The 144,179-nt window shown below is 34.6% G+C and overlaps 2 pseudogenes across 1 annotated transcript; both read right to left on the minus strand.

Moving 5' to 3' along the window:
- Nucleotides 1-57,057: 57,057 nt before the first annotated feature.
- LOC111140788 lies at nt 57,058-57,787 on the minus strand (annotated as a pseudogene). The gene has a single exon (XR_002640168.1). The product of XR_002640168.1 is annotated as an elongation factor 1-alpha 1 pseudogene (transcript).
- A 4,900-nt stretch (nt 57,788-62,687) lies between these two features.
- Nucleotides 62,688-114,900, minus strand: LOC111140789 (annotated as a pseudogene).
- Nucleotides 114,901-144,179: the final 29,279 nt, after the last annotated feature.

The raw sequence follows: 144,179 nt of genomic DNA on the forward strand, positions 1-144,179 counted from the left end.
TAATTAAAAATATATAAAAATATAAAGTTAATGAATTCTCAAAGTCATGGCCATGAAAAAAATCCATACTAAAATGCATTTCATCTTATTAAATATTATTCTTACACATAGGTTCAAAATTTGTAAAAACTAATATGAGTAAGTAATAATAACCAGTTTTTAGTAACTACATCTGAAGGGTTTTATTCAGGAGAAACACATCTATCAGATCTATCAGTGATGTTCAAATTAGAAAAATATTTCCTCTAAGGAACCTCCTGGAAAGATTTCCATATAATTTCATTAATTGTATTCTTGAAAATGTTTACATTAAAAAGTGACAATTTTTAATATGGCTTTTTAAAATATTGTTCAAGTTAAAAAAATATTTTTCAAAATAGTAAACTCTCATATTCCAATATTAATTCAGGAAGCTTGGCCAATCTAGCAAGGTCCAAATCCTAGTTAACTGTTGGTTAGAGTTAATCCAAGGGTAGATTCATAACAAAATCCAGACTCACAAAGAATAGAGTGGTAGTTGCTGGACAGGAAGGAGATTAGAGGTGGGCAAAATGGATGAAGGGGATCAAGAAATACATACTTCCAGTGATAAAATAAATAAATCCTGAGGTTATAATGTAAAGCATGGGGAATACAGTCAATAATAGTATATTCGCTTTGTATGGTGAATACATTATTGTATGGATCATGTATGTGTATAATACATAATGTATTTCACTTATTGAGCTGTTCTCAATGTGCACAAGTGTTGAATCACTACAGGGTACACATGAAACTAATAGAATATTGGATGTCAATTATACATCAATAAAACCTAATTGGTATATAAATACTGCTTATTGTAAATATGCTGATAATGCAGGAGTAGATAAATTAGAATACTCTGAATACCACACCTTTGTCCAAGGGTAACCTGTCTTCCCTGTTTGGATGGTGTCGTTGTTGATGTTTTCTGTGGTGTAGACACTAAGTGTATATATAAAATATGTAGTTCATTTGTTACACTAATATATTTAAATAATATGGGATGTTCTATCTTTATTTTAAACTTACTCTTGTGTCTTGAAGATATTATCATGTCGGTAAATATGGAATGATTACTATCATTTTGACCATATTTAACTGTTCCTATATTCATAACTAATGTTGATTCCACATTCGGTCATTTAAAACTAAAACTTCAGTGAACATACTGTTTATAATTCTTTTTCTGTGTGTGCATACTCCTGTAACAGTTTTTTAGTAATGAAATTATTATACTGAGGGATAAGTGCATTTTAAATTTCTAAAACTATATTCCCCAAGAAAAGTTTGTGCCTATTTTACATAAACATTATATCAACATTATCTGTTTATAATCAGATAAACAGATAACATTATCTGTTGATAATTCACTCCTATATTCTGCTTTATCCTAATCCCTTTGGGGAAAATTATTTTTATTTACTGTGCATTTCTTTTGACCTTATCGTTTGCCCATTTTAATTGAGTAGTGTGATTTTTGTATTAATTTTCTAAAATACTCTAATTTTGAATATTATGCCCATTATATGTTGTCTTGTCTCTCTTTTTTTTTTAAAGATTTTTATTTATTTGACAGACAAAGATCACAAGTAGGCAGAGAGGCAGGCGGAGAAGGGGGGAGGAGCAGGCTCCCCGCTGAGCAGAGAACCCGATACAGGGCTCGATCCCAGGACCCTGAGATCATGACCTGAGCCGAAGGCAAAGGCTTTAACCACTGAGCCACCCAGGCGCCCCTGTCTTGTCTCTTTTTAAAACTAATTGGTATCATATATGTTTATTAATAACTTGTGGATTTTTTATTTTTCTTTGGAAAGACTTCCTCAACCTGACTCAAAATGTATAGTGCTAATTAATGGTTACTTTTATATATAGATGCTATTTTTTATTGTATTATCCATGTGAAATTATTTTTTCTGATTCTTATTAACATATTACATTGATAATTTTTGTTTGTTCTGTTTTCTCAATGGTTAGCCATTGTTAAAATTATTTCATTGACTATTACATCTTTCTCCATCTATGCATTCGTAGGATGCAAGTGTCTAGACTTTATTCTGCTACAATTACTATGTGTATTAACATAAATTTATCTTATACCTTATTTTTCATCTAACTTTGAAATTTTCAACACTTACCTTTATTTTTGTCATACTTTTAATTTTATTTATTTATTTTTGTTTGTTTTTGTTATTTTTTACTTGGGCTCTATGCCCAAGGGGGGCCTTGAACTCATGATCCTGAGGTCCAGTTGCATGACCACTAACTGAGCCAGCCAGGTACCTCTTTTGTCATGTTATTTTTTCCTTTTTGTTATATATATTTTTCAAGATTTTATTTATTTGTCAGAGAGATTGAGGGAGAGAGAGCCCAAGTAGGGGAATGGCAGGCAGAGAGAGAAGCAGGCTCCCAGCTGAGCAAGAAGCTTGATGTGGGATTGGATCCCGGGACCCTGGGATCATGACCAGAGCTGAAGGCAGACACTTAACTAACTGAGCCACTAGGTGTCCCTTTTTTTGTCATATTAAAAAAATATATATATTAACATATAATGTATTATTAGCCCCAGGGGTACATGTCTGTGAATCGTCAGGCTTACACACTTCACAGCACTTACCATAGCACATAACCCCAATGTCCATACCCCACCACCCTCTCCGTACCCCCCTCTCCCCAGCAACCCTCAGTTTGTTTTGTGAGATTAAGAGTCTCATGATTGTCTCCCTCCTGATCCCATCTTGTTTCATTTTTTCCTTCCCTACTTCCCAAACCCCACACATTGCCTCTCAAATTACTCATATCAGGGAGATCATATGATAATAGTCTTTCTCTGATTGACTTATTTCGCTCAGGATAATACTCTCTAGTTCCATCCACGTTGTTGCAAATGGCAAGATTTCATTTCTTTTGATGGCTGCATAGTATTCCATTGTGTGTGTGTGTGTGTGTGTGTGTGTGTGTGTGTGTGTGTAGTATTCCACCTCTTCTTTATCCATTCATCTGTTGATGGACATCTAGGTTCTTTCCATAGTTTGGCTATTGTGGACGTTGCTGCTATAAACATTCAGGTGCATGTGCCCCTTCAGATCACTACATTTGTATCTTTAGGGTAAATACCCAGTAGTGCGATTGCTGGGTCATAGGGTAGCTCTATTTTCAACTTTTTGAGGAACCTCCATGCTGTTTTTCAGAGTGGTTGCACCAGCTTGCATTCCCACCAACAGTGTAGGAGGGTTCCCCTTTCTCCGCATCCTTGCCAGCATCTGTCGTTTCCTGACTTGTTAATTTTAGCCATTCTGACTGGTGTGAGGTGGTATCTCATTGTGGTTTTGATTTGTTTTTCCCTGATGCCGAGTGATGTGGAGCACTTTTTCATGTGTCTGTTGGCCATCTGGATGTCTTCTTTGCAGAAATGTCATGTTCACGTCCTCCGCCCATTTCTTGATTGGATTATTTGTTCTTTGGGTATTGAGTTTGATAAGTTCTTTATAGATTTTGGATACTAGCCCTTTATCTGATATGTCATTTGCAAATATCTTCTCCCATTCTGTCAGTCTCTTTTGGTTTTGTTGACTGTTTCATTTGCTGAGCAAAAGCTTTTGACCTTGATGAAGTCCCAGTAGTTCATTTTTGCCCTTGCTTCCCTTGCCTTTGGCAAAGTGTCTAAGAAGAAGTTGCTGCAGCTGAAGTCAAAGAGGTTGCTGCCTATATTCTCCGCAAGGATTTTGATGGATTCCTGTCTCACATTGAGGTCCATCACCCGTTTTGAGTCTATTGTTTTGTGTGGTGTAAGGAAATGGCCCAATTTCATTTTTCTGCATGTGGCTGTCCAATTTTCCCAACACCATTTGTTGAAGAGACTGTCTTTTTTCTATTGGACATTCTTTCTTGCTTTGTCAAAGATTAGTTGACCATAGTGTTGAGGGCCTATTTTTGGGCTCTCTGTTCTGTTCCATTGATCTATGTGTCTGTTTTTGTGCCAGTACCATACCATATTGATGATGACAGATTTGTAATAGAGCTTGAAGTCTGGAATTGTGATGCCACCAACTTTGGCTTTCAACATTTCTCTGGCTATTCGAGGTCTTTTCTGGTTCTATATAAATTTTAGGATTATTTGTTCCATTTCTTTGAAAAAAATTGGTGGCATTTTGATAGGGATTGCATTAAACTTGTAGATTGCTTTAGGTAGCATAGACATTTTCATAATATTTGTTCTTCCAACCCATGAGCATGGAATGTTTTTCCATTTCTTTGTGTCTTCCTCAATCTCTTTCATGAATACTTTATAGTTTTCTGAGTACAGGTTCTTTGCCTCTTTGATTAGGTTTATTCCTAGGTATCTTATGGTTTTGGGTGCAATTGTAAATGGGATTGACTCCTTAATTTCTCTTTCTTCTGTCTTGTTGTTGGTGTAGAGAAATGCAACTGATTTCTGTGCATTGATTTTATATGCTGACACTTTACAGAATTCCTGTACAAGTTGTAGAAGAATTGGAGTGAGTCTTTTGGGTTTTCCACATATAGTATCATATCATCTGCAAAGAGTGATAGTTTGACTTCTTCTTTGCTGATTTGGATGCCTTTAATTTCCTTTTGTTGTCTGATTGCTGAGGCTAGGACTTCTAGTACTATGTTGAATAGCAGTGGTGATAATGGTTTTTGTCATTTTTTTTTTTTTTTTTTTTTTAAGAGAGAGAAGGAGAGAGAGCAAGCACAGGCAGACAGAATGGCAGGCAGAGGCAGAGGGAGAAGCAGGCTCCCTGATGAGCAAGGAGCCCGATGTGGGACTCGATCCCAGGACGCTGGGATCATGACCTGAGCCGAAGGCAGCTGCTTAACCAACTGAGCCACCCAGGCGTCCCGGTTTTTGTCATATTTTTAACGAAAGTTATATCTTTTGCCTCCAAATGAAATCTATTATCAACTTAATGAATTTCAAAAACTCCTTTAAATATTTCAATTATATTTAATAATATTTTCTAAAACTTTTTATTTGTGTTTTGTCTATTGTTATTTGTGTAATATTGATTTGTTCAAAACAGAACATTATGTGTATCTTTGTATATTTAATGTATGTCAGGAATTTTTATAGTCGACTTTGATATTTAATGCACCCATGCTGTTAAATTATTCCTATTTTATACTTGTTGATAACATGCAATATGTTATTTTAATAATATTTAAGGTTTCAGTGGAATAGATCTTGCTGGTATATAAGCAAAGTAAGAATTTTTAAATTTTGATCTTGAGTATGCTATCATGCTGAACTTTAATTATAATTTGGTGTAGTTCTTCTTCTCTTTATTTTTTTAATTATTTGGTATTTGATGAGTGGAGTGCCCCCCCCCAATAAAAACACTGGTGACACAGATATTGGAAGCATGACTCTGCAAGTAATGTCATTAAATATAACTCTTTATTATACTTTTTTTTTTGTTTTTTTGCTTTTCTTATTCTTTCAACTAGGAATTTAAATATCTAAACTATTAACTATAAAGTGTCTATTGGAAGTAGTAGTTACATTTCATTAAAATTAATATTTATATCAAGCCCTGTTTACTGGCTTCTTTTGTAGAGAATTGCTGTTATATTTTGCAAATGCTTTTGCATTATCTATTAAGGTTGCTTGATTTTACTTTTTAATCTGTTAATCTGTGGAATTGTATTGATACCTTTACTAATTAACCTCAGATTCCTAGGATTAACCCTACTCAGCTATATTGAATTAACTTTTTGTTCTTCTGCTGGAAAATATTATGTTTAGACTCTTTTTATAGGTTTTTATAAGGGAAATTGGCTTGCAATATGTGTGTGTGTGTTGGTAATTTCACCTTGTTTGGGTATCATGCAAATGATCTCCTCATATCACGACAGGGATGGGAGGATCAAGCACACCTACAGACATTAAATATTTTGCCATGTCAAAAAAAAAGGTGGGGGCACCTGGGTGGCTCAGTCTTTAAGTGTCTGCCTTCAGCTCAGGTCATGGTCCCAGCATCCTGGGATTGAGCCCCACATCGGGCGGCTTGCTCTGCGGGACGCCTGCTTCTCCCTCTCTCACTCCCCCTGCTTGTGTTCCCTCTCTTGCTGTGCCTGTCTCTCTGACAAATAAATAAGTAAAATCCTTAAAAAATTTTATTTTTTATTTCCCATGTTCTGAAATATATGATACGGAGTTATTTTTTCTTCTAAAAATTTGTTAAAAACTATTTCACATAATTTTTTAAAGGGTAATGATTTTATTACTATTTATCACAATTATTATAATGTCGTAAACAAAAAAGAGTCTTTTGGTTTTGAAATGATTGATTTTCTATAATTTTTCTGCCTCATGATAGAAGCCATTCTGACTCCTTAAGACAGAAAGAAGATAAAAAGCAGAATATAATTAGATATGTTTAATTATATATTATTTTAATTGTAAACTATACAGTTAGGGATGCTAATATTTACCTGAAGACTACATAATATTTAAAAGTAAACAAAAGTAGGGACGCCTGGGTGGCTCAGTCAGTTAAGCATTCGGGTCAGGGTCCTCGAATTGAGTCCCACATTGGGCTCTTTGTTCAGTGGGGAGCCTGTTCCTCCCTCCTCCTGCTTTTCCTGCTCTCCCTGCTTGGGCTTGCTCTCTGTCTCTTTCTCTCTCTCTGTGACAAATAAATAAATAAAGTATTTTTTTAAAAAATACTAATTGTCTATGACATATGTTATTAATAATGTTGTGGCATAACTTGATGATGCTTGAGAAACATTAAATTTATAATAGATTTTTTTTGTTTTATAAGCAAAAACAATGACTCCATTGATTTTAGAACATTTGTCTGTAGTTTAATATGTTGGTTGGTAGTGGGAAATACGTTTAGGCAATTCTTCAGTAGAAAGTTTTTTTTTTTTTCAATACTTGGACAATAAGACATTTTGAAATTAGAAAAAAATATAAATTCAGTATTAGTAATTTGGTCGCTCACAGAAATGTAGAAAGCTTTGGATATAGTAGATTCCAGACTTCTAGAGAAACACACAAAATTGAATTTGCACTGTAATATGTTGTGAGCATTCGTATTACAAAACTGTGCTGGAGCTGTGCAAATGTTGGCATTCAAACCTCATTTCAGAGATTTCTGAGGGTTGCCAGCCAGGTACCCCTTCATATTCTTTTATTTTTTCCTCCAAGATTTTTATTTAAATTCAAATTACTTAGCATGTAATGTAATATTCGTTTCAGGAGTAAAGTGTAGTCATTTATCACTTACATACAACACCCAGTGCTCATCACAAGTACCCTCCGTAATGCCCATCACACTTCGAGCCCGTCTGCCTACCCACCTCCCCTCCAGCAACCCTCAGTTTCTTCTCTTAATTATAGTCTCTTATGGTTTGCATCCCTATCTTATTTTTTTTAAAAGATTTTATTTATTTATTTGACAGAGATCACAACTAGGCAGAGAGGCATGCAGAGAAGGCTGGGGGGAGCAGGTTCCCCGCTGAACAGAGAGCCCGATGCAGGGCTCGATCCCAGGACCCTGGGATCTTGACCCGAGCCAAAGGCAGAGGCTTTAACCCACTGAGCCACCCAGGCGCCCCTCCCTATCTTATTTTATTTTATTTTATTTTATTTTATTTTATTTTATTTTTCCTTCCCTTCTCCTATGTTTATGTGTTTTGTTTGTTAAGTTCTATATGTAAGTAAAATCATATGTTATTTGTCTTTTTCTAACTGACTTATTTCACTTAGCACACTCTAGTTCCATCCATGTCATTGCAAATGGCAAGATTTCATTTTTTGTAGTGGATAAATAATACTCGTGTGTGTGTGTGTGTGTGTGTGTGTGTGTGTGTGTGTGTGTGTGTATTTTCTTTATCCATACATCAGCTGATAGACATTTGGGTCCTTTTCATAGTTTGGCTATTGTTGATAGAGCTGCTATAAACATTGGGGTGTATTGCCCCTTTGAGTCACTATTTTTGTATCCAGCAATTGCTGGATTGTAGGGTTGTTCTGTTTTTAACTTTTTGAGGAGCCTCCATACTGTTTTCCAGAGTGGCTGCACCAGTTTACATTCCCACCAAATAGTAAAAGAGTGTTCCCCTTTTTCTGCATCTTTGCCAACATCTGTCATTTCCTGATGCATTAATTTTAGCCATTCTGACCGATGTGAGGTGGTTTCTCATTGTGGTTTTAAATCATATTTCCCTCATGATGCGTAATGTTGAATGTTTTTTTCATGTATCTGTTAGCCATCTGTATGTCTTCTTTGGAGAAATGTCTGTTCATCTCTTCTGCCCATTTCTTAAATTGATTATTTGTTCTCTGGGTGTTGAGTTTGATAAGTTCTTTATAGGTTTTAGATACTAGAACTTTATCAGATATGTCATTTCAAATATCTTCTCCCATTCCATCATTTGCCTTTTAGTTTTGTTGATTGTTTTCTTCACTGTGCAGAAACTCTTGACAAAATCCCAAGTTAATTTTTACTTTGTCTCCGTTGCCTCCGGATAAGTGTCTAGTAAGTAGTTGCTATGGCTGGGGTCAAGGAGGTTGTTGCCTGTGTTATTCTCTAGGATTTTGATGGATTCCTGCCTCACATTTAGGTCTTTCATCCATTATGAATTCATTTTTGTATATAGTGTAAGAAAGTGTTTAGTTTCATCCTTCTGCATGTCGCTGTCCAATTTCCCAACACCATTTGCTGAAGAGACTGTGTTTTTCCATTGGATATTCTCTCCTGCTTTGTCAGAGATTCGTTGACCATATAGTTATGGGTACATTTCTGGGTTCTCTATTCTGTTCCATTGATCTATGGTCAACTTTTGTGCCAGTACCATACTGTCTTGATAATTATAGCTTTGCAATACAGCTTAAAGTTCATAATTATGATGCCTTCAGCTTTGGTTTTCTTTTTCAATGTTCTTTTGACCATTTGAAGTCTTTTCTGGTTCCATATAGATTTTTCTTTGCTCTAGCTCTGTAAAAAATGCTGTTGTTATTCTGATAAGGATTGCATTGGATGTGTAGATTGCTTTGGATAGTATAGACATTTCAATGATATTTGTTTTTCCAATCCATGAGCATGGATGTTTTTCCATTTCTTTGTGTCTCCTTCAATTTCTTTCATGAGTGTTTTCAGAGTACAGATCTTTTTTTTTTTTTAAGATTTTATTTATTTATTTGACAGACAGAGATCCCAAGGAGGCAGAGAGGCAGGCAGAGAGAGAGAGAGGGAAGCAGGCTACCTGCTGAGCAGAGAACCTGATGCGGGGCTCAATCCCAGGACCCTGGGATCATGACCTGCGCCTAAGGCAGAGGCTTTAACCCACTGAGCCACCCAGGTGCCCCCAGAGTACAGATCTTTTAATCCTGATTATGTTTGTTCCTAGGTATCTAATGGTTTTTGGTGCAATTGTAAATGGGATTGATTCCTTCCTGCTGCCTCATTTTTGGTATACAGAAATGCAACAGATTTCTGTATATTGATTTTATATCTTGCCACTTTGCTGAATTCAAGTATCAGTTCAAGCAATTTTTTAGTGGAATCTTTTAGGTGTTCCACATAAACTATCAAGTCGCCTGTGAAGAGTGAAAGTTTGACCTCTTCCTTGCAGATTTGGATGCTATTCATTCATTCATTCATTCACTCATTTATTTCCTGATTGCTGAGGCTAGGACTTTCAGTACTATATTGAACACAGGGGTGAGAGTGGACATCCTTGTCCTGTTCCTGGCCTTAGGTGACATGCTCTCATTTTTTTCCCATGGAGGATGATATTTGCTGTTGGTATTTCATATATGGTCTTTATGAAGTTGAGATATGTCCCTTCTATCATTACTTTCTTAGGGTTTTTTAACAAGAAAGGATGTTGTATTTTGTCAAATGCCTCTTTTGCCTCTATTGAGAGGACCAGATGATTCTGATCCTTTCTTTTATAAATGTGGTGTATCATGTTGATTGATTTTTGGATAATGAACAACCCCTGCAGTCCAGTAATAAATCTCATGTGGTTGTGGTGAATAATTCTTTTGATGTACTGTTGGATCCTATTAGCTAGTAACTTGTTGAGAGTTTTTGCATCCATGTTCATCAGGGATATTTGTCTGTAATTCTCCTGTTTAGTGGGGTCTTTGTCTGGTTGTGGGATCATGGTAATGATAGACTCATAGAAGGTGTTAGTCAGTTTTCCTTGGGTTTCTATTTTGTGAAATGGTTTCAGAAGAATAGGTATTAATTCTTTGAATGTTTGGTAGAATTCCCCTGAGAAGCCATTCAGCCCTGGACTCCTGATTATTGATAGACTTTTGATTACTGATTCAGTTTCTTTACTGGCTAAAGGTCTGTTCAAATTTTCTATTTTTTCTTGTTTCACTTTTGGTAGTTTATATGTTTCTAGGAACTTATCCATTTCTTCCAGATTGTCTAATTTGTTGGCATATAGTTTTTCATAATATTCTCTTCTAATTGTTCATATTTTGTGGTATTCTTTGTCATTTTTCCTCTCTTACTTGTGATTTTATTTATTTGGGTCCTTTTCCTTTTCTTTTTGATATGTCTGGTTAGGTATTTATCAATTTTAATATTTTTTTAAAAGAACCAGCACCTACTCTCATCAGTCTGTTTTATGCTTTTTTTGCTTCTATATCATTTATTACTGCTCTAATCTTTATTATTTCCCTTCTTCTGCTGGATTTAGACTTTACTTGCTATTCTTGTTTCAGCTCCTTTAGGTGTAAGATTAAGGTTGTTTATTTGAGATCCTTCTTGTTTCTTGAGGAAGACCTGTAATGCTATACACTTGCCTCTTATCACTGACCACTTTTGCTGCATCTCAAAGATTTTGGCCTGTTGTGTTTTCATTTATTTTATTATGATATAGTGTCCTTCTTCATTTCTTATTACAGTTTTAGTTTAAAATCTAGTTTGTCTGATATAAGAATGGCTATTCCAGCTTTCTTTTGATGTCCATTAGTATGGTTCTCCACCCCCTCCCTTTCAATCCGGAAGTGTCTTTAGGTCTAAAATGAGTCTCTTGTAAGCAGCGTATTAATGGGTGCTGTTTTGTTTTTTTGTTTGTTTGTTTATCCATTCTGATACCCTGTATCCTTTGACTGGAGCATTTAGTCCATTTACATTCAGACTAATTAGTGATAGATATGAATTAAGTGCAATTGTATTGCCTGTAAATTCACTGTTCCTATAGATTGTCTCTGTTCTTTTCTAGTCTTTGTTGCTTTCTGTCTCTCTTTCCTGATCAAAGAGCTCCCTTTAATATTTCTACCAAAGCTGGTTTAATGTTCATGAACTCCTTTAGATTTTGCTTTTTTTGGAAACTCTTTATCTCTCCTTCTATTCTGAATAACAACCTTCCGTGATACAATATTTTTAACTGCATATTTTTCCACTTTAACATGTTGACTATATCATGCTACTCTTCTCTGGCCTGCTAAGTTTCTGTGGACTGATCTGCTAATTTTATGTGTCTACCCTTGTGGGTCAAGGATCTTTTGTTTCTAGCTGCTTTGAGGATTCTTTCTTTATCTTTGTATATTGCAAGTTTCATTATGATATGTCTTAGTGTTGACCTGTTTTTGTTGATTTTGAGGGGATTTCTCTGTGCCTCTTGGACTTGAATTCCCTTTTCCTTCCCTGGATTAGGGAAGTTCTCAGCTATAATTTGTTCAAATAAACTTTCTGCCCCCTTTTCCAACCTTTCTTCCTCTGGGACTCCTATAATACCAGAATTTTTGCACTTTGTGGAATCCCTGATTTCCTCAAGCCTATATTCATGATCTAATGGTTTTCTTCCCCCTTCTTTTCAGCTTCATTATCTTTCATAATTTTATCTTCTATATCACCTATTCATTTCTCTGCTTTTTCCTCCCTAGTTGTGATTATGTCCAGTTGCTTTTGCATCTTAGTTATAACATTTTTTATTTCAGCCTGACTAGTTTTTAGGTCTTTTATAATTGCAGCAAAGGTTTCTCTGTTATCTTCTATGCTTTTTCCAAGCCTAGCTAGTATTCTTATGACTCTCATTCTAAATTTTTATTCAACTACATTGCCTTTATCTGTTTTGATCAAGCCCCTGTGATTTTTTTTCTTGATTTTTCTTTTTGGGAGAATTTCTCCATCTTGTCATTTTGACTAAGTTTCTCTCTTTTGCTTATTATGAGAGCATGTTATGTTTCCTGTTCCTGTGAGTAATGCTGTATTAAAAAAGAGGTATACACTGTCCAGGGTCTGACACTCAGGAAGTGTTTCTGTTGTATGCTGTGTGCACTTTGCTGTTGTGTTTCAGCTGCTTTTTCCCATATGTAAATCATCTACAGAGTTCTTCCTTGCTTGCAGTGCTGAGTGTTCAGGTCTTTACCTAGGTGTGCTTTGATTTGTTTGTTAAGATAAACATGATAAAAGAAAAAAATGCAAAGGTAAAGGAAGAAAAAAGCAAACAAAAGCAAAAGCAAACAAAAAACTATAAGCTTGATTCCAAAGAAAAAGAAGTGCAGAAAGAAAAAAGAAGTGTGATCCAAAAAATGAGAAAGGGAATAAACAAACAAATGAACAAAAAACTGTAAATCTGATTCCAATGAAAAAAGGGGGAAAAAAAAGTATATGCAGGGGCTCTCTGTTGGTCCCCTGGGGGAGAGGTCCACTGCACTGGCTCAGTTACCCATGCCCTAGTAAAGATGCCCCTGCAGGGTGCAGCGGGGTGGGGTTTGATGTAAGCAGCTCTAGTCTCCACTAAAGGTGTGGTGTTTCTCTCTGAAGTCTGACTGTGCTGGTGGTGGGTAGGGGGTGGTAGAAGATGGCATCAACCTGCCCTCTTTTCCCTGGGGGAAAGGAAATATCCACCGCCCCTGTTCAGGAGGCCCTTACAGAAAAGCAAACAATTTCCCTTCCTGTGGCCAAGCCTTTGTCAGATCCCTGCCCTCAACCTGTCCATGCTGGCCATGGGCATGTCTGATGCCACAGTTCTCCTGTGTTTTATCTCTGGTACACATCTGGGAATGAAAACTCCAACTCTGAAAGGACACAGCAAGGCACAAACCTGTTCTCCCCTGGAGGAGAGCCTATATAGCTGCACTGGGGGCCACTTTGATCCAGAAAAGCATTTGCATTGCTGTGAAGGTGATTGAAGTCTATAGTGCAGTATAGTGAATAGTTGCCATCATGTTATCTCCCCTTTGTGTGTGCCTCTGTCCCTTGTTGTTGAGTGGCCACTTCATAGTGTCCACTGGGTCCCTTTCCTTGGGGAGGCAATATACCCTCTTCCAAATGTACTCTAGGAAGAGAGACATTCTCTTCCAGTGTGACCCAGGGTATCCCCACACCACATTGTCCACTGTCTACTCCTGGGCCTCCAAACTCCCTCTCCTCAGGAACATCACTGCCCACCCAGCTTTATTCCAGTGAATGGTGCAGACTTCTAAAACCCCACTTTCATCTCCACAGTTTGAAAAAAAAAATCTTTCCATAATCATTTCCTCTTGAATCCCCCAGTCAGTGGTCCTGAGAGAGTGTTTATCTTGCTCGAACCCAACATGCTGCTCTCTCTCTCTCCTGCACTCTGCCGTCTCTCTGGGAGAAGGACTCCCACCCTCTCCATGGCACTGTGGCTTTTCTTTCCTCCAACTCATGATTCTGAGCCTTGTAACCACCACATTTTCTCCCTCTAATTGCACAGATTGTTCTCTTAATTTCCTAGTTGTTCAAAATGTCTGATGCTGATCTAGCTGAGTTTAAGGGATAAGGCAGGCCCAGGATTCCCTCACTACTCCACCATCTTAATTCCTCCCTCACTCCTTCATATACTTAATAGAATTATGCATTTACCTCATATAAATATGTTATCAAATAATAAGAGAAAGAGCAAATACAACTGTTTCACCCAACAGGAAATTGTGTTCTGAATAGTCTAAACATAATTCTAACTAACTTCTAACCTTTATATAGGGGTAAATATTATTAAATAGTATTCTATTTTACAATTGTCAATTTAGGGTTATTTGTATAATAATGAAAGCAAAATTCAGTGACGTAGACGGTTAAGACACCCAAACTTCCAAACATAAACACAGGACAATACTGAAGGACTTGAATTTTCTTAAAATTTAATAGCATTGTTGATAGTTTGAAATTAGTAATAATTGGTTATTAACCTTGAAGACTAGGTGAATAGAGGCCTGACTACTAAAGCACATTGCCACTGAGCTGCAAAGTGTTACTGATGACCTTTGTGCTTTTTAGTGAAATTTAAAGTATAGATTTCTATTTCTAAACTCTGATATGGTTTGGGATTTAGTTACCTTGGAGACTGCCTCTCTACCCTTGCTGGAAAAAGGATCATTTGAAGGTTCCTGTTGTTTCCAGCTCAGAACAATTGAGAAAATAATAGTTTCTTTTGAAATATACTCATAGTTCAAAATCTGCACTGTAAAATGCATCAGGAATATAAATTTCACATCATCAATAGCTGTATACTACTGTTAATATAATAGCCTATATTTATTGAATGCACATTTTGTGACCAGTACTATCATAAGGCTTTATAGATAATATCACTTAAAACTCATAAGAAAAACAGACTTATATGTCAAACTATGGACCTCCCTTTTAAATAGCATTGAGTTTGTTGAATATATATTTTCAGGGTAGAGCTTCCTGTCCAGAGCATGTGTTTTTATCACTCTCTTTCCTGGCTCTGCTGTTTGTGTGTCTCAGAAAGAGTTTACCTTAGTTGTTATAAAAGAGTGTGACTAAGTGCATGTGTGACATGGACACTATTTCTACAATCACCCGAACTCTTGGGGGAATTTTCAAATAGCTCTGTTTAGTCTCATCTTGGTCAAGAATGAAGTCTTGCATGCCATTACCATTTAAACACACACACTAAAGATTTCCAAATATTTTACTCACAGTTCAGAGTCTTAGGACCATCCACAACTGTTAAATAAGTACATTAATAGGCCATCGTGAAGTGGGAGATATAAATGACACTCCAGGAATACTGAATGTTCAAGAAAGTTGATATTTTACCCACTAGATGTTAATAGTGTTAATGAGAAAAAAGTTCTGTAGCATTAATATGTCCAATATATTAAAAATGAGTTTTATATCATATTTAACTCCCACATTTCTTCACATTGTTTTGAAATTATCCAGGGTGAGACATTTAAGCAAAAGGTATTCCATTAAATGAGTATGAGATGAAGTATTGTAGATTGTGAATATGTATAATTAGGATACTCAACAGGAGATGATCAATAATACATTTTCTTTCCTTTTCTTTCCTTTCCTTGTTCCCTTCCTTCCTTTCTCTCTTCCTAGCTTGCTTTCTTTGTACCTTCTTTTCTTAACTTTTTTCCTCCCTTCCTCCCCCATCCCATTCCTTTTTCCTTAACTTTTCCTTCTTCTCTCCCTCTCTTTCCCTTTTTCCCCTTTAACCCCTCCTTTTCTCCTCCTTCTTCTCCTCCTCCTCTTCTCCTCCTCTTCCTCTCATTCTTTTCTCCCTCCCTCCATCATTTTCTCCCCTCCTTTCATCCTTTCTTCTTTTTCCCCATGCCTCTCTCTTTTTCTCTCTATCATCTCTCCATCTGTAATCACTATCCATCTACTCAAGCACCAGCTGAAATTGTGATTTGAAATATAGTCTTTAAAAATGAGCTAAACCAGCACCAGAAAAAAAAAAAAAAAGTTCCCTAAGTTTATTGTGTAACTCTCCTACTTTGCCCCTAGACATAGACTTTTAAGTTTTATGAAAAATACATAAACTCACATTTCCATCATTTATTGATGAATGAGCACAGTGCCATTCTATCTTCAAAAGAAAAATGGATGGGACACCTGGATGGCTCAGTTGGTTAAGCATCTTCAACTTTGTTATTTCCCAAAATTGCTTTGACTCTTCAGGGCCTTTTCTGTTTCCATATAGATTTAAGGATTATTTTTTCATATTTCTGCAAAAAATGCTATTGGAGTTTCGATAGGGACTCCACTGAATCTGTAGAAGGCTTTAGGTAGTATGAAGATTTTAACAGTATTAGATCTTCTGATTTATGTACAGGAGAGTCAGCATCCTAAAGGAATCAGATATTTGTAACATAAATGGGAAACTGAAAATAACATTGTAACATAATGGGAAACTGAAAATAACATTGTAAAATACAGACTTGTTTGAGTAAAATTGACATAAAGTGATGAGATCCCATTTATCTGTCACAAGAGTCAGGGAAGACTAGCATTCTATAGAAAACCTTTAACTATTGGTTATTGTGTATTGAGAATTGTAACAACTTCTAATGATGACTGAGTCATCAGGTATCTTAGGAAAAGTTTATGACAATGGATTACATTGAATATTTTCTATGGCATTACATAACATCTTAAAATGTGGGGGAAACTTTTGTCTACAGATAATTCATTTGAAATTGGAAAGAGAAAAAAATATGTCTCTGCTAAGAGAGGCCATCTTCACTTAGGGACTATAATCAGAATGAGTGAAAGTTTATTAACCATGGGGATTTAGAAAAGCTAAGGTTTGTAAAAACAATAACAAAAATTTTGCAAGGGAGAAAATAAGATTGGAACAAAAAATATTACTGACCCCAAACCTTTCCAAGCACCATCTGTGAAGCATTATGTGACTGATAAAAGAGACAACCTGGTTATTGTGAAATACGGCTGTCTAAAGCAAGGACATACCTGCCAGAGACAATTGGTTAAATTATCTATTAGCTGAGGCCAAGAGGGAAAGAAGGTATTAAATTAAGGTGTTATGGCACAAATAGAGCAGAGAGTTTATTGTGATGAACCAGAAACTTCCAGATCCACAGCCCCAAACAATTCCTGATTGTGTATATCTGGTTATGAAGTTGAATGAAAACAAGTAGATTAAAAAACTTTTTTTTTTTAATAAGATTTTATTTATTTGACAGAGAAGCAGCAAGAGAGGGAACACAAGGAGGGGGAGTGGGAGAGGGAGAAGCAGGCTTGCTGCCAAACAGGGAGCTGATGCAGGGCTCAACCCCAGGAGCTTGGGATCATGACCTCAGCCAAAGGCAGACGCTTAACGACTGAGCCACCCAGGTAAAGAGCTGTATTAACAAAACAACCTTGGGTGCCTGGGGGACTCAGTGGGTTAAAGCGTCTGCCTTTGGTGCAGGTCATGATCCCAGGGTCCTGGGATCCAGCCCCACATCAGGCTCTCTGCTCAGTAGGGAGCCTGCTTCCTCCTCTCTCTCTGCCTGTCTCTCTGCCTACTTGGGATCTCTGTCTGTCAAATAAATAAATAAAATCTTAAAAAAAAAAAAAATGACCTCAAGGTAGGGCAAGTATATGTCTGCTAAACTTCCTACAGCAAACACAGGGCCCAGGAATTTTTACCTAAAGAAAGTACATTGTTAAAGTAGTGCAGCACCCAGGAAAGATGTTTTCTATAACATCTGCTTTATGGTATCACAGAGATGAAGAACAAAAGGTCCCTGATTTACAGGTTGTGAAAATCACTTCTCTGACAGAGCAGGAATTTTCCCCCTCTGGTAATCATCACTTTGTTCTCTATAGTTAAGAGTCTGTTTTTGTTTGTTTTGTTTTGTTTCCGTTTGTTTCTTTTTTCCCTTTTCTTCATTTGTTTTGTTTCTTAAATTTCACATATGAGTGAAATCAAATGTTACTAGTCTTTCTTTGACTGACTTATTTTGCTTTGCATTAAACTTTCTAGCTCCATCCATGTTGTTGCAAATGGCAAGATTTCCTTTTTTTTTTTTAAGGCTGAATAATATACCATCCTATATATGTACAACATCTTCTTAGCCAGTCATCAAACATGGGCACTTGAGCTGCTTTCATAATTTGACTATGGTAAATAAAATTACAAAAAACATATGGGTGCCTATAATCCTTTTGAATTTGTGTTTTCATATTTTTGGGTAAATACCCAATAGTGCAGTTACTAACTTATATGGCAATTCATTTTAATCTTTTGAAGAACCTCCATACTGTTTTTCACAGTGACTATACCAGTTTGCATTCCCACCAACAGTGCATGAGGTTTCTTTTTTCTCCATATCTTCACCAACCCTTGTTTCTTGTGTTTTTGATTCTAGCTATTCTAACAGGTGTGAGGTGATATTGCACTGTAGTTTTGATTTGCATTTCTTTAATGATGAATGATGTTCAGAATATTTTCATGTGTTTGTTGGCCATCTGTATATCTTTTTCACAGAAATGTCCATGTCTTCTGCTCAGTTTTCAATCGGATTATTTGTTTTTGAGGTATTGAGTCATAACAAGTTCTTTATATATTTTGGATACCTAGCCCTTTATCAGATATGATATTTGTAAATATCTTCACCCATTCAAAAGGTTATTTTTTAGTTTTGTTGATTGTTTGCTTTGCTCTTTATTTTGATGTATTCCCAATAGTTTATTTTTGCTTTTATTTCCCTTGCCTCAGGAGACATATCTAGAAAATGTTATGGCCAATGTCAGAGAAATTACTGCCTATGCTCTCTTTTAGGATTTTCATTGTTTCTGAACTTACATTTGGGTCCTTAACACATTTTAAGTTTATTTTTGTCTGTTTAGGAAAGTGGTCCAGTTTCATTCCTTTGCACATAGCTGTCCAGTTTTCCTAACGCAATTTGTTGAAGAGACTGTCCTTTCCTATTGCCTATTCTTACTTCATTTACTGAATATTAATAGATCATATGATTGTGGGTTTGTTTCTGGGCTTTCTATCCTGTTCCATATATCTATGAATCTGTTTTTGTGCCAATACCATATTATTTTGATTACAACAGCTTTGTAGTATAACTTGAAATCTGGAATTGCATTACTTCCAGCTTCGTATTTCTTTTTCAAGATAGTTTTGGCTATTCAGGGCCGTCTGTGGTCCCATATAAATTTTAGGATTGTTTGTTCTAGTTCTTTGAAGAATGTCATTGACATTTTGATAGGAACGGTGTTAAATCTGTAGATTGCTTTAGATGGTATGCATATTTTAACAATATTTGTTCTTCCAATTCATGAGCATGGAATCTCTTTCCTTTTTTGTGTGTGTCATCTTCAATTTTGCTCAGTAGTGTTTTATAGTTTTCCGAATACAGATCTTTCACCTCCTTTCTCTATCCCTCTTTCTCTCTCCTTCTCCTGTTCTCCCTCCCTCTTTAATGAGTCTGGCTAAAGATTTACTAATTTTTCTTGATCTTTTCAAAGAACCAGCTCCTGGTTTCATTGATCAGTTCTGTTGTGTTTTAATTTCTATTTTATTTCTTTTTAAAAAGATTTATTTATTTATTTATTTGAGAGAGAGCAGGAGTAGGAGGGCAGAGGGAGAGGCAGAGAGAATCTCAAGCAGACTCGCCCTGAGCATGGAGCCTGACATGGGGTTCCATCCCACAAACACGAGATCATGACCTCAGCTGAAACCAAGAATCATATGCTCAACTGAATGTGCCACCCAGGTGCTCCTCTATTTTATTTCTGCTCCAATCTTTCTTATTTTTTCTTCTGCTGGTTTTGGGTTTTGTTTTTTTTCCTTTTTTCTTGCTGTTTTAGGTGTAATGTTAGGTTGTTTATTTAAGATTATTTCTTTGCTTTTTGAAGTAGACCTGTATTGCTGTAAAATTCCATTTTAGAACAGCTATTGTTACATCTCAAAGATTTTGGGCATTATATTTTCATTTGTGTGTGTGTGTGTGTGTGTGTGTTTATTTCTTTTTTGATTTCCTGGTTGACCTATTCATTGTTTAGTAGCATGCTATTTAACCTTCATGTATTTATGCTATGTCCAGATTTTTTCTTGTGGTTGACTTCCAGTTTCGTAATGTGGTCATAGAAGATGAATGGTATGACTTTGCTCTTTTAAAATTTGTTGAAACTTATTTTGTGGCCTAATATGTGATATGTTCTTGAAACTCTTCAATTTGGACTTGAAAAGAATGTTTATTCTGCTGTTTTAGTATGGAATATTCTGAATATATCTGTTAAATCCATCTGGTTCAGCGTGTCATTTAAGTCATTGTTTCATTGTTGATTTTCTGTTTGGATGATTGTCCATCGATGTAAGTGGGCTGTTAAATTCCCCTACTATTATTTCATTGCTAATGATCACTTCCTTTATGTTTGTTATTAACTGCTTTAAGTATTTTGGTGCTCCCATATTGGCTGCATACATATTTACAATCACTATACTTTCTTATTGGATTGTTCCCCTTTAGTTATATAGTGTCCTTTGTCTCTAGTTACCATCTTTGTTTTAATGTCTATTTTGTGTGATATAAGTATTGCTACCCTTGCTTTCTCTTAACATCCATTGCATGATAAATATTCTCCATCCCTTCCCTTTTAATCTGCATCCTTCTTTAGGTCTGAAATGAATCTCTTGTAGGCAGCCTATAGATAGGTCTTGCTTTTTAATTCATTCCATCACCCTATGTCTTTTGATTAGAGCACTTAGTCCATTTACATTAAAGGTAATTATTGAGGGGTGCCTGGGTGGCTCAGTGGGTTAAAGCCTCTGCCTTCAGCTCAGGTCATGATCCCAGTGTCCTGGGATTGAGCCCTGCATCAGGTTCTCTGCTCAGCAAGGAGCCTGCTTCCTCCTTTCTCTGCCTGCCTCTCTGCCTACTTGTGATCTCTGTCTGTCAAATAAATAAATAAAATCTTTAAAAAATAAAAAAAAATAAAAAGAGGTAATTATTGATATGTATGTATTTATTGTTATTTTGTTACCTGGTTTATGGTTGTTTTGTAGTTTTTCTTTGTTTCTTCTCTTACTCTCTTCTCTCATGATTAGTTGGCTTCGCATACTTGGATTCCTCTCTTAAATTATTTTTGGCTCTCTATTACTGGTTTTTGATTTATGGTTATCATTCAGTTTGTATATCACATCTTCTGCATATAGAAGTGTACATTAAGTTGATGGTTGCTTAAGTTTGAATCCATATTTTACCTTTCTTGCTTCCACATTTTAGGTATACTTTGTATCCTTTATTTTGTGAGTTCCTTGACTGATTTTTACAGATATACCTATTTTTACTGCTTTTGTACTTCCTACTTTCCTTACTCTTGCTTATGGTCTTTCCTTTCCACTCAGAATCCCCTACAAAAGGCAGTTTTTATTATAATTATCATTATTTATACCACTTTATATTTCTGCACATGTAAGGAAAATAATTCATTCTTTAGCATGATATCACCAAACCATTAGGAGCTACATCTAAACATGATAAAGAGGACTGAACACTAACCACAGATCTTGTACTTCAGGTTAAACACAGTAATTAACTTTGGATTGTTTCTATTGAGCAACAATTGAGACATATTTTATGTGGGTTTGAATATTTTTAAAAATATATTTGTAGAGGGACTTCTGGGTGGCTTAGTCATTAAGTCAGCCTTCAGCTCAGGTCATGATCCCAGGATCCTGGGATCAAGCCACACATCGGGTTCCCTGTTCAGCGGGAAGCCTGCTTCTCCCTCTTCCACTCCCCCTGCTTGTGTTCCCTCTCTCACTGTGTATGTCTCTCTCTCTGTAAAACAAATGAATAAAATCTTAAAAAATAAATATGTATTTATAGAATAAGTTCTTGGGCAGCCAAAGAACTTTTAATATTGGATTTTGATTGTTGTTCATCCATCCATATTCCATATGCCTCCTTTCCATTTTCCTACTAAAAACAGAACCATTTCCCCCAAATATTCACCTGTTTCTATGAAGCTTTTATAACTTAGTAGAGACTTAATAGGCTGTGTTTAGCCTAAATTAGTCACAATATTTATGTTCCCATTTGTCAGTGATTGGTTGGAATAAAGACATGGGATTTATTCAGAATCAAAAGAATTGAGAAGTCCACTGAGGGCTTTTGAAAAAGTACTTCCTTGCTCTTCAGCGAAGAACCTAGAAATAGGAGGAAGCTTGTAACACTCACGGCTGCTCTCAACCACTTTGTGACCCTAAGGGCAACCAATCTTAGCAGGAAGCCAACCCTGAGGACAAGTGTCAAAAGGCAGATAATATTAATGACTCTGATGACCTCATTAAGTCATGTATTCAGTAAGTTTAGAAATCTGCTGTAACTTCCAGTCCTACGAGATAATAAATGATCTCATTATTTTAGCAAGTTTATACAAGACTTCTAGTAATTAAGCCAAACACCTCCAAATACTGTAATCATGTTCCCCAATTACTCCCCTAAAGAAACCTAGAGGGTGCGTGTGAAGAGATTCTATATAGAACGATTTTCTAGGAGTGTTCACAGTTGTCCCACATGTCAAGCATCTGTGTGGTCTATTCTTCCAGAAAACTAAGTGTTTTTTACTTTATTCTGTCCTCTTTGCTGATGACCCCCTATAAACAGGAAGGTATGTACATGTCTGAACCTCACTTCCAAACTATTCAAATTTTAGCCATGTGACTTTAGGTTTCCTTAGAGAGTAAACCTTTAGATGGGAAATACATTTCATTGATTGGACCACTTATGAGAGGATATTCTACTTTATTTTGTTTTGTCAGTAGGGAGGGCTCTGTGTTCAGAGAAAAATAACCAAAAGAGTATAACATTTTCACATGGTTGATAATAGTAATGCTGCAAAATATTTCTTCTAAAACATTGTGTAATAAATAACTGCAATTCAATCCTATGTGTTAACTTTATATTTCCCTAATTTTTATACTTAGATTTTTAAATTGTCTTTTGCTATAGTAAGCAATGCTTATGTTAATATTTTTATACAAAGTCAGTATCATTTACTAACAATATTATTCAAATGTCTATTTTGAGCAAGATGCTTATGTATTTCAGGTTTAGTATTGAGTGTTCATTAAGGAATTTGTCTCCTGTTATCATGAAACATACACAGTATTGAAGAGAGAAACATAAAATCTCACAATGACATATTTTTGTAATAAAAACAGTATTTAATAAGAGAATAAAAGCTAGGGAACAAATGTAATTTGCATTAAGACAAAAAAAGTCAGTTCTAATGAACTAATGCTTATACTGAAGTTTGACTGTGTTGTAGAGAAGAGTGGGCCTTTCAGGGAGAGGATACATCTTACATGAATGTCTAAATGTGGGAAAGAACTTTCTGTCCTACAGAAACTGAAAGAAAGGTACTGTGCTTAGAGGCAAGAAAATACACAAGATAAGGTGAAAAAGAAAGGAGGAACTAGAATGTACAAAATCATGGATTATATCATAATGTAATGGTGCCAGTTAAGATTTGGTTAGGAATATAATAACCACTTAACATATTGAAAAAAGTGTTTGATATAGAGAATTAGTGTTTTACACAATATTATTCTTGGTTACCAAAACACAGTGTGACTCAACATCACTTGTTTAATAAATTCATAAATAATAGATTGGCTGGAATATTGACTAATTTGATAAGAGGTTAATATCCAAAATATGTAAGGGACTTATAAAACTCAATAACAAAACAAAACCAATAATAACAATTCAATTTAAAAATGGACAAAGGGCCTGAATAGACAGTTCTCAGAAGAAGACATAAAGATGTCCAAAAGGTATATAAAACAGTACTCAACATCACTAATTTTTAGGAAATTCAAATAAAAACAACAATGAGATATTACCTCATACCTGTTAGAAGGTAACAAGTGTGAAAGATAACAAATGTGGACAGGGCTATGGAGAAAAAAGAACCTCTGAATACTATTGGTTGGAATGTAAATTTAAATAGCTATTATGGAAAAGAGTGTGGAGGTTCCTCAAAAATTAAAAATAGAAGTGTCTTATGAAACAGCAGTCTCACTTTTGAATATATATCCAAAAGAAATGAAATCAGTATCTTAAAGAGATACCTTTACTTTTATGTTCATTGCAGTATTATTCATAATAGCTAAGATACAGAAAGAATCTAAATGTCTGTCAACTGATGAATGACTAAATAATATGTGGCTTTGTAAAATGGAATATTATTCAGCTTTAAAAAAGAAAGGAATCCTGATGTTTGTGACAACATAGGTAAAACTGGAGAACATTATGTTAAGAGAAAAAAGCCAGACATAGAAAGACATAGGAAGTATGATCTCACTTATGTATGGAATCTAAAATAGTCCAACTCATAGAAGTAGAGAGTGGAATGGTGGTTTTGAGAGGTAGATCTGGAGAAGGAAGCAGGAAGATGTTCAAAGAGTACATAATTTCAGTTATGCAAGATGAGATGATTTGGGGGGATCTAATATATAGCAGAGAAACTATACTGTACTGTGTGCTTGAAATTTGCTGACAGACTAAATCTTAAATGTTCTTACCATGAACACTCAAGCACAAAAGCAAATGGTACCTGTGTGAGGTGGTAGATCCATTAATTAGCTTGATTGTGGTGATTATTCCACAAAGTTTACATACATCAAAATATCAATTTGTATGCCTTTAAGTATATGTAATTTTTACTTGTCAGTTATGCCTCAATAAATAAGAACAAAAATTTTAAAAAAAGGTAAAGATATTTGTATAGTTAATTTCCCTATAAGCCTTAAATAATAAGTAATTTTAATGATCTCTAACCCAGTCCAGCCATGGAGTAAAATATAAAACTTCTTGATTTATTTTGCAAAATAAAAATATAGCAAAGTGAAAAGGTTATGGTTAAAGCCCAGTCCTATATCATATATAACTGATATGTCTGCATATACTATACCATGCTATAATTGCATTGAAAGCATAGTGTATTATGGCAAAGTAGGATTTATTGCAAAATTGCAAACTTAGCTTAATAACATAAATACATCTCATTATATCCATAAAATAATAGATTAATACTTTAATATGTAGGCAAATATTTTGGTATCATTGAAAAATAATTTGTGATAAAGTGTCTAAGCAAAGTGGTAATTGTAATCAAAATCATTTATCAGATTTTAATAGGAAGCACCATTTTAGATAATGGAGCCTTAAAGTCTTCACCAAGGAAAAATCAGGATTAAGACAGAGAGGAATGACATCCACATTATTATGCATTATCATTATATTTTGTTATAATTAATAAGGTAACATGAAATAGTCTTTATAAATGTAAAAAATGAAGAGATAAAATATATATCCCTTTGATGACATGATTTTTATACCTAAAAAGCTAAAAGGCTCAGATAAATTCTTAGAAAATATAATGAAGGATCTAGAGAAATTGAACAGATAAAAAAATAATTTATTACTTGGTCTCTCCTATTAGAAATAGTAATAGAATTTTTAAAAATCCATTAACACAGTAGAAAAGCTATAAGATTCTTTGGAATAAACCTAAAGGAAAAGTACCTGACTTTTATGAATAAACTGATACAGTTTTATTGAAGAATATAAAACAAGACAAGATTGAAAGGAAGGAGCAAACTGTAGTATTTGATGGAAACATACCTGTTTATAAACATGTTAGTATTTTCCATAGTTGTATTAAAAATTCAATGTGATTCCAACTTGAAATCAATTTTTAGAATTATGCTATAACCTTAAGCCAATGGAAGAGTTTTCTTTCTTTGTTTTGTTTGTTTACAAACTGGGAACTGTTTATTTTCTGTGATGAGAAGCTTATGTACAAAAAGGTATGAGGAGAGGAAAGGAATTACCGACTGCCAGCACAGGTAGTGGGGGACTGGAGAGTGAGCCTGATAAAGAGTCAGGAGAAGTTATTCAAAAATTGGCTCAACTTTTACAATGTGCTTCATGGAAATTAGCCTCTGGGACACATGGGTAAAGCTGCAGACAAGGTGGGCTGTAAAAGTCAAGGACTTTACCTAAACACTCCCTGTCTTTAGTCTTTTCACTGGGGTCTGACCAGATTTGCTAGGGACCTATCTTCTGTGATCTATATTCAAGCATTGCTTATTCTGTGATCTTATATGGGTCGTGCAGTTCCTTGTGAGACCAGGATGTTGGTGGTAGGTCAGAGTGTCTACTGGCCACACAATTATTCTAAAAGAATGATTAGTTGGGAATTTTCTAGATTTTAACACGTAATACAGCTTAAAACAACTCACAAACCTCAAAAATCTATAGACAGAGAAAGTATGCAGTCATAATGAGGATAAATTAGAAACACATTTAGAAAAATAGAAACAGACTTTCTTGCCAGTGGAACTGTATTAAAGGAAATACTAAAGGTTATTCTTTGAATGGATGAGAAACACCACCCACTGACACTCACATGTAAAGGAAGGAATGAGAGAAATAGAAATTATAATTATTTAAGTAAACATGCAAAAAAAAATTTTTCATGCTCTTAATTTAGATGAAAACAACTGCTTGTATTAAGCCAAAATAATGACAGTATACTGTATAACTGTCCCCAGACAATAAAGAAATAATAAACAGTAGGAGTAGAAATAATGAAATAAAAATACAATATAAATATAATTAACAAATGCTTTTTTGTGTGAAAAAAGTTAACAAAATTGGTAGATTTTTAACATGAGTGTTTAAGAAAAGGGAAGGGGGGGGCACCTGGGTGGCTCAGTCTTTAACCCTCTGACTCTTAATTTTGGCTCAGGTCATGATCTCAGAGTCTTGAGATCAAGCCCAGTATTGGGCTTTACACCATGGAGCCTGCTCAGGCTTCTCTCTCCCTATTCTACTGCCCCTCCACACTGTTCTCTCTCTCTCTCCAAAAAAAAAAAAAAAAAAAAAAAAAGGAACGAGAATGGGAGTCTGAGTATGAGATGAGAACACCGTAACTAGGGAGTAAAAGGATTTATTACTACAATTCTTCAGGTTGTTAGAGGGAAAAGTAGTGTAGTTTGAGAAAGGTCAAGCAGTGAGATTTCTGATAAGGTATTTTCAGTGACATACCTGATCCTTAGATTTGACAATGCAAGGTTTGTTGGGGTCCCAAACTTTTAGGAAAACAAGAGGAGCAATGCCAGATTGTAGTTAATTAGTTAAATGAACTGTCGTGCTTGGATGATAGTTTGAAAAAAAAATTATATGCAGATAGCTTATTCACGAAGTTTGGCTCTGGAGTGGAAGAGTTCAATCTACCAGGAAAGGGATATATATAGTCAATATGGATTGTTTATCTCTTCCTTTTTAAAATTATTTTTTAATTGAAAAGTAGAGTGTGTACACACATCTACAAAGAAATTGGCCCATAGGACAATAGAACATTATTTCCCAGCTCTTTAAATAATACATGGAGATAAATGAAATGACATTAGTTGTTTTTATCATCTGAAAACCTTGATGTGAAGAACTAAAATCTCGGTTAAATGTAAAATATAATGTTATTTTGTTTGTTTATGTTCACCTCCCTTTCAATAATAAGAGCTCTCTTAAGGATTTATAATTGTGTCTTATTGAATATAGCATTCACAATGAAACTGACAGCGAGTTAGTCAAGGATCTGTCAAATTAAGTAAAACTGCAATTTCCATGCTATAAACAAAATGAAAGGGGGAAAAAAACAGCATTAGTTAAGAGTTAAAAAGATTAGAAAATCTTGTAGGCTACTGACCTTTGTTTCAGATGAATGCACTTATGTACATACAGATACATTTAAGAGTAGAAAATGTATCTCGAATTCAATGGATAAAATGGCCAAAAGTCTATAATTATGTTGTTCATTGTGTTAGGCAATTATTGTCAGTTTTAATGCTTTGCCACTGTATCATGCCTTAGGCAAATACTCTCCGTGTTCATGAATATTGGAGAGAGCAAGTCATAAATCTGTAAACTGAACATAAGCATCTTTCAAGCTGTCTGGCCTCTTGCAGTGTTTGCAAAGCTTAACATATATTTTAATCTGTGCACTGCTGTTTTTATTTGCTGCCTTCCATCTTTCTGTCCATCTTCTTGCCTCCTGTCCTTTCCATCGATCCATCATTTTTTCCAATTAAGGGCAAGCTAGATGACAGACATGACAGGCCCTCACTGTCCAATGCCACACACTCTAAGTAGAAGTAATTACTGTGCATGAGACGGAAGCAGTGCACCGTGCTGCCCCCCTGGGTCCCCATGACAGTAGCTTACTTGTTTGAGTAATAGGCATGTCGAAGGAGTGAAGGGTGGGGAATTCTGAACACGATCTCAGAAGTGATCCTGTAAGATTAATTCCTTTTGATTTGACCAACTGAACATAAAATTTAGGTTTCACTGAATTTATAATTGAGGAAATCATTTAATAATGGATGCTGGTATACTCAACAGTTTAGCCCTGGAGGGGAAGATTTTTGGAAAAATGCTACAGGCCTTATGTGCAGAAATACCCTTGATTTTCTCTTGCTACAGGACTTGTCATTAGAAATAAGGAAACAGTAACTTGCAGTTGAGCCATAACAAATATCTCTATTTTTTCAGCCATGAGTACGGAGTGAATTGTGTAGAAAACATTAGACAGAGACACATATACATCATTTGCATATATCACCATGTGTGATATATGTATTTTTAGTAAGCTTAGAAGATATTTTGCAGTTTGTAACCGTATTATAAAAGCTGTATCAGCGTTTGAACCAATGTATTAATCCGTGGTTCTTTTAAATGAAAATACTGAGTTAGGTATCCAGTTAGAAATGTAAGATTTGTGAGATTCAGAAGAAAAATACATCCAAATTGTATTTAATAAAATAATACTTGAATAGACTATAAGCAACCATTTTATTTGTTATGGTATGATATAATTTGAGATGTAATTTTTGTAAAAAAGCAGGAGATGTCACTTTCTTCCTACAATGATACAAAAACTGTCCCAATGCCAAAATGGTTGTCTTTAATACAATTTACCCAATTAAGGGGATTGAATTTGCCTTGGGGAAACAACTGGTTCTGTGCTTGGAGTAAAAAAAAGTATAAGATGAATCTGGCACATACTGGGGTGGGGGGTGGGGGTGGAGAATTGTCTGCTCAAAACTAACTGTCATGTCAAGAGGATCCAAGAGTCAACTTTAACAGAATTTTATAGGTCAATATAAGATAGTTTGAAAAAAATTTCTTAAATGACTATACAGTTGATTAAATCTCTTCAAATGTAGAAAATGAGTTCATAAAGACTTTCATGAAGAGAAATAAGTAACACTAGAATGAGAGGAATAATTAGCATTTGCTAAAGCATCAACTCTTTACTCTGAAAGTAGATAACGGTAAAGAAATACACATTTTATCATCTTTCTGGTAGAAGCTGCATTTTAGGATTATCAAAAAGCTATGAGAGTCCCTGTCCTTAAATATGAAATCTACCTCAGAAATGAAGAAGAAATGATCAAATTTAAATAATTTTTTTGCATTTGTATTGAAATAACTGACTTAACAACCATGATGGTTGATACCATTGTGTGAAGTATTAAAATAGAGGAGCTATGTCTGTATAGGAAAGCATTACTCAGTCCTAGTATCAGAAACAGGTTACCATGATGGTAACAGCCTTAGCTTCAAATTCTCTTATTTGTGTTTTCCACTTCCAAGCTCTATGAGGGACCAGAGCAATGTGCGATGTTTGAAGTCGTTAGGTGTTTTTGCATTTTAATTGTTTTGTGCGTGATTTCTTTACTATTTCTAACTGAATACTTATGCTTGTAACTATTTTTTTTTGTAATTTTTATTTTTTGTTCGTTTGTTTGTTTGTTTGTGTAAACGAGGAGACTTCAGAGGGCATCTGGGTAGCTCAGTCAGTTAAGTGTTGGCCTTCTACTCCAATCATGATCTCAGGGTTTGGGTCCTGGAATAGAGTCCCTGCTGAGAGGGGAGTCTGCTTCTCCATCTCTCTCTGCCCCTCTCTCCACCATGTGCACACACTCTCTCTTAAGTAAGTAAATAAAATCTTAAAAAAGAGGAAATTTCAAGTTGTAAAAGCCTCAGGCCTCACACCATCTGGACTTATTCCTGCTTAGAATCACTAGAATTAATACAAACATGGTTCGCCATGTCATGCAATGAAACCATCCAAAACTCCAAAATTCTTGCCAATGTTTTTGAAGCTCAATAGGTTGAAACCCTTTATATCTAACTGATGTTCAGAAACATTCAGAAAATATGGAGAACAAAAGAGAAAGTTAAACTATCCCATAAGGAAGCGATTCATAAATTTAAAAATGTGGAATATGCTATAAAATAGTTGAGTGCATTTAAAAAAATATCAATGGGATAGAAAAACAAAAAAGTAGATTGGAGAATTTTGCTTTTTTTTTTTTTTTTTTTTTATTCTGCTGTAACAACAACAACAAAAAAAACCCACAATTTTTTTTTTTAAGATTTTATTTATTTACTTGACAGACAGATAGGCAGAGAGGCAGGCAGAGAGAGAGGAAGGGAAGCAGGCTCCCGGCCGAGCAGAGAGCCCGATGCGGGGCTTGAATCCAGGACACTGGGATCATGACCTGAGCTGAAGGCAGAGGCTTTAACCCACTGAGCCACCCAGGCAACCCCCCCCATAAAATTTTTTTAAGGGAATTGGGTAAATTGGTTATAGATTAAGTATTACATAATATCAATAAATCATTAAATGTATAACATGATAACATGATTGTGTTTATGTAAGAAATGTTTTTATTATTATTTTTGAGATTCATCCTAATTTTAAAATTGTCTGGTTTGAAGAACAACTATTTGGGGATAGATTTAAAACGTGTAGAAAAATGTGTTTGTTAAAGCTGGATGACAAATTCCTAAGAGTTACTGATCTTTCTTCTTTTGTGACTATTTGGAAATTTTTGTAATTTAAAAATATTTAAAACTTTTCCCACAAACATTCTATCTACTTTACACCATTACTGAGTGGTATTTACTTCTGGTGTACAAGGATGGTTCTGCATATTAAAAAATGCAGGCAACAAGAGAAAAAAATAGACAAATCAGACTGCATCAACATTAAAAACTTTGGTGCATCCAAGGACGCTGTTAGAGTGAAAATGCAATCCACAGAATGGAAGAAAAATATTTGCAAATTATATAACTAATAAGGGATGGATATCCATGATACATAAAGATCTTCTACACCTCAAAAATAAAAATACAGGAAACCCAATTGAAGTATAAAGTACTCGAGTGGACATTTCTCCAGGGAGGATATACAGGTAGCTCATGAACACATGAGATGTTACACATCACTAATCTTGGGGGAAATGTGGATCAAGACCATGAAGGGGCATGCCACTTCAAACCCTGGCATGGCTGTTAGGACAAATACAAACAACAAATAAAAAACCAACCAAAACCAAACAAAGTGAGACAAAACAAAACAACACAGCAGGTGTAGACAAAGATATAGAGAGGTTGGAATGTGTTTTGCTGATGGGAACATGAAATTATGCAGTGGCTCTGGAGGAAAGTATGTCTATTCCTTAGAAATTGTACATGGAATTGCTGTGTGATCCAGCAATTCAAGTCCTATGTATGTACCCAAAAGAGGTGGGAGTGATGACTTGAAAAGATGCTTGGACAGCCATGTTCACAGAAGCATTTTTTATAGTAGCCAGGGGATAGAGTCAACACAGACATGCATCCAAGGATAAGAAGATAAACAAAATGCAGCCTACACGTACTGCAGACTATTGTTCAGACTTGAAACATCATGGACAAACCTTGCAGATGTTACACTGAATGGAATAGGCCAGTCACAGAAGGAGAAGGATTGTATGATTCCATTTGTGTGGGACGGCTTAGGGTGATTAGTTTCATAGAGACAGACCGATGGTAGAACAGTAGTTACTAGATAGGGGCTGCAGGGAGGGGGAAATCAGTTTGTATTTAATGGGTACAGAATCTCAGTTGAGGAGAATGGAGAGGTTCTAGAGATGGGGAGGGTGATGGCTACACTGCAGTGTGGGTGTGCTTGATGCCACAAAGCTGTACACTTGGAAATGATGAGAAAGGTGGATTTTACATTGTGTATATTTTGTCACAATAGAAAAAATGTAAAAAGTCTAATAAGATAAATTCTAAAAAAATTAAAATACACCAAATGTATATTAAAATTTTATGTTTCCAAGAAAAACACATTGGCATACATGGCTTCATATTTATCTTTTCGCAGGAATTTTTGGTGGTAAATATGTAAATATGGATTGCTGCTTTTCACACTCATTAATCAATAACATGGACTTCTTTGGACCTCTTTGAATTTTCTCCTGCCCAATACTTCATCAGAAATAAACACTACTAAAAGAAAAAAAAAAATTAAAGAAACAGAAATAGAATTTATATCTGTCATGTATGCACTTACATCGATAGTCAGCAAACTTTTTCTTTAAAATGCAAAAGTAAGTATTTTAGACTTCGGAGGCCATACGGACCTTGTTGCAACTATATAACTCTTCTGTTGAAGTATGACAGCAACCATAAACAACACATCAATGAATAGGCATAGCTGATCCCAATAAAACTTTATTTATAGGAACAGTCACTGGCCAGCCCTGGATAATTTGCTGACTATAATCTTTACCATCTGGTATATTTGATTTTCAAGAGTTTCAGTTTTCCTTTTGGCACTTAATTGAAGATAGTGGCTTGACTGTGTTTAACATAAGTGGGCGTGTGAAGTACCCTGCACCAGACTCCTGAGTGACTGGAGCAGTCATGACTGGTGTTGGAAATCATTCCAGGTCAATTCCTCTTCCCTTATCTTATCTTTAAACTGAGCATTGTCAGGGCACCTGACTGGCTCAGTCAGAAGGACCATTGACTCTTGGTCTTGGGGTCGTGAGCTCAAACCCGATGTTGGGTATAGAGATTCCTTAAATAAATAAAACTTTAAATTAAACATTGTCATGTGACTTGTTTTGGCTGGTAAAATGTGATCAGAAGCAGTATATGGATTTACACCTGGAGATTTTTGAAATCCAGGTGCAATCTTCCATTTAGTCTTCTCCCTACTGCAATGACTGTGGAACTATATGTCATGATTGAGTCCCTATCACCTGAGATATCTGAGTAACAGTTAAAAACAGGAAGTCCCTGCAATACCACAATAGACATGTGTAATTGGCTGCCAAAATCTGAAGCATGATTAAAGGACTTATCTATTAAAAGGTTGTATCTGGGGACGCCTGGGTGGCTCAGTTGGTTAAGCAGCTGCCTTCCGCTCAGGTCATGATCCCAGCGTCCTGGGATTGAGTCCCACGTCGGACTCCTTGCTCAGCAGGGAGCCTGCTTCTCCCTCTGCCTCTGCCTGCCACTCTGTCTGCCTGTGCTCACTCTCTCTGACAAATAAATTAAAAACAAACAAAAAAAAAAAACAAAAAACAACAACAACAAAAAATAAAAGGTTGTATCTGCATAAGTTTAGGGATGAAACATTTTGGAAACGTATGAAGTTTTTAGGAAGTGGGCGGTAAGCATTATGGCATAGGCTTTCTTTGCTCACACAACCCAAACTTGATTTTTATTTGGAGCACCATAAATTTATACCAATGTAATTCCTGTAACCCCTATTTTAGTCTCAAACCATCTACTCTGAAAATTATGGATTGCAATGTATATTTTATAATGCTGATTTTGATACAGAGGCATGTAAAAATAAAGTGATTTTCTTGTATGCAAGAAAATGAAAGATTAAACGAAACAGAGGATCATAGGGGAAGAGAGGAAAAATGAAACAAGATGAAACCAGAGAGGGAGGCAAACCCTAAGGGACTCAATCATAGGAAACAAACTGAGGGTTGGGGGAGGGGAGAGGGGTACAGGGATGAGGTCGCTGGGTGACAGACAGTGCATATGTGTTGTAATGACTACTGGGTATTAGAGAAGTCTGAAGAATCACAGTCCTGTACCTCTGAAACCAATAATACATATATGTTAAATAAATGAATTTAAATAAAAATGTTATTAAAAAAAGAAAGAAAAAGAAAATGAAAGATGAGTCAAAGTCACTTTCCTTCTCTTTGCCTATTTAGAAAGCTCATCTTAATTTTAAAACAGTACTTTTTACTATAGCACTATTTAATTTTAACTTTATTCTGATAGAAAAGACCTCAAATTAATGTATAAATCTATAAACATAACATGAATTCTAAAAAAAAGTCAGGATAAAAAAATAAACTGTGTGGTACACATTGCTTATTCATGTAGTTCATTTCATTATACTGCATACTTGACTTTACAATATTTAACTTAAAGCCCTTTACCATTAACATTCTTTTAAAATAAAATCCAAGCCTACTATTGAATATCCACAGCATGTCAGTTGGGTCTCTGAGTTTTGTGAACCCGATCATTCTGGGAAACACAGCATTCATCATTTTAGTCCATGTGTGAAAAGTGCCGAGAGTACCTTATTACGCATTCCCTGCCACCGGTGTAGACAAATGATGATGACAAGCTGTGAACCCAAAAACTGTATTTAACGGTCTATTAGAATAGGTTGAACATTGACAGTGAAAACATTTATTGGTAAAATTTCTAACTCACGCTGTGTGGGGAATGGATGACAGAGGGAACGGACTCCTGACAATCAGCACACACCGGGGAAAATAGAAGCGACGAATGTCTCTGCAAACCTCCGTCGCCTCCGATGTGCTTTACATCTGCCATTGGTTTTAATGAACGAGAGGTCCGACAAACCTCTGCAGGGTTTCTCAGCTTCTCCCTGCTCTGCACTTCTGCAGCTCCCCCATCTGCTGGAACCCATCAGCTAGGATAAGTGTACGTTTTGAGTCTTAGCAGGATCTGCAGCTTGGGCACAGGCAAGACTGAAGCGGGGAACTTCCACAGTTTACGACATTTTTCAAATCCCATTTTAGGGAAAATCTGTCCTTGAGAGCAGCGGATGCAGGGTCTTTAGAAAAGCCTGAAACATCTGCTTGAGACACTGGTGTTTCACGGACTTCAAAGGCAACAGATGTGATGATGCGGGGGTGGGGGGAGAGAGGTAGCCATTGAGCCCTCCTGGAGTGAGAAGCCGGGCTATGGGTAATGCTGCGCTTTAGGTCAAGCGGATACGTTATCTGAGTTCTTTTTTCTCAGTGAAGTATCTGCTTATTAATTTTTAATTAATAAAAATTAATTTTTATTAATGCTCATTAGAGTTTATTTTGGCTTTCATTTTATAGCCTCCTTTCGTTTCCAGAGTTACTTAGGTCAACACCTTTTCCTCCCTGGACCCTTGTGAGATTGTTTCCTACATTTGTAGTATGGCTAGATTGGTCACATTCAGTATTCCATCGTGGGATTCTCCTGACATTCCAAATGATTTTTTTTTAAATTTGCATATGTTAAGGTTCACCCTTTATGCTATAAATTTCTATGGTTTTTATAAATGAGTAGTATCAGATGTTCACTAGAATAATATTATACAGAAGAGTTTCACTGCCCTAAAAAAATTCCCTGTACTTCTATTTAATGTTTATTTGTCCCCACATGCCTGGAAAACACTCCCCCTTTTTTTTTTAATCATTTTTAAAGTTTTGCCTTTTCCAGAATGTCCTACAATTTTTCATTATTCTTTTCAGACCAGCTTCTCTAACTTAGCAATATACATTTACAATTCATCCATATATTTTTGTGGCTTGCTATCTCATTCATTTTTATCACTGAATAACATCCCACCTTTTGGATATACCACAGTTAGCTATTCACACCTGTTGAAGGAGATCTTGGTTACTTCTGGTTTTTGACAATTGCGAGTAAGGCTGGTATGTTTATTTGCATATAGTTTTTCTTCTTTTTAACCCGCTGAGCCACCCAGGCGCCCCTAGTTTTTCTTCTTTTTAGAATTGTTTCTTTATCTTTGACTTTCTGTAGTTTCTATGACCTGGCTACATGTCGTCTTTTGGCATTTATTCTGCTTCATGTTCCCTGAGCTTCCTGGATCTGTGATTTGGGTTCTGACATTAATTTTGGGGGGGGGGGGAGAATTCTCAGTAATTACTGTTTTGAATATTTCTTCTGTTCCTTTCTCTCTTCTCCTGGTATTCTCATACATATGCTACTTTTGTGCTTGTCCCGCAGCCTTGAGATATTCCCCCTCCCTTTTTTTTTTTTTAACTTTACTTTGCTTTCCCATCTTGAAGGTTGTTTTTGAGATAGCTCAAGCTCAGAGATTTTTTCTCAGCTGTGCCTCATCTACTCATTATTCCATCAACGCAATAAGGCAATCTTCATTTTTGCTAGTGCTTTTGATCTCTAGCATTTCTTTTTGATTCTTTCTTAGGATTTCTCTCTCTCTGCTTCCATTGTCCATCTGTTTCTGCATGCTAACTATTCTACAATTATGGCCCTTAGCATATTAATGTTCTTTAAAATCCTGGTATGATTATTCCCCCTCCCTTGTTGTGTCTGGTTTTGATGCTTCCTCTGTCCCTTCAAATTGGGTGTTTTTTTTTTTTTTTTTTCAGCATTTTAGTGTGCCTTAGAATTTATTTTTTTCTTGATAGCTAGACATGAATATGGAACTTCTGTAAATTGGTTTGTAGTAATGTGTTGGTAAAATGTTGGGTGAATGGAAGTATTCTCTGGTTCTATGGTTAGATCACAGTTTTTTAGTGAGCCTGAACTGTGAACTTTACAAGTATTTCTCGTTCCGCCCCCCTTGGTGGATGAGGATGGCTAAATGAGCCAGAGCGATACTTCTCCCAGGTGAATTAGGGGCTGATAATAACCAACAAATTAATCTATGATTAATTTGTTTCTGCTGAGGGCAGGCTTCATTAAGGACAGAATGCTCTGGCGTTTTTCAAAATGGTTCTGTCTCCCCTCCTGCTGCTGGAAGCATGAGTGGATTTCCCCCTCTTATTTACTGTGAGAATTTTGTTGAGCTCCTAGAGGAAATATTCACAACACTGTGGGAACCCCTGTGACAAGGTCCCCCTGGAGTTTTTAACTGTTGGTGTCCACACTGAGTCTCCAGCACTTCATCTGCTGTAGTTCATGTTTTAATGATCTAGCACTGGTTCCCTTGGCATGTCCTGCTTCTGAGTCTCTGCTCAGGTAAGTCCTGACTCCTTGTATTCACTTATCTGACTCTCCAATTTTGGTGGGGGGTTTGGTTTATGCTATGTCCTCTACTCTTTTATGGATTCAAGAAACATAGTTGGTCTTTGTTTTTGTGTTTGTGTTTTTTTTTTAAACTTAATTTTGTTTTTCCAGTGTTGCAAGACTCATTGTTTATGCACCACACCCAGTGCTCCATGCAATACTTGCCCTCCTTAATGCCCACCACCAGGCTCGCCCATCCCCCTCAACCCCTCTCCTCTCCCACACCCTCAGTTTGTTTCTCAGAGCCCACAGTCTCTCATGCTTCGTCTCCCCCTCCGATTTCCCCCAATTCACGTTTCCTTTCCTTCTCCTAATGTCCTCTTTATTATTCCGTAAGCTCCACAAGTAAGTGGGGTTTTTTTGTTTTGTTTTGTTTTAAAGTCTGTTCAGGTTTTTTTTCGTGTTAGGATGGAACAGTAATTTCCAAACTCCTTACATGTAGAACCAAAACCCTAAAGCCTACAAGGTTCTTGTGAATATAAGTTTTTAGAAAGTTGGGTAAATACCTAAGAACATGATTGCTAGATTGTATGATTAAGAGTGTATATATAGCTTTGTGAGAAATTGCCAAACTATCTTCCAAAGTGACTGAAATATTTTGCATTCCTGTAATCAGTGAATGAGAGGTCCTCATTCTCTGCATACATGCCAGCAATTGGAATTCAATTTCTGGGTTTTAGCCATTCTAATTGTGCACAGCAGTGTTCTTGTTTTTATTTTTGACTTCCAAATGATAAATGCTTTTCAGCATATTTTCATATACTTGTTTGCCATCTGTAAGTCCCATTTGTAAGGTATTCAGACATTTTACCCATTAAAAGTTTTTTAATTGCTGAATTTTTAAATTCCTCCTTATATTTAGCATGCAAAATATGTTGGGTATGTGTTCTTTAAAAAGTTTATCCCAGTCTGTGGCTTGTATTTCTATTCTCCTTAAAGTTTCATGTACATTTTTAGTTTTAATAAAGCCCAACTTAAGTTTTTCTCTCATCAAAAGTGCTTTTGATGTTGTATCTCAAAACTTATCACCAAATTCAAGGTCACCTAGATTTTCCCTTTCTTTACTTTTGTAGTCATACATTTCAGCGTTTTCTTTTTGCCAACTTTCTTTCTAATGATTGCAATTTACTAAAGCTCCATAATCTGAATCTTAGTTTCCTAATTTAGTCTTCAGTTACTGATTTATCTGTCTGAACAAGATAAAATCTAAATTTAAAGGACTTTCTAACAACAAATTCCATGTATTTTAAAGACAAGTTGTCTTACAAAGGTTTTCTTCAAGACTATACTTTCAGGTATCATTTCTATAGTTTGTTACAGAGGTTTTCTTCAAACACGTAAATATTTGACCCTCAGTAACAGAGAAATTCATACACCATGTGGGAGCTCTTTCATTCTTTTTATTCTGCTGTTTTGTTTTCACATTAGTTTTGTTGCAAGAATTTATAGTCCATTATAGTATATGTATAAAATATTTGTACATTTTAAGAACTCCACTTATTTTTTCTCAGTTTTATTGAGAAATAATTGCCATACCTCAGTGTATACATTTAAGGTGTACAGCATAATGGTTTGATATACATATATTGAGAAGCGATCACAATAGGATCAGCTAACATCATTCTTCTCATATAGATACAATAAAAATAAAAGAAGAAAAGAAAGAAAAAGATTTCTTCTTGTGATAAGAACTTAGTACTTACTCTTAATTTCTTACATATTATACAGTTTGTTTACCTTTATTATATATTATGCATTTGTCAACTGAGATAAAATTTTACAACTTCCTGAACACAAAGATATAACTTGGAATCCAGGTATATTTTACATGACCTCTCATTTACAAAGGGGTGTAGGATATGAACACACTCATACTTTTTGGTTCTGATATATATTGCTTTCAACATAGGTCACACACAATGTCACATTAGTTTCAGGAGTACAACACTGATTCAACAACTATATACATTATGCTATGCTCACAAGTGTAGCTACCATCTACCACCATGCATCCCTGTTTAATACCACTGACTGTATTCCCTATGCTGTACTTTTTATTCTCCTGACTTATATGGGAAACCCGTATCTCCCAGTTCCCTTCACCCATTTTGTCCATTCCTCCACTTCCTCCTCTCTGACAACCATCACTTTCTTGTCTGTAGTTATAGGTTTGATTCTACCTTTTGTTTATCTATTCATTTGTATATGTGTGTTTTTTAAGAGTCTGCATATAACTGAAACCCTATAATATTTGGGTTTTTCTGTATGACTTGTTTCACTTAGCATAATACCCTCCAGGTCCATCCATGTTGTCTCAGATGGCAGGATCTCATTCTTTTTTATGGCTAATATTCTGTTGGGTGTGTGTATCTTCTTTATTCACCTATTGATGGACACTTAGGTTGCTTCCATATCTTGGTTATTATAGATAATACAGTAATAAACATAGAGGTGCATATATTTTTTTGAATTACTGTTTTCATTTTCTTTGAGTACCCCACAGTGGAATTATTGGATCCTATGATATTTTTATTTTTAATACTTTGAAGAACCTCCATACTGTTTCCACAGTGGTTGTACCAATTTACATTCCCACTAACTCTGTATGAGAGTTCCTTTTCCCACCACATCCCTGACAATACTTGTTTCTCATGTTTTTTATTTTAGCCATTCTGACAGATGGGAGGTGATATTTCGCTATGGTTTTGATTTGTATTTCCCTGATGATTGCTGATGTTGAGCACCTTTTCATGTGTCTGTTGGCCATCTGTATGTCTTCTTTGGAAAAATGTCTATTTATCTGCCCATTTTAATCAGATCAGTTGTGGGTTTTTGGTATTGTTTTTGGTGTTGAGTTTAATAAGTTCTTATGTTTTGGTTATTAAACCCCTATTGAATGGTTTTGATATTTTTAATACATAAATTACCAAAAAATTGATGTAATAGATATTTTTTATAAAAATTGAAGAATCAAAGAAACGGGTTTGTTCAGTATGTTAGAAATCCCAAACTAAAAGGAAATAGTGAACATGACCACAAAAAGAGTTAATATGAAGGAAAACATAGATATTTGTTAATAGTCCTAGAATCATCTCCTCTTACACCTTTAATTTTAATATCATCTTATCTATATATATCAGCATTTTTCAGTAATTATAGAGAAATGCCATAAGTGATTTAGGATTCAAATTTACAAATCTGGATAAGAGTTTTTCTTTATATAACAGGATAGTTCCATGTGAAATAGTCTAAGTTAAGAGGAGCAAATGTGGGAAGATCCTTCCATGTAGAAACCTGGCACAATGAATTTAAAATGTTTGCTGAATTAGTGATAAAATGATTATGAAAAGTTGGCACAGCAAAAGATGAATAGATTAGATCAATTTTTTTTTTCCATTGTGAAGTTAATTTATTTCAGTATGGGAGGCATATAATTTAATGTTGCTTTTTTTAACACCTTAATTTAATTTTATTTTTTTCCAATGTTCCAAGATTAATCATTTATGCACCACACCCATTACTCCATGCAATACGTGCCCTCCTTAATACCCACTACCAGGCTCACCTAACTTCCCACACTCCTCCCCTCCAAAACCTTCAGTTTGTTTCTCAGAGTCCATAGTCTCTCATGGTTCATCTCCTCCCTCCAATTTCCCCCAACTCACTTCTCCTATCCTCCTCCCAATATCCTCCATGTTATTCCATAGGCTCCACAAGTAAGTGAGACTATATGATAATTGACTCTCTCTGTTTGGCTTATTTCACTCAGCATAATCTCTTCTAGTCTTGCCCATGTTGACACAAAAGTTGGTTATTAATCCTTTCTGATGGCTGTGTAATATTCCATTCTATATATGTACCATCTTTTCTTTATCCATTCATCTGTTGAAGGACATCTTGGCTCTTTTCATGGTTTGGCAATTGTGGCCATTGCTATGAACACTGGGGTACAGGTGGCCCTTCTTTTCACTATATCTGTATCTTTGGGGTAAATACTCAGTAGTGCAATTGCAGGGTCATAGGGTAGCTCAATTTTTAACTTTTTGAGGAATCTCCACACTGTTTTCCAAAGTGGCTACACCAACTTGCATTCCCATCAACTGTGTAAGAGGGTTCCCCTTTCTCATATCCACTCCAACACATGTTGTTTACTGTCTTACTAATTTTGGCCATTGTAACTGGTGTAAGGTGGTATCTCAATGTGGTTTTGATTTGGATTTTCCTGATAGCTAATGATGATGAACATTTTTCATGTGACTGTTAGCTATTTGTATGTCTTCTTTGGAGAAGTGTCTGTTTATGTCTTCTGCCCATTTTTTGACGTGATTATCTGTTTTTTGTGTGTTGAGTTTGAGGGGTTCTTTACAGAACTTGGATATCAGCCATTTGTCTGTAGTGTCATTTGGGAATATCTTCTCCCATTCTGTGGGTTGCCTCTCTGTTTTGTTGACTGTTTCCTTTGCTGTGCAGAAGCTTTTGATCTTGATGAAGTCCCAAAAGTTTATTTTCACTTGTGTTTCCTTTGCCTTTGGAGATCTGTCTTGAAAAATTTGCTCTGGCCGATGTTGAAGAGGTTACTGCCTTTGTTCTTCTCTAGGATTTTGATAGATTCCTGCCTCACATTGAGGTCTTTTACCCATTTTGAGTTTATCTTTGTATATGGTGTGAGAGAATGAGTCAAGTCTCATTCTTCTATACTTACCTGTCCAATTTTCCCAGCACCACTTATTGAAGAGACTGTCTTTTTTCTACTGTATATTTTTTCCCTGCTTTGTCAAAGATTAGTTGACCATACAGTTGTGGGTCCATATTTGTATTCTCTATTGTGTTCCTCTGGTCTATGTGTCTGCTTTTGTGCCTGTACCATGCTGTCTTGGTGATCACAGCTTTGTAGTAAACCTTGAAACCAGGCAGTGTGATTTCCCCAGCTTTGCTTTTCATTTTTAACATTTCCTTAGTGATTAGGGGTCTTTTCTCATTCCATACAAATTTTAGGATTGTTTGTTCCAGCTCTTTGAAAAATGCCTGTGGAATTTTGATCAGGATGGCATCGAAAGTCTAGATTGCTCTAGTTAACATAGACATTTTAACAATGTTTATTCTTCTGATCCGTGAGCGTGGAATGCTTTTCCATCTTTTCGTGTCTTCTTCAATTTCTTTCATGAGTGTTCTGTAGTTTGTTGTGTACAGATCCTTTATCTCTTTGGTTAGGTTTATTCCCAGGTATCTTATGGTTCTTGGTGCTATAGTAAATGGAATCAATTCTCTAATTTTCCTTTCTATATTTTCATTGTTAGTGTATAAGAAAGCAATGGATTTCTGTGCATTGATTTTGTATCCAGCCACATTTCTGAATTGCTATGTGAGTTCTAGTCATTTGGGGGTGGAGTCTTCTGGGTTTTCCATATGAAGTATCATGTCATCTGCAAAGAGAGAGAGTTTGACTTCTTTGCCAATTTGAATACCTTTCATTTCTTTGTGTTGTCTGGTTGCTGTTGCTAGTACTTCTAGTAGTATGTTGAACAACAGTGGTTAGAGTGGGCATCCTTGTTGTGTTTCTGATCTCAAAGGGAAGGCTGTCAGCTTTTCCCCATTGAGAATGATATTGGCTGTGGGTTTTTCATAGATAGATTTTATGAAGTTGAGGAATGTTCCCTCTATCCCTGTATTTGGAAGCGTTTTACTCAGGAATGGATGTTGTATCTTGTCAAATGCTTCTTCTCCATTATTGAGAGGACCATGTGGTTCTTCTCTCTTCTCTTACTGATTTGTTCTATCACATTGATTAATTTGTGAATGTTGAACCACCCTTGCATTCTAGGGATAAATCCCACCTGCTCATGGTAGATAATCTTTTTAATGTACTGTTGGATCCTGTTAGCTAGGATCTTTTTGAGAATCTTGGCATCCATATTCCCCTGGGATATTGGTCTGAAATTCTCCTTTTTGTTGGGTCTTTGCCTGGTTTGGAGATCAAGGAAATGCTGGTTTCATAGAGCAAGTCTGGATGTTTTCCTTCTGTTTCTATTTTTTGAAACAGCTTCAGGGGAATACCTATTATTTTTTCTTTGAATGTTTGGTGAAATTCCCCAGGGAATCTGTCAGGTCATGGACTCTTGTTTTTTGGGAGGTTTTTGATCACTTCTTCAATCTCATTACTAGATCTTGGTCTATTCAAGTTGTCAGTCTCTTCCTGAATCAGTTTTGGAAATTTATAGTTTCCAGGAACGTATCTACTTCTTCTATGTTGCTTAACTCATTGTCATATAACTGTTGATAATAATTTCTGATGATTGTTTCTATTTCCTTGGTGTTAGTTGTGATCTCTCCCCTTTCATTCATAATTTTATTAATTTGAGTCCTTTCTATTTTCTTTTGGATTAGTTTGGCCAGTGGTTTATCAATCTTATTAATTCTTTCCAAGAGCCAGCTTCTGGTTTCATTGATGTGTTCTACTGTATCTCTAGTTTCTAACTCATCAATCTCTGCTCTAATCTTAAGTATTTCCCTTCTTGTGCATGGGGTTGACTTAATTTGCAGTTATTATAGAAATTATTATAAAATAATTTGCAGTTATTTAATGTGTAAAGAGATTTGGCATATTTGGGTTTTTTCCATTTTTTTGAGGGAGGCTTGAATGGCTCTGTATTTCCCCCTTTGGACTGCCTTTTCCATATCCCATAGGTTTTGGACCAATGTGTCTTCATTCTTGTTGTTTTCCATGAATTGTTTAAGTTCTTCTTTGATTTCCTGGTGGATCCAAACATTCTTGAGCAGGATGGTCTTTAGCTTCCTAAAGCTAATTTTGAATTAGCTTCCAAACTTTTTGAATTCCTTACAAACTTTTTCTTGTGGTTGAGTTCCAGTTTCAAAGCATTGTGGTCTGAGAATATGCAGGGAATAATCTCAGTCTTTTGTTATCAGTTGAGCCCTGATTTGTGACTCAGTATGTGGTCTATTCTGGAGGAAATTCCATGTGTGCTCGAAAAGAATGAATATTCTGTGTTTTAGGGTGGATGTTCTCTATATATCTATGAGGTCCATCTGGTCCAATGTGCCATTCAAAGCTCTTGTTTCTTTTTTGATTTTCTGCTTAGATTATCTATTACTGAGAGTGATTGTTAAGTTCCCCTACAATCAATGTATTCATATCAATAGGACTCTTTATTTTGTTTAACAGTGGGTTATGTAGTTGGCTGCTCCTGTATTGGAGGCATAAATATTTAAAATTGTTAGATCTTCTTGGTGGATAGATCCTTGAAGAATGATGTGGTGTCCTTCTGTATTTCTGATTACAGTCTTTAGCTTAAAATCTAATTTATCTGATATGAGAATTGCTACCCCAGTTTTCTTTTGAGGGCTGTTGGCATGAAAGATGCTTCTCCATCCCTTCACTTTCAGTCTGGATGTATCTTTAGGTTCCAATGGGTCTCTTGTAGACAGCATATGGATGGGTCCTGTGGTTTTATCCAGGCTGCAACACTGTGCCGTTTTATGGGAGCATTTAGGCCATTCACGTTGAGAGTGATTATTGAAAGATAAATTTTTATTGACATCATGTTGCCTGAGAAGCCTTGTTTCTATAGATTGTCTCTGTAAATTTCTGTTCTATGTCCCTCTTGGGTTCTTCTTTTATAGAACCCCTCTTAATATTTCTTGCAGTGCCGGCTTTGTGGTCACATACTCTTTTAAACCTTGCCGGTCTCAGAAGCTCTTTATCTCTCTATCCATTTTGAATGTCAACCTTGCTGGATAAAGTATTCTTGGGTGCATGTTCTTCTTATTTAGTGCCCTGAATATGTCTTGCCAGCCCTTTCTGGCTTGCCATGTTTCTGTGGACAGGTTTGATGTTATTCTGATGGTCCTTCCTTTGTATATATGGAATCTCTTCCCCCTAGGTGTCCTTAAGAACTCCTGTCTGAATTTTTGATTCATGAATTTCACAATTAAGTGTCTGCATGTCTTTCTAGACTCATTAATCTTGGGGGATGTTCTCTCTGCCTCTAGGACATGAACACTTGTTCCATTCCCCAGATTAGGGAAATTTCCATCCAGTATTTGTTCAACTCTTCTCTCTTTTTTCACCCCCTTAGGGATCCTAATAATTCTGACATTGGAATGTCTCAAGACATCATTTATTTGCCTAATTCTGTTTTCATGGCTTCTAAGCCATTTGTTCCAGGCCTCTTCCTGATCCTTCTTTTCTATCAGTTTGTCTTCTAGATCACTAAGTCAATCTTCTGCCTCAGTTACCCTAGCTGTTAGATATTTAGATTAGATTGGATCTCATTGATAGCATTTTAAACTTCTGCCAGATCAGCTCTCACTTCCCCACTTAGAGATTCTATGTTGCCACTGTTGGTCTTCTCGAACCTAGCCATTGCCTAGATAATTATTGCCCTGAATTCCATTTCTGACATACTGTTTACATCCATATCCAACAGTTTTGATGGAGAGGGCACAGTCTCTGAATTTTTCTCTGTTGGGTTTTCCTCCTCCTATTCATTTTGGTAAGAGGTAGTTAAAGGGATGTATAGCTGAATATATCAACCACAATCCAGGCAAGGTGCCCCTTGGAAAGTTACAGAGCAATTGGAAGTAACCACCAAAATGGGGGGGGGGGGGGGGAGGGAGAGAAAAAGAGAGGAAAAAAAAAAGAAAAAAAAACAGCCAAAATGAGCCCCCAAAGTAATATTTATAAGGTACCTAAACAAAAATGAACAAACAAAAAGACTGACAAAAGTAAAAGACAAGGGGAAAAAAAAAAAAAAAAGGAACCCAGCCAAAATGAACCTCAAGAATCAGATTTATATAGTACAAAACCAAAAACTAGTACACACAAACATAGAAGAATAAGATGGGAGGGTGGTTATAAATCCTTAATGTGTGCGAGGAAGGTTATTTTGATTCTTCCTGGGAGAAAATTAATATCTTAATATCTTTGTTAAAGTACTCAACTTTCCAGAGTTACAGAGAAATTATAACTTGTTTATATACAGGGGTAGTGTTGAATAGGGAAAAATGATTACCTTGAAGCTTACATCTATATATATTTTTAAAAAAAGAAAAAGAAAAAGAAATGGGTATACATATACAAAAAGTTCAAGTTAAAAAGTTATTATGTAATATGTTGTATTAAACATCTGGTTGTAGTGGTAAGTAGGTTAAAAAAAATAAGAATCGTGAGAACAAACTAAAGAAAGAAAGTTGTATTTATGAAATCTACAGGCTTTGAGGCAATACCAGGTGCTTAACATATTGTTTTCCCCTGATGTTGGGGTTTTACAGTTTTATGGGGACCCTGTGGTTATTGTTCTCTTGTTCTTTTGGCTTATCTTCTGGGGGATGGGCCTGCCACATTTTTTTTCAGTCAGTCTTGCCTGGGCTGAGTTGCCCTGCTCCTATCAAGGGTCTGGGCTCTGTGGAAACCCATTTTTTAAGCTTTTTTTCTCTGGAGGGTTTTGCTCTTGGGCAGCTTTTTGTGGCTTTTCACAAGGTCAGAGCAAAGTAAACTGTCCGCACCCAGATCTCTGCCTCAGAGAGAAATCTCAGTCTGCTCCCCTCTGGATGATCCGGAACACACAGACTCCCTCTGTGCAAACTCTGCTGAACACTGCAACCTCCCACAGGTGATGTGCACTCCCAACTACTGTCGCGGTGGTCACCCATGGCCCCTGCTTGTCTGTGCACCTTTGCGCCATGAAAACTGGGAGTGATAGCGCTCCCCGTGGCTGCTGTTGCCAGGACTGTTGTCTGGAGACCATGCCCAGGTTAGTTCTGTTCAGACCTGGCTGCTGGTCCAGGGACCTTGGGCAGGAGCCTGCACTGGGCTCTCAGGCATGGGCGGGGTGCACACAGCCCCAGCAGTGGTGCAAACAGTAGAAATCCATGGGCTCAGGGACCGTGGGGCCACCACAGTCTCTCTCAGGCATGAGTGGGTGCCAGCTGTGACTGTCCTGGGACAGTGGGCTTAGGTTCTTGCCTGTGGCCACCCGATCCCACCACTTGCCCCTTAATACCTTTTGTTCTTTTTGAGTGCTTTTAACCAGACTTCAAGTTAATGATGGTCCCCAAGCATAAGGCACTTTCATATTGGGGCATTACTTTCCAATGGGTTGCTTCTGGTGGCTCCTTCCCCCTTCTGTTTATCCTCTGATATCAGTCCAATCATTCCCAGTATGCTTTACCTCTTCACTGGAGTCTTCTGCCCCCATAGATATCCAGAAGTTTATAATCTTACATCTTAGGGTGTTCAGAGTGTCTGGTAGGTATTTATTTAGCTCACTTCTGGGGACTGGTTGAAACACGGTCTCCTACTTCTCTGCCATCTCGTCCCTCCAAATTAGATCAATATTTTTTAGTCTAGTTTGCCAAGGATATTGATATTTGCTGAATATCATTACTTGCTATATTTGAATATTTATTCTACTTATTTGACATACATTAATTTATTTATTCCTCCCAGTTGTCTTGTGAGATGGCTGTACTTTATAAGAGATTTGACACTTCTTGGTTACGGGGGTGTCTCAGTTGGTTAAGCATCTGACTTTGGCTTAGGTAATGTTCTCAGGGTCTTGGGATCAAGCCCCACATTGGGCTCTGTACTCAGTAGAGAGTTTGCTTGTCCCTTTTCCTCTCCCTCTCCCCCTGCTCACACTCTCTCTGTATCTTTCTCAAATAAATAAAATCTTAAAAAGAGATATTTGCCATTTCTAGTTCATTTTTTGTTTATATAAAATAGGTATCTATGTCTAAGTTTGATTACAAGCCAATATATAATTATACCCATTGCATTGAATTAAAGGACTTGGAGGGCTGATCAAGGCAAGATGTATGCCATGAGGTGGCAGTAGCACACAGAGAGCTGTGTTTGGACAGCCTTTGAACAGGTTGCCTGTGAGGGGGAAAATCTCTCTTAGCAAGAGCCCTTTTAGACACTCTAGGAGGATCACCGTCCAGAAAGGGAAGAGGAAAAAGGAATTACTTGGAAGGAGAATTGAGAGGAGACTTAGTATGATACTACATACTACATGATACCACTCTGCAGCAAGATAGAGAGTTTCTGGGTTCCAGAGCAGTGGCTTGGGATCTTTAATGGGCCCAGGCTTATCTTATTTACTACTAGCAGATGTTAGGTACAGTTTCACAGGGTATACAAAGCAGGCCAACTTCTAGATAGCTAAATATATGCTTATTTGGGTTATATTGAAAGAATTGGATGTGTTACAATTGGATTTTGTTACACCAGCAGGCTTTTGACCTACTAGTCTTAGATGGCTATAGAGAAGTAAACCATCCAGGGGCCTTATTTGGCTCATTTGTATAACATCTATCAAGTAGTCTCTATTCATTCTTGACTATACACAATAAATAAGAATGCATTTTGCTGATTTCAAGCTACTTGGCATACATATATGTACTATTACATGAGCTTACTCTTAAATACACACATGCTCATAAATACTAGGAAAAGAAATCTTTCACATGTGCTATCATTCAACAAGCTTTGCTTAGGGGATTTCTTTTTTTATGCTTTTTAGGTTTAGACAATTGTATTAGTCAGTTATGTCTGCTATAACAAAATGCCATGCATTGGCGGATTTAAACCAAAGAAATTCAAAATTTTAATTTTGAAATTAAATTTAAACCAAAGAAATTCATTTCCTTATAGTTTTAAAGATTTATTCATTTATTTTAAGAGAGAGGGTGCTCAAGTACGCATGGGAGGGAGGGACAGAGGGAGAGGGAAAAAGAGTCTTAAGCAGACTCCGCATAGAGCATGGAACCCAATTCAGGGCTCAATCTCACAACCCTGAGATCACTACCTGAGCTGAAACCAAGCGTCAGACACTCAACCAAGTGAGCTTTTCTCATAGTTTTAGAGGCTGGAAGTCCACACTCAAGGTTTTGTTTTTTCTCCCTAAGACTTCATTCCTTGGCTTGCTGTCTTCTTGCTGTCTTCTTGCTGTGTCCTCATATGACCTTTCCATGGTGTCTCTTCTAATAAGAATACTAGTCCTATTGGATTATGACACCACTCTTAATGACCTTGTTGAACTTGAATTACTTCCTTAAGGGCCCTATTTTCTTTTGGGGGTTAGGACTTCAGCATATGACTTCTGGGAGACATAATATGGCCCATAACATTTTACCTCTGGTTTATTATTACACATATTATATATGTATATATTTACATATATAAATGTTTCCATTTACATATATGCCACAAACTGTTTCACTATTTTAATTGTGGGTATGTATATGTGTGTGCTGCATGTCATATCTACTCTACTTCAACAAGAATTGCAGATTCATTTGGCTTATGAAATTCAGCTCATTTATAATCATTTTCACACAGCACTTCAGTGAGAACAGAAAATTAACTTTCCTAGCTGAGTAAAACCAAGATGGAAACAAATTTTTAGTTCCTAAAAGAGCTTTGTAAATGATTTTGTATCACACATTTCATTTAATTTATTCCAGCAGACATTAAAATATCTGCTAAATACTCTTTTTTCATGAAGATGTTTACAACTACCAAATGGAGTAGCCATCATATTCTTAGGAACTCAACATAATTATTAAGATTACACTGTATTAAGATCAACCAATTCCATTAGAATACCATTAAAATGAATAAATTGAAAGGATTCTCAGAGAAATGAAAAAGAATGGTTGTGAGTTACTGAAATTTGAGCTCTATGATTTTGTAGTATTTTGTTGCCATGGTTTTTGTTCATATATACAAATAGGAACAAATGCTAGTAGCATTGCATTTTAAAGTGATTCTATATTAAATGTATGCTTCCCCACAAATACTTGGCAATTTTCAAAATTATATCTGTATCAGAGACCCTTTTCTGGGATTTAGGACTAGATCTTGGAATAAAACAAACTCCCTGCCCTCACAGAACTTCATTCTAGTATAGAGATGACAATAATCAAACATTACCTTTAATTTCGTTTCCCCCTTTAGGACTATCCAATGACTTTGACAAAGTTGATTGGTATTCAACACATAGAAGTGTATCTATAATCTCTAAATGATCAAGTATACATATGATAATTGTACCTGTAACTATTTCAGGGTGCTATCATGGCCTACCTAATCTATATGTCTAAAATAATCAGCAAAGACAATTCAGCTTTAATTTCTAAGTTTGTGAACAGTGGGCCAAAATGCAAGAGGCCATATAAAGGAATGATTAAGAAATTAGCTTTGTGGGGGCACCTGGGTGGCTCACTGGGTTAAAGCCTCTGCTTTCGGCTCAGGTCATGATCTCAGGGTCCTGGGATCGAGCCCCACATCGGGCTCTCTGCTCGGCAGGGACCCCCTCTCTCTCTGCCTGCCTCTCTGCCTACTTGTGATCTCTGTCTGTCAAATAAATAAATAAAATATTAAAAAAAAAAAGAAATTAGCTTTGTGCTCTTTTTGACTCAGTTCTCTGCTACTTAATATCTCTGTGATATTAGGTAACGTATTCTATCTCCACAAAAATCAGATGTCTTCAGTGTAAAATGAAGGAAATAGTAACTACATTAAAGGATATCTCTGAGTATTATGGAAGATAATATGTATATCATATTTAGCATGATGCCTAACATGTAAGATTCATTCAGATTTGTGGTAACTATTATTACTGCTGAAATGTAGATGTGCTAAAGAGGGCAAGAAGTTTCTATCTAGAGCAAATTTCTTAAAGTTCATATAGATTTTTTTTTTTTAATAAAGCTCATGCCGTAGTGTATGGAAAATGTTCCATGGATGGCTATTATAATAGCACTGCCCTAGAAAACTGAAAGTTATTTCTTAGCTGTATATGTTCAGATAAAATTCAAGAACATTTTCATGTGTTGCTTGTGAGATTATTTTCAGCAATTTCAATTTTCTTTTTGATATGTTTGTATTCTCCAGGTTTTGTATGTATTATTTTTGAAAAGTAAAAAATATAATCAGTTTCTCACTGTTATAGTGGTGATTTATAGATAAGCAATGAGAAAAGGCACAGAGTAAGCCATACAATAATATTGAGCTATATGTGTGTATGTGTGTTTGTGTGTGTGTGTGTGCATATATAGATAGATAGATAGATGTTGTTCACAAACTTAGAAATTAAAGCTGAATTGTCTTTGCTGATTTTAGACATACAGATTAGGTATGGATATATACATATAAATGATGACATATAGATTTTTTATAGATATGTGTATATACACATGCTGGTATACACACATATTTTACCTTGTATTTCATCTGAGAGGACCTAGATATAGGTAACTCTCCAGTTACCTATATCTATATATGTTGAGGTAACTCTCAACATAACAACTCTCCAGTAGCAATGTGTACATTTAGTGAATTTATTTTGGTTTCTAATTCCATTCTTCAATAAAAGTAGCCAGTGTTCCCTGCAGAAAAGGCTGGTTCTAGCATCAGAGGAGGATATATACCATATGAACCCAGAGGATCATGTAGTGCCAGAAAGAAAGGAAGTGCAAGAAAACAAAACAGAACACACACATAATGATCTAAGTATGTTGAAGAAACAGAAGAATCAACTGAAAGAGGTCCCAATGACCAAGGTTGGAGCAATTTGAGCATCAGGATAAATTAAGGGTACTGAGTTATAACATAAAGTATAAAATTGATGTTAATGAGGTCATATTGATATATAAGTGATGGTTGAATTGCAAAAAAGGTAGATACTCCACACTAAAGATATGGAGCTTTTCATAAGTGTGAATTTTTCACAGTGATTTCCTTCCAATGAGTGCAGTATAGGAAGAGGGTACAGGAAAAATAATAAAAAACTTCATAGTGGGGGAAAAAAAAAAGACAAACATTACTTCAGCTAGGTGGTCAAGATCAATAACAACACTGCTAATTCATGTTGATAGTATTCACCCTTGATATGATGAAATGAAAATGCTACATCACTTCTACAATCTTCCTTCCCCAAATACCAGCCTCCTATGTAAGAAGAAAATATGCAACTCTCAATTTAGGGATATTTTAAAAAGATACTTGAACATTTCTCAAACTGTCGAAATCATCAAAATCGATAAAGGTATTAGAATCTGTCAACAACAAGAAGAGCCTATGGTGACATGACAACTAAACATAATGTAGTATCCTCGATGAGTTTCTGTAAAGAAGACATTAAATAAAAATTAAATCTGAATAAAGTATGGACTTTTGTTGATAATTAGTTAATAATAGAGCAATTTTGGCTCATTAACTGTGACAAATTTACCACACTAATGCATGATGTTGGGAGGCTACTAGATATAAAATATGAGAAATTTCTGTATTGTCTTCACATTTTTTTGTTAGTCTAAAACTCTTCTAAAAACTAAGTTTACTAATAAATATATCACTAGCAATTTTTAAAATTCATCTGGTTTAGATGGCTCAATAATAGAATGGTGGTGTTCAAAGGACAAGTTCTGGAAATAAACACACCCCAAATTAAAAATCTATGTACAGAGTCAATGTGACTATGCCTGTTTTTCATTTTCTTTTTAAAATTATCTAATTTTTGAAATATTACATAATGAATCAAAATAAAGAAAAAGGTAAAGTAGAATCTTTTTAAAAGTGATGCATTTGACTCCTATCAGATTCCTATCAAGAGAATACTATTGTTTACACTTGGCCAAAATTTTGTAAGAAAATGACTTTTTTAATTTACTTTGTGAATTTTAAAATAGGTAATGGCTGGTAGAGTATAGAACTGACAATCAGAGCAGATATTGGTAGTAAAGAGCACTCATACCTATATAACACCTAAATATTAGACTGGCATTCCTAAAATGTAGAGTGTCAACCCATCCCAAAGACAAAATATTTAGACTGAGTACCTGAAGTTTTCTTGTGTTTTACCATGGGAAGAAAATTGTATTATAGAAACAAGTATAATTACAAGTTTCCCAAAACACCTCAAGCCCAAAAACTATAGGAAGAAAGGAAGAAGCATTACTGCTCTTTCTGACTTCACTGTTCCACTTCCTATTACTTGGGAGTCCCACTGCTCTTTGACTATAAAATTTGGTACATATCTCCTCTTTTGGACAGATTCCTATCCATCCTTCAAAAACTGGCTCAAAAATCACTTTTTTCATGAAGTCTTCCATGAAACTCCCAGGAAAAAGTTAACTGCCTTCATCTGTGTCCCTATATAGTATTGTGTTATTTCTTTTCATTTCTTTAAATATTTACCAAATAACTACTACATTGTAAGTCCATATTCATATCTCTATACTGTCATTCCTTGAACTGTATGAGGGCTATATCTGATAACCCTACTAGACTCGACTACTGCTTCGTGATCTCCTTATAAAATGAAGGACAGAAAGGAGTCAACACCTACTCACAGACAGCTGTTTCAGAACATCCTTTACTAACCACATTTTGCAAATGTGAAAAATGAGACCCCAGAATGGAGGTAACATGTTTGAGGTAAAACTTTCTTCTTCATCTTTTTGGTTCAATTGAATATATTGATTACTGAATGAGTAGCCAATTTTGATTACTTGAGATAAATCCTACCTGATCTAGTATATAATTCTTATACACTTTGGGTTTGGTGTGCTATAACTTTAGGATTTTTGCATCTACTTAGATGCTGGTTTCTACTTTTCTTGTAATGTCTTTATCTGGCTTTGATATTAGGGTAATTCTGGTATCATAGAATGAGTGACGAAGTATTCCCTCTGCCTCTATTTTCTGGAGGAGATTAAAGAGATTTAGAGTTATTTCTTTCTTAAATACTTGGTAGAGTTTGCCAGAGAAAAAATCTGGGCCTGGTGCTTTCTCTTCTGGAAGGATACTTCTTATTTGAATTTAGCAGATAGGAATAGATTCCTATTCAGATTACTATTACACTACTACATTACAGTAGTGTAAATTTTGGTGGGTTGTATCTTTCAAGTCTCAGTCCATTTCATTCAAAGTGTCAAATTTGTGATCATAAAATTTTACGTAATATGTTATCTTTTAAAGTGATGGTACTCTTTCGTTTCTGATATTGGTAACTATGTCTTCTCTCCATTTTTGTTCCTAGCCTGGCTAGAAGTTTATCAATTATATTACTGTTTTCAAAGGACCCTATTTTTGGTTTCACAGATCTTCTCCTTTTATCTATTGATTTTTCTCTACTTCTTATTTTAAACTTCATTGATTTCTACTTGTAGAAAGCTTGTTATTTCTTTTCTGCCTTTTTTTTTTTTTTTTTTCGTTTTAGGCTTACATTGCTCTTCTTTCTCTAGTATCCTAAGATGAAAACTTACATTTTTTTTTTTAGAGATTTCTTCTGCTATACTATAGGCAATCAGTGCTATAAATTTTCCTTTAAGCACTGCTTTCCCTACATACCACAAATTTTGAGAAGTTGTATTTTCATTAAATGTAGTTATTTTAAAATATCTTTTGGCATTTGTTCTTTTCTGTTATTGATTTCTGGTTTAGTTCCATTGTTTTCCAAGAGTATGCTTTGGATGACTTCAACTCTGAAATTTGCTGAAATGTGTTTCATGTACTTGAATATGACAGGTCTTGGTGAATATTCCATGTGAGCTTGAGAATTATGTATGTTCTCTGTTGTTGAGTAACTATTCTGTAAATGTCAGTTAGAGCCATTTGATTGATGGTGCTTCAGTTCAACTACTCCTAACTGATACTCGGTCAGCAGGATCTGTCAATTACTGATGAAACCTCCAGATCTAGTAATAGAATTATTTACCTCATCTTGCTGTTCTATCCGTTTTGCCTTATTTATTTTGGTATGTTGCTGTCAAGCATATACACATTAAGAATTTCTAATTCTTCTTAGAAAATTGACCCCTTTATCACTATGTAATGCTTCTCTTTGTCCTTGATAATTTTCCTTGGCTGAAGTCCGCTTCGCCTAGCACTAATATCGTTACTTTAGTTTTCTCTTCGTTAGTGTTAACATGTTCCCTTTTTCCATTAGTCCCCTTCACACATTAATCATAGTCATTATCAGTTTTCAACCTGAAAACTTCAAAATGTCTGCCATTTCTGAGTTTGGTTCTGTTACCTGATTTGGCTCAGACTATAGTTTTTCTTGCTTGTTAGTACTCCTTGCAATCTTTGTTACATGTTAGACATTATATTTGGAATAAGAATTAAGGTAAGTAGGCTTTTAGTATGAAGTTTTATGTTTATCCAGCTGTGAGTTAAGCTGTTTTTACTGTCTGGTGTAACTATAGGAGTCAGAGGTTACACTTTCCTCTAGTGTCCTTGATTTTTCTTTTGTTTGTTAGTTTCCTGTATTGTCTTTTGATTTTGTATGTTAAGGTTCTCCAGAGAAAAAGAACCAATGGGCTGGAGATACATATGTATATACATATATTGAGAGAGAGAAAGAAAAGACAACAGAGACAGAAACAGAGACAGAAAAAGAGTGAAAGCAATGTCTAAGGAATTTGCTTCAGAGGTTTTTGTTTGTTTTAAGGCATTGGTTTATGCAGTTGTAGAAATTAGCAAATCCAAAATCTGTGTGGAATGCCTGCAGCAAGAACTGAACTTTGCAGTCAGAGTCCAAAGGTTGGTGACTAAGGTAGAATTTCTAAGTCTAGACTCAGAATCCCCCCACTTTTTTTTGAGACCCCAGTCTTAGTATCATAGCTCTTAAGTCTTCTGGCTGATTGTATGATATCATTGTCATTATGAGGATGGGCAATTTGCTTTTTTTAAAGTCTACTGATTTAAATGTTAATAATCTAAACTTTACCCTCAGGGCAATATCTAGACTGGTGTTTGACCAAGCAGCTTGTTGCCATAGCCTAGCCTAGTTGACGTAAATATAAAACATCACAGATTTCCCTACAAATTTCTTCTTAATTAGAGTCTTAGGCTTGTAGTTCTGCTTGCTATAATATCCTGTCATTTTTAATGAGCCCCTAGGCCATTGTTTTCATAAGTGCTTCTCCGTTTACTCCCATTCTCCAACCCTGCCAGTTAGGTGGGACAAGAATTCTAGACTTGGGTAGAGTTGAGTATTTCTTTTCCTTTATGTAGGTTGGGTTCCAACGAAGTAGTTTCTCCTGAGGGAGGTTAAGGAAAACAGGATGCTGACAGTGTTTTGATATGGTTACTTTTCTCTTACCTATATTTCAAGATTTCAAAATGCACCAGCAAATTAAAGTTTCTCATCAAATTTGATGAGCTTTTGGCCATTATTTCTTTGAATATTATATTTATCATCTTTTCTGATCTTCTCATTATGTATATGTTGGTATAATAGGTGGTATCCCACATCTATCTGACACTGTCATTTTTCTTTTCCTTTTTTTTTTTTTTCTTGTTCCTCAGACTGGTGATTGTTGTTCATCTGTCTTCAAATCCATTGTTTCTTTCTTCTGCCAGCTTATGACTGATGTTGAGCCACTCTAGTAAAACTTATTTCAATTATTGAATTTTTCAAATCCAGGATGTATTTTTCATTGTTTTTTAATTTTATGTATTTTGATAATCTCTATTTGGTGATGTATCTGTTTTGTTTTTCCTTTCGGTTCTTTAGTCATAATAGTCATAATTTCTGTTGGTTTTTTTGAACATATCTAAAATAGCTGATTCAAGGTTATTTTCTTAGTAAATCCAATGCTTGACTTTCCTTATGAACAGTTTCCACTGACTGCTTTTTGCCTGTGTATGGTCTAAAAATTGTGTGTTTTATATATTTTTTATTCTGGGAAACAGTATAAAAACTATATAATGTGTCAACTCTGAAAATTATATTCTTTATCCAGTTTTCTTATTGTTGCTATTTGCTGTTTGTCTTGTTTTATTTTTTAAAAAATTTAATTGAAATATAATTGACATAGAACATTAGTTTCATGTGTACAACAAACTGATTTGACAATTATATACATTATGAAATGTTCACTATGGTAAATGTAGTTATTATCTGTCACCGTATAAAATTATTATAATATTGACTGTATTCCCTCTGCTGTCCTTTTCATCAACATGAGATATTGTGAATATCAGTTTCCTATAGCCCTTTAGCTCTGCCATAGTTAAGTTCTACTGATTTTTGAAGCCCGATGTTATGATGGCTCTTTTCCCCATGCCAGCCTCCAGGGCCAAAACCTCCTTCTGAAGGTTTTACGATGCATTGTTATCATTAACCAGTCTTTTACTATTAAACTTAAATGGCCAATTGACACAAACAGTCCTGAGACCGTTCTTCCACCACTGATTAAGACTGGGGTGGCAGGTATTGGGGATAATATTCATTTAGCCTTCTGAGCTTTCTGGGCAGACTTGGTGACCTTGCCAGCTCCAGCTGCCTTCTTGTCTACTGCTTTGATGACACCCACAGCAACCGTCTGTCTCATGTCACGAACAGCAAAACGGCCCAGAGGAGGATAGTCAGAGAAGCTCTCAACACACATAGGCTTGCCAGGAACCATATCAACAATGGCAGCGTCACCAGATTTCAAGAACTTGGGACCATCTTCCAGCTTTTTTCCAGAACGACGATCTATCTTCTCCTTCAGCTCAGCAAACTTGCAAGCAATGTGAGCTGTGTGACAATCCAGCACAGGTGCATATCCAGCACTAATTTGGCCTGGATGGTTCAGGATAATCACCTGAGCTGTGAAGCCAGCTGCTTCCATTGGTGGGTCATTTTTGCTGTCACCAGCCACATTGCCACGACGAACATCTTTGACAGATACGTTCTTGACATTGAAGCCCACATTGTCCCCAGGAAGAGCCTCACTCAAAGCTTCATGGTGCATTTCAACAGACTTGACTTCAGTTGTAACATTGACTGGAGCAAAGGTGGGACCAAGCAATGTGGGACCTGATCCCCTCATTCCTCAGGGAGAATCTCATGCCCATGATATCCTTCCCACTTGTGGGTTGCCGCACCAGGAGTTTGGTTCCTGACTCTGTCTCTGGCCCTCCCATTATGCTTCTCAATGTGGCTTTTTCTTTATATCCCTTGCTGTGGAAGAGTTGTTTGGATGGTCTTCAGGCTGTTTTCTGAGTGAATTGCTTTTTTGTAGTTGCATCCTTGGTGTGTACATGGAAGGAAATGAGCTCAGTATCTTCCTACTCTGCCATCATCCCTACAATCCTTTTTTGTTGCTGTTTGTTTAAGACTTTTCTGGACTAATTCTATGATATCTGTATTCTTTGTTGTGTGTATCTGCTGGTCTCTACCTGATTAATTTCATAGAAGGGAGACATGCTTAAATACCTTTTAACTAATGGGTTTCTAGGACTTTGCTGAGTGGCTCTGTGGGTGGGGGTGTGGGTATGTGTTGGGGTACATATTAAGTGCTTTAACCAATAGATTAATACTGTAAAAACTTCACTTACTACTTAATGTTAAGCCTAAAGGTTAAATTAAGCAGAGGTTAGAGCACTTTTCATGTCTCTTCTGGGCATGTGCACAGTCCAACACATGAACACAGCCTCCTAGATTCCCAGAAATATTATGGATCTTTTCAAAGTATTTTAGTTCCCTCCTCTTCCCCTTTCCTGTGGAGCAGCCACTAAACTAATGACACATTTTATTAATGATTCTGTTTTATTCCATAGCCTCTGACAATTTTTATCGGTTTTTAAAAAAAACTTTAAACTTCATTCCTATTAATAGAATATGTGATGTCTCTACTTTTCTAATAATGGTACAGATAGCTATGTACTTAAATTCCAATGCTCCTAATTAATTGAATTATTAATTAATAAATAGAACATAATTATATATCAATTATTAATACATTTTTGAAAGTCCTTATTTTATGTTCTTGAGCTTGTTTTTAACCATAATAGTGAGCTTCTTTTTAATCTACTTAAACTTAGCTTTCTGTATTGATTTAAATTTTTATTAGCTTTAGTAGAAAGTTTTGTTTTAAATAATGACAATTTAAACAATTTTCTAATACTTCACCGATGTAGCTATAGGCATCTTGTTTTGTTATAAAATTAAGTTTTTAAGTGTCATGCACAATGCCCAAGGAAAAAGTAATGAATGTATTTGAGTATTATTCCTGATTAAATTTGTATATTTTATTAGATTAGAAACAAAGCTTTGCCAGTGGGAGTATATCATTACATGGGAGCATAGAATGGCCCTCATTTCATGGAAAAACTAGTTTTGTGTTGAAGTTGCATTTCTTTTTCTTTAGATCACTCTTTGGCTCTATTTTTTGGAAAAATTTCAGCAATTATGGGTCACTGAATAAAGTGTTTAACATATGAGAAATAATTAAACACAATAAATTGTTTAACCCTTCATATTCACGTTATCTAGATCTCTTGTTAAGTAATACAGCATTCTTAAAGTTTCTCACATAAACCAACCTATATTATGACCCTCTTATAGTAAGTGGCAAATGGATAATTTTCCAGATTCTTGTCTTTTTACTTATAAATATGGGCTTAAAAATAGGTTTAATAAGTAATCTAAAATAAAACATTAGGATATTGATTCTGAAGTATATTAATAGGTGTAATGATAGAAAAAAAATTCATGGTAATCAAATGCATCTTAGAAGTGTTGGATTAAAAAATGTTGAGTCTTATGGCAGAAATTCTCAGTGCATTTGCGAAGTTTAAAAAAATATTTTATCAACCTGACAATTTTCATCTTGGTGAAAATAACATCATAAAATATTTTTATCACTGTTCTGGAATATTGTTAATTACTAGAGGCCTGAAGAACCACTTTTAATGTTTACCCAACCAATTCACAAAAACTACTTAAATCAACAGTCATAAAATATATTTAAAAATAAGCCATTTAGGGACACCTGGGTGGCTTAGTGGGTTAAGCCTCTGCCTTAGGCTCAGGTCATGATCTCAGGGTGCTGGGATCAAACCCTTCATAAGGCTCTCTGCTCAGCGGGGATCCTGCTTCCCCCTCTTCCTCTGCCTGCCTCTCTGCCTTCTTGTGATCTCTGTCTGTCAAATAAATAAATAAAATCTTAAAAAAAAATAAGCTATTTAAGGGACGTCTGGGTGGCTCAGTGGGTTAAGTCTCTACCTTCAGTTTGGTCATGGTCTCAGGGTTCTGGGATTGAGGCGCATATTGGGCTCTCTGCTCGGTGGGGAGCCTGCTTCCTCCTCTCTCTCTGCCTGCCTCTCTGCCTACTTGTGATCTCTTTCTCTGTCAAATAAATAAATAAAATCTTTAAAAAAATAGGCCACTTAGTATAACAAAGAATGCAGTGTTATATACTGAATATTACCAGTTTCCATTTTACCCCACCAGCCTGTCTAGGGCAAAAACCAGCTTTCTTTACCTTAGGCCAACATAGTAAAATATTTTGAACAATGATTTAACCATATTGAGTTTCTTCCAAGGCTTTTAATAATATTCAAGGTTATCAAGTTATGTTCCTGGGCCTTATGTAAATGTAGGTTTTGATCACCTCTGTCTCATCTTGTGAACAGACCCTCTATTTTTTGTTTTTTTTTCTTGTTTTTTTTAAATCATTCCATACTCTTCTAATAACCTATTCATTATCATAGACTAGCCACCTTAATAACTCTTCTAAGTCTACTTCTGCTGAGGCCATTACATCAAAGTGGGAACTAGTCTCAAAATGTTTTTTTCCTTTTTTTTTTTTTTTCTTTGCAAAGTGCTGAGTAGAGAGATATTTAGCTGTACTTGGATCAACTGTGTCTTTCATATAGCATGTAAAATATTTAATTGCCAAAACACATGTATATGGTGACTATATATACTATATATATAATGTTATGAGGGGAGAATGAGGCAAGGTTTTCCTCTTTTTTTTTTTTTAAGATTTTATTTATTTACTTGAAGAGGGAGAGAGATCACAAGTAGGCAGAGAGGCAGACAGAGAGAGAGGAGGAAGCAGACCTCCTGCTGAGCAGAGAGCCCGATGTGGGGCTCGATCCCAGGACCCTGGGATCATGACCTGAGCCACCCAGGTGCCCCTGGTTTTCCTCTTACTATAGCTTTTTTCTTTCGTTTTCTTTTTTACCATTCTAAATTATTTAAGTCATCTCTGGTCACAAGCAAAGTGTCAGAAGATCAGTCTACAGGTCATCATTTGGTACAAGTAGAGAAATAAGCTTCAAACCCCATACACTTGACTGGTCCATGCACAGAGTAATGGTCCAAACTGGTGTTGTGGTCCACGGTGTCAGGGAAGAGGAGCAGATTTTCTTTATTCATATCATTGTGGGTTGGAAGTGGCTTTGCATGAAGGTTATGGGATAAAGTATTGTTGCCATCTTTATGGAGAAAGAGCTTAAACCTGATGCAGGGATGAACATAGGTAGAGAGCATGTGCTTTCCCTGGTGTGACTTCAGGGCAACAGTCAGCATATTGACTTCCAACCCCAGGGAGAATGATGACGTAGATGAGGAACTTCCATATGAGCTGAGCTCTCTGCGCTTGGGGTGTCTTAACATAGGCCTCTCCAGTTGTGACTGCAACCTATGTAATTGCCCATAAATCAGGAACTCACAGACCCTCCATTTTTTACCTGAAGCTATCATTACCTTTTAGTTCATATAATTATTCCAGAGATTAGAAATAAAATATGTATTCCTGATTAAAAGAAAAATTATCAAATTTAAAATTGTGATGGCAAGTTATATTCCTTAGAAAATCTATGCAATGAAACACATTCAGTCACTTTGTTCAGAATTCAGAAGAAAATCATAGCAACTAGATATGATGAGAGAAACATAGAAGTGGAAAGTAAAATCAAATCTACATAAAATGGCAATGTCATGAAGCAGAACTGATATAAAATTTTGATAGAAAAAACTACCATGTTAATGTGAAAGAAGAGCCTCGTCGACAAATTTAAAAATTTTTATTTGTAAAGCTCCAAAAACAACTAGCAAAATTAGTAAAGCATCACATTACTTTTGCAATTTACAGGTTTTTTTAAATTTTTTATATTTATTTATTTATTTATTTTGGTTTTGTTCTATTTATTTTTGGTGGGGAGGGGAGATAAAAAATTTTTGGTTTTTGCATTTTAAGAAAGGAGATTTCCTAAGAGTGGCAATTCATTCATTACACATTCCCATAGATGAACACTGTTTTCTTGGCTTTCATGACAGTTTGAATTCAAGGTAATGTGCACAGAATATATTTTTCTGAAATTCAATGTATTCACTTGGACACACATGGGGTTACTTGTTTTCCCATTCCCATACAGAAGGTATTGGCACTTTGGCTTCAAGAACAAAAATAAAGTGTCATAAATACAACTTGTGTTTTAGATCTGGGCTAATGACTAAGGAACTATTCAGCTATAATGGTCTCAGATATTCCAGTGCTCTGTGAAGTTACAATTAATAGAGACTGCTGATTCTAAGAACTATGACACCAACCAGAGAATAAAGGAAGAGTTATAAGTTTGATGCAAAGTTCGTAATAAAATATCAACCAACAATCTCTCACTTTTGTTAAATCTATAATTAGAGAATGAGGATAAGAATTATATGAATAATGATAAATAAGTGTCTACAGAAATGGGAAAATATTTTTCATTTATTTGCTACTTATTCTATTTCAATAAGATGCTTGTTAGGAAAGGAACTAAGACAGGAAACTGGTTATTTGTTTAGAACTTCTTAAGAGCAAAAAAAATGAATACCAATCAACTTGGTTTAATATTAATTGTCTTAAAACATGTTATTTTGTGACTTGAACATCTATGTTATGCCTTGAAAATTCAAAGCAAAAAATAAAATCACATAGAAAGCCAGGAACATCATCAATACATCTGTACAGATGTTTGCTTGTAGTTTTTGGTATCCAAAACTTTTTTTTCACACATTGCACAGATGCCCTTTTTGTAGGCATAACCCTTGCAGTAAGGAGAACCCAGTTGGTGCACAGAACTTTTACAAATTTTACAAGTGGAGAATTTATTCTTTACATATGGATTGAATATGCTTTTTTTGAAGTCAAAGCTTTATTTTCGTTCAGCTTTCTTCCGCCACTTTCTGTGATATTCCTGCGCCGTCTCTCCGTGTGTCTGGAGTGATCGCAGTACCAAGTTTCTTTTCACCCAGAAAACTCTAGTTAGCTTCTCCTAGCCTCCTTCTCCCAAATATGCGGCCTGCACTCACGTTTTTCACTCAACATCATTCCCAGACGGTTCCCTTGGCTGCAGAAACAGAAGCAGCTTGAAAATACCAACATAACAGCCAGAAGGGATCTTTTCCTTTTTCTTAAAATCCAGACAGTAACATAATAAGTTATCAGTTACTAGGTCCCGCATCCTTGCAGTATTTCTGAAGACACGAGTCAAGATGAAACTGATAGTTACCAAACATTCGATCTGATATAAAAAAAAAAAAAAAACGTGTCGCTACTAATGGAGAAGGGATTTTCTCTGCTGAATGAGAAGAGGTGGACTGAGTGAGGGTAAAGAAATTTAAAAAGAGAAAAAAAAAAGTTTTTACCTTAAGAAACTGAGAATGCATGAAACAAGGATTATAAAAATTCTAATTAACCACAGATAGTGGCAAATTGAGTTTTAAGTAAATATTTATGGTTTTCCAAAGCAACCAAAGCAGCAGCTCATCTTCACGAGGCTAGTAGTGAGTACTAAAACCTTTTAATATACCCCATCCCCTACTACTATGATAAATTATATATGCAGGGGCTTGACATTCTTAAGAATATTAGTTAAAGAGAAAGACTAGAAAATAGAAATGAGTTTTCTTTTCCTCTGCAAGTTAATATCTTCTGTAAGGTTTCTGTTTTCTCTCTGAGGACCTATTTGATGATAGGCATTCCCTTTAGAAGTCCGGCACCCTACCCAGTACAATAGTATATTTTATTCTATGACTTCTGTAGGGCACAAAAATCTTAGTATGATAATGTAAAATATGTATGTGCACTTTTTAATTTCAAGTTTTTATTTAAATTTAGTTAACATATACTGTAAGATTGGTTTCAGTAAACTTTAGTGCTTCATCACTTACGTACACCGAGTGCTCCTCACAAGTGCCCTCCTTAATACTCATCACCCATTTAACCCATTAGCCTGCCCGCCTCCCCTCCAGCAATCCTCAGTTTTTTCTCTGTAATGAACATCTGTGATTGCAATACTATTGACAATATACCCTATGCTATAATTCATCTCCTTGACTGTTATTTTATAACTAGAAGTTTGAATTTTTTAATCCTTTGTATCTGTTACCCACCTCCCATCCACTTCCCATCTGACAACCACCAGTTTGTTCTCCATATTTATAGGTCTGATTCTGTTTTTTGTTTATTTATTTATTTTTTAAGAATCTGCATATAAGTGAAATCATATGGTATATGTCTTTATCCATCTGACTCATTTCACTTAACATAATATCCTTTAGGTCCATCTGTGTAGTTGCAAATGGCAAGATCTCATTCTTCTTTTATGGCTTAGTAGTATTTCAGTGTGTGTGTGTGTGTGTGTGTGTGTGTACACCATATCTTCTTTATTGATTCATCCATCAGTGGGCATTTGGGTTACTTCAGTATCTTGGCTACTATAACTAAAGCTGCAGTAAACAGAGATACATATTTCTTTTCAAATTAGTGGTTTTTGTTTTCTGTGGGTTAGGGACAGTAGTGGAATTACTAGATTGTATGATATTATTATTTTTAACTTTTTGGGGAAATTCTATACTATTTTCCACAAATAGTGGAGTACTATTTTCTACCAAAAGTGCACAAGGGTTCCCTTTTCTCCACATTTTTGTGAATACTTGTTACTTCTTGTCCTTTTTTTTTTTTCTTTTTTCTTTTAAGATTTACTTACTCAAGAGAGAGAACACGTAAGAGCAAGCTGGAGAGAGACAGAAGGAGGGGGAGAGAGAGTCTCAAGCAGTTTCTGTGCTTCAGGGCTCTATCTCACAACCATGAGATCATGACCTGAGCCAAAACCAAGACAGTTAACTGACTAAGCCTCCAGGAGCCTCTTTGTCTTTTTGATAGAGCTTGTTTTGACTAGTATAAGATGATAATTCACTGTGGCTTTAATACTTCTCTAATAATTAGTGATGTTGAGCATCTTTTCATGTATCTGTAGGCTGTGTCGTCTTTGGTAAAATGCCTATTCAGATCCTCTGCCCATTTTTGAATCAGATTTTCTTTTCTTTTCTTTTTTTTCTTTTTTCTTTTTTTTTTTTTTTTGGTGTTAAGTTGTATAAGTTCTTTATGTATTTTGGATATTAACCCTTTATAGAATCTTTATAGGATATATAATTTACAAATATCTTCTCCCATTCAGTAGTTTGCCTTTTTTGTTTTGTTGATTGTTTTCTTTGTTATGTAAAAGCTTTCTATTTTAGTGTAGTTCTGACAGTTTGTTTTTGCTTTTGTTTCCCTTGCTTGAGGAAACTTCATAAATATGTTGCTAATGGCAATGTACAAGAGATTACTGTCCATGTGTACTTTTAGGAGTTTTGTGGTTTCAGGTATCACATTTAGGTCTTTAATCCATTTTGAATTTCTATTTGTGTATGTTGTGAAAAAGTAGTCTGGTTTCTCTCCCCTCCCTTCCCCTCCCTTTCTCTCACCTTCTCTCCTCCCCTCTCCCCTCCCCTCCCTTTCTCTTCCTTTCCCTCTCCCTTTTTCTCTTCTGTTCTCTTCTCTTCTCTTCTCTTCTCTTCTCTTCTCTTCTCTTCTCTTCTCTTCCCTTCCCTTCCCTTCCCTTCCCTTCTCTTCCCTTCCTTTCCCTCCCCTCCCCTTCCTTTCCCTTCCCTTCTCTTCCCTTTTCTTTTTCTTTTTCTTTCATATAGCTGTTTATTTTTCCCAAAACCATTTGTTGAAAAGACTGTATTTTCCCAATTGTATATTCTTACCTTCTTTATCATAGATTAATTGACTATACTGCTACCTGTTTCTTTTGGACTGTTTATCATCTTCCATTGAACTTTATGTTTATTTTATTTCATTTTATTTAAGATTTTATTTATTTATTTGACAGAGATCACAAGTAGGCAGAGAGGGAGGCAGAGAGAGAGAGGGGAAAGCAAGCTCCCCGTAGAGCAGAGAGCCGGATGTGGGGCTCCATCCCCACCCGAGCTGAAGGCAGAGGCTTTAACCCACTGAGCCAGCCAGGACCCATTTTATGTTTATTTTTCAACCAGTTCCATACTGTTTTGATTACTATAGCTTTGTAATATATTTTGAAATCTGGGGTTGAGATAGCTTTAGCTTTGCTCTTTCTCAAGATTGCTTTGTTATTCAGGATCTTTTGTGGTTCTATACAAATGTTAAGATTATTCTAGTTCTGTGAAAAATACTGTTAGTATTTCGATAGGGATATTGTTAGTTTGTGGATTGTTTGTGGTAGTATGGACATTTCAAAAATATTCTTCCAATTCAAGGGTATGGTATATTTTTCCATTTGTTTGCATTGTCTTTAATTTCTTTCAATCATGTCATAGTTTTCAAAATATAAGTCTTTCACTTCTTTGGTTAAATTTATTGCTAGATATTCTTGCTTATTATTTGTAAATGAGATTATTTATTTCTATTTCTGCTATCCTTTATTAGTGTGTAGAAATGCAACAGATTTCTGTACATTAATTTTACATTTTGTAACTTTACTGAATTTATCAGTTCTATTTTGGGGGTTAGAGTCTTTAGGGCTTTCTACATGTCATCTGCAAATAATGACTTTTACTTTTTCTTTACCACTTGAGATGCCTTTTATTTCTGTTTTGCATCTGATTGATGAGGCTAGGACCTCAAATATTATGTTGAACGAAAGTTATGAAAGTGGATCTTCTTGCCTTATTCTTGGTCTGAGCTTTATACTTTTCCTTATTAACATGTCATTAGCCTTGGCATTGTCATATATGTCCTTTATGATTTTGTAGTAGTTCCCAGTAAACCTCTTGTGTTGAGAGTTTCTTGATCATGAATAAACATTGAATTTTGTCAAATACTTCTTCATCTATTGAGATGATCATATAATTTTATTTTTTATTAATATGGTATATCATGTTGATTAATTTGCAAATATTGAAACTTATATCTCTGAAATAAATCCCACTTGATGGTGGTGAATTTTATTATTTTTTAAAATGTATTGTTGATTCGGTTTGCTAATATTTTGTTGAAGATTTTTGCATCTTTGTCCATCAGAGGTATTGGCCTGTATTTTTTTTTTTTTTATATTGTCTTTGTTTGTTTTTGGTATCAGTGGGATGCTAGGCTTATAAAGTGAATTTGGAAGTCTCCCTTCCTCTTTTATTTTTTTGGATTAGTTTAAAAGGAATGGTTATTAACCATCCTTTAAATGTTTGGTGGAGGGGTGCCTGGGTGGTTCAGTCCCTTAAGCATTCAACTCTTCATTTCGGCTCAGGTTATGATCTCAGGGTTGTGAGATAGAGCCTTACATTAGGCTCCATGCCCTGCTTAAGATTTTCTCTCTGCCTCTCCCCCTCCCTTCTATGTCTCTCCAACTCTCTCAAAAAAAAAAAAAAAAAGAAAAAAAATCACCTGTGAAGCCATCTGGTTCCAGACTTTTATTGGAGGTTCTTTGATTACTGATTCAATTTCATTGTTAGTAATTGATTTGTTAAATTTTCTATTTCTTCCTGATTCAGTTTTACAAGGTTATATGTTTCTAGGAATTTACCCACTTCTGGCAGGTTGTCCAGTTTTTTGGCTTATAATTTTTCATAATATTCTCTCATAATTCTTTTTTTTTTTTTTTTAGCATTGTTATTTCTTCTCCTTCATTTCTGATGTTATTTTAGTTCTCTCATTTTTGTTTTGATTAGTCTAGCTAAAGGTTTATCAATTTTGTTTATTTTGTCAAAGAACCAGGTCTTGGTTTCATCAATATTTTCTACTGTTCTTTTAGTCTCTATTTATGCTCTGATTTGTATAACTTCCTTCCTTCTAGCTTTGGGCTCTGTTCTTTTTTCTAGCTCTTGAGGGTATAAGGTCATGTTGTTCATTTAGATTTTTCTTGCTTCTTAAGGTACACCCGTATCGCTACAATCTTCCCTCTTACAATAGCTTTTGCTACATCCCAAAGATTTTTGACCATTGTATCTTCATTTTCATTTGTCTCCAAATATTTAATTTCCACTTTCCTTTCTTGGTTGATCCATTCATTGTATAGTGATGCATGTCCTTTAGAATTCCATGTATTTGTGTTCTTTCCAGTTTTTTTTTTCTTATAATTGATTTCTAGTTTCATACTGTTGTATTCAGAAAACATGGTGGTATTATATCTGCCCTCTTAAATTTATTGACACTTATACTGTGGCTTAACATGTAATTTATCCTGAAGAATACTCCATGTGGACTTGAAAAGAATGTATATTCTGCTGTTTTTGGATGGAATGTTCTGCATATATCTGGCCGGATCCACCTGGTCTAATATATTGAGCAAAATCACTGTTTATTTTCTGTCCATTGATGTATGTTGGGCATTAGAATTCCCTACTGTTATTCTGTCATTGTCAATTTCTCCCTTTATGTCTGTTAATATTTGTTTTAGGTATTTATGTGTTCCTATATTGGATGCATAGATATTTTCAATTGTTTATCCTCTAGTTGCATTAATCTCTATCATTATATAGTGCTCTTTGTCTCTTGCTATAGTCTTTATTTTAAAGTCTATTTTATCTGATATAAATATTGGTAGCCTGGATTTTTTTTTAACTTCCATTTGCATGGTATATGTTTTTCCATTGCTTCACTTTTTGTCTGTATGTGTATTTAGGTCTGAAGTGAATCTTTTATAGGCAGCATATAGATGGCACCGAAAAAAAAAAATCCATTCCATTACCCTATGTCTTTTGATTGAAGAATTTAGTCTGTTTACATTTAAAGTAATTTTTAATTGGTATATACTTATTGCTATTTTGTTGTTTTCTGGTTGTTTTTATAGCTCTATTTTCCTTTTTTTTCCTTCCTTGCTTCCTTCCCCTGTGGTTTGTTGACATCTTTTAGTATTATGTTAGGATTTTTTCCTTTATTTTTTGTGTATCTATTATAGATTTTTATTATAGGTTTTTTGTGGTTAATTTTGGAATCATATACGACATCTTATGTGTATTGTCATATTATGTTGATGGTTGCTTAAGTCTGGACACATCCAAAAAGCACTAAATTTTTACTCCTACTCATTTTATGAATATGATGTTATATTTTACATCATTTTATTTTACATATCCCTTGACTAATTTTTGTAGATATAATTGATTTTATTGCTTTTTTTGTTTTTACCTCCTTACTGGGTTTATAAGTGATTAATATACAATCTTTACTATAGTGTTAGCATTGGCTCCTGGTTATCCAGGCTGGGGAGTGAAAGGGAAATGGTGCTCACCAGTACTTTTGTTCTGGGAAAAATCTCCTGAAGATCCCTGCCCCTCCATCACACATTTTAAGATTATACAATGAATCTCCTTCACTTGTATCCCAGGCACTTTTCAGACAGTTGCTTCTGTGCTGTGTCACAGGGTGAGTTACTCAACATGCAGGCTCTTTAAGGGCAGGGACCCCGTTCTCTATTGCCCTTTGTCTTGCATGGTGTTAAGCTCACTGATTTTTAAAGCTCCTGAAGTTAAATTCCTCTGTTTTCCAAAGACAGTTGTTATAGATACTTGTCTTCCAAGTGCAGTTCCCCAGGGCTAGGGCTGCCTGGTCTGGGGTCTGATACTTGTGCTTTCTCCATGCTGGTGGTACCCCTCCTTTTTGAGGTGTCCCACAAGGGGTTTAGTTCCCAACTTCACCTCTACCCTTCTTACCCTTCTTGATGTGGCCTCTTCTCCATGATTAACCATGAAAGGTGTGTTCTGCCAAATTTTAGGTCATTTTCAGAGTTAGTTGTATAGCTGTCCCATAGATACACCAAAATAATAGCTACAAGGTGAGCTTAGTATCCTTTCAGTCTGCCATCTTCCAAGAAATCCTATCTCTGGTACTTTTTGTTACAACATTACATTAAGAATATTTTCCATGATACTGAATACTTTTTGAAAGTATGATAGTATCACAAAACATTCTATTTTAGGACTACCACATTAACTTACTATGCTTTTATTCCTTGACATTAAATGTGTCTCTAATTTTTCCTGTCCCAAAGCATTTTATAACTATTCTTATACATTAATTTTTGTCAGTTATTTTATTTCTTTAAAATGAATAATTATTATAATGCCATATAAAGTATGTTCTGATCACTCAAAGCCATAAAGGTAACAGTACATCTAAATGTATTAGTGTTGAAAAATCATAGCATGTCTAGAGGAATTTTAGGTTAATGAACCTGGTGATCAAATTTAAGAATGAAACTTGACACAACCAGATATTATGTGCCACCTAATGTGAAGAAATAGGAAGTACAACACATTAACTTTGAAGTAAACTTAACAATCAAATCTAAATCTAATTGAATCCCTTGCTCAGTTACTGATTTATAGGAAAAATAAAATTAAAGAAATATGTTAAAAATAAAACCTATAGGAATACAAACAAAAATCCAAATTTGTTAATTGTATAAGGCAAGTGAATTCCTACAAGGAAAAAACAAACTTCATGGAAAGAGAAAGAGGGAAAAAAACCCTATAAAGACAAGAAAATCATCAACCAGGCTATCAATATTTTGTGCCTTATTGGAATCCTGATTTCAATAAACCAAGTTTGAAAGAGACATCATGGAAATATGTCCAGTAACTATATTTTTATAATATTAAGGATTTGTTATTAAATTTCCAGGCTAAAACCTGGAAGATGTTTTGTTTAGTTCTAATGCTGACTTTATTTATTTATTTATTTATTTATTTATTTATTTATTTATTTTATGAAATATGCTGCCTAGGATTTGCTTCTATATTATTCAAGGATTGAGGGAAATTGACTGGTGTGAACCAAAACAGAATTAGACCTGTGTTGATGATTTCTGATGCTGTTTATCTTTCCTATATTTTTATATTTTGACTTTTAAAATGCCCTAAATGAGAGCAGTAGTAAGTGAGCTTAATGTTTAAGTAGGTCACATATAATATAGTCTTGTACGGTGTGTGTGTGTGTGTGTGTGTGTGTGTGTGTGTGCGCGCATGCACGCAATGAAAGAGATTTGGGGAAAGGAATTAAATGATCAGATTCACAAGTTAGAGCACAGTATTTTGAAAATAGACATTAATTGGTCCAGAAGTAAGGAGACCGTTAAGACCTTCCTCATTTTCAAAAAAAAAAAAAAAGAAAAAACCTTCCTCATTTTCTATAATACCAGTTCTCATATTGACACACTCTTATGTGCTATAATTTCTCTACAGAATGTAAGGGAAATAATTATTAAAAAATGAAATGTGGCAGGCAAAGGGGCTTCTTAGTAGAGGCAAGGAAGCCCTCATGTCTTGAGTAGGAGTGCAGAGAAAGTCGAGCATGAAGCCTGAGATTTATTGTCTTGTACAATTAACTTCAAAGGGAAGTAAACTCAAAGAATGCAGATTTGTTATACCAAAGACATTGTCCCCTTTGGGAAAATCTGGGGCATAGAATGTAGACATGCAGATGATTGTTTCTGAAGATTTGACTCCTCTAATTCTGTGGAAACTTCTAAGCTTGAAGAATTGTTTCCCTCTTCTTAAGAGCAATAATCTCAAAAATCCTAAAAGGCAACATACATAGCCCTTAACATGTGACCTCACTTTCCCTCCTGGTTATTTGGCCTATACCTAGGTTTGAGTCGCAAAAACTAGCTGAAGACACACTGAGCTTGATAAAGAAAGTAAGTACTATAATTTAACAAAATTACAAACATATCTGCCTTATGTTTGTAGCCACTCAGGCAGTATGAGTGGCACTTGATTAAAAGATAATTTGTCAAAGGACTAGAAGATGAAATAGGGAAGAGTTTATTTATTTGAGAATACTCTCCGGAGATGAAGGCTTTAGCATCCTGGAAAGAAGCTCAAGAGATTGCGCAAATTAACTAATAAGATGGCTCTCAGTGGCATGATAGACATGATGACCAAACTGAGCAAAATCTCAATGTGTAAATTGCCATGTCAGATGATATATAAAGACATTAAAAAGTTCAAGCAAATGGACATGTCAGAATGGACATAGTATTTACAATCGGAAGGTGAGCATGATGATTATGTTCTTTGGGAAAGCCCAAAGAACACAGGCAAGGCCACATGAATCACCTGGTAAGAAAAGCTGGAGCATCAAAAACATTCAGTGTGGCTCAACTTTTCAGTCTAGAGCTAGAGATAGAAGAGCTGTTTTTGATCTTGTCTAGGGCCATGTATGGGCTTTGAAACTATATAGTCCAAAGGTGGCACTTAACTGCCAGCAACAGGTGGTGCTTAACCACAGATATTATGATAACTAGCAGAATTGGAGTAGCAGCCCTGGGAACCCAATCTAAAGTCCAGAGGGACTTAGGATGGTTAATAGGCTATGACTTCTCAGGAGGCAAAATAGACTGGTAGCAAGCAAATGTACTACTCAGTTTAAACCAGCAGAATAAAGCAAGGTTGGGTGTTTGGGAACCTGAATGTGGCCACCCTAATAAAAATATCATCCCTTGTAGAGTTTCCAGACCTGAGCTCATTATTCAGATTTAGAACCCAGTGAACATTTGTTTTTAAAGTGGAACAACATCATGGCATGTACACACAGTAGTGATTTACTCAGTTTTTCCCCAAAGGGAATTATACCATTTACTCAGTTAATATAAATTAAGAAATGGGGGCCATCCACATATTTCTAGAACTAGTTCTTACTGAGTTCCAGTGACATTGAATAATGGGTACTTTGCAACATTATTATGGCCTTTCTATTTTTATGAGTGGGTGCATATGGAAGCCAGGAAATAAATGACTTACAGTGACCTCCTGGTGGTCATTTCCCTGGCCTTGAATGTTTAACTGATATTTCATACTTAGAAGTTACACAACTTCCGCATTGGGTCCTTGGTTGTAGGTAACTACCAAAACAGAGAAAGCCAAGTGGAAGCCTCTGAAACTGTCCTTCCATGACCAACTTATTAAAAAGAAATAAAATTTACCTCTGTATGTATTGCAGAATTTAGGTGATTCCTGCCAGCTTTATGTTTCTGATAGATGCAAGGATGGTAAGCTTCATCAAATCCCCAGTTAAGTTATTAACATTGCCCCTGTAGAAACAGGGTGGGTCCTGGAGGATGACTAGGCCAGTGCAAGCTCAATCCAGTAGTTACCTGATCAAAGCTTCTATGATAGATGTGGTGAGTTTGTTAGAATAGATAGAGCCTTGAGTTCATAGTATGTGGACACTGATTTGGCATGTACATTATTTTTATTTCTAATAAGGAAAAAAAAAGGATCAGAAAAATTTTTTGCTCACTTAAAATGTATAATAAATTCTCACTTGCCCTTGAATACACATTTCCCTTTTCTTCTCTTATAATACAGTCAAAAAGATCTGGACTATCTAAAGATTGCAGAGAGCAGCACATGAATCCATTGTTTTGAGGATAGCATATTGATCTATTTAATTGGCTTTCACACTGAAAGCTTTTGTAAGACACATCTACTCTAGAAGATGGAGTAATCATGGTGGCAGAGATAGAGACCGAGAGCATGGATTCTCATTTACTAGAGCTGACCTCGCTATTACTGCTGCCAAATGTCTAGCCTGTAAGCAACAAAATCAAAACCAATCTTTTAAATGCTATAATTTCTTGAGATATAGTATCTATGTGGTAGAAATTTGATTACTTTGAACCTCTTTCATAACTGGAATAGATTTGCATTCTAGATAAGGGTTTCCCTTTCAGGGCATCTGGGTGGCTCAGTTGGTTAAGTGTCTGCCTTCAGCTCAGGTCATGATCTAGGGTCCTGGGATGGAGCCCTGCATCAGGCTGTCCATTCAGCAGGGATCCTGCTTCTCCCTCTCTGTCTACCAGCTGCTTCCCCTGCTTGTGTTCTCTCTCTCTCTCTCTGTGTCAAATAAAATCTTAAAAAAAAAAAAAAAATTCCATTTCTAATCTAATGAACCCCAGCAGAAAGACCTACTATCTCATGTTTTCCCAAATATTTGATCCATCAGTGTTAGGGTCTGTAATTAATTGCTCCAGATTTCACAGCAAAGGAAGTTTGAGTGTTGGTGCATGGCCAAGTGGTCCACTTGTATCTCCCAGAGGTGACCAGATTGACAGAGCATCTGAACGTCCTACTGGAGACACAGATGAAGTTTTACCCCAATAGCTACACTCTGCAAGCTCTAAGCAGGGTTAGAGCTTCTGGACCCCAAGGAGGTTGTTTTAGCATTTTAGGCTATTACAAGAAAATACTGTAAACTCACAGACTCACTGGCTTAAAAGACACAAATTTATTTCTCATAATTCTGGAGACTAAGATGTCCAATATCAAAGGGACAGCAGATTCAATTCCTGATGAGAATCCTTTTCTTTGCTTGGAGACATACATATTCTCTCTATGTCCTCACATAGCTGGGAGAGAGAGGAAGAAAGAGAATACACTCTGGCTTTTCCCCTATGTAGGTTGGCACTAATTCCATTATAGGGATTCTACCTTTATGATCTTATCTAAATCTAATTACCGTCCCATATCCCCAGCTCAAAATACCATCACACTTGAACTTAAAGCTTCAACTTATAAATTTGCAGGGTGAGGGGATACAAATACTTAGTCCATAACAGATGTATATTATTTCTCAAGGGATATACAAAAATGAATTTACTCTGAATCTGTTTACTTCTAGCATCATAACAATCTTTCTGTGGGATTTCTAGTGGTCCTATCTTCTTAGCACAAATTATGTTCCCAACAGTTTTCCTTCAAGGTAGGTCTTTGCCTTTATAAAACATATCTGTGGCATGTACAGTGATGCCTGGGGATTTAGACTGTCATGGTTGATCTTCTCCTTGCCACAGTGTATTTCCTTGGGTCTTTTTTTGTCATGTCTCTGAAACCTGAAACCTGCAGTTCTTACAGTATTTCAGATTGTTCTTATAGTATTTTGGATTGTTCTAGACACTTTTGCAATCAAGTGTTTGGGTCCCATGACCTGTATGGTCCCTTGGTGTTTACCTGTCTCTTCTCTTCTACCACTGGGCAACATCTGACCCAGCATGGATCTGATGCTATGAAGTTGTTTGACTCCACCACTCATCCTCAGAGGTTCTTGGACAATTTCCTGCCATGTAGGTTCAGTGAATATGTCATCTGTGAATTATTTAACTCATTATCTCTTGTGTCTGTGTGGTTTTTATGAAGCAGTTTGGGGAGATTTAAAGAAATTACTGTTGTCATGATCCTGTTGTTAGTGGGTTAGAAATAATGTTTATCTTTATTCATAATATTAAAGTTATTTACTCATTCTAAAGAACTAAATCTATTAAGTACTTCTACAACTTACAGACAAACTCTTAGGTATATATCATATGTTAATAAATTTTGTCATATATTATAAATTCTGCTTATGTATTATATAGTATGGATTGTTTATTATATAACATGTTCACATATAACATATGCCAAATACTTTAAATATGATCATTTTGTACAATTTTGTGTTGACCTTATGATAAGGGGATATATTTAATTTATATACTCTCTTCTTCATCTGAACATAATCATTTGAAATTATATTTTATAAATATTTATAACATAAGTGACTAAAAACAATCCTTGTTGTGTATTTTAGCAATTAACAATATAATTTAAAAGGTACTATAGTCATATTTGATACATACTACTTAAACATTGGTTATTTTCAACTCTCAATCTGAAACCCAAGAATATTCCACAAAATCAAGAAATCTTGTGCCAGAAAAATGAGAAGAAAAAAAATTATAGGTAGCCTCAAAACCATACTGCAGAAATATATATTAAAATTTCATTTGGAGGGGCGCCTGGGTGGCTCAGTGGGTGAAGCCACTGCCTTGGCTCAGGTCATGATCCCAGAGTCCTGGGATCGAGCCCCTCATCGGGCTCTTTGCTCTGCGAGGATCCTGCTTCCCCCTCTCTCTCTCTGCCTGCCTCTCTGCCTACTTGTGATCTCTCTCTGGGTCAAGTAAATAAATAAAATCTTAAAAAATAAAATCAAGTTAAAAAAAAATTTCATGTGGAAATCTCCATAGATGAATTAATTTTATTTACATGTCCTTAATACCTATTCATTCTTACATATAAAACTAAAGTTTCCTAAAGAATTTCTAAAATTGAATTTCACAGACCTGTACCCCTGAAATAAATAATAGATTATATGTTAATTTGAAAAAATTAAAAAAATTGAATGAGATCACAATATCTAAACATTTATAAAGTAATTTTTTTAAGATTCATTTACTTGTCAAAATATAGCAGCAGAACAACTTTGACACCATTGTTCTTTTTGAAATTTTATTTTAAATTATTTTTGGTAGGTGGTGGGAAATATTTAGATATTGAAATATTTTTTTATTGGACATTATCCTACATCCAATAAAATTATAACACATTAGCAGAAACTTCCTTAATAGAATGCAGTTTGGGAAGATATTTTGGTAGAAATAGCATCCTTATGTTATACAAAAGTTTTTTCTTTTCTTCTTCCCTATTACTAATTTTCTTTTTTTCTCAATGGATAAACAAATGTATAATAAATCAGTTCTTTAAATCCAATAATCCATAATAAATGTTTTTCCCTATGGAAAATTATACTTTATATCACTGTTTTGATGTGGTCTGTTGCAGCTTTGAAAGTATATCAGACTTGAGTTTCCAGTTTTATAGTTCCCCACCATCCTATGGCTGTTTTTTTTCCCAGCATCACATCATATTATTCTAATCCTGAATGTTTGAAAGAAACACTTATTAGACATATCTTGAAAGTGTTTGCAATTTTTAGCAAAGGTACTTTTGAAATTTACAGATAAAAAGATCTGTAGACAAGTCTTTCCCATTCTTGGTAGACAAACCCCGGCACATTTTCAGCAATTTTTTTGACTTTCACTGCCGATGTCTTCCAAGCAATCAATTTATCTTTCTCTGCAGAGTCTGTGAGCAGGATTGCATTTCCAATTGACAGGTGCAGGGATTTCCCTGGTTAGCTGCCCCTTTGCTCTTTTTCCTGTGCTGTCACCAGAGAGAAATGACTGTAGGCCTTGGCAATGAAAACATTTTCTGAAATATAGTGCCATGTAGAAAGAGGACAACATATGTCCAAATGCAAACCTCTATTCAACTTCCTTCTTTCTAATAGGGTTTGTGCTTTCTATGACTGTGCAAATCATTCTAGTATTCACAAAATATTTAAAAAAGAAAGAATTTACAGGAAGAAAATCAATGGCCTTTGGCTTCTACATGTGAAATTTGTTAGGTAGATAAAAATCATCTTTTGTACCCTGCTGTTCATTTTTTCCAAGTTATGCTTGTAGAACTTTCTTTTTCTTTTCCTTTCTATTTCATGTTTAAATGTCTAAGTAATATGAAAAAGGTATCCTAATGAAAAAGGTAATATGAAAAAGGTAGCAATAGTTACCTACTAAAGGGGCAGGAAGCCATATAGAGACCCCAGTTTGAAAGAAAGGGCCTTTGGCCTGTTTTGTTCATAGCTAAGGTTTAAATGTGTCTCTCAGTGTCTCTCTTGCTTTCTTTCTTACCTTCTCGAAGGTTTACCTATCTTGAATGAGCACTGTGCATGCTTAGGGTGAACACATGGTACTGTGTAACCTCTCCTGGTGGATTTTTATTTCATATATCATTTTAAGTGGGCAATAAAATATATTGCTACTTAAGACATTAAGAACAGTGACTTACAATGTGGCACTTGCAAAAGAAGATGGCATTAATTTTCCAAACAGTTCTGCCTAGAAAATCTCTTTGTAAGGACAGCCTTGATAATGGAAATAAATCAAAGGTTCTTGCTACTTGTGGAGCTGGTCTTTTTAGTAGAATCCCATGATCTTGGTTTCACATCAGTGTCTTTTATCCCTTGATAGGTCACAAGAAAAATCATAAATTGTTGTCTAAGGACCTTATCCTTGCTTCAGATTAATTCTACTCAATTTTCCATTGCTAAGATTAAATTTTCTGGGCTTTCTCCCATGGTTGAAGGTGGTTACTTTGTGCTTCTTAAATTTATATAGAACATCTAAAATGAATTCTTTTGATATTGTTGTCTGATTTTTGTATCTATCACTATCATAACAAAAATAGCATATTGTAACTATATAATAACTTATGTGTGTTTTTGTCTTACGGTGTTTGTTTTGCTATGTAGAGTTTTAAGATCTAAAATGCTTTGAGAAAAGGGTAGATTTTCTTGTTTGATGGTTACCATTAAGGTTTGATGGTTATCAGCAGAGCAAACTTCATATTATAAATGGTCTTGAAAAATGACAAAAAGCTTGCTCACAAATTCAGTGTAATCAATTCTTGTCTTAAAGCAATACTACTATCAACTAGTTAACAAATATGCTACTAAACACCCTCATAAAACTCCGTATTCATTATTCCTCCTAGAAAACATTGGGTGGTATTCATTGGGTGGATTTAAATTTTACTTATATGATATTTTTTTAATATCAGAAACTTTTTTTTGAGTCAAAAACTTTTATTTTGTTAAAAAATGTTATGAGTAGAATAATAAAAGTCATTCAGGACCTATAATGGTAAATGCAGATATCAAATAACAGTTTTAATGGGAAAAAAAAAATCTGTAGAATACCTGTGGATCCAAGAATCTTATTTTTATGTATCAAAAGAAGGTCTAATTACTTTTCCTTATTTACTACAAGAGGCATGATACCTTACACATATGTCTATATTAAAGGGATCTATTTTGGGGGATAAATTGACAGTCAACCCATTTATCCAGTTTAAATTCTAAAAAGAAAATGCCCTCATTCAACCTAATTCAACCTAATTCAACTAATACAGAAAGAACCTATATGTCCTTGATAGTTAATTCATATTCAATCTTTCTTCTATCTTAAAAACATTAAGATGGCTAGAAATAAGACAGGTAAAAGTGTCCATTAATCCAGGAATACTCTTGGAGCAATCTAGACAGTGGTCTATGAACTTGAATCAGTCTAAGTTTAAATTTTGGTTTTAGCTATTACTAGGTGTGTCACCTTGGAAAAGTTTAAACTCCTTAAAATATCAGCTTCCTCATCTATAAAATAATTCTACCACTTAATTGCTGGGTTATTGTGAAGGCTAAATGATAGAGTATATAAGGTTATTAGAACAAACCTAGGTACCTAGAAAACACAAATTAAACGGTGGTTAATTTGTGAGCCAGCCCAAAGTATTAGCTGTGCTTTTCCTTCCAGGAACAAGGCAGTTGCTAAATAGCACTCAGAGTTCTCTTCTTTTTTAAAGCTTAAAAAAAGAAAGTTGATTTTTGCTGAAGAGATAGCATCATAATCTCTCATTTTACCATTTTGGCATCATTTCTTTGGTATAAGAAAGTTGATTCTTTCCTAATGTGCCCCTAATATACCTTGTTTGCCTTTTGAAAATTTATGCTGCTATTAAACATCAAAACTTGTGTCACATGGAAATGCCTTCCTGGGAAGGAGTGCAGTTACTGTGGAGTCATCTGTTTGTGCTATCATTAGGTACAAAAGCTTTGAAGTAAGACCTGAAGCCAAAATTCTCACAGATGTTGCATGGAAATAAACTTCAAAAAGGATGCACAGTGCTCATTCACAGACAGGTAAACATCTGTGAGAGAGAGAAAGGAAAGCGTGAGAGACAGAGAGGCTCACTTAAAGGCTTAGCTTTGAACAAAACAGGCCCCAGGCCTTTTCTTTCAAATTGATGTCTCTATTTATATGGCTTCCTGCCTCTAAGTAACTATTGAAGCCTCCCTCTTTGAACTAATTTACATTGACCTCTTCCTTAACTCCCACTAGTTTCTTTTAAAGTAAGGTTTGTTTTCCCTAATGAGGATTGGCTGTGAGCAGGGGTGACCAAAAGAAAATAAATTCCCTTTTAACAAGCTATGCCTCTACATAGGCTGATATTTGGAGAAGAGAAGAGGCCAAGAATACAGACAAGATCTTGAGTCTGCAGGTTTAAAACTGGAGTTCCTATAAATGCAATGTATGTGGACTTGCCACACCTTTTTTTAAAGAAATTATTATATTCCAGACACTAAGGCTACGAAATAAGGACAAGCAAAGCCATAAAAAGAATGACAATTTTTAATAACTCTTGGGCCATCAGTTAAATTCTATTTTTAATAAATGTACAAAATTTAGGTCAAGTTTTATTTCAATAAAATTATTCTTTTTCTGTTCATTTTATCAGATGATGGCTTGGAAGTACTGATGCCATCACGGAGTGAACAGCAAGAACACAGAACTACCCATTAGAAAGGGTCGATCTATCAGGATGATAACTTGCTCTCTCGAAGCCTACAACTTACTCAAAACCCCAAAATAATTTTATCAAACAACATTGTAACTGGAGATAAACAGCCCGGCTCCCTTTGGGTTTTCAGGTCTCTTGTCTTCTATTATTAGTATATCATATGATTTATTTTTCAAAAAACAAGGATCTGACAAATTTGTGCCACTATATCTTTCACTACTTTGATCTTCATTTATGCTTTAGGGCAAAACAACTTACGCGAAGTTCAGCTTTATGGAATGTAGATTCTTTGCCCCTTCATGTACAAGCCAAGCTTCCTTCACCTCCAAGCATTCTGGAACTGATCGATGGCAAGCCTGCCTCAAAAAGTCTTTTCTCTTCTTATCCTCAGTGAGAATATATCAATAAATAGGAAGAGATGATGATGCTACCAAAGCCTGTGAGCACTTCTCATTTCAACAGCTCTGCTGATGTTACCTCTGGCTCAGAGGTTCCATTTCCTCTGTCTATATGGGATGGGTCACGATTGCTTTTACAGCAAGCCCCAAAGGCGTATGGAGGAAAGTTTCTTGTTTCTTAAGACTGCTTTTACTGGTTCACCAGTTCAATGCAGCAGCGGCTCTAATAATAGTAGCTGGTAAGATCGAAATCCAAATAGGGCTGTCCTCAGATTCTGAATTAATAAAAAAGCAAACTCATTTGAGTAAATATACCTTCTTATGAAGATAAAAAGAAAAAGGATATTTGTCTGGCTAACACTCATTATGTTATTTTTATTATTAAAATATTTTTATATTCTTTTTCTTAAAGGTTCATAGGTTTTATGTCATAAAAATGTGGGTAGAAGTCCTGACTTTATCACTTGTGAGCACCATGACTGGAAAAATTAGATTAACCCTATAATCTCCTTGAAATTGTCATCCTACCTATATATCAGTTTGAACTCAGCTATAAATCAATTGAGATATTTTGGTTGAGGTTTTGTGATGCTTATTTTTTTGCAAGATTTTATTTATCAGAAAGAGAGAGAGCAGAAGCAGAGGGAGCAGGCAGAGGGAGAGGGAGAAGCAGGCTCCCCGCTGAGCAGAGGGCCTGATGTCAGGCTTGATTCCAGAACCCTGGGATCATGACTTGAGCCGAGGGCAGACATTTAACTGACTGAGCCCCTCAGGTGTCCCGGTTTTGTGATGTTTAAATAACATAATATGTGTTCATGTTTAAGATTATGATAGACATGGAAGTCATCACTTAGCATGGATTATTTTTGTCCTAAAAAACAAAAACAAAAATAAAAAACCAAAAACTTAAAACTCTTTCTCTCTGCCAGGTTAAATATACCTACCTCAAGAGCAGGAATTCCCTGACTTCCTTCTCTATTCCTATAGTTTTTAGTGTTTCATGGGTCATAATGAATTGAATCATGGGCCCCAAAAGATATGTTCATACCCAGTTATCCAGAACTCTATTGTATGGCATAAGATATGATTAAATTAAGGATCTTGAGAGGAACAGTTTATCCTAGATTATCCAGACTGGCTTTAAATGCAATCACATTTATCTTTGTGAGAGAAAAACAAGAGAAGCCAGAAGGATTAGAGCAAGGCACCCATAAGCCAAAAATCACTTGATGTCACCAAAAGCTGGAAGTGGCAAAAACTGATACGCCTTCTAGCTCTTGAAAGGAACGTAGCCCTGCCAATGCCTTGATTTATCACTTTTGGCCTCTATAGCCGTGAGAGAATAAATTTCTACAGATTTAAGCCATCCGGTTTATGATAATTCTTTATAGCAACCATAGGAAGCTAATGTACTGCCATTTTATCACTTAACATTCTCTGTGTGATTGGGAAATCTTATCAGTAGAATGCTAGGACCTTCAAAGTAAAAATCATATCTCACTCCTTTGTGTTGGACTCAGTACTTAGCACAAGATTTTACACATAGCAGGGGCTAGAAGAAAATTCCTAAATGGATTATTGAATGCTGCATTAGTGAGAATTATTCTGGACACAGACCCTAAATACAAAGATTAAGAATAGGTTGGTAAAAAATCAGTAAGGTTGACCAATTATTGGGGCACCTGGGTGGCTCAGTCAGTTAAGCATCCACCTTTGGCTCTGGTCATGATCTCAGGGTCTTGAGATTGAGTCCCCCAGGTCAGGCTCTCTTGTCAGTGGGAGCCCATTTCACCTCTCACTACTGCTCCCTTTGCTTGTGCTCTCCTTGTCAAATAAATAAATAAATAAATAAATCTTAAAAAAAATAGTTGACAAGTTATTAAGAGAAATCTCTTAAATCAAAAAATCTTAAAAAAAGATATATCCTCAGTAGAAAGGATAAAATGAAGCATTCATTTTTACACTGAATAAATTAAAAATGGCATAGTAAATAACTGTGATTGAAAAATCTAAGAGATTGACAGTCTAAGAGAATAACAGAATTTTTATATATTTATTATACTTCTGGTGTCCAGTTCAAATTATAGGACGCTTGGAATGGGTCATTCTCTTTCTCACAATAAGAAAAAGGATGAGAAAACTGAAAATCTCTAACTCTGTTTAGTCATCAGAGAATCAAAGCCACAAGGCAAACTGTTTTCCCCAAAACTGGAGAGAGAAGTGAATACAGAGAATCACAGTTTATTGGGTGTTTAAGTCCTGAGGTGGCACAGAGTCTTGTCACTAGTAACAATGTTGGTAGGAACACAAACTGGAATTGACAAATTGCTAGAGGCCCAGTGTCCACTAGCTTGAGAATTAAAATTGTCATGTGGGCACAGACTTCCATGAGTTTTATCTCCAGGAGCCCCATCAGAGTCTCACTGAGAAAATTAAAAAAAAAAAAAAAAAAAAAAAAAAAATCTCCTCCTTCTAACTGAGGGGGGGACAAAAGTCAGGATCTTGAAGTCTTTGTTCTTCTTCACAAGGCCTGCCCTCAAGGGAAACTATTTTAGCAGAGCCTGTTTGGAATTTATCTGAGTCCAACCTGCATGGCAGAAGGGAAATTTCTAATTCCAGCCTTCCAGCTCTTTGAAAGAGAAAAAAAAATAGCAGATGATATATTAGAATACATGTTTAATTAAGAGAAGTGTAATGAAAGAGGAATAATTCCTTTAAATTAATAAATTAATGAAAAATAGGAAAGCATGAAGATCAGAAAACAAGAGATGTTACGCAGTAGAGGAGGTCCTAGGTTGAAGATGAAAGTCCAAGGAGATACAGTGCAACAGGTCTAGTGGCAACTAGTCCCAGCTGAGATAGAAGAAACCACCTGTAAGAAAATACTATGGTTAAGAAAAAGTAGAGTAGATCTGGAAGATCATTTGAGGAAAACAAGGCAAAGGAAACACTGAAATGATTGTTATCTCTAGGAAAACACAGGATTATACAGACAAGACATTTAATAATATGCACAACTGGATCATGCAGTGAATGCACTTTACATATTTTTTTCCTCTATGTGTATATTTATCAATTTAAGGAGAAAAAAAGAGATGTGTGCTTCATCTAGGTCAATTAGTTTTTTTAAACGAATATTTGTAAAAATACATCTTGCAGGGGAAGACGTTTCAGCTTGATGGTGATCAGCAGGTATATCACCAATCTACTGAACAATCCCCGATTCGTAAAGTTGCACTTGTTGAAAAACATTTTATGTAAAGTGGAACTTATGTAAATTTTGACTTTAGCTAGTTTTTGGGTTGTGCCGCAAGATTACCTGGTTAACATATTATAATACAATTGTATTTTTTCTTCTTCATTTCTCTTTACCCAATCTTGTTTAACTTTTTTTTCCTTCAATTTTTCTTCTACCTCATTACATGTTCCTTCTTTTACAATCTCATCCCTTCTTAGAATATAGAACTGATTTTCTTCTAAAGGATACACAATGAGTATGTGCATGGAATTAATTGGGATTCTGTGCACCTAGATTTTATATAATTTCAAACCCTTTTTTTTTTGGCACATTATCTTCCAACATATTGTCATTTTGTTGTTCTTCAACTTATTAGTTATATCTCCTTGGATCTCACTTTGTTTTTTCCTTCGGTAAGAAACAAAAACACTTCAAGAAATCTATCATTGTGCTCTTAGAATGGATTTCTTTAGGCATTGTTCAGAGTGCTCAGTTTAATATGGAAATTATATAAGTTATGCACTTTCTTGTCTAAAAAATACAAAATAAAGGTGAACTAGTATATATCTTCTATCTTCAGAATTCTTAGCTCAATCATATAACATTTATAAAGATATTATATATCAAACTTTCTTATAAACTGTATGGTATAAGAAGTTCAACATCAATAATAGTTTATCACTAATTTATTGCTGACAAATACAACTGCTCTTTGAGGCCTATATTATGTAATTTGCATATAAGGAAATGGAGATATATATGAGTAGTTGCTCAAGATGACACTGTTAATAAGTAAGAGATGATGCTAAAAGTTAAAAACATATGTATTTAAACCCACATACGTATTATACATAAACATATGTATAAACCCATTTAAATCCAAATTTGGTATATAAAATATTGATAGATATTATAAATATTGATAGAGATTTGTGGCACTCTATTTCACAATCATTTATATTGTACAATATTTACTTGATTTTGACTACTTTTTAGCCTCAGTATAGCCTAGCCAAAAGGAAATAAAGAAGACAACTTTTCTGTGAGAATTAAGTTTTTTTTTTTAATATAACTGTGATGTGGAATTAAAAACTAAAATTCAAAAGTTCAATAATGTATACATAATAGTGGATGGTATTGACTTCTTAAATTGTCAAAAAGTAAATATGTAGGCATCAGCCTGTGCAAGATTTAATTATAGGCTTAAATAGATCCATCCCTACCAACAGTGTAAAGCATTTTCACTGACAGACCATGGAGTCCCTCTTATTGAATTCTGCTCAATAGCTAAAGAAACAGTCGTCAATTTGGTGACTTAAACATTTAATTTTCTAGCGACATCAGAGTAAACACCCAGTGGAATGAGAATTATGCACACAATTGCAATTTGTATTACAAACAACAATCAACACAGCAAAGTGACATAAAATAGGTTTGCATAAACTGAGATACTTAACATGCTCTTGACTAAGAAAGCCCAACACTGTAAATATAATATTCCCTTGTGAATGTACATATATAGTAAAATTTAATAAAAATCTCATACTTAGTTTAAAAATTAGTCTGGAAAAGAAATTGAGAATCATTTACCTCACTTTCTTTTGTACAAGTTTATACTTCCTTTTGCTTGTTTTACTTTTATAGCCTCAGTCTAATTGCACTTACTTCTAGCCATAGTCTTTAACCTGCCATCTCCAGGTCTATGCCCCAGTTGGGATTATGTGAAGAAAATCACAGATCCAGTCCTGCGGATTGCCTTGCCAATCAATTGCCTCCAACCACCTGGTAAACCTGCCCTTTCCTTCTCATTCATTTTACGGGGGAAGGACAAGATCTAAGTTTTTCATTCTTTTCAGGCTTTCAAGGGCCTCATGTTTCTCTTTACTTCAGAGAGGCAAGATTTTTCACCTGCAGCACAGAAAAATAGAACAGATTAGGATATAACCTCTTCAAATTCTTAACAACAGGAGTGCCTAGGTGGCTCAGTTCTTTAGCCTCTGACTCTCGATTTTGGCTCAGGTCATGATCTCTGTCATGATATTGAGTCCCTCATGGGGCTACATGCTGAGTGGGGAATCAGCTTGAGATTCTTCTCTCCCCCTCTGCCCCTGCCTCCCACTTGCACATTCTATCTCTCCCTCAAAAAAAAAAAAAAAAAAAAAAAAAATATATATATATATATATATATATATATATATATAAAATAGATAAATAAATAAATCTTCAAATTCATAACATCAATTCAGACATTCCTGTGTAGGAACACACATTCTTTTTCTCTCTCACCCTATATTTATATATCCAAGGTCATCTTCTCTACTAGTACCCTGAATGAGACCATACTTATTTATTCATCACTTATTAACTTATGAATCACATAACACCTATTTACTGGATATCTGCAACAGCTCATATGTTCTCCATGTATCTCTCATAAAGAACATATTAAAAAAAATAGCCTTCAAACTATATATGGGGACCCTCTGTGCTATCTTTGCAACTATTCTTTAAAAGCCTAAATTATTTCAGAATAAAAACTTGAAGACCCTAGAATTATTCCTCCTTTTACCAACATTAGCCTAAGGTTCCATTGTTTTTCATAAACAAACTTGTGAAAAAAGTTTGTTTCTCAACTCCTTTCATTTCCAAACCATATGGATGTTATGGTTAATACCCTAAAGGACCATACCAGTGATTTCCACCCAATAAATTTAATCAGCAACTTTAGACCCCACTTTTTTATTTAGCAGCAATTTCACACAGTCCAGAACACCTTTTTTTGAAATAGGACTATTGTCACGTTTTTGGTCACACTCTAAGTAGAGATTTTAGAGTTCCTTTTCTTTGTGGACTTCTTCACGTATAAATTCTAACCATCATCTAGAACTCTCAATTAGGCCCTCCTCTCTCATCTGGCTTTTACTGCGATGTACATGAAATACTTCCCAGTCAAAACCTCTAGTTCAGGCAACTCTATTGTTATTTATAATGAACCCCAGATTTAATAGTTCCCATTGGGTATTTAAAAATACATCTCAAAGTTAATACAATCAACTGTCATTTTACCAAATTTTCTTTCATCCAGACTCTTTAGTTTCAGTGAATGGGCAGCCATCCAGCTGTATTTAAACTATACATCTTTGAATCATCCCTAAATCACTCTGGCACATTCTCTTATCAATTTATTACTACATCTTCTTTCTAAAAACTCCTTAGTCTTAATTTTTTGTATTACTTCTTCATCTACACTTAGCTACATTAACTTAATACTTGCTCCGCATTTGTTTTTGCTTCTGGAATCTGTTTCACACACCATAACAAAAGTGATCTTTAGCAATACAAATCTAACCATGTGATTCTAATGTTTATAATCTTCTCTTATGGCATAAAATCTACAATCTGTGGCATGGAAAAATACATATAACCCCTAGCACAGGTTCCCATCCTTCTTTAACCCTAGATTCTATTGGCCCATATTCCTGCCCTCCCCTTATTTCCTCAGGATAAGTATGCCTCCTTTTCTAAGAGATTTTCACAAATGGTTTTCCCTTTGCTTGGAGGATTCTGTCATCAACTTGTCCATGATCTATTTACATCTCAGTCTGAATGTCCTCTGATAGTCTTTACATTAACTGCTCTTTGATTTTATTGATCCAGGTTTCCGGACAACCTAAGGGGTCTTCCTCAGAGTCCCTTACATAGTGACAGATTTCTTAGCAGGACATAATAGACATGTACATACATACCATTCATTACATTTCCTCCTGGCAATGGTGGGAAGTATATTTTATTTAATTTTAACAATTTTGCTTGTCACCTACATATCTCTGCAACATTGCAGAGTGGAAGTTTTCCTTTTACCTCCACTCAATAACCATGAACTTGTATTGCAATTTGGGGTACACTAAATATTTATTGGCTTGGGCTGCCATAACAAAAGATCATAGTGTAGGTGGCTTAAACAACAAAAATTTTTTTTCTCTCTGTTCTAGAGACTGAAAAGATCAAGATCAATGTCTGGCAGAATTCATTTTTTGGTGAGAACCCTCTTGGTTTGCAGCTATCAATTTTCTTGCTATGTCATCACATGGCAGGGAGAAAAAGAGATGAGAGAGAGAGAGAGAGAGACAGACAGGAGAGATGGGGAGAGATCGAGTGAGAAGGGAGGAGAGGAGAGAGAGAGCAAGATCTCTTTGTCTCTCCTTTGTTGGACACTAATCCTATCATATCAGGACCTCACTCTTATAACATCATTTAAACTTAATTATCGCTTTATAGGCCTCAATGTGTCTTCTTAGGAAAAATGTCTATTCAGGTCCTCTGCTCGGAGAAGGAGGATATTTATAAGGAAGTCTAAAACAAAGAGGCAACAAGGGGTGGTTTGGAGGTCTTTAACATCTGCCCCATCTCTATCATTTTTCTATACAATTTTTTTGGTATGGACAGTGCATATTTTCTGATTCTTATATGTGCACTCTACAACCACAATATCAAGACGAGTTCTAGAGCCCATATCCAAAATCAGTTTTAGTGCCAAAGTTCTACACGTGTGTTCAATTTGGAAAAGGCTGTGAGCATAGGGTTGCAAAATTGTCTGAAGTTCAAATATATTTTACATGTTTTATTATATTTTAATGCAAAAACTGTATCCTTTGCATTTTTCCCTCTGGGAGCAGATAAAAGCATTTTTTAACATTTAATTTTAACAATTTTTGTAGGAAATTTATATATTTGAAGTTAACCTATTTTTATTAACTCAAATGTCTTATTTTCTTATGTGTATTTAAATATTGTTGGTGATTTTAGTATTTTGTGACACTTTTTTGTGACTCTTAGGCTCATTTGTAAATATTGAATGAAATTATACAGTAGAAGACTTGATACCTTTATTGTAATATTATTTATATTTCTGAAGACAAGCATGATATAACAAGGTTACATTTTAAAAATATATTGTTATTGTTTTGTTTTCCTCACTTTCTGGTCTGTCATTGGTACCTTGTCAGAAAATTTTTCACTTGTCTAAATAGCACCCAAAAAGGCACAAACATTCTATGAAAACTTTGATTTATAGGCAACACATGCTTTCTCTAAAAGTCAAGTCTTATAGTTTCTGAAGACCAGACAAATAATGAGGCTGGGAGATGGGTATAGAGCAGTAGAGAATTGTTCTGGTAGAAAGAGCATATCAGAGTAAAAGAAATTCAGAAGATGAATTGCCCTCAAATCCTCTATCCAGCTTCCTTTGGATAACTTATAGTTTGCCATCCATGACAGCTGAAATGCCGTTTAAAAAGGAGATAAGGAACTTGGATTTGTTCAATGAGGAAGGGAAGGAGGGGGTGTTTAAAATTCACTTTCTGACTCATTTTGAGCCATTGGGAATTTACTAGGATTAGGTCTAGGCTTTTAATTATTTTTTAATTGAAACTTAAAGTATATTTCCCTTTTCCATAGAGAAGTTAAAGAAAACAAGAGCCCTTGACTAAGAAATTAATGAAGATGTTATTAGCATACTAAGAATGAGAGTGATGTCACATCCTCTTTTTTGAGATTTCTTTATGTATATAATTTAATAGAAATGTATTTTTTCCAGTATTTCATTAGGGAAAATGCATGGGAGCATACATTTTTACTAATTCCATACCATCCAAAATACATAACTTTTTGTGGTCTTCCCTATATTTCATTTTCTCACAGATGTGCGTTACCACCCACGCTTTGTTTCTTCTCTATCCTTCACACTCGATAGCGACTTTCCCTAAACTCCTTGTAGTCTCCTAAGTTGATCTTAAAGAATTTCACACTTTTTACCTCTTCATTATTAAGAGTGCATTAGGATTTAGCTGTGTGCCTTTTCAGCATTTCTTGGAGCCTAGGTATTCTGCTCAAATGGCTAATCAAATATTTCTCTCTGGTGAATAACAGAAAAGCCACATTAAATTTTCTCTTTATATAAATATAAATTATTTCTTATAAATAACATTATTTCAAACCTGCAGAATAATTTGCAAGTTGAGAAAAAGAACTAAACATTTTTATAATAATATGGCTTGATCTCTGAATTATAAGGTATAGGAAATATATATAATGATAAATTATGTACATACATATAATTCGAGGTGTGAAAGATAAGAATTAGTGGTTTTAACAAGAAACCCTCCAAAAATATCATCATAATAAATGGTGAAGACTTGAACAAAGGACATTTCCTGGAGAGGGAGTTTAGGTTTTCTAAGAGAATGGATGGATCTACAGATGAGAAGTAAAAAGATAAAAGCTGACCCCATATAATGATTGAACTCTAGACTGAGAAATTAAGGGCAGTAAGTGGAATGTTAAGAACTTGGGACACATTTAATTTTGAAGAGTTTTCCTTTTGAGAAAATTTGTAATTTATACAGTTTTCACATTTTCCAATCCTGCAGTATAATGCTTTATTGAAGTCTATCTTGTCTCTTAATGTCTGCAGTTACATTTATCATTGATGTAGAAAGGATATATAAAAATGTCAGGGAACTAAAAGAAGTAACCTAGCCTCCTTCCAACTGAGAAAGTTGGTGCTAGTGGAGAATGAACTGCATTCTTTCCAGGGAACTTTTTCCCAGGATTCTAAACAGTGGACCATGATAAAACAGAAAATAGGGGGGAAATCTAGGATGCTGAAGAGCAGGTTGTAAAACGACAGTAAAGGAAAGAGGAAGTATTAACACAATAATAATAACAACAACAACAAAAACACTTAAAACTTCTACTCATATCTGTTTTTTATTGTTATCCTTGTTGATTTTTCTCATCTTAAGTGGTAAAAGTTGCTGAAATTGTGCGTTTTTGTTGTTGTTTGTAATTCCCATTCATAAGTTTCTAGTTACCTAAGATCCTCAGATCTGAGGGTATAGTTTAGTTTCTTATTTATTTATTTATTTTTAAATTTTCTTATTTAGAAACTAACACCATCAGTAAGAGACTGCAGGTATGATATTTTGAATCTTCTCTAATTAGTGTTTTTTAAATTTTTTTAATTTTTAATTTTTTTAAAATTTCTTTTCAGTGTACCAGAATTCATTATGTACCACACCTAGTGTTCCATGCAATACGTGCCCTCCCTAATACCCATCACCAGGCTCACCCAACCTCCCACCCCCTGCCCCTTCAGAACCCTCAGATTGTTTTTCAGAGTCCATAGTCTCTCATGGTTCGTCTCCCCCTCCAATTTCCTCCAACTCCCTTCTCCTCTCCATCTCCCCATGTCCTCCGTTTATTTCTTATGCTCCACAAATAGGTGAAACCATATGATTATTGACTCTCTCTGCTTGACTTAATTTCACTCAGCATAATCTCTTCCAGTCCCATTCATGTTGATACAAAAGTTGGGTATTCGTCCTTTCTGATGGAGGCATAATACTCCATAGTGTATATGGACCACATCTTCCTTATCCATTTGTCTGTTGAAGGGCATCTTGGTTCTTTCCACAGTTTGGCGATCATGGCCATTGCTGCTATGAACGTTGAGGTACAGATGGCCCTTCTCAGGTATTATGATTTTTAATGACTATAGCAATCTACCTTCCTAAATGTTGTAGAGAAAGATGGTTGTGTGGTAACTTGATATGATTTTACTTCCACAAATGTGGATCCTAAACTGTCACACATTTTCATATAAATTTATAGCTTAGACATTAATGGGCAATCTTATATTTAGAAATACTTGGAAAGCTTATGGGTAATAATAAGAGGACACTCTGTAAGACATTTCCTACATCCTTATGTATATGAAACTTGTTTATAATACTATTTTAAAGTTTTTGTCTGCTAATTCTGTCATGTTGTTTCTATTCTAGTCTGTTTTTATTTACTGATTTTTACCTTAGTTACATACTACATTTTCCTGCTTTTCCTATGTTTAGAAACATTTGATTGACTTTCAGACAATTAATATGACTGATTATGGGATTTTGTTGTATCATGCCAAAGAGTGGTGGACTTAGTTTCTGGTAGACTATTAACTTATTTACAAACCAGGTTGATTGTGTGAATGCTTGTTTCTAAGCACTTTTGTTCCAAGTCTAGAGTACTCTTTACATTTGAGACTAAAATCCCACTTCTAAGGTGTGGTACCTATAGTTTCACTATTGAATGCCCTACTTATTTCAAATGTGTCTTTGCTCTAGATACTGGGAACTCAATTTTTTATTTTGTGTGATATCTGGATTTAACTTTTCTTCTTCTGTAAATTGTCCTTCCTGGCATCAGTGAACTCACCTTACACATTTTCAGATAGATACTCAACTGAAAATTTGAGACTTCTCTTGAGACTTTGGAAACTCATGCCTTCCTCCAATTGGTTACCCTTTACAAATTTTAGCAAGTTTCTTCCTCAAATTATCTCTTTTTTGCTCAAAATTAACAATATTGTAAAGATCTATGTTTCTTATTTAATAATTTATTTAAATTCATTTGGGTTATTCAAACCACAACCTGGCTAAATATTATATATTGAATATGTAGTTGTCTTTATGATATTCTTGTGGTATAAAGCTATAATTTTATTTTCATATTTTGCTATCAATTTATAGTTATATTGCATGATGATCAAAGACATTGAGTGCTTTTAAGAGACTTTTATTTGTTCTTAATGATAATTACTCCATGTTTTGTGAATTTTTTAGACCAATTTTCAATTTTAACTAACAATTTGTGCTATGCGTGGTTATGTCCTACTGCTAAGACACACATCTATAACAAAAAGGAGTATAATGATGAAGAGAACTATAACAATAAAAATATTAATAATAACATTTAAAAAATATTAAACAACTATTTCTTAAATCTGTTATGGACTTTAGAAAAACCTTCACATTTCAGTTTTTTCATAAATTTCATAAATTAAAATTTTAGAAAGGAAAATATTCTCTCATTGGATTTTTACCCCCAATTTGATATTTACATAAATTTTGCAACTAAATAATTTAAATGAATTTCTAATGCCCTCTATCTTTACCTTTCATTGTTGGAATTTTTTTTTTTTATTATGTTTTGTTAGTCACAATACAGTATGTCATTAGTTCTTGATGTAGTGTTCCAAGATTCACTGTTAACATATAACACCGAGTACTCCATGCAATACATGCCCTCCTTAGTACCCATCACCAGGCCAACCCATCCCCCTCCCCCTCTAAAACCCTGTTTGTTTCTCAGAGTCCATAATCTCTCAGTTCATCTCCCCCTCGGATTTTCCCCCTTTCACTTTTCCTTCCTTTTCCTAATGTCCTCCATGCTATTCCTTATGTTCCACAAGGAAATGAAACCATATGATAATTGACATTCTCTGCTTGACTTATTTCACTCAGCACAGCCTCCTCCAGGCCCAACCATGTTGATGCAAAAATTGGTTATTAATCCTTTCTGATGGCTGAGTAATATTCCATTGTATATATGGACCAGGTCTTCTTTATCCATTTGTCTGTTGAACGGCATCTTGGCTCTTTCGATGGTTTGGCTATTATGGATATTGTTGCTATGAACATTGGGGTGCATATGGTCCTTCTTTTTACTACATCTGTATCTTTGGGGTAAATACCCAGTAGTGCAATTATCAGGTCATAGGGGAGCTCTATTTTTAATTTTTTGAGGAACCTCCACAGTGCTTTCCAAAGTGGCTGCACCAACTTGCATTCCCATCAACTGTATAAGAGGGTTCCCCTTTTCTCCACGTCCTCTCCAACACTTGTTTATTGTCTTGTTGTTTTGGCCTTGTAACTGGTGCAAGATGGTATCTCAATGTGGTTTTGATTTGAATTTCCCTGATGGCTGATGATGATGAACATTTTCATGTGTCTCTTAGCCATTTGTATGTCTTCATTGGAGAAGTGTCTATTCATGTCTTCTGCCCATTTTTTGACTTGGTTATTTATTTTTTGGGTGTTGAGTTTGAGAAGTTCTTTATAGATCTTGGACATCAGCCCTTTGTCTGTAGTGTCATTTGTGAGTATCTTCTCCCATTCCATGGGGAGCCTCTTTGTTTTGTTGACTGCTTCTTTTTTTTTTTTAATAATATCTTCCTTGCATCTGGAATTTATATTAATGATTTTCTTGGATGAGAGGTGTGTTTCTCTGGGAATTTTTAAAAAAGATTTTGTTTATTTATTTGACAGAGAAAGAGACCGAGACAGAGGCAACAGAAGCAGGGGGAGTGGGAGAGGAAGAAGCAAGCTTCCCTCTGAGCAGGGAGCCCAATGCGGGGCTCAATCCCTGGACTCTGGGATAATAATCTGAGCCAAATTCAGATGCTTAATGACTGAGCCACCAGGCTTTCCTCTGGGATTTTTTTAAAAGAAAATTTATATTTATCATACTTTCAAAAAATTCTTTTTAAAAAAGATTTTCTTTATTTGAGAGAGTGAGCAAGCAAGAGAGAGAACACATAAGCAGGGGTAGAGGGAAAAGAAGAAGCAGAGTCCCTGCTGAGCAGGGACCCCGATGTGGGGCTCAATCCCAGGACCCTGGGATCATGGATCATGACCTGAGCCTAAGGGAGATGCTTAACCAACTGAGCTACCCAAGCACCCCTAAAAATATTTAGTTGCCTCTACCCATGAGGGCCTGATGATAATCTGCATGTAGTTTTCTTTTCCATCTCATTATTTTCCCTCTATTCACAGTTGATACCCATTTTCATGGAGAAGTTTTCTTATGGAAATTCTAAATGGTGTTCTGATCTCTCTCCTCATTAATCACTTTAGGCTGTTTAGGTCCCTCCCCCACTATTTTTGAAGGTGTTTAAAATAGAATATACCTGGGTTTTAATAACTTTTTATCAAATTCTTCTCTGTGACACAGGAAACACTTGAAATCATCAGACTTAATGTATTCTTTTTTTTTTTTTTTTTTTAAAGATTTTATTTATTTATTTGACAGAGAGATCACAAGCAGGCAGAGAGGCAGGCAGAGAGAGAGGAGGAAGCAGGCTCCCCTAGAGAGCAGAGAGCCCGATGCGGGGCTCGATCCCAGGACTCTGAGATCATGACCCGAGCCGAAGGCAGCGGCTTAACCCACTGAGCCACCCAGGCGCCCCTATATTCTTTAATGACTGATTTTGGCCTCTGTTATTCCAGATGTAATTCTGATCATATTGAGGTGGGCTTTCAGATATTACTTCACTATCTGCAAATATCACAGTTGTTAACTGGCAAACTTAAAAAGAAGCAGTAGGTTTTTAATAATGTTATATTTATTTGACTTACATAAAGAAACCGAACAGAAAATACAGCATGCTCAGCAACTTCATCTCAACAGTTGGCTCTGTGTATTCCTCATATATATTCTTATTAAAATTTGTGCACATGTGTTTTCCTCATCAGAATGGGGCACATGAAGCTGAGAGTCAAGGTGTATGCACATCACACTGACATCTAGAATCATTCTCAGTTTCCCACAGTTTTTTGTTGTTGTTGTTTTAATAAGATTCTAGTAACATGTATGCATTATATAGCCCACATGCCCACTCTCAGGAACCCATGACCAGATGCAGTTCCATAGATCAGAATTTTCACAACAAGCAAGAAAGTTACAATATTCCATATCCATCTTCATTTTTTAAATTTTCAAACAAACATTATTGTGACAAGCAGACCCAGATATTATTGTCCCAGGTAATTCTAGGTCAAGCCAAACTTGATGACATTATTTTACTCTCAGATGTTATTTTTTTCAGATTCCAATTTTTCTTTGTCACTCTGCTATGGTGACATATTAATTTTGTGTAGTGTCATCTCCATGTAACTTTTGGTATGGAGTCCATCTTTATGTTTCTTACTCTAATTCATGGCTGTAGTATCCTCTTAAATCCTGCTGAAAGCACCCATTTTTGTTAATTGTCCTTTTCCTTGTAAACTTTTTGTAAGGGCTTGTTCTCATTCACCCAAGTGATCACCCATTTTAACTGCTGTATTTTTAAGTTGTATGCTTATCTAGTTATCTAGTCATCTTTACAAACATAAATTTTATTTTTATTTTGCTTTGTACAAATTTTTATAAAACATTTCTTGACTCCATTAGATAATCAGTAAGGAATACCAGAGATAATAACTTATGGTTAATATCTTATTAACTGTAATAAATTAACTATGGTTAATTAACTATGGTTTTGTTTCACTAGTTCATATATTTATGTCCCTGGGAGAAATATGTGCAGAAATAATCTTAAGGCAAGAAAGGTAAATTCTTTCATAAAATTTATGTAACTTAAAAAAAAATAGCACCTATCTGAACTGCTAAAAAAATTAAAAAAAACTACTAAATTAACATGAGCAGGACTTTTTTTTTTAATTGATGGTATTAGTATTAACAAGTATTACTAGGGGATGGACAGGTTTTCTGCCATTTGCCTATTTCAGCAATCCATACCAAGTGTAAGTGCTGAGAAAAAAAAAATATGATATATTCACCATCAGCTCTCTTAAGAGTGCTATTAAAATACAAATGAGTCTATTCCATAGCCTGATTGTCTCCAAACTTTTCCAGTGCATATTTTCATATATTAATATTGCTGTAATTTGAATGATTCTAATTCTCATTATACAACACCAGTATTGTCATTATCAAAATTAACTATTACTTTGTATATCTTTATTTGTACAATTAATCACTTATGAGATTCTGATGTTTAATACATAACCAAATTACTAATTTAATAGTCAAATAACTTGATAAAATGATCTGACTTAAATTAAGTCAAATAATTAACTATAAGTAAAAATAAAATAACCATAAATAATTTGATGATCAAAATAATTATATCATAATAATGGAATAATTAAAATAGTAATCCATCATTCATGAATTATTTCATCATTAATTTCCATCCATAGAAGAAGAAATTAAACAACAGGGATATTGTTTATCTGAAATTGTATTTAGGCTTTGTGAATTTATGGTCAACACCCTTTACCTGATACATTCCAGTATCAGTAGAAATGTGCCCCACTTAGAAAATCTGCTATTGTATTAATAGAAAGGTGGGTTGGGATTTATCAGATAACTTTAAAAAATATACAACACTTGGAAGACCTACATATATATTTCTTTATTTGTTATTAAAGTATTTAGTTTTATAGGAAATTATTTGTTTATTTATATTTACTTATGATTTTATTTATTTATTTGACAGCACAAACAGGGAGAGCAGCAGGAAGAGGGAGAGGGAGAAGTAGGATCCCTGTTGAGCAGGGAGCAGATGCAGGGCTTGATCCCAGAACCCTGGGATCATGACCTGAGCTGAAGGCAGACGCTTAACTGACTGAGCCACCCAGAAGTCCCTTTAGGAGATAATATTTAAAACTAAAAAAATATTTTTCTATGTTTTCCATTAAATGGAAATGCCACTTTTTAAACTTTTAAAAATTATGATTTCAAAAATTTTTTTTAAAATTATGATTTCAAAAAAAGTCAAAGCTTATTGAACTTTTAAAACAGTGAATCAACTTTAATATCCTTATACTGACTTTAAAATGTACAACTTTTCTATGCATAAATTCTGTCTTTTGTAAAATATATAATATATATACATAATATATATATTATATATAATATATATAATAAAAATATAAAATATAATAATATAATAGAAGAGCCCCGTATTATGAAGAATGATTATTTTAATTAAATTAACTAATTAAACTTCATGTATTTTTAAATGCTGAAGGATATTGTAATTTTTATTAATTTCATATTCTTAACAAGGTATTAAATGTGTTTTGTATTTTAAGTACATTTTTTGATACAATGATGAATAAAAACTCTAGAAGCTCTCGTATCAGTGAAAAATCAGACAAAATAGATAAATAACAGAACAGTGTGGTACTCGCCACATGGAATAATTATGAAAGGTATAGCTATAGTATTAAGAAAAAGGGGGCTTACAAAAAAGAGACTAATTATTGGTGTTAGATAAAAATCAGAAAACCCTTTGAGGCAGAAGTAACATCTAAAGGAAATTTAGAATAAAGTAGAGTTTAACACGAGATTAAAGATGTACAATTAATTATCTAGGAGGAAGTAGATTTTTATAAAAGAGGGAAGTGTTTTTGTCCATAAATTAGACACATAGCATAGGAATATGAGAATTAATAGCACAGGAGGATTAATAATTCTGTAAATCAAAATTGTCAATAGTGACAGCAAACACTCTGACACATTTTATAGTCAAAAATATCATTTTCTACCAGTGTTTTAGACAAAAGGAAAGAAAAAACTTTTAAATACATTTAAAGAGATATTATTCTGGTTTCTTTTTCTGGGATAAATGCAAGAGATTCATAATAAAGGCAACTTAGAACCCAGTGTCTTCTTCTCAACAGTATTTATTCTTTAAGGAATGCATGAAAACAACAGTGAATTAGAGAAAGAAACAAAGCTAAATAAACACAAAACCTTATAAAAGTCTGTTGTCTTCACTTCTGATTATGGACACATTGTAAAAAACATTGGCAAAGACGATAGTGATTTTTAAAAAAAAATTGAAAGTAATACTTTCTGAATGAACTTAATTCTCAGAAATTATCAAAGATATGAAATAAAAAGGAGATATTTTTATCTGATGAGAATAAGAAAAGTTAAAAACAAGTACAAAACTTAGGGTTGGTTCAAATTCCTCCTAGTATTTTAGCTGAGAATTTAAATTTGTATAGTATTTCTAGAACACATAACTTTTCTCTATTCTAGCTTCAGAAATTAACATTGAATACATTATCTCACATATATATTTGTACGCTAAACACTAAACAATGTTTTACTTAATCTTTTTATTTATTTTTATTTTTTTTCAGTATTCCAAGATTCATTGTTTATGCAGCACACCCAGTGCTCCATGCAATATGTACACTCCTTAATACCCGCCACCAGGCTCACTGAACCCTCCACACTCCTCCCCTCCAAAACCTTCAGTTTGTTTCTCAGTGTCCACAGTGTCTCATGGTTTGTCTCCCCTTCTGATTTACCCCAACTCACTTCTCTCCTTTTCCTAATGTCCTCTGTGTTATTCCTTATGCTCCACAAGTAAGTGAAATCATGTGATAATTGACTCTCTCTGCTTGACTTATTTCACTCAGCATAATCCCATCTAGTCCTATCCACATTGATAGAAAAGTTGGGTATTCATCCTTTCTGATGGAGGCATAATCCTCCATTGTATATATGGACCATATCTTCTTTATCCATTCATCTATTGAAGGGCATCTTGGCTCTTTCCACAGTTTGGCAACTGTGCCCATTGTTGCTATGAATATTGGGGTACAGATGGCCCTTCTTTTCACTACATCAATATCGTTGGGATAAATACCCAGTAGTGCAATTGCAGGGTCATAGGGAATCTCTATTTTTAATTTCTTAAGGCATCTTCACACTGTTTTCCAAAGTGGTTACACCAACTTGCATTTTCACCAGCAGTGTAAGTGGGTTTCCCTTTCTTCACATCCTTTCCAACACATGTTTTTTACTGTCTTACTGATTTTGGCCATTGTAACTGGTGCAAGGTGATATCTCAATATGGTTTTGATTTCAATCTCCCTGAGGTTACTGATGATGAACATTTTTTCATGTGTCTCTTAGCCATTTGTATGTCTTTTTTGGAGAAGTGTCTGCTCATGTCTTCTGCCCATTTTTTGATGTGATTATCTGTTTTGTATGTGTTGAGTTTGAGGTGTTATTTATAGATCTTGGATATCAGTCCTTAGTAATGTCATTTGCAAATATCTTCTCCCATTTTGTGGGTTGCCTCTTTGTTTTGTTGACTGTTTCCTTTGCTGTGCAGAAGCTTTTGATCTTGATGAAGTTCCAAAAGTTCATTTTCACTTTTGTTTCCTTTGCCTTTGGAGACATGTCTTCAAAGAATTTGCTGTGGCTGATGTCAAAGAGGTTACTGCCTATGATCTTCCCTAGGATTTTTCTATAGATTCCTGCCTCATGGTGAGGTCTTTTATCCATTTTGAGTTTATCCTTGTGTATGGTGTAAGAGAATGGTCAAGTTTCATTCTTCTACACATAGCTGTCCAATTTTCCCAGCACCATTTTTTGAAGAGACTGTCTTTTTCCCACTGTATATATTTTTCCTGCTTTGTTTGAAGAGTATTTGACCATAGAGTTGAGGGTCCATATCTGGGTTCTCTACTCTGTTCCACTGGTCCATGTGTCTGTTTTTGTGCTAGCACCATGCTGTCTTGGTGATCACAGCTTTGTAGTAAAGCTCAATGTCAGGCAACGTAATGCTCCCAGTTTTGTTTTTCTTTTACATTTCCTTAGCAATTCAGGGTCTCTTCTGGTTTCATACAAATTTTAGGATTGTTTGTTCCAGCTCTTTGAAAAATGCTGGTAGAATTTTGATCAGGATGGCATTGAAAGTATAGATGGCTCTAGGAGGTATAGACATTTTAACAATGTTTATTCTTCTGATTCATGAGCATGGGATGGTCTTCCATATTTTTGCATCTCCTTCAGTTTCTTTCATGAGTTTTCTATAGTTCGTTGAGTACAGATCCTTTACCTCTTTGGTTAGGTTTATTCCTAGGTATCGTATAGTTCTTGGTGCCATAGTAAATGGAATCAATTCTCTCATTTCCCTTTCTACATTTTCATTGTTAGTTTATAAGAAAGCAACTGATTTCTGTACATTGATTTTGTATCCTGCCACATTATTGCATTGCTGTATGGGTTCTAGTAGTTTAGGGGTGGAGTCTTCTGGGTTTTCCATATAAAGTATGTCATCAGCAAAGAGAGAGAGTTTTACTTCTTCTTTGCCGATTTGAATACCTTTTATTTCTTTGTGTTGTCTGGTTGCTGTTGCTAGGACTTCTAGTACTATGTTGAAGAATGGTGGCGAGAGTAGACATGTTTCTACTGTTTCTGATCTCAAAGGGAAGGCTGTCCGCTTTTCCTCATTAAGAATGATATTGGCTGTGGGTTTTTCATAGATAGATTCTATGAAGTTGAGGCTTGTTCCCTCTATTGTTATACTCTGAAGCGTTTTAATCAGGAATGGATGTTGTATCTTGTCAAATGCTTCTTCTCCATCAATTGAGAGGATCATGTGGTTCTTCTCTCTTCTCTTATTGATTTGTTCTGTCACATTGATTGATTTGCGAATGTTGAACCACCCTTGCATCCCAGGGATAAATCCCTCCTGATCAAGGTGGATAATCTTTTTAATGTGCTGTTGGATCCTATTAGCTAGGATTTTATTGAGAATCTTGGCATCCATATTCACCAGGAATATTGGTCTGAAATTCTCCTTTTTGATGGGGTCTTTGCCTGGTTTGGGGATCAGGGTAGTGCTGCCTTCACAGAAAGAGTCTGGAAATTTTCCTTCTATTTCTATTTTTTGAGACAGCTTTAGCAGAATAGGTATTATTTCTTCTTAGAATGTTTCGTAGAATTCTCCAGGGAATCCGTCAGGTCCTGGTCTCTTGTTTTTTGGGAGGTTTTTGATCACTTCTTCAATCTCATTACTAGATATTGGTCTATTCAGGTTGTCAGTCTCTTCCTGAATCAGTTTTGGAAGTTTATAGGTTTTCAGGAGTGCATCCATTTCTTCTACATTGCTTAACTCATTGGCATATAACTGTTGATAATAATTTCTGTGATTGTTTCTATTTTTTGGTATTAGTTGTGATCTCTCCCCTTTCATTCATAATTTTATTAATTTGAGTGCTTTCTCTTTTCTTTTGGATTAGTTTGGCCAGTGGTTTATTGATTTTATTGATTCTTTCAAAAAACCAGCTTCTAGTTTCATTGATGTGTTCCACTATATCTCTATTTTCTATGTCATTGATATCTGCTCTAATCTTGATTATTTCCCTTCTGTGTGTGGGGTTGGCTTAATTTGTTGTTGATTTTCCAGTTCTTTAAGGTGTAAAGAGAACTGGTGTATTCTGGATTTTTCAGGTTTTTTGAGGGAGGCTTGACTAGCTATGTATTTCTCCCTTAGGACTGCCTTTGCCATATCCCATAGGTTTTGGACTGATGTGTCTTTATTCTCATTGTTTTCCATGAATCGTTTAAGTTTTTCTTTGATTTCCTGTTTGATCCAAACATTCTTGAGCAGGATGGTCCTTAGCTTCCAAGTGTTTGAATTCCTTCCAAACTTTTTCTTGTGGTTGAGTTCCAGTTTCAAAGCATTGTGATCTAAGAATATGCAAGAAATAATCTCAGTCTTTTGTTATCAGTTGAGCCCTGATTTGTGACCCAGTATGTGGTCTATTCTGGAGAAAGTTCCATGTGTGCTCGAAAAGAATGAGTATTCTGTGTTTTAGGATAGAATGTTCTGTATATATGTATGAAGTCCATCTGGTCCAATGTGCCATTCAAAGCTCTTGTTTCTTTTTTTAATTTTCTTCTTAGATTACCTATTACTGAGAGTGATTGTTAAGTTCCCCTACAATCAATGTATTCACATCAATAGGACTCTTTATTTTGTTTAACAGTTGGCTTATGTAGTTGGCTGCTTCTGTATTGGCGGCATAAATATTTATAATTGTTAGATCTTCTTGGCAGATAGATCCTTGAAGAATGATGTAGTGTCCTTCTGTATTTCTGACTATAGTCTTTAGCTTAAAATCTAATTTATCTGATATGAGAATTGCTACCCCAGTTTTCTTTTGAGGGCTGTTGGCATGAAAGATGCTTCTCCATCCCTTCACTTTCAGTCTGGATGTATCTTTAAGTTCCAAATGGGTCTCTTGTAGATAGCATATGGATGGGTCCTGTGGTTTTATCCAGGCTGCAACACTGTGCCATTTTATGGGAGCATTTAGGCCATTCACATTGATAGTGATCATTGAAAGATATTTCTTGCAGGGCTGGCTTTGTGGTCATGTACTCTTTTAAACCTTGCCAGTCTTGTAAGCTCTTTATCTCTCCATCAATTCTGAATGTCAACCTTGCTGGATAAAGTATTCTTGGGTGCATGTTCTTCTTATTTAGTGCCCTGAATATGTCTTGCTAGCTCTTTCGGGCTTGCCATGCTTCTGTGGACAGGTCTGGCGTTATTCTGATGGACTTTCCTCTGTACATAAGGAATCTCTTCCCCCTAGCTGCCCTCAGAAGCTCTTGTCTAAAATTATGAATCAGTAGTCTCACAATCAAGTGTCTCAGGGTCTTTCTAGATTCGTTGATCTTGGGGGCTGTTCTTTATACCTCTAGGAAATGAACACTGGTTCCATTTCCCAGATTGGAAAAAATTTCATCCAGAATGTGTTCAACTATATCTTCTAGTGTTATCGCTTTATCCACTCCCTCAGGGATCCCAATATTTCTGATGTTGGAGCCTTTCATGGCATCATTTATTTCCCTAATCCTGTTTTTATGGCTTCTAAGCTGTTTCTTCCATGCATGCTCCTGATCCTTTTTCTCTGTCATTTTGTCCTCTAGGTCACTAATTCAATCTTCTGTCTCCATTACCCTAGTTGTTAGAGTATTTAGATTAGATTGGATCTCATTGATAGCATTTTTAACTTCTTCCCAGGTGGCTTTCACTTCTGCCCTTGGAGATTCTATATTGCCACTTATGGTTTTCTCCAACCTAGCCATTGCCTGGATAATTTTTACCTTGAATTCCTTCTTTCAACATACTGTTTATGTCCATATCCAAGAGTTCTGATGGAGAGGGCGCAGTCTCTGAATTTTTCCTATGTCATTTTGGTGAGAGGTGGTTGAGGGGATGTATAGTTGAATATATACCACAGTCCAGCAAGGTGCACGTTGGAAGACTTCGGAGCAATAAGAAGTCACCACCAAACAGAAAGAAAAGTAAAAAAGAGAGAGAGAGGAAAAAAAAAAGAGAGAAGACCCAGCCAGAATGAGCTCCAAAAGTAAGATTTATAAGGTATACAAACAAAAACGGACAAACAGAAAGACCAACAAAAGTAAATGAGAAGGAAAAAAAAAAAAAAAAGCCCTAGCCAAAATGGACCCAAAGGATAAGATTTATATAATACCAGAACAAAAACAAATACACAGAAACACTGACAGAAGAAAAAGATGGGAGGGTGGTTATAAATCCTTGGTGTTGGCGAGGAGGTTATTTTGATTCTTCCTGTAAGTATCTTGATATCTTTGTTAACTCAACTTTCCAGAGATAAAAGGAGATTAAAACTGGTTTATATAAAGGGGTAGTATTGATTATGGAAAGAGGGTTACCTTGAACCTTATATCTATGTTTATACTAAAAAAATGGTTAAAAGTTAAAAGGTTATTATGGAATATGTTGTATTAAACCTCTAGTTGTAATGGTAAGTAAGTTAAAAAATTAAAAAGAACAAGAATAGTGAGAATGAATTAAAAATAAAAGTTGTATCTATGAAATATACAGGTTTTAGGGGAATTCTGGGAATACTGGGAGCTTAATATATTGCTTTCACCTGATGTTGGGATTTTACAGTTTTTACTTTCCAATTGGTCACTTCTGGTGGCTCCCTCCTGCTTCTCTTTAAACTCTAATATCAGTCCCAGCATTCCCACTCTGCTTTACCTGTCGACTGGTGTCTTCTGCCCCGTAGGGATCCAGAAGTTTATAATCCTATAATCTCAGGCTGATTTCATGGGTGTTCAGAGTGTTCTGGTAGATACTTAGCTTTCTTTAGGGGACTGGTTGAAATAGGGTCTCCTACTTCTCCACCATCTTGCCCCTCCTCAACATTAAACAATGTTAATGGTTAATTTTTCATTAACTGTGTTTGTCGATTTGTCAATCTTCTAGAGTCCACAATGGGTATGTATTACATTGATAATAATAAAAAAGGTGCATACATTTTAGAAATATTTTTCTTAAAAATAAGCTCAAAATGCATTAGAACTTAAAATTCTCATGATGCCAGGTGCAACAAAATAATTTTCTTGTTCAGAATAATTTTTATTTTTACAAGCCTTGTCATATGTCTACTTTGTTTTGTACCAAGACCTTTACCCTATGGTGTGTGTGTGTGTGTGTGTGTGTGTGTGTGTGTGTGTGTGTGTGTGTTTGTTTTAGGGAGCCAAGTTCTTCATAATATCCGTACCTGTGTCTTTTAACATTATACTTGTATAAGTAATAATTACCAATTTAAAATCAGGGAATATGACATGAAAATCATCCTTCAAATGATTGCCAATCACAACAGTCCTGTGCAGTATTCTCTGTGCACATATGTTATGAGATGCTGTAATGGTTAATTAAATGTGTCAACTTGACTGCCCTGAGGGATGTCCACATAGTTGTTACAGCATTATTTCTGGGTCTGTCTGTGAGGGTGTCTTCATAAAATATTCACATTTGAATTAGTGGACTGAGTACGGAAAATCCTTCTCACCAATGTGGTGGGTATGGGTTATTCCAATCCACTGAAGTCTCAGATAGAATAAAAATGCTGAACCAGGGCAATTATCACTGTATCATAAGCTGGGACATCTATACTTCTGCCCTTGAATACTAGAGCTCCTGGTTCGCAGGCCTCTGGACTCTGAATTACATCACCACTTTTCTTGGGTCTCCATATTGTAGATGGTTTATTGTCATATATCCAATCTCTCAAATTGCATGAGCCAATTCCCATAATAACTCTTCTCTTATATATCTCTATATCCTAGTAGTCTGTTTTTCTAGACACTAGTACAGATACTACCAACAAACATCAAGTTCTCTAAAAAATTGTTGTCTTTATATACATGCATATTTTATCTATTTTATGAAACTGTACAAACATTTCAACAAATGAATTGCATTCATTAGTATTTGGTACAAAAATACATAAAATTTATATGTGATGAAAGTTTTAGCTTGGAATCACTGCTGTGAAGAAGGAAATAACTTACATGAAAATGGACAAATATTTTGAATTAGTAAAATATAGTTCTAGATTTTTCATTAAGCCTGTGTTGAAAATAATATAAAACATTTAAGCAAACATCACAAAATAAAATATTTGATTTCAGTCTATAATAAATGCTGCATATATTTTCTTTCTTTCTTTCTTTATTTTTTTTTATATTTTCTTTTTTTAAACATTTTATTTATTTGAGAGGCACCTGGGTGGCTCAGTGGGCTGGGCCGCTGCCTTCGGCTCGGGTCATGATCTCAGGATCCTGGGATCGAGTCCTGCATCGGGCTCTCTGCTCAGCAGGGAGCCTGCTTCCCTCTCTCTCTCTCTCTGTCTACTTGTGATCTCTCTCTGTCAAATAAATAAATAAATCTTTAAAAAAAAAAACAAACAAAAAAACATTTTATTTATTTGAGAGAGAGTGAGAGAGAGAACACAGGCAGGAGAAGCAGTAGAATCAGAGAGAGAAGTGGCTCCCCACTGAGCAGGGAGCCCGATGTGGGGCTCTACCCCATGATCCCAGGATCGTGAACTGAGCTGAAGGTAGACCCTTGACTGAGCCACCCAGGCAACCCGGATATATTTTCTAAATATAGGATATACTAGGGGGCGCCTGAGTCGCTCACTGGGTTAAAGCCTCTGCCTTTGGCTCAGATCATGATCCCAGGATCCTGGGATCGAGCCCCACATCGGGATCTCTGCTCAGTGGGGAGCCTGCTTCCTCCTCTCTCTCTGCCTCTCTGCCTACTTGTGATTTCTATCTGTCAAATAAATAAATAACATCCTTTAAAAAATAAATATAGGATATAATTTAATGACTCTGGTGCCATGCAGCATACTTAGGAAAAAAGAGGTATTGAATAAAAATGTTTTAAGAAGCCTGGAAGTAAGTGTATATTCAAAGTGCTCATTGAAGAAGGTAACTAAAAACTGTAATATATGATAATAAAATGTTTTGAATGCTTTGCTAGTAGACTCTAAACTGAAGAGAATAATAATTGAATTATAATCGAATACCTTTACAAACCAAGATACATTTACTCTGTATGTGTAAATATTAGAATAGAACATTCAGTTTTTCTTTAATTTTATGGTATAATTATAGTCCTACAAATAGAAAACTAGCTACCAGATATATCTTATAAAGATTGTGGAAACATATTTGCAATTATGAAGGATAAATGAGTAACTTACATACATTATTGAGAAAAATGAAATATAACTAGAAAGGAAACATGTAAACTACAAATTCATTTCTACCAGATTTTGTTTTTTCTCAACTCTGTTCTTTCACCATTCATTAGTTTTATTGAAAATTGTTTACAAGATTCAAGACTAATTATACTAATCTCTAGAAATCTTTTTATTTTGTATTTGCTACTGATTTCTCTACCCTTTGACTGACACTAGTGTTATGTGTAAATGCTGTTGCTATTATCATCAAAATTTTAAGGGCATAGGAAGTTGATAGTACTTTGGTTATTCAAAATCAATAAATGTTTAAAAAGTTTATATACTTTCATATTTAGTTTTCATAACTTATGTAATAGATGATTGATAAAGTGAAGGACTTAATTTTATTTCTCCCCATTCTACTCATTTTTTTGAACTTCCATAAGTGACCATATTTTGGGCTTTAGTCCTTTTCTTCTCTTGTTCTATGTCTATCCTCTTACCAACCTATCTATATCTACCTATCATCTCTTCATCTATTATCTATATCATCCATCTCTGTCTATATCTGTTTTATGTATGTACATTTTTCTACCTATACTTTCTCTCTCCATTCTATATATATATATATTTTTTTTAAAGATTTTATTTATTTATTTGACAGAGAGAGAGAGATCACAAGTAGGCAGAGAGACAGAGAGAGAGGAGGAAGCAGGCTCCCTGCTGAGCAGAGAGCCCGATGCGGGCCTCGATCCCAGGACCCTGGGACCATGACCTGAGCTGAAGGCAGAGGCTTTAACCCACTGAGCCACCCAGGCGCCCTCCATTCTATATATTTTAAAGCATACAAAACCAGTGCAAACTTATATAGTCATATTTAGATGTCTGCTCTCATGATGGATATTGAGTTCATCTTCAGATGGTGCTATTGTATTATATTTCATGTTTAATATTTTTGCTAGTGGGATTAAGCAAATTTTTATGTCTTTTGATCATTCTTGTCACTTATGTAAATTACTTTTTAAAATATTTTTTAAAAAATTGTATCTCCTGTTTATCTTTTTCATATTAATATGTGATCATAAAGAAATTACTGGATGGCAATTTTTCTGTTTCATATTTGAAGATATCTTCTACCATATATCTAAACAGCTAGAGCATCTTTTATCATTTACAACATCATTCTGTTTAACTTGGGAAATCTACTTATCTTTGTATATACTTTTATTATTAGTTTATCCTTACATTAGGCATAAGTTTAATATTCTGTATTCTGATTTTTTTTACTTTTAGGTTTTTAATTAATCTATTGTGTGTGCATATGTGTGTTTTTTGAGTCCAGTTATATTTTTCACAATAAAAACCAATATAGAAAATGTAATGAATAATACCCGATTTCCCCAGGATGTCTGTTGGTATACATATGAAAAAAAAAAAAAACTGCATATATGTTTAAAACTGCATGGAACTCTTTATTCTTTTTCGATGATAGTATCTATTTTTTACAATTCACTCTTCAAAATTATCATACTTAAATGTCTTGACATCAGATAAGTTACGTCTCTTTCTTAATTTCTTCTTTTGGAATTATTGTGACTATTCAGGCATCCTAGTAATTTATTATAAAATTTAAAATTACTGATTGAATACTTACATTTTTATTTACTTAAACTTATTAAGTTTGTGTTAAATTTATAAATAAATTTGGGAGAGATAGGCATATAAACAATCTGAGTCAACTCATAGAAATTGTGTATCATTCTCTTGTTTTTGGTCTGTGATTAGTCAACTCATAGAAATTGTGTATCATTCTCTTGTTTTTGGTCTGTGATTAACAATCTTCTACCTATCTTATTATATGTATTTTTAAGCATCATTTATCTTTCTACTTTTTTAAATGTGATATTTTATTATTAAATGTTCTGGTTGTGATTACTGACAAGTAGAAATGTTACAGATTTTTTTTATTATTAGCAAATAATGTGTTATTTGTTTCAGGGGTACAGGCAGGTCTGTGATTCATCAGTCTTACACAATACACAGCACTCACCACAACACATACTCTCCCCAATGTCCATCATCCAGCCACCCCATCCTTCCATCTGCCTTCCCTCGTGCAAACCTCAATTTCTTTGCTGAGATTAAGAGTCTCTTATGGTTTGTCACCCTCTCTGGTTTCATCTTGTTTCACTTTTTTTTCCTGTCTTCCCCTACGATCCTCTGCCTTGTTTCTTAAATTCTACATATCAGTGAGATCATAGGATAATTGTCTTTCTCTGACAGACTTATTTCACTTAGCATGATCCCTCTAGTTCCAATGACATTGTGCAAATGACAAGATTTTATTTTTGATGGCTGTGTAATATTCCTGTGTGTGTGTGTGTGTGTGTGTGTGTGTGCGCGCGCCCACGTGTGCATGCATGTGCACATGCGCGCACACATCACTTCTTTATTCATTCATCTGTCAATGGACATCTGGGCTCTTTACATAGTTTGGTTACTGTGGACATTGCTTCTATAAACACTGGAATCCAGATGCCCCTTTGGATCACTACATTTTTGTTTTCGGGTTAAATACGCATTAGTACAATTGCTAGGTCATAGGTTAGCTCTATTATGATCCTATCAATAGATGCAGAAAAAGCATTTGACAAAGTATAGCATCCTTTCTTGATTAAAGCTCTTCACAGTGAAAAGAAAAAGAAAACAAAAAACCTCTTCACAGTGTACAGATAGAGGGTACATACCTCAATATCATAAAAGCCATCTTCCCCTAAGGTCAGGAACATGGCAGCATTGTCCACTATCACCACTGCTGTTAAACATAGTACTAGAAGTCCTAACCTCAGCAATCAGACAAAAAAAAAAAAAAAAAAAAAAAGGAAAGCCATCTGAATTGGCAAAGAAGCCAAACTCTCACTCTTTGCAGGTAATATGATATTTTATGAGAAACCCAAAAGACTACATCCCAAAACTGATAGAACTCATACAGGAATGCAGTAGAGTGGCAGGATATGAAATCAATGCACATAAATTAGTTGCATTTCTATACACCAAAAGTGAGACAGAAGAAAGAGAAATTAAGGAGTAAATCCCATTTACAATTGCACCCCAAACCATAAGATACCGAGGAATAAATCTAACAAAAGAGACAAAGGATCTGTACTCAGAAAACTATAGAAATACTCATGAAAGAAATTGAAGAATACACAAAGAAATGGAAAAGTGTTCCATGCTCATGGACTGGAAGAAGAAATATTATTAAAATGTCCATGATACCTAGAGAAATCTACACATTCAGTACAGTACTTATCAAAATACCATTAACTAGTTTCTACAGAAATGAAACAAATAATCCTAACATTTGTATGGAACCAGAAAAGACCCTGAATAGCCAAAGTAATGTTGAAAAAGAAAACCCAATGTGGTGGCATCACAATTCCAGACTTCAAGCTCTATTATAAAGCTGTAATCTTCAAGACAGTATGGTACTGGCAGAAAAACAGACACATAGATCTATGGAACAGAATAGAGAACCAAAAAATGGACCCTCAACTCTATGGCCAACTAATCTTCAACAAAGCAGGAAAAATATCCAATGGAAAAAAGACCTCTCTTTAAAAAAGGGTGTTGGGAAAACTGGAGAGCCAGATGCAGAAGAATGAAATTGGACCATTTCCTTACACCACACACAAAAATAGACTCAAAATGAATGAAAGACCTCAATGTGAGACAGAAATCCATTAAAATCTTTAAGGAGAACACAGGCAATAACCTCTTTGACCTCAGATGCAGCAACTTCTTCCTAGACACATTGCCAAAGGCAAGGGAAACAAAGAAGTGCTCACCATGATAAATGTCGTCACCATCTGTCACCATACAAAGTTATTACAATACTATTGACTATGTTCTCTGTGCTGCCATAAATGAAATGTACAGCACTGACATTTTTCATTCTTTCCTTTCTACTCCTTAGGTCTCTCAGTTACTTTCTCATCCTCTTCCTCATTCTCCTCTTCCTTCCTTCTTACTTTAAAAATCTTAATCATGACTGAAACTAAAATACTAGTGAGGTAGAGGAGTATGGAATATTTTTAAATCTCTAATACATTAACACTTCTTTGGTCCTCATTGTTCTTTGTCTTCTTTCTCTCCCTTGAATACTATTTTTTTGTAGTAGATGTAGTGCTTCCATTCCATTTTTTAAATTCATTAAAACTCAGACTTTTTAATTTCAAAAAGATTGATTTGAATCTGGGGCACCTGGGGGGCAGAGTTGGTTAAGTATCTGCCCTCAGCTCAGGGCATGATCTCAGGGTCCTGGGATTTAGTCCTGCATCAGGCTCCCTGCTCAGTGGGGAGCTTGCTTCTCCCCCACCCACCTCTACTGCTTCCCCTGTCTGTGCTCTCTCTCTGTGCCAAATAATTAAATAAATATTTTTTTAAAAAGATAGATTTGGGGAGGCAGGTCTACTTAGGTGATCTAGATTTGTAAATTATTTTTGAAATGAATGTCCTGTCTATGTGTATTTGTAGGCAAGGTTTTAACTATGTTCTTCAGCTATCCTTTACATCTTCTTAATTTTTTGTCAGATGTTTCAAAGTGAGGAATTTTGAAATTTATAACTGTAGATTTTTCATATCCTTCAAATTCTCAACTGTATTTCAATATAAAGCATATTTAGTACATAAATATTTGTGGTTATTTTATCTTCATGGATGATTATTCAGTTCATCATTAGTTAAATAATCACTCTTTCTCTCAATTATTTTCATCTCAATTCTATTTTGCTGCAGTTGATAGTGATAAAAGAACTTTTTTGAAAGGTTCATAATATTTGCAGATTTGTTTAGAGTTAGTACTTATTTAGCTAACCAATGTACTGAGCAAGCCTCGTGTATTTAATTCTTTATTTCTTTTCCTTTTCCTTTTTTCTTTAAAGCTCTTTTTTTGTTTGTTTGTTTCCTATGGGGAAATGCTTGGGTTTTATTTATGACTTATTGTTACTTTAGAAAAGTCAGAATTTTCAAGTATATAAAGATCATTACTGATTTATCAATACCAGATTTTGGGGCAGCATATCTAGTTACACAAAGAATGTTATATCTGTAATTACAAGTGACTAAAAAGTACTTTTGCTTTTTTAAAATTTTTAATTGTGGTAAAATACACATACAAAATTGATCATTTTAAATATTTTAAGGGTATAGTTTAGTGATATTACTTATATTCACATCACTGTACAACAATTACTGCCATCCATCTCTAGAACTCTTTATTTTGCAAAACTGAAACTCTGTGCCCATTAATACTAAATAACTGCCTGTTCTCCTCATGTCAGTCACTGACTGCTTAACTTTCTCAATGAATTTTAACTACTCTAAGTACCTCATATAAGTGGAATAATTCAGTATTTGTCTTTATGTGAATGGCTTATTTCACAGAGCTTAATGTCTTCGAGATTCATTTATCTTGTAGGTGTGTGCTAGAATTTTCTTTCTTTTTATATTGCTGAATAATATTCCATTGTATTTATGTACCACGTTTTCTTTGATACTTGGTTTGTTTCCACATTTTGGATTTTGGAAATAATGTTGCTGTGACCATAAGTGTAAAAATATCTCTTTGCTACCCTGCTTTCAGTTTTGGGAAGTGTATACCTAGATGTGTAATTGCTGGATCTTATGCCAATTCTACTTTTAATTTTTTGAGGAACTGCCGTACTGTTTTTCATAGCAGCTGCATTATTTTACATTCCTACTGGCAATGTACAAAGTTCTAATTTTTCCATATCCTCTCCAATACTTGCCATTTTCTGTTTTGTCTTGTTTTGTTTTATAGGAGCTATCCTAATAGGTGGAAGGTAATATCTCATTATGTTTTTTATTTTTATTCCCTAATGATTAATTATGTTGAGCATCTTATGTGTTGTTGGCCATTTGTATATCTTCTTCTTGGAAATCTATTCAAATGTTTTGTCCATTTTTTTTAAAAATTTTTTAAATTTATTTTCAGTGTAACAGTATTCATTGTTTTTGCACCACACCCAGTGCTCCATGCAATCCATGCCCTCTCCAATACCCACCACCTGGTTCCCCCAACCTCCCACCCTCCGCCCCTTCAAAACCCTCAGATTGTTTTTCAGAGTCCATAGTCTGTCATTTTCCAATTCCAATTTCCATTTCCCTTCCAATTTCCCTCAACTCCCTTCTCCTCTCTAACTCCCCTTGTCCTCCATGTTATTTGTTATGCTCCACAAATAAGTGAAACCATATGATAATTGACTCTCTCTGCTTGACTTATTTCACTCAGCATAATCTCTTCCAGTCCCGTCCATGTTGCTACAAAAGTTGGGTATTCATCCTTTCTGGTGGAGGCATAATACTCCATAGTGTATATGGACCACATCTTCCTTATATGTTTTGCCCATTTTTGACCCAAGTTTGTGGGTTTGTGGGTTTTTTGTCATTTTAATGGGAAATTTTCTTGGTTTTTATTCAAAAAGATCTTTGTATAATACAGAAGATATGGATAGGTAGATAGACAGCTATTAAGGATAGTGTTTTAGTATGGTGATAAAATATGATAAAATTTATACAATTGCATTTAAATTGTATAAAGGTATGTTTTTATAATCCAGTGGAATATTAACTTTGCCAAATGAAATATCAAAATGGCAAAATAACCAAGAGATTATACCAAAAATATTTTCCTTAGTCACTAATGTAGCTTCATTTTTTGGTAAAGAAATACTAAATACATTCCGTAGTATATATTTTTGTTTTGTCAAAAATCAGGAACACTAAAAAATCCACTCACTTTATTTCTTTCAAATATATTGTGATTAAGGTGAACACTACAAACATTGAAATATAATGGCAAGTTGTCAAAAATTTGAATGCCAAGGACATAGTATTTATAATGTAAAGTGAAATTTTAAGAATTTTTATGGAAATATCAGATTATTAATAACACAAAACAGAAGTATAAAACTAATACAAAATACAGTCTATTTTACAAGAGGAAGCTTTGGTTTGTCCCCAACAGATTAAAATTTGACTGACTTCAACATTCCTAAATTTTACAATTTAAAAATGTGTTACTTTTACATACTTGACAGCAAATGTATTCTAGCTGCATTGAAATTAAAAAAAGTTTAGAATAATTAGTTTAAAAAAAAGGAAACTATCAGTATCTTTCATTGTTACCATCACCCATCTGTGAGGCATATCAAAAATTACATTTAATCTGAGTCCACATTTTCCAGCTGATTTCCCTAATGGAGCAAATTTGATATTTATGACTATACAAGTATTATCTACAACATGGAAACTGGTATGGTCCAGTGGTCAAGGATATAGGCTTCCAATCCAAAATGTTTGGTTGAATTTCTGCTTTGTCATTTAGTCTCTATGTGAACTGAAGCAGATTGCTTAAATTTGTATACCTATGTAGTTGTGTTTTTTTCTTTTAATCTATAATATGGGGCCATGATGATAATAAATGGCCATCTTTCACAGAATTACTGTGAAGATTAAAAGAGTTAGCTAGTTTTCATTAGGTCATATGTACCCTAATAACTTTACTGCATAAAAACAGATGTAGAAGAGAAAATTGATTAGCATAGCAAGATTTGGGTTGAGAGTAGATCAAAAGGCCATGCTAATTGTGCTATAAGTCTGTGTATTTATATTTAAAGTGGGGATATTATTTGTTTCATTTCCCAAGGACTGTTATGTGGTTTTAAGGGTTTAATCCATTTAAAGGGGTTCATACAGTGGCTAGTAAAAAAACAAAGTCATTATGAACTACGGTTTTTAATAAATGATAACCATCAAAATAGTGCTCTTGCTTTAAACAATAATGTCTACTTTATTGCTTTGTTTTACTTATTTTTAAGTTAATCTTATTTACCTCTTCACCTCTGAATTTGTTGTTGTAGTATCTTCTTTCTACCTGCCCTTCACTCTTGCCATCAACACAATTCATGTCTCCCAGTGTTTGTTAGTGGCTCTAACTCTTGTGTATGTATACGGGTGGTTGAAAGGTGATTCTAAAGAAACACACACACACACACACACACACACACACATTTAAGTATAAGAGAGAATACTTGTGTGTGCGTATACATATTTTTACCATACAAATTATAGCAATATTCATCTAATTATATTTGTGTTCTTCCTGAGCTATCTCAGTAAATATCACGATGTAATACTCCACTCAGGCTGTGACTTGGAATTATTATGGATCCATTTATACACCAGTATGATTAAGTAGCCTTATGGTATGTCAGTTTGATAGGTCTTATACATTACTATAATTGTTACTTATTTTATATTCCCTGTTTTTTTTCCCTCTTTTTTTATTGTTTTAAAACACTTTCAAATATTTAGAAAAGATTTATAGGCAAAGTAACATCTTTGCAAACATCATTCAAGTCTTCTAATACAATTTGCTCCCAGTTCTAAAAACATCTGTCATTTAATGCAGTGTTGTTTTATGGTAATTCACGGAGGAAAAAGAAAATATCACATAAAATAAGATATATTTTTATTATAATAAATCATGAAAACATAGTTTTATTTAACCAACTAAATAAACATTTATTGGTATTGTAAATAAGTTTAGAAAGATAAATGCCATTTTTAATGAAGTATTTTCTCTCTATTGTGTTATGAAACTAAATACTATATGAATATCTCAGAACACATCAATTTTTATACAAAGTGTTTTTTATTGGGTAAATTCTAGAAGTTAAAAATGAAATCACTATGTTACCTCTTTAGGGTCTTAAAAATACAAAATTTATCAAATTTACTACATCATTCTTAAAGGACATTTTATAAGAATGATGTTAAACAAAAAATATGGGATTTAGTATTAGATAATAAAATGGAAACTTTTTATTTAAATTACAATAAACTAATATCAGCGAATTTTGATATTTTTGAAATGATTTTGTTTTGTTAAATGATCAAGTGTGTATCATTATATGAATCATATTTCATATTATCACATATCACATAGCACCTAAATTTTGTGTTGTTTTTAAGTTATGAACTACTTTGAATAATTGTTTTTTAATATTCTAGAATACGTAATACATATTGTTTAGGTATTGCAACCATTTCCAATGCATTTTTTCCCAGTGTGTTTTAAAATATGTATATCAATTTTGAGTATTTTCTAAAGAGAAGCATATGCTTATATACACATATGTGCTCTAAATTGTGTTTAATATTATAACATTGAAATAAGCTAATGTAATGATTTATTAATATAAATATTAATATGAATATAAATATGAATATAAAGAATATAAAGAATGATTTATTGTGTCATAATATCTATTTTGATAATATAGTACATAAATATGTGAATGTTTTCAAAATATGTATTGATATAAATTATACCCAACAATTAAGTTCAATGTCAGGCCAATTCCATTTTCTTACTAGATGCTCTGTTACTCAAATCAGAAAATAGATATGAGACAAAGGTGAACAAAAATGTGCCTCTGAATCAAGGTAGGACATATCTAAATACAGAAATCACAATTTACTTACCATGTGAATATTTCTGGGACTGGAGCCTAGTTATTTATCATTTTGCAGTAAAGCATCTCAGCCTGGACTTATTCTACCCTCTACCAGAGTTTATGTATTTTAAATGTTTCTTTAAATATACAGGTCTATATTTAAATTCCAAATTTGACCAAAATATTCTTGCTAATGCTTAACAATTCACAGTATAATACTAACCAATGTTTGATAAAATATGGCAAGTTGTTTAAGATTATGTTTTCTTTTGTTATTCAATAAATATATTGAATGTCTATAAGATATGGGACATTTTGGTCTTATTTAGGTTCTAAAAGCAAGTCAGTCATGGATCATTCATTAAAGGAACTCATAGCTTATTTATTTATTTATTTATTTTTAAAAAGATTTTATTTATTTATTTGTTAGAGAGAGGGAGCACGCGAGCACAGGCAGACAGAGTGGTAGGCAGAGGCAGAGGGAGAAGCAGGCTCCCTGCCGAGCAAGGAGCCTGATGTGGGACTCCGTCCCAGGACGCTGGGATCATGACCTGTGCCGAAGGCAGCCGCTTAACCAATTGAGCCACCCAGGCATCCCACTCATAGCATTTTTAGTTAGATAAATAAGGAATTTAGAGAAAAACACAATGATTTTATTTAGGGGATCAAAGAAGACCCTGGCAAATTATATTTGTAGCAAGCTGAACCTTGAAGGAAAGGGTGGAAGATATAGTTATGGATTTAAGGGTAATTCAAAGAAATGAGCAGCTATTGCAGAGGGAATTTTGAAGTCTGAGAGAACAAGTAGCTAGCTTATTATCAGCTGGACCAAAGGAAGCAATGAGAATTGATGGTAGGAAAGATTTTGTAGACATTTCAAGGAGAGGCTAAAGTATTTAGATTCTATTCGCCATGCAACTGGAAGACTTTAAAATGTCTCCATAATAAGCAACCGTATCAGTGTTAACCTGCAGGAAAATTAGTTAGGCAGCAACATTCCTAAGTACTTAGAGCAAGAAAAACAAAAAATGATGTAACACATAGATTATGATAATGCATATTCTGTTCTCCAATATTCAGTTTCCTGAATATTCATTCTTTAATCTGTAAGGATAGATTAAGTGATAAGAGCAGAACTGCAAGTGTGAAATAAATTTAATTATTAAATGTCAATCAAAAGGAAAAATAATTGTGAACAAATGTTGCAAATATCCCATATTTGTTGTTTTGAAAGTATATTTGTCATTTAAAAATGTACATTTTTAATGGGTATACTCAAAATCAAGAGTTTTTTTTTCTCGCTAATATAGAATTTATGACTCCATTGTGAGCTGTCTTTCATCATTTCTGACAACATAACACTTTTGTTTTTTATAAGAAATAATTGTTATATGTATTTTCATTTACTTTTGTTTTTTACTATGGTATTATAGTTATGTATGTAGATTCTAATCTCTGTTTAGAAATGTCTGGATGATTGGGATTTTTGATTCTATCTTTTCACATCTTGATTGAGTTGTGATAAATTATCACAAGATCATATGTTTGACCATGCTGTAATATATCTGTCCTCTCTGAATTGACTCTATTTCTTTATGCCATATATTTATATATTTTTATATATATCATTAATTCAATGTATATATGAAATACATGTATGTACATTTTTATTCCTCTGTTTTAAGTTGAATATTTAACATATTTTTGCATTATAGTTGTCAACTTTTAAAATTTTGTCTATTTTTGTACATATTAATATTTATATATTTTATAATCCTATAAATGATATAAATACATTTCAGATTCAAAATCCAGGAAACTAGGGTGTTTTTTTCTTCCCCAATATGTTAGACTTTTTGGCTATCTTTAATGAAGTTATTTTTTAAAATTTACCTTCTAAAATATTCTTCAAAGAATCTTTCTTTTTCTTGAAAAGAAAAAAAAAAAGATACTATTGTAGTACAAGCATGTACTTCTACTTAGGGGACTCCATTTCAGAACTAAGTCATATATTGGCATCATTCGATTTGTGTTTCCTAGATTCCAGACCTTGTCCCTAAGCTAATACTAAGGTTGTCCCAGGCCCTTATCAATCTCTTCTTCAGTACTAGCAGTTAGTAGTGGTCACAGGTATTTTTAGTATCTGTGCACACCAAGGATCTCTGCTGAAGTCCTGTCTTAAGTATTTCTCCCCATTCACATTTCCTAAGCACGTTAATTGCTCCTGGGCTTGTACCATGGAAAGGTTGAAATCTTACCTGTGCTTATTGCCAGGATCAGGTCTTTGCTGCCTTATGGCCCGAGTTGATGGGTTTTATGCATTATCTTTTCTAGAATATCAAGAAGTACATCCATATTAGAGTTCCTGAGTCCATTTTTAGATATCTGGCTGTGGATAGCTTTTAAATTTTTTTAAGTTTATTTTATTTTATTTTTATTTTATTTTATTTAAATTCCATAAGTTAGCATACACTGTAATATTGGTTTCAGGTGTAAAACATAGTGCTTTATCACTTATATACTCTGTGCACCCCTTAATCCCCATCACTTATTTAACCTATCACCCTGCCCACCACTCCTCTGGTTACCATCAGGTTGTTCTCCATAGTTAAAAGTCTATTTTGTGGTTTGCCTCTTTCTCCTTTTCTCTATGCTTATTTGTTTTCTTTCTTAAATTCCATGTATGAGTGAAATCATATGGTATTTCTTCCTCTGACTGGCTTATTTTGCTTAGCATGATACTCTCTAGATCCATCCATGTTGTCACAAGTGCCAAGATTTCATTCTCTTTTACAGCTGAGTAATATTTATTGTATGTGTGCATGTGTACATGTGTGCATGTATACACCCCCCCCACATCTTCTTTATCCATTCATCAGCTGATGGACATTTGGGCTCATTCCATAATTTGGCTATTGTTGATAATACTGCTATAAACATCAGGGTGCCTGTATCCCTTCAATTAGTATTTTTTTAATTCTTTGGGTAAATATCTAGTAAAACAATTGCTGGAACATAGAGTAGTTCTATTTTTAACTTTTTTGAGGGACATCATACTATTTTCCACAGTGGCTGCACCTGTTTGCATTCCCACCAACAGTGCAAAAGGGTTCCCCTTTCTCCACATCCTTGCCAACACCTGTTATATTGTTGATTTTAGCCATTCTCACAGGTGTGAGATGATAGCTCATAATGGTTTTGTTTTTTATTTCCCAGATGATCAGTGATGTTGAGCGTCTTTTCATGAGTCTGCTGGAGAACTTTTTGTCTTTGGGAAAATGTCTATTCATATCTTCCAGCCATTTTTTTTAACTGAATTATTCAATTTTGGGGTATTGAGTTGGGTAGTTTTATATCTTTTAGATCTAACCATTTATTGGATATGTCCTTTACAACTGTCTTCTATATTCTAAGCTGCCTTTTAGTTTTGTTGATTGTTTCTTTCACTGTGCAGAAGCTTTTTATTTTGATGAAATCTCCATAGTTTTTGTTTCCCTTGCCTCCTGAGAAATATCTAGAAGTTGCTGCAACCAATACCAAAGAGGTTACTGCCTATGTTCTCTTCTAGGATTCTGATGGTTTCAGGTCCCACATTTTGGTCTGTAATCTGTTTTGAATTTATTTTTTTGTGCATGGTGTAAGAAAGTGTTTCAGTTTCATTCTTTTGAATGTTGCTGTCCAGTTTTTCCAATGGCATTTGTTGAAGACCCTTTTTTCCATTACACATTTTTCTTGCTTTGTTGAAGATTAATTGACCATAGAGTTGTGGGTTCATTTCTGGGTTTTCTATTCTGTTCAATTGATCTGTGTGTCTTTTTGTGCCTGTACCATACTGCCTTCATCACTACACCTTTGTAATATAGCTTGAAGTCCAGAATTGTGATGCCTCTAGCTTTGCTGTTCTTTTTCAAGACTGCTCTGGCTACTTGGGATCTTTTGTGCTTCCATATAAATTTTAGGATTGTTTGTGCTAGCTCTGTGAGAAATGCTGGCTGTATTTTGATAGGGATTACAGTAAATGTGTAGATTGCTTTGGGTAGCTTAGGTATTTTACCAATATTGTTCTTTCAGTACATGAACATGGAATGTTTTTCCATTTCTTTGTGTCTTCTTTAATTTCTTTCCCAAGTGTTCTATAATTTTCAGAGTACAGATCTTTTACCTCTTAGGTTAAGTTTATTCCTAAGTATCTTATGGTTTTTAGTGCAATTATAATGGGATAGATTTCTTAATTACTCTTTCTTCTGCTGCATTATTTGTGTATAGAAATGCAATAGATTTTTGTGCATTTTATATTCTGTGACTTTACTGAATTTGTGTATTAGTTCTAGGAATTTATGTTTTTATTTTTATTTTTATTTTTTTAGTTCTAGCAATTTTTTTGGTGGAGTCTTTCAGATTTTCCAAATAAGGTATCTTGTCATCTGCAAATAGTGAAAATTTTACTTCTTACTTACTGATTTGGATGGCTTTTATTTCTTTTTGTTGTCTGATTGCTGTGGCTTGGACTTCTAATACTATGTGGTGAGAGATAAATAACAGTGGTGAGAGAATACATCCTTGTCTTGTTTCTGACTGTAGTGGAAACACTTTCAGTTTTTCACTATTGAGGATGGTATTCACTGTGGGTTTTCCATATAAGGCCTTTATCATGTTTCAGTATATTTCCTGTAAATCTAGTTTTCTGAGGATTTTTATTATAAGTAGATGTTTTACTTTGTCAAATACTTTTTCTGCACCTATTGAAAAGATCTCATGGTCTTATGCTTTCTTTTTTAATGTGATGTATCGTATTGGTTGATTTGGAAATATTGAACCACACTTGTACCCAAGGAATAAATCACAGTTGATCATGGTGAATGATTCTTTTAATGAACTGTTGCATTCAGTTTTCTAGTATGTTATTAAGAATTTTTGCATCCATTTCCATCAGGAATCAGCCTATAGTTCACTTTTTTAACAGAGTCTTAATTTCATTTTGGTATCAGGGTAAGCTGGCCTCATAGAATGAATTTGAAAGTTTTCTTTCATTTTACATTTTAGAATAGTTTGAAAGAATAGGTATTAACTCTTCTTTGAATGTTTGGGAGAATTTACCTGTGGGACCATCTGGCCCTGGACTTTTGTTTGTTGGGAGACTTTTTTATACTGATTCATTTCTTTGCTTGTTACTGGTCTGTTCAAATTTTCTATCAGTTCCTGTTTCAGTTTTGGTAGTTTAGATGTTTGTGGGAGTTTATCCATTTTTCCACATTGTTCAATTTGTTGGCATATACTTTTTCATAATATTCTTTTATAATTGTTTGTATTTCTGTGGTGTTGGTTGTAATTTCTCCTCTGTTATTTGTGATTTTATTTATTCAGGTCCTTTTTCTTTTTGATAAGTCTGGCTCAGGGTTGATCAATTTTACTACTTTTTTCATAGAACCAGGTCCTAGTTTCATTGGTCTCTCTCTTTTTTTAATTTCTCTATCATTTATTTCTGCTCTAATCTTTATTATCTTTCCTTTTGACTTTAGGCTTTGTTTGTTGTTCTTTTTCTAGCTCCTTTATGTGTGAGATTAGGTTATTTGACATTTTTCTTACTTCTTGAGGTAGGCTGTATTGCTATATATTTTCCTCTTAAGACCGTTTTTGTTGTATCACAAAGGTTTTGGATATTTGTATTTTCATTTCCATTTGTTTCCATGTATTTGTTATATTTGTTTTTTGATTTTCTTGTTGACACTAGTTGTTTAGTAGCATGCTATTTAACCTCCATGTATTTGTGGTCTTTCCAAATTTTTTCTTGTGGTTGACTTCACGTTACATAGTATTGTGATCAGACAATATGCATGGTATGATTGTAATCTTTTTGTACTTGTTAAGGACTGATTTGTGACTTAGTATGTGATCTACTGGAGAATGTCCCATTTGCACTTGAAAAGAATGTGTGTTCTGCCATTTTAGATCGGAAAGTTCTGGATATACCTGTTTGTTTGTTTGTTTTTTCATTTTACTTTATTTTATTTCTTTTCGGTGCTCCAAAATTCATTGTTTATACAGCACACCCAGTGCTCCATGCAATACATGCCCTCCATAATACCCACTACCAGGCTCACCCAATCCTCCACCACCCTCCCCTCCAAAACCCTCAGTCTGTTTCTCAGAATGCACAGTCTTTCATGGTTTGTCTCCCCCTCCAATTCCCCCCAACTCACTTCTTGTCTCCATTTCCCAATGTCCTCCGTGTTATTCCTTATGCTCCATAAGTAAGTGAAATCATATGATAATTGACTCTCTCTGCTTGGCTTATTTCACTAAGCATAATCCCCTCCAGTCCCATCCATGTTGATACAAAAGTTGGGTATTCATCCTTTCTGATGGAGGCATAATACTCCATTGTATATATGGACCGTATCTTCTTTATCCATTCATCCATTGAAGGGCATCTTGGCTCTTTTCACAGTTTGGTGACTGTGGCCATTACTGCTATGAACATTGGGGTACAGATGGCCCTTCTTTTCACTACATCAGTATCTTTGGGGTAAATACCCAGTAGTGCAATTGCAGGGTCATAGGGAATCTCTATTTTTAAATTTCTTAAGGCATCTCCACACTGTTTTCCAAAGTGGCTACACCAACTTGCATTCCCACCAACAGTGTAAGAGGGTTCCCCTTTCTCCACATCCTCTCCAACACTTGTTGTTTACTGTCTTGTTGATCTTGGCCATTGTAACTGGTGCAAGGTGGTATCTCAATGTGGTTTTGATTTGAATTTCCCTGATGGCTAATAATGATGAACATTTTTTCATGTGTCTCTTAGCCATTTGTATGTCTTCTTTGGAGAAGTGTCTGTTCATGTCTTCTGCCCATTTTTTGATGTGATTATCTGTTTTGTGTGTGTTGAGTTTGAGGAATTGTTTATAGATCTTGGATATCAGTCCTTTGTCTACAGTGTCATCTGTGAATATCTTCTCCCATTCTGTGGGTTGCCTCTTTGTTTTGTTGACTGTTTCTTTTGCTGTGCAGAAGCTTTTGATCTTGATGAAGTCCCAAAAGTTCATTTTTGCTTTTGTTTCCTTTGCCTTTTGAGACATATCTTGAAAGAAGTTGTTGTGGCTGATGTCAAAAAGGTTACTGCCTATGTTCTTCCTTAGGATTTCCCTATAGATTCCTGCCTCATGTTGAGGTCTTTTATCCATTTTGAGTTTATCTTTGTGAATGGTGTAAGAGAATGGTCAAGTTTCATTCTTCTACACATAACTGCCCCATTTTCCCAGTACCATTTATTGAAGAGACTGTCTTTTTTCCACTGTATATATTTTTTTCCTGCTTTGTATTTAACCATAGAGTATTTGACCATAGAGTTGAGGGTCCATATCTGGGCTCTCTACTCTGTTCCACTGATCTATGTGTCTGTTTTTGTGCCAGAACCATGCTGTCTTGGTGATCACAGCTTTGTAGTAAAGCTTGAAATCAGGCAACGTAATGCCCCAGTTTTGTTTTTCTTTTTCAACATTTCCTTAGCAATTCAGGGTCTCTTCTAGTTCCATACAAATTTTAGGGTTCTTTGTTCCAGCTCTTTGAAAATTGCTAATGGAATTTTGATTGGGATGGCATTGAAAGTATAGATTGCTCTATGCAGTATAGACATTTTAACAATGTTTATTCTTCTGATCCATGAGCATGGAATTGTCTTCCATCTTTGTGTCTTTTTCAATTTCTTTTATGAGTATTCTGTATTTCATTGAGTACAGATCCTTTACATCTTTGGTTAGGTTTATTCCCAGGTATCTTATAGTTCTTGGTTCTATAGTAAATGGAATCAATTCTCTCATTTCCCTTTCTATATTTGTTAAGTCCTCTGGTCCAGAGTGTCATTCAAAACCATTACTTCCTTGTTCATTTTCTGTTTAGATGATCTGTCCATTGATATAAGTGGGATGTTAAAGTTCCCTATTATTATTGTATTATCAATTAGTTCCTTTGTGTTTGTTATTAATTGTTTATGTTTGGGTGTTCCCATATTGGGTCCATAAATATTTATAATTATTAGATCTTCTTATCAGATTGTCCCCTTTATTATGATATAGTGCCCTTCTTCATCTCTTATTAGAGTCTATATTTTACAGTCTGGTTTGTCCAATATAAGTATTGCAACTCTGGCTTTCTTTTGACATACTAGTTGCATAATAAATATTTCTCCAATCCCTCACTTTCAATCTGCAGGTCAGTAGGTCTAAAATGAGTCTCGTGTAAGCAGTATATAGATAAGTCCTGTTTTTTGTTTGTTTGCTTGTTTGTTTTTTTAATCCATTCTGACACCTTTTTGATTGGAGCATGTAGTCCACGTACATTCAGAGTAATTATTGATAGATATGTATTTAGTGTAATTTTATTACTCATTTTTTTTTCATTGTGTCTGGAGATTTTCTCTGTTCCTTTCTTGTCTTCATCAATTTTGGTCTTTTTTTTCCACTTAGAGTCCCTTGTAATATTTTTTGCAGGGCTAGTTTAGTAATCATGAATTCCTTTAGTTTTTGTTTGTCTGGGAAACTATCTTTCCTTCTATTCTGAATGGTAGCTTTGCTGAGTAGAATATTTTTGGGCACACATTTTTCCCATTTAGCACTTTAGTATGTCATGCCACTACCTTTTGCCTTACCATGTTTCTGTTGAGAAATCTGCAGCTAGCATTATGGGTTTTCCCTTGTAAGTTAAGAATTTCTTTTGTCTTGTTTCTTTTAAGATTTTTATTTATTGTTGTGTTTTGCCAATTTAACTATAGTATATCTTGATGTTGGCCTCTTCTGTTGATTTTGATTGGAGTTCTTGTGCTTTTTTGATCTGAGTGTCTGTTTCCTTCCCCAGATTAGAGAAGTTTTCAGCTATTATTTCCTCAAATAAATTTCTGTCTCCTTTCTCTCTCTTCTTCTTCTTTGACTGCTATAATACAAATGCCATTACATTTGATGGAGTCACTGATTTCCCTAAGTCTATTCTCATGTTCCAGAATTACTCTTTCTTTCTTTTGTTCAACTTTATTATTTTCCATTATTTTATCTTCTATATCACTTATTCATTCCTCTGATTCTTCTAGCCTGCTGGAACACAAGTCTGTTTCTAATCTCCATCATTACATTTTTCAATTCTGACTGATGCTTTTTTAAAATTCTTTTGTCTCTATACTAAGGGTCTTTGTGAAGTCTTCCATTCTTTTCTCAAGCCCAAGGGTATCCTTGTGAATGTTGCTTTAAATTCTCTATCAGGCATGTTACTTATATCTGTTTCACTTAGATATCTGGCTATAACCTTATCTTTTTCTTTCATTTGGGATAAATTACTCTGTTTTGTCATTTTGTATAAATCTCTGCCGCCTTCACTGTGGCTTCCTCTCTCCCTTTAGTTGTGCAGTTTGTTCTGTCAGTCTTCATGTTGATTTCTGGTGTGATTAGAATGATTTGATAATTATTTAGTTGTGTTCATGGGACGAGATGAGCCTAGAGTCCTCCTAGTCCTCTTTCTCTTCTCTCCTTTGCTACTAGTAGTACCTTAGAAAAACTGCTTAACAACTTTGAACTTTGGTTTTCCTTGGATATTTCTCAATTTTTCATGGATCTTGGTTCATGCATTGCCACTTGAAGAGCTATCACTTTATTTTCAGTTCTGGAGTCTAGAAGTACAGGTCCTTGGCCTGCTGCCTCTGACAGTTTGCTTTTCCTCTGTTCCCATATGTTGCCTGTGTCTCTCTGACTGTGAATAGCTTTTAAGCCTCACCTTACCCTTTTTCTCTTTTGCCCCTCATCTGGACAAGCTGATAAGAAATGCTGCATGATCCTTCTATCATTTATCAAATAAATAATCTCAGTTATCTATCATTTATCTGTAAATTATCATATATCCTTCATCTATCAATCATTTGTTATCTAAATGCCATATTTCATCAGTATTTCATTTGTTATATCTCACCAATCTATCACAGAGCAGCAATCTATATTCAAATTGTGAGTACATACTAATAATTCCAGTCACTACACAATCCTAATATTCTTCCTGTCTTCCTTTACTTCATATTTCTTTCTTCCTTTCTCTGGCAATTAGAAATTTATCTTCCAGTTTTATCAACATGCTCCTCACTTGCTTAATTATAAAATACAACAGAGAATTGCCCCAGAATTGCTTACTAATATTACTATTAGGGGAAAAAAATATATGCACTACATAGGGTTCAGTGTATGTTTGTAGTTCTTTTTTGCTTTCAATCTTAGTGTAAATGGTGTTAGTATAATATATTATGTGGTTACCTCAGTTTCATTTTCAGTATCTTTAATTATATTCAAAATAAATACAGTGAGGTTTATTTATATTTGGTTTCTGGAAACCAAATATAAATAAATTGTATTTTATTTTTTTGAGACCATACTCTTAATATTCTCTTAATTATAGTTGCTTTATAGTATGTCTTTACTTCTGGTAGTATAAATCTTGTTATTTTATTCCTTATAAACTTGTTTTGGATATTCTAGGCACTTTGCATTCCCCTATAAATTTTAGAATAAACATTTTTTAAAAGAAGTCCATATAAAACTATTTCAATTTTACTCACGCTTATTTTGGATTCCCAAATCATTTTCATAAGAATTGATATCTTATTATTGTAAGGTCTTCTAATCCATGAACTTTGAATATTTCTGCATTTACTTAGGTCTTCTTTAATTTCACTTAGCAGTGTTTTGTAATTTTTAGGGTACTGGTGTTGCATAGCTTTTATTAGGTATATTCCTATGTTTGTAAGATGTTTAATAACAATACAATGACCTGCTTCTGTTCATGTGTCAAATATATGAATGACTTTATTTTTTTAAAGATTTTATTTATTTATTTGAGAGAGAGAGCGAGAGCAAGCAAGCCTAAGCAGGCAGAGGGAGAGGGAGGAATAGACTCTCTGCTGAGTAGGGAGCCTGATTTGGGGCTCCATCCCAGAACCCTGAGATCATGACCTGAGCTGAAGGCAAATACCTAACAAAATGAGCCACCCAGGTGCCCCTATGACTGATTTAAATATCTGAAAAGTTGTTTGTTCTATAACCTGAATAACTCAGAAGGCATAATGACAGATTTACTAATATTCAAAAGTTAAATGGAAATTTTATGTTGCTTTCTTTTCCACTAAAGCTACCAAATTTATATTCGTTTTGGATTTTGTTTGTAGTTAGTATAGAGCTTTATTTGTACACTATCTTGTCATTTAAAAATGACAATTTTAGTTCTTAACCAGTCTTAATTTTACTTGTCTTTGTTTTGTTGCATAGGTGACAAGTACAATGTTAGCCCCCCCCCAGAAGAAATGGAGATAATGAAAATTCTTTGCTATTTTCAAACTCAGAGGAAACTGATATTTCATTCTTAAGTAGAATATTAGTTGCATATTGTTTCTTTCCAGATTGAAAAAAATCCTTTTATTCTGAATTTAGATTTTCAATCATCTATCTCTAATTTTTTATCAAGTATTTTAATATAATTATTTGGCAAAAAGTTCTCCCACCTCTTAATTCTGTGAATATGCTGGATCTCTTTGAATTACTTTTGAATGTTAAATTAATTTGAATTGTTGAAATAAATCCCATATAGTGGCAACATATTATGGTTTTGTGTATTTCTAGGTTGTGTTGCGTCATACTTTCTTTAGAGATTTTGTGTTCATGTGTTAATGGAATATGGAATATATTGCTTTTACTTTTTTTCTTTTCTTTCTTTTTTTTTTGTGAGATCTTGGTATATACTTATTCTGGATTCTTAATATATGGGGTCAATTCTTTCTATTTCTTCTTTTTGTTTGGTAAGTGTGTTTTTGTTTCCCAATTTTATATACATTTCGTGTAATATGTCAAATGTATTCCCACAAGGTTGTTTATATTACTATCTTACTATTATTTAGGACTGAAGGATCTGTAGTGTAGTGTGAGTAGTTTCTGGTTTTGTTTTCTTTTCATGCTCTAACTTTCCGTGTTTATAAATTTTATTAAAATTTAAATGCCAGCCTTAGGCTTTATTGGTTTTCTTTTTTGAACATATGTTTAATATTAATTTTTGCTTAGACCTAATCATGTCTCTCATATTGTTTTGTGTTTACTTTTCTACAATAAAAGTTTAGATCATTGTTTTGCTTTTTCTTTTTAATATTTTATTTAAATTAAATTTTTCTCTAAATACTTGTTTCACTGTAACCTACCCAAAATTGATATTTTGTTTTCATTACCTCTCATTGGAAAGTATAATTGCCATTGAAATTCGATTTGCCATTGCAATTTTTAAATACATTTTGTGTTCACACATTTTTGAATTTCCTAGTTGTATTTTAGTTTCTAGTTTAATTCTATTATGGTGAGTATACCATATATGATTTATAATTTGGGATATTTGGTAAGGCTTGTTTTATAGTTCTTTATATAAACTATACCTGTTTTGGCAAATAGTTCTAATGTTCATGGAAAGGATGTGTATTTTTCAAGTGTTGGATGCAGTTTTGCAAAAGGATCTTTCTTAGCAATTATCTAGATGATTTTACATATCTACAAAGAAAAAAGAGCCATCTTTTACTGTGATTGCACCCTTTGATTTCTTCACATCGTAGATGAACAGCTGACATGTCAGGTGATATTCAATAGTGACTTACATATATGACAGTTGAGAAGATGTGGATTACTGAATTGTTAACAAATAGTAAAGCCCAATTCTATAATGCTTCCACCAAAAGAACATCTTTTAAAGAAAGACTGTCCTTGGTTTTTATTTTTTTTATTTTATTTTTTTTAAGATTTTATTTATTTGACAGAGAGAGATCACAAGTAGACAGAGAGGCAAGCAGAGAGAGGGAGGGAAGCAGGCTCCCTGCCAAGCAGAGAGCCCAATGCGGGACTCGATCCCAGGACCCTGAGATCATGACCTGAGCCGAAGGCAGCGGCTTAACCCACTGAGCCACCCAGGCGCCCCTGTCCTTGGTTTTTAAATGCATGAATCAACTGTTTAAAATCTATGTTAATAGATTTATATAGCTAAATAAATGATGAGTTAGTGTGTAAATGTAAATGGATTCCTTGGAAACAGTATACGTTGAAGAACCTATTCCAATAATTTTTCCCTTTGCTGCAATTCAGTCATTTGGATGTGCTTTCAAGCCCACCTCTAATTACAGATAACATTTTCTTATTGTGCAGCAGTTAAGAAAGAATCCCTCTGTGATCATTTGATATGTCTGTGGGGAACAGTCTTCCCAGTTATCGACATTTTCTTAGTGCTTTCAATACATCTCCAACATATTTCACCCTCTTTATTTTTTTTCTGAAAATATAAGAGTAAGAAGTAAATATGTGATACAGATGTCATCCTTACTAAAAAATAAGGTGGAGTATTTGATTTAGCCTGAGAGCAAAATGGGCTTATTAAATGAACTTCAGCATTCAGCACCTTTATGTTCTCAAAGACAGTTCCAGACAGGATAGGTCTGACTCTGTAGAGAAGAGCTGGTGGGTGTTATCTTTTCTTTTCTTTCTTTCTTTTTTTTTTTTTTTTTTAATGTGTGTTATCTTTGAGCAAGCTGCTCCCAAGTTGAAATGGCACAGATCATAGACAATCATATTGTATTGCTTCATCAGTACAATAACAGGGCTTTGTAAAAAACCACCTCCAAACTCAGTGGTTTAGAACAATACATTTTATCTATCTATCTACCTATCATCTATCTATCCATCATCTATCTATCATCCATCAGTAGATAGCTCTGCTTCAGGCTGCCAGCCTACTGGGTTTGACTTAAGGTTGCAGTGAGTTTCAAGTCTGTTCCTTGTTTTCCACATTCTCTTTGCACCTGCACTTAGCTGAGCATGCTTTTCCCTTGACAGATCACTGAAGCACAGAATGGAAACAAACACCTTAAGGCCTTGGCTAAAAACTAGCCTGTTAACAATTCTACTCATATTTTCTTGCCCAAAGCAAGTTGTGTGAATATATACAAATCAATGGATCTGCAAATTATATAAAACAAATCATATGAGGCATTAAAAACCCACATGACAGAGTAAATACATAATTCCAAATACAAGTGAGAGTGGAAAGCTGAGGATACTAACTTCACATCCTACATACATCTAGTTATTCTGTCTAAATTTAGTAGTCAAAAGAAAATCTACCTCCTCAATGGTTGAATAAGAAAAAAGTAAACTAAGCAGTTCAGAGTTAATGTGTCTGCCTTCTCTGTTTCAAAATATTTATAATAGTGAAGAGAAGTTTCACTTCATTATTAGTATATGAGTGAAGATTATAATAAAAATCAGCCTAAAAATAAATGTGATTTCAACAGGTTTTTCCAGAGGTTCATGAAAGATTATTTCATTTTAAGTGAAAATAGAGAAAATAATTATTTTAGTTGTTGATGATCACACACATTGTAGTTTTTATAGACATCATTCCTTGACAACATAAAGATTCAGAGGAAATTAAACAAGGATAACTTGGATACCTATTACTCTACTTTGGAGTTATTATCTCACAGAAACTGCTCCAAAATCCATGTTAGGACTAAGACTTTTTATAGAATTTGGATTTTTGACAAGAAAATACAATTTTAACTTTCATAGTGTGAATTGATTGTCTAATTTTTGGAAATGCCTAGTTGTACTATATAATGCAGAAGAATTTACCTGGACAAAATAGTGGAATGCATATTGTCAGATTATCACCTCACTTTCAATGGATAATAGTTTTATAAAACTTAAATGAGGATCAAAAAGGAAAAGATAAATATAGAAACAGATTTCTTTAAGTTTTCTTAAATGTATCTTTGGAACATATTTTAATATAACTCCTGGAATGGTTAATACTTTAAACTTATCTAAATAGAAGCAGAACAAAGGACTTACTCCTACTTTAGAATCTTTGTTATGTCTCTGCTTTAGAATTTTTCAAAGTAACTTTGCTTTGAAAAAAAAAAAAAAAACCCAAAAAAAAACTAATTTTCTACAGCACTATTCAAAAAAAAAAAAAAGCTTTTCATAAAGTAAGCAAAAATACGTGATTATGATTGATGAAGGTTAAAATTTGCTTGTAGCAACAGACTTTTGCTTTTAATATATATTTTTGCTGAAACTTCTTTAAGATACTAAACTACTTTTGTATTAAAATGTCCATACCATTAAATAGTGACAATATTTTAAAGCTAATAATTTCATCAGCAATAAAACATCTCTTGTTTCATTTGAATATATTACCATACACTTTTTTGTATTTTTCATGAACATATAATGTATTATTTGTTTCAGGGGTACAGGTCTGTGATTCATCAGTCTTAAACAATTCACAGCACTCACTATAGCACATACCCTCCACAATGTCCATAACACAGCCATCCCATCCTTCCAACCCCCCCTCCCCTCCAGCAACCCTCAGTTTGTTTCCTGAGATTAAGAATCTCTTATGATTTGTCTCCCTCTCTGGTTTCATCTTGTTTCATTTTTCCCTCCCTTCCCCTTCTGTCTTGTTTCAGAAATTCCTCATATCAGTGAGATAATATGATAATTTTCTTTCTCTGATTGACTTGTTTCACTTAGCGTAATACCCTTTAGTTCCATCCATGTCATTGCAAATGGCAAGATTTCACTTTTTGATGGCTGCATAATATTCCATCACATATATATACACACCACATCTTCCTTATCCATTCATCTGTTGATGGGCATCTAGGTTCTTCCCATAGTTTGGCTATTGTGGACATTGCTTCTATGAACATTTGAGTGCACGTGCCCCTTTGGATCACTTCATTTGTATCTTTAGGGTGAATACCCAGTAGTGTGATTGCTGGGTCATAGGGTAGCTCTATTTTCAACTTTTTAAGGAGCTTCTATGCTGTTTTCCAAACTGGGTGTACCAACTTTTATTCCAACCAATCATGTTAGAGAGTTCCCCTTTCTCTGCATCCTCACCAACACTTGTCATTTCCTGACTTGTTAATTTTAACCATTCTGACTGGTGGGAGGTGCTATCTCATTGTGGTTTTGATTTGTATTTCCCTGATGCTGAGTGATGTTGAGTACTTTTTCATGTGTCTGTTGGCCATTTGGAAATCTTCTTTGCAAAAAAGTCTGTTCATGTCTTTTGCCCATTTCTTGATTGGATTATTTCTTTGGATATTGAGTTTGATAAATTCTTTATAGATTTTGGATACTAGCAGTTTACCTGGTATGTCTTTTGCAAATATCTTCTCTCATTTTGGCAGTTGTATTTTAGTTTTCTTGACTGTTCCCTTTGCTGGGCAAAAGCTTTTGATCTTGATGAAGTACCAATAGTTCATTTTGCCCTTGCTTTCCTTACCTTTGGTGATATTTTTAGGAAGAAGTTGCTGCGACTGAGGTTGAAGAGGTTGCTGCCTGTGTTCTCATCAAGGATTTTAATGGATTCCTATCTCACATTGAGGTCTTTCATCCATTTTGAGTCTATTTTTGTGTGTGGTGTAAGGAAATGGTCCGGTTTCATTCTTCTGCATGTGGCTGTCCAATTTTCCCAACACCGTTTATTGAAGAGACTGTGTTTTTTCCATTGGACATTCCTTCCTGCTTTAGTTTAGATCAGTTGACCATAGAGTTGGAGTTCTATTTCTGGGCTCTCTATTCTGTTCCATTGATCTATGTGTCTGTTTTTGTGCCAGAACCATACTGTCTTGTCATAGCCAAAGCTCTAAAGATTACAGCTTTGTAATAGAGATTGAAGTTGGGAATTGTGATGCTGCCAACTTTGGCTTTATTTTTCAGCATTCCTCTGGCTATACAGAATCTTTTCTGGTTCTATATAAATTTTAGGATTATTTGTTCCATTTCTTTGAAAAAATTGATGGTATTTTGATAGGGATTGCATTAAATATGTAGATTGCTTTAGGTAACATAGACATTTTCACAGTATTTGTTCTTCCAATCCATGAGCATGGGATGTTTTTCCATTTCTTTGTGTCCTCCTCCATTTCTTTCATGAGTACTTTATAGTTTTCTGAGTACAGACTCTTTGCCTCTTTGGTTAGGTTTATTCCTAGGTATCATATGGTTTGGGTGCAATTCCAAATGGGATCAACTTCTTAATTTTTCTTTCTTCTGTTTTGCTGTTGGTATATAGAAATGCAACCGATTTCTGTACATTGATTTTATATCCTGACACTTTCTAAATTCTTGTATGAGTTCTAGTAGTTTTGGAGTGGAGTCTTTTGGGTTTTCCACATAAAGTATCATATCATCTGCAAAGAATGAGAGTTTGACTTCTTCTTTGCTGATTCAGATGTCTTTTATTTCTTTTTGTTGTCTGATTGCTGAGGCTAAGACTTCTAGTACTATATTGAATAGCAATGGTGATAGTGGTCATCCCTGCTGTGTTCCTGACCTTAGGGGAATCTCAGTTTTTCCCCATTGAGAATGATATTTACTCTGGGGTTTTATAGATGGCTTTGATGATATTGACGCATGTTCCCTCTCTCTCTACACTGTGAAGAGTTTTGATCAAGAAAGGATGCTGTACTTTGTCAAAGGCTTTTTTTTAGAATCTATTGAGTGTATCACACAGTTCTTGTTCTTCCTTTTATTATAGTATTGTATCACATTGATTGATTTGCAGATGTTGAACCAACCTTGCAGCCCAGAAATAAATCCCACTTGGTTGTGGTGAATAATCCTTTAATGTACTATTGGATCCTATTGGCTAGTATTTTGGTGAGAATTTTTACATCCATGTCCATCAGGGATATTGATCTGTAATTCTTCTTTTTGATGAGGTCTTTGTCTGGTTTTGGGATCAAGGTAATGCTGGCCTCCTAAAAGGTGTTTGGAAGTTTTCCTTCTATTTCTTTTCTCTTTCTTTCTTTCTTTCTTTCTTTCTTTCTTTCTTTCTTTCTTTCTTTCTTTTTTAAGGAAGCAATTCAGGAGAATAGGTATTAATTCTCCTTTAAATGTTTGACAGAATTCCCTGGGGAGCCGTCTGGCCCTGGGTTCTTTTTTGTTGGGAGATTTTTAATGACTGCTTCTATTTCTTTATGTTTCTTCCTGGTTCAGTTTTGGTAGTTTATACATCTCTAGAAATGCATTCATTTCTTCCAGATTGCTTAATTTGTTGGTGTATAGTTGCTCATAGTATGTTCTTATAACTGTTGGTATTTCTTTGGTGTTAGTTATGATCTCTCCTCTTTCACTCATGATTTTATTAATTTGGGTCCTTTCTCTTCTTTTTTATAAGTCTGGCCAGGGTTTTGCCTTTGCGGAGTGACACATAGTTGCAATCGTGCAACATGTGACTGTTTTATTGGCTTCTTTCATTTAGCCATATGCATTTAATGCTGCAACATTTTGTCTTTGAATGGCTTGGAAGCTCATTTCTTTTTATTGCTGAATAGTATACCATTGTATGGTTTTACTACAGTTTGTTCATCCAGCCACTAAAGAACATCTTGGTTGCTTCCTAATTTTGGCAACTGCAAATAAAGTTGCTATAAATGTTCATGAGCAGGTTTCTTGTGAACATAAGCTTGGAGCTCATTTAGGCAAATGCTTAGGAGCATGATTTCTGGATTGTATTAAGATTACGTTTAGTGTTGTAGAAACAGTGAAGCTATCTTCCAAAGTGGCTTTACCACTTTGCATTTCCATAAACAATATATGAGAGTTCCTGCTGCTCCAAATTTGCACCATCATTTACTGCTGTATTTTAAATTTTATTCATTCTGATAGGTATATAATAATATCTCATTGTTGCTTTAATTTGCAGTTTTCTAATGACACACGATATATGTTTATTTGCTATTTGCATATTTTCATATGTTTATTTGCTACTTGCATATTTTTTCATGAGCCTGCTTTTTACATAATATTCTTAGTTTTTAATTATGTCAATTGTTTTCTTGTTGTTTGTTTTAAAAATGCTTAATAGGGGTGCCTGAGTGGCTCAGTGGGTTAAGCCACTGCTTTCAGCCCAGGTTGTGATCTCAGGGTCCTGGGATCAAGGCCCGCATTGGACTCTCTGCTCAGCAGGGAGCCTGCTTCTCCCCTCTCCCTACCTGCCTCTCTGTCTACTTGTGATCTCTCTCTCTCTCTCTCTCTGTCAAATAAATAAAAAAATAAAATCTTTTAAAAAGTGCTTAATATATCTTTTGTAATAGTCCTTTATCAGATGTGTCTTTTGCAATCTCCCTACATAGCTTGTCTATTCATTTTCTTAACACTGTCTTTTACAGACACATTTTGTTAATACTGTCTTTCATCATTAATATTAATGAATATTAATTATTTTTCTTTCAAGGATGGTGCCTTTGGCATTTTAACTAAAAAGTCATTACCAAACTCTAAGTAACTTAGATTTTTTACAATTTTATCTTCTAGGTGTTCTGTAGGTTTGTATTTTACATATAGGTCTATGATCAATTTTGACTTAATTTTGTGAGAAGTATAAGATCTTTTCTTTTTTGTATGTGGATGTCCAGTTTTTATAACAACCTGTCTTTCAAAATAGTATCATTTGTTCATTGATTACCTGCACTCCTTTTTAATGATCAGTTGACTATACTTGTTGTTTCATTGGTCTATTTGTTTGCTATTTTACCTATACCACACTATTTTGATTACTGTAGCTTTGTAATAAGTCTTAAAACCAGATGGTGTCTTTCCTATATTTCTGAACTTTGATGTTGTGTGGGTATTTTGCCTTTCTATTTATATTTTAGAATCAGTTTGTTGATATCCACAAAAATAAAGACTTTGTTAGGACTTTGAGTGAGATTGTGTTGAATCTATATGGAAAGAACTGACATGTTTACAATATTGAGTCTTCCTAACTATGTATGTGTAATATCTCTTCATTTACTTACTCTTTGATTTCTTTCACCAGAGATTTATTGTTTTCTTTATATATAAATCTTGTTTGCTATTTTGGTGTGAATTTAAATAGTACTGTGCTTTAAGTTCAAATTTTGATCATTTGTCACTGGTATATAAGAAAGAAAATGACTACCAAAAAAAGGAAAGAAAATGACTCACATATTAAATTTATATCCTGAAATTGTTCCATAATTCCTTGTAGTTACCAGGAGTTTTTGCTGTTGTTGACTCTTAGGGACTTTCAACCTAGATAATTACATAATCTGCAAACAAATACAGTTTTATTTCTTCCTTCCCACTTTGTATACATTTTATGTCCTTCTCTTGTCTTATTAAATTAGTGGGGACTGCCATTACAACATTCTTATTCAGTAGGAATGGTGAGAGTGGACATGCTTGCTTTTCCCCATAACTTAATTCTTACATACAGTTTTCCATGGGGAGAATCTAGGGATCCTTAAAGAAAAAGCCTTTTCCTGAGGTTATGCCAACAAAGACAAAGATGGACTTGAATAGCTCCTAGTGCTAGAAATGAAGAAAATAGCCAAAGAATGATGGGGACAGAGGAAAAGGAAATAAGAGACAGCATGAAGAGGTTTTCTCTGAGCACATAATGGTAGCAATTATTTATAATTCATTGAGTAAATAAAAATCCATCAGCTACTAATATTATACTTAAGTGAGTCAACAGGAAAATGTCAGTTAATAAATACAAATACAATGAAAGAGTTATATCATCATGCTTGCTAAAACTATGAGTGGTACCGTAAAAAGAATTAAGATATTTGCATAGTCTTAAAGTATCTTTCTACAAGTTATTAATGACAATATTAAAAAGAAAACTTTACATAAGAGAGATATAGTGGATATCATCTAATCCAAGTGATCAAAATTAACATTATTAATTTTAGAATAAACCTATATCATGCGGCTTCTAACATTATGCACCAAGATGGACACATTGTATTTATAGTAATATTACCAAAATGCACAATTTGAATCTTAAAGAAATACTATATAAATCCTAATTAAGGGATATTCAGTAAAAATATCTTACATTCGTGCCTGGATGGCTCTATCAGTTAAGTGTCTAACACTTAACATCCAATCATGATCTCAGAATTGTGGTTCAGATCATGATCTCAGGGTTGTGAGGTTGAGCCCCACCTCAGGCTTTGCACTCAGCATGGAGTCGGCTTGAGATTCTTTCTCCCTCTCCTCCTCTCCAGCCCCGGCTTGCACTCTCACTCTCTCTCTTAAATAAATACATAAATGAATAAATAAAATCATTCTTACCTGTAGTTCATAGGACACTCAAGATTAAACAACAACAGCAAAACTAAACTAAATAATTCCTTCAAATTAAAGACCTAACAGTGAAATGTAACGTTTGATGTTAGATTGGATCTTAGCAAGAAAGATTTTTGATAATTTACACTATTAAGATAAATGATAAAATTATAATGTGAATTTAGTTTAGATAATAGTATTGTATTAAATTTACTGATTTTAATAATTGTTCTTTGGCTAGGTAATAGAATATTTTTGTCTTTAGGCTATACACACATTGTATAGAGATAACAAGTTTCACTATATCCATCCTTAGAGAACGGTGAGTTTGTTTAAAAGATATATAGTAATTTCTAGTACAGGTATAATTTAGAGATATTGTGGGTTAAGTTCCAGAGCATCATGATAAAGCTAATATGGCAATAAAGTGAGTATCTCAATAAAGTGAGTCAAAAAAAAATTTTTTTTTGGCTTCCCAGTGCATGTGGAAGTTATATTTACACTATACTGTGGTTTGTTAACTGTACAATAGTGATATGTCTTTAAAACTCTACATAATTTAAAAATATATTGTTGCTAAAAATGTTAGCCATCATCTTAGCTTTCAGTAAGTCATAATCAATGATCACAGATCACCATAACAACTATAATAATAATGAAACAATTTAAAATATTGTGAGTTACCAAAAAGTGGCACAGAGGCACAAAATGAACAAATGCTATTGGAAAAATGGCAGCAATAGATTTGATTGATTCAGGGTTGCCACAAGCCTTCAATTTGTATAAAACAGTATCTGTGAAGCACAATAAACCAAAGTACAATAAAACAAGGATATCTTACTAGTCTTGTGATATATAATATTACATAAGATATATTATTGCATATTTTTATACTTGAACATATTACATATATATGTTATATATATGTACACATATATGTTAGCCCTTACCCCAAGAAATGTTGAATACAATAGATCCAGGCATTGTGTTTTATCCTAAATGCATATATGGAATCTTCTATACTGCTTTTTAATGATATTTCAAAAAGGAAATATTATAAAGTATGAAAATCACAATAAATATAACATAAAAGTTAACGGCTACATTTTTGCTGGTTTTTAATGGTTATTTTTACATCAGAAGTAGATTTTAGATTAATGGATGGGCTTCATAATTCTTAGCTTGTGTTTTTGAAACCTATTATGAAATTGATTGCAAAACTGTGACATGTTGAGCATTTATTATCTACCATGCACTACACTAAGGATTAGCTAAATGAAATTATGATGGTGTATGCAAAGTAACTTAAATATGCATCTGTCAATGGAAGTGATTTTCATCAGCATAAATTCATTGAGCATCATAAAGATGATGGTTTTACTAGCATTAAATATATAAAGAACAACTATGCCCATAGTAGATATGGCAAGAAATAAAAGTACTGGGAACATTGCATAAAACTAAAATTAAAAATAAAACATCTTTTTGTTAAAAACAATCCAATTAGATAGAAAGTATTTTCACATTGTACCAAGATAGTGTTCATTAAGGATATCAGCATATATCTTCTAAAGAGGCATTCTACCTCTACATAAATTTGGGAAATACTCAATTAAGCACAGTTGAAACTTACAATTCTTAGCTCACTTAATATGCAAACTCATAATTGTATATCACCTAGAAGTTAATGTAATACGCAGTGTACATCCAGTTCAAATTACTATAGAACCACTGCTTCTTTCCTCAGTTTTTTTCTTTTTTATCTCCCTAACAAAGTATCTCCCAGCATTAGAGTTCTGCAGGGTACAGGCATTGTATTTAGAGAAAGACTGGGATGATGTAAAAAGCTTCAACATGAAAGATGATGAAGTTTGGGAAAATGGTTAAAAATCAGCCAATTGGCAGGAAAGAGATATTTCAGCTATTCTGAAAAGAAAAATCAGAGACTGAAAAAAAAAATGTTAACTTGATGAGGAGAAAGCTTCCATGCAAGAATATATTATCTATATTGTCGAGCTAAATGTCCATGAACAGTGAGGAAATGAAATGTTGAATATAGATTCATTGTAACAGTAAATACATCTGGAAAAGAGTAAAAATATGGAGAAAACACTAATAAAATTGGATTATATTTGGTAATAAATATCAAGGAGTTAGGGAAAAAGAATGATACATACAAAGTAGCAAGGTAATAGTAATATCTGTAGATCAAGGAACCCAACTACCCAAGGCAAATACTCACCCTTGGAGAGGGTGTGGGATTCTGCTTTTGATGAGGCCGGAAGGCACCATATCAGAGGTTCTCACATGTGAACCCTTGCTCAGCAGCATCACCTACAGACATATTTGAAATGCTGTCTTAGACTGTGTTAGTTGGCAAGGACTGGTGTAACAAATTGCCATAGACTGGATGGCTTAGACAACAAAGATTTATTTCTCACTGTTCTGGAATCTAGAAGCTCAAGATCAGGGTGCCAGCATACTTAGATTTTTGGTGAGGGTCCATCCCCTGGTTTATAGATGGTTACATTCCTAATTAACTCTGGAGGTAGGAGGAGATGCCTAGCAATCTGTGTTTTTATATGCCCTCCAGATGTTTCTGTGTCATCCTTATTTTGAGGACAAATCCACTTCATGTTAATTCTGAGGAAAAGATGTTTTCAAAGATAGTGTGTCTTCAGAGCATTGATATGAAGAACTCAAAATGACCCAAACTTCAGTCCTTTTAAGAAAGCTTAGATTAAGCCAGTGATTGAGAATAAAGAAGAATTGAGGATCCCTGTAAAATGCAATATAATTTTTACCAGGTATTAATTAAAGGAAAGAGGGGGTTAATGTGAAATAAGAAAAGATTAAGTATTTGGTTTACTTATTCTGGTTTCTCTAAGGAAGTTCTAGAGCTTAAGAGCATGAATGGTGAAAGGAGAGAGAATGGTTGTTACAGAATCAGGTGTGCTCACTGACTGTGGTAGATTCTCAAGTAAGCTTATGATTCTATATGGGCTCCTTAGCATTGAAAGGCACACATACTTTTAATTGTATGACTTGGTTTTGTTGTTGTTTGGTTTGTTATTTGCTATTGAGTTGTATGAATTCTTTACATATTTTGGGTATTAACTCCTTATAAAATATATGATTTGCAAATATTTTCTCCCATTCTGTAGATTTCCTTTTAATTTTGTTGACCATTTCTTTTATAATGCTTTTTACTTTGTTATAGTCACACTTGTATTCTGCTGTTTGTGCTTTAGGGGTCACAACAACAAAAAAAATTTTTTTCCAAACCTATGTCAAGGAGCTTTTCCCCTTTGTTTTCTGATATGAGTTTCATGGTTTCAGGTCTTATATTTAAAGCTTTAATCCATTTTGAGTAATTTTTATAAGTGGTGTAAGATAGCTATCTAATTTCATTCTTTTACATGTGAATATTCAATTTTCCCAGTTCCATTTGTTGAAGAAAATATCTTTTCTTCATTGAGTGTTCTAACTCCTTTGTCAAATACAATAGGCAAAGGGCAAATTGACATTTTTCCAAAGATGATATTCAGATAGGCAACAGGTACATGAAAAGTTACTCAATATCATTAGTCACTAGGGAAAGGCAAATCAAAACCACCACAAGATATCACCCCATGCCTGTTAGAATAGCTATCATCAAATAGATAAGCGATAATGAATGCTGGTGAGGATGTGGAAAAAAGGGAGTATTTATGCACTGTTAGTGGAAATGTAAATTGGTGCAGGTACTTTTGCAAACAGTACAGCGGTTCCTCCAAGACTTCAAATAGAACCACTGTATGATCCAGCGCTCTCATTTCTGGGTATATATCTGAAGGAATTGAAATTACTATGCCAAAGAGATATCTGTCCACCCATGTTCTTTGCAGAATCATCTGGAATAGTCAAGACATATGAAAAACTTAACTATCTAGGGACAATTGAATAGATAAAGAAAATATGTATGTATTTATACATACACACACATATCTATATATATACATGTGTGTACACACATATAACATATTTATTAGTCATTATGCAAGAAGGAAATTCTTTCATTTGTGACAACATGGACAGACCTTGAGGGAATTATGTTAAGTGAAATAAGCCAAAGAAAGACAAATTTTGTGTAATCCTTACATGGAATAAAAACCAGCCAAACTCAGAAAAAAGAGATCATATTTGGGGCTGCCAAAGGTGAAGGTGGAGTGTGGTAGAATTGAATGAAGATGGTCAAAAGGTACAAACTTTCAGTTATAAAATAAATAAGTACTAGGAATATAATGTACAACACGATCACTATAGTTAACAGTGCTGTATGATCTATTTCAAAGTTGCTAAGAGAGTAGATCCTAAAAGTTCTCATCAAAAGAAAAAAAATTGTACCTTTATGGAGGGGAAATATATTAACCTAAGTTTATTGTAATCATTTTGCAGTATATGTATGTGAAGTCCTTATGCTGTATACCTTAAACTTACACAGTGTTGTATGCCAACTATATCTCAATACAACTGGAAAAGAAGTAAGGGAGGAAGGAAGGAAAGAAGGAAGACTCATGTAATACAAATCCTTAGAGGAAGAGTGAAATTGGAATCTGGATGATGTCTTAGAGTATATGAAGGGACTGAAATTTAGACATCCCCCAAAATGCAAAAACTAGATTCACAGAGACACTGTTCTCAGAGATAAGAATATTTAAGTTATCATCTTTGAAACCTTTCCAAGTGACAAACTCCTGTACAGTGCCACAGTGTTAATGAATAATTGCACTAAGATTTAGCTGACCATTACAGGAGTCAATTTTTAAAATTGGAAGACCAGAGTGAAAAATAGGCTACTGGTGTAGAGTCTGACATTTTCAAAGGCGTTAGCTGGAGGAGGAAAAAAAATATGTATGTATATACATATACATATATATACATATTAGAATGTATATATACACACATATATACATTCTAATATATATGTACATATACACATATACATATATATATACATATTACAATGAGTTGCTGAAGTTATTAAAGAAGTTGGAAGTACATTATATGAGAATATTGAGAGATCAAATAAAATTGATGACACATGAGAAAGAGTAGTAGAACAAAGATTTTGAAGTAGTTTGCATAACTAGGGAATATATAGATGTCTTTCTCTCTCTCTATTTTTTTCCCAGCAGATTGAAGGTAGTAGAAAAATATACATCTAAAGGAGTCATAGTCATGTTTGTCATAGATCAGAAGTGGGCTTTATTTAACACAAGTATACAAAGAGTGTCCTTTTGGAAAAGTAGAAAATGATTAAGAAGACAGTATGGTCAAAATAGACAAAAGTATAACACAATGCTATACCACAAAGAATTAAGCTTGAAAAGTCTACATTTAAACTGTGTTTATTCTTTTCTTTCTTTTTTTAAATGAAATTTAATTTTTTTCAGTGTTCCAAGATTCATTGTTTTTGTACCACGCCCAGTGCTGCATGCAATACATGCCCTCCTTAATGCTGACTGGCAGGCTCACCCAAGCCCCCATCCCCCTCCTCTCTAAAACCCTAAGTTTGTTTCTCAGAGTTCATAGTCTCTTATGGTTTGTTTCCCCCTCTGATTTCCCCCAACTCACTTCTCTTTCCCATCTCCCAATGTCTTCCATATTATTCCTTATTGTCCACAAGTAAGTGAAACCATATGATAATTGACTCTCTCTGCTTAGCTTATTTCACTCAGCATAATCTCTTCCAGTCATGTCTGTGTTAATACAAAAGTTGGGTATTCATCCTTTCTGATGGAGGCATAATACTCCATTGTATATAAGGACCATATCTTCTTTATCCATTAGTCTGTTGAAGGGCATCTTGGTTCTTTCCCTAGTTTGGTGATTGTGGCCATTGCTGCTATGAACATTGGGGTACAGATGGCCCTTCTTTTCACTACATGTGTATCTTTGGGGCAAATACCCAATAGTGCAATTGCTGGGTCATAGGGAAGCTCTACTTTTAATTTCTTAAGGAATCTCCACACTGTTCTCCAAAGTGGCTACACCAACTTGCATTCCCACTGACAGTGTAAGAGGGTTTGCCTTCCTCCACATCCTCTCCAACACGTGTTGTTTACTGTCTTGTTAATTTTTTGCCATTCTAACTGATGTAAGGTGGTATCTCAATGTGGCTTTGATTTGAATCTCCCTGATGGCTAATGATGATGAATATTTTTTCATGTGTCTGGTAGCCATCTGTATGTCTTCTTTGGAGAAGTGTCTGTTCATGTCTTCTTCCCATTTTTTGATGTGAGTTTGAGGAGTTCTTTATAGATCTTAGATATCAGCCCTTTGTCTGTAGTGTCATTTGCGAATATCTTCTCCCATTCCATGGGTTGCCTCTTTGTTTCATTGGCTGTTTCCTTTGCTGTGCAGAAGCTTTTCTGGAGACTATTATTGGATTCACCTCATTTATCTTCCTTCTCAGTGGTCACAGTGTTGTGTTGCTTGTTGTCCAAATATGTAATTTATTATTTAATATCCTTAGTCTTTCAAGTCAGTTACCACAGGAGGACAAATCCAATAAA

This window comes from Enhydra lutris, unplaced genomic scaffold (assembly GCF_002288905.1).
Source record: "Enhydra lutris kenyoni isolate GAN:26980312 unplaced genomic scaffold, ASM228890v2 scaffoldscaffold5, whole genome shotgun sequence".
Classification (NCBI taxonomy): Eukaryota; Metazoa; Chordata; class Mammalia; order Carnivora; family Mustelidae; genus Enhydra; species Enhydra lutris.